The following is a 119516-nucleotide window of genomic DNA, read 5'->3' as shown; positions in this document are numbered from 1 at the left end:
AGCTATCAGGAAAGCAGGCAGGACACCTCATGTCCTGCAAAAATCTGTTTCTTCTTTCAGGTGGAGTCCCAGCAGGTTTGGATACCTGCTTTTCAACAGCAGCCTTCTTAAAAGCCTGAAAGGAAGAGACAATCTTGCACGTAGATTATCAAGTAATGTTTGCTGGACACTCATCCATCAAAATTTTCTGAAAAATATTATTGTCTAAACATAATTTCACTTAAAAAGTCAGGTTTTATTCTTGGTTAGAGGTTACATGATGTTCAGATTCATTACAAGAGAAATTTGGAAATATAAGACCACATTCACTGAGAAGTTAAACCAATTCAATATTTCTACTAAAATTCTTGCAATACAAATAAATACACACAGGAAAAAAAACCCCTGTGTTTATGTTTTACATGTAATTTGAGAGCCAAAACTAAAGGAGATCTGACCTGGACTGAAAAAGGGGAAGTGGGCACCTTTTACCTGGCCTGGCATGGGTGGTATCCTAATCACAATTACACAAAGGAGTTTAAACACTGAAGCAGATTTCCCTTTTACCAACCAAGGAGCGGACAGAATTCAAGGTGATCAATCAACAAATCTTTCCCTGGACTCAAATAAAAAGCTTCATCATTCCCAAACGAAAACAACAACAACAACAAAAATATCACACCACTATTGGGCTTGTAAGCTCTTGAATTCAAACCAGATGTTACAGTCTGAATCTGCAGCAAGAACTGCATCTCTTCTCATCAGGCTTTTAAAGAGATTCTCACAAGGCAGCACAAACAGCATCTTCAGAACAAAGGGCAGTAACGCTTCCCAGCAGAGTTTAACTGGATCCTGAGGATCACCAGCCTGTATGAGCTGCTTTTCTATTGTCCTCACAGGGATTTTACCAGGCATAAATCACATGCACTGAAGAGATAAGGAGCTAGGAGCAAAAAAACCCCAGAAGAAAACAGAATAATGAAGTTGCAAGTGTCCCTTGCAGCCTTTGGTTTACACTTCTCCAGGCCGGAGGCTATCAGCGATGGGCTCCCTTCTCCAGGAAAGAATCTGCAACAGCAAAATCAATGGGAATTATTGTGACATTGAGAAATACAACTCACTTAGGAGTAATTTTCCTCCATTTTGTAACACTTTCACACACACACCCCCCAAAGCCAACACTGTACTTCATTACAAGGCTGTAATCAAACCAATACAAGTGGCAGTAGGAGTGAAGAAGCAAAAGAGAGTGGGGATATCAGAGAGTGCTCCAGGAGTCTCTGCCTCAACCTTCCTCTAATCCTGATGGTTGACACAAAGCAAACAGTAGGGTCTAATGGCTTAAAACCCCCCTTGTAACATCTTTCCAGACTTCTAAAAAGATCAGCTGACATTCAGTAGTGCTCAGAGGTGTACACTGGCATTAGGTGCACTCAAGAGAGCAGCTAAATCTGACAGAGGGAAAAATCAGTACCCATGGCTAAGCAGGTGTTTGTGGTCCAAAAATGTGTTTGATAGTAAGTCACTCAAGCTAGGAAAATAAAACAAAATTGAAGAAAGGAAATATGCTATTGCTGGTGCACCACATGCCTCCTGAAGCTTCAGAAGGCTTTGGAAATGCTCTCACAAATCTCTAGTACCACAAGCACAAGTGCAGTCAGTATTTTACTTAAAGAGAAAACATTAGGAATGATGCATCCTGATCTGTTGGCTGATAGAAATAAAATTATCAAATCCTGCAGCTGTTTAAATCACACATCCTGTTCCTCTTCTCAAGAGACTTTTCTGCCTGGTACTCTGAAGAACTACAACACGTTCTGTGATCTTCAGCTCAAGCTGACTTTTTTAAAAGCACTTTAACTTCACATGTTCTGGAGCTAGGAATCAGAAGTGTGCTAATGGCCTTTTTGTAGTAACAGAAATCAAGCTGTATCAGTAAAAATGCTGAAAATAATCACATTTTCATTCCCAATAGGGATGGCAAGCTGCTAATTAAATTTGTCTTGACCACTTGGAAGCACTGATAATTTCTCATGTAATGTATGCACTGAGGACATGCTAATACCAAAAATGTTAGGAGTCTGGGATTTTTTTCCAGGAAAATTAAGATGTCAATTAATTGACTTTTTTTTTCTGTCTGGTTTTTACTGAAGACCTCCACAAATCCATTTTTTTCAGTTTTTCATATTTTCCCCCCTCTCCCTACAGATGTCATTATTTTCAGTGGCAAACCCCACACTTCTCCCTCCTCTTCTTCCAATTAGCTCTAATTATAACAACATTAGCAGCAAATTAGGTGCCTTGAGGGCAAAAATTTGGGAAGCAGCAGAGTGTGGAAAGGATGAGGAGATGATATTATAATGGAAGTAAGCGGGCACATCCATGTGCTCATCTGGGCACCCTTAGGGCTGCGCAGGTTGAGCTTGGCTTTCCCTGAGCCTGCCAAGATGAGGAGGTGACCAGCTGCTGCCACAAGCCTCTAGAGCTAGCCCTGGAGAGGGAAGCAAAAGGCTCCATTTGGCCTCCTCCCCGTGCCTGGCATCACCGGATCCAACATAAAAACATCCAGTTCAGGCTGGAGAAACCCATTGGTTGTATCTGATGTTCTGAAGGGGTAACTGGGATGCTTTAATGCATCTACTGGGAATCTTTCTGCCAAGGAAAGAAATGGAGTAGGATGAATTGTGAAAGTGAAAAAGGCAGGACATGCCAGCAGTTGCAGCATGCAAAAAGGTTCTTCCTCTGAATAGGCTTTTGAGCAATAAATCTTTTTTTCCCAAAGAATTTTGCATTAAATATCTGGGTCCAGGGAAAATCTCCAAGATCAAACTCTTTTTTACAACTGTCTTTTCAATTTTGCACAGTTGGATAAGGAAGAAAGTCAACACTGCTTGCCAAATAAAATGACATTAAGTACATTTGCTGGAAATCTCTCTGCCTTGCTCCTTAAAAATGAAAAAAAACCCAAAAACCCCAAATCATCAACAAAAACCAAACAGAACAACATGACCGAGAACAAAAAGGTCAGAATCTGACATAAGGAGTGTAACAGAGCCCAGAGAGACTTAGGAGCTAAAGTTCCTCCTAAGGCAGCACTGCTGGTCCAAAGAGACAAGGCTGGGAGAATTTAAGCACATTTTAGGACTAAGACTTGCTGCACAGTAAGGTACCTGGGGAGGGATCAGTCCAGAGGTGGGAAAGAAGAGTTATTATCTTGGAAATATATTGCCAGTGCAGTAAGGAAATATCTCCTCATCTTCCTTAATCTCTGTCTTGTGTCACCTACATTTCCACTTTGCTTCTCCTTCTTTATTGGGACCTTAAAGGAAACACCTTTGTTTTTTTGGAAGACAAGCTGAACTCGGCTATGAGTTATCTGAGGTTCTAAGCAGCTTTTTGAGGGTTAGGGCTTTTATTTCTTCTCATTTTGCCCACCCCATTCTCTTCATCCTTTCCTGTTTTCTGATGAATTTATTCCCAGTTTATTAGAAAGGGCTCAAATCCAAAAGTGCCAGATCCAAACCATCATACAACCACGAGAGCTCAGTGATGGACACAACATTGCATAAGTGATCCTCTGCCAACTACCAAAACACATCTCTGGGGAAAATAACAGTCTGGAGAGCAAAGTTTAGAAAATAGCATCAAATAGTGTTCATCAAATTTCTGTAGCAAAGGGTTGGGGCTTTTAATTTAATTTAAATTATTTTTTAAATTTAAAAAATTCTTCATAGATAATCCTCAATTTATAGATGCCAGCAAAAAAATGTTTCTTAAACAAAATAGAAAGACAGACTGGGCTTAACAAGGGCAGCAGTCGTTTGAGACAGCCTTCTCTTACCATGGGAGCAGCTAAGGAGAATGTTGCCAGTCAGAAGTAAAGTACAGATATGGTTACAGAAGAAGCAGAAAACATGAGATTACAGCTGGTTACAGAAGGACCCCTGCAGAACCCAAGTCGAATGCCAGAGTACCAGAGTCCAGGAAGGTACACCTTCCTTCCTCACAAGAGAGGGAGGAAAACACAATGAAGGTGCCTCTATACAAAACTAGAGAAAAAATTAGTAAGTCCTGCTTAATGACATACACCTTTGAAGAATCACATTATGAGACACTCACAGATTTCAGATATCTCTAAACCAGGCTTTTAAAATGGAATATTATCAAAAATATCACTTTCCCAACTCATTTCACTTGTGTTCAGCTCTAAAGTTACAACCTGTGACCTGTGTTTCATAATTATTACTTTAAAAAAAATGCCCAGCATCAAAGGAAAATTTGTTACGGGAAATTTAAAGGTTTCCCCTAGAAACATCAATCTACTGAAACAGCATTCCTAAAGGAAACTGTTTCATGCCTAAAAGTTGCTTCACTGCTGATTTGTTTCCTATAATGAAGGCCTAGCTCAGCAGAGAGAAGATTTATTGGTCCATTTATAATCTACTGAGAAAATGAAGGATGAGAACTGAGACTCAGGAATACTGCTGCACATACTGGCTCATTTAGACCCACCAGTGTAATTAGCACTTGTACAAAATGGAGCAAAGAAATGGGCACATCAAGAACTCTTGCTCATCACATATTCTTGGAGCTTCTATCTTGGAAACCTTTCCCAAAATACTTACAGGCAGATTTAATATAGACAACTACATATAACACAAAAAAACAGGCTTGTGACTCAATATTTTGAGAGTGGAAGTTTGACATCTGTGGGATCAATGGATAAATTATCAAAATCATCTGTTTTAGCAGCCAGGATAAAGAGAATAAGAGCTCAGAAGGTGTTAAAGCAGACATCCTACACTGCACTATGATGAAACTATTCAGAAATCCTCTTTAAAGGGACTGGAGCAAAAAAGGGAAGGGAAAAGTCTCCAAGTATCCTAATCCCTGTCCCATTGAGAAGGAAGTGTTTGGATGTTCTGGGCAAGGAACAGTAATAGAAAGACAGAGCACAGATTTTCAAGAAGTTTTTCTCAGAGAGTGAGAAGTCAAGTCACATAGTCAAGCAGGGTAGAAGAACAACTCTCTTTCTTCAGATCCCCCAAGCGCATTGCCCTGGACCACAGCTGCAGTTGGTGGCAGGACTGGCTTCATTTCCTGTTATAAAACATCCTCCCTGTATCCTCTGGTGCAGTAAATCATTTGGAGTTTGAGTGGGAGGCATGGCAAAATTAATCTCCTGTTCTGTTGTGCAGGCACAGCACTACTTTCCCTGTGACCACATCAGAACTCTCCAAAGAGCTGCCATGTAATTATGGGATGCCCATCAACCATTTTGGTGAGCTACATTCCCACTCTACCCTCTCTTCTGGACAAACATGGATGACAGCAAATAATGGAACAGTTCCTCTGTAGCCATCTTCTTCTTCCAGATGTAACACAACAGCTTCTGGACTCAGCAATCCTTGCCACCCCACATGGTACCCACTGGCACCATGGGATGGCAGATTCCCACCCAGAAGAGATCCCTTCTGGTGTCTATCTTTTGAGTGATCTAAAACAAGTACCTCAAAACACCCAGGAATGATTTCAAATCCAGACACAAATATTAATTACTCCTCCCCGTTTCAAAAAAATAGTTTGTACTGACCCTTTGACAAGTATTTAACTCTGTTCATTTGCATGGCTCTATTTTCAGGCCTCCTGAACTACCAGAACAGACCAGGAACAGCATTTTGTCTTTAACATAAACAGCATCCTAAAGCCTGCACTTTGTTACCAAGGCCCCACGCTGGCCTCCTGTTTTGGCACATCATTAAATTTGGTCTTAGCTGGAGCAACAGAGGCTCCAAGGAGAATTCTGAGAGTATCTTTTCTTTAGGACTATTACTAGGTATTTAATGAGGCAAATGTGTGATCCTATAATGTGTAATAGAGACATTTTATGAATTGCAACAAAGCTATAACATAGAGGGTATTACATCAGAAACCTCACCTGTGGTGCACACACACCAGCTTTGACTCTAAGGCAAAGCTGTCACACAAGCACTCAACAGATAGACAAGAAAGTTTACTCTACATCCCTCAAAGGCCTCCATTTGAAAAAAACAGTACATTTAATACATGCTCTGTCCAGCTGTTGTCTTACCATTTGCCTTGTGCTGCACATCTGGCGGAAGCTGGTCAGGAACATACCACTGATAGTCTGGCTGCACAGAACAATAAAATATTATTGCAGCAATATGGACTTCACAGGCATTTCAAACAAAAGAGCAGTGACATGATAAAAACATAATTGTGCTGTTAAGCCTCTCATTAGCCATACAAAAGGAGTTTAAAACAAAATCTTCTATTTAGGTTTGTTTCCACCAATCCCAGTCTTCCAGCTTGCTTCCTTTCTTATGCATTAGAAAAATTGGTGTAAACCTTTCTAGATCCCACAAATCACAATGACACATGAAGAGAACCAAACCAGACTTGAAAAGGGCTAAGGAATAAAGTGCAGCAGAAGATACAGCAGGCATCTCCCTGTACCAAAGAGCCCCAGAGAAACCTGACCCACCTGACAGGTGAAGCTGCTCCAGTTTGAATGCATCTGTAAAATGCTCCAGTGTGACAGGAATGAAAAATGGAATAAAGTTCCCTCCCCTCCTCCCTTTGCTCACAGGTTAGCACTGTTGTTACTATGGCATTAGCTATTATCAAATAACTTCCTGAAAACACCGTGGGATAGGGGAAATTCCCATCTTTCTCGCAAGAGGAAGTACTGGGAAGGTTATGTCCATGCAGACACAGTTTTGTCCAGGGAAATCTTGGAAGAAATAGTGCCTTATAGTTTATACCACCCACTGTGGTAAATGAGTAGCAAATTACCACTAGAGAAAACAACTTTGGGACCAGTCATTTAAGCTGAAGCTGTGTTAGGCTGTCTGGAATAAGTAGTCCATGCAATCTTGTCAAAATCTAGGTAACTGCTGCTTCAAATTAGTTACACTGCGAAAATGTTTCTTGTTTTGCAGAAATTACTCTGACAAAATCACTGAGTAGCCCCAAGGGAAATCTTGTAGATTTCAATTTGCAGGGAACAAATTCATAGACTCCTACAGAAGTTTTGCCTGAATTAAGATGGCAGGATGAAGCTGTAGATAGAGAAAACAGATTTAACTTTTATGTTTTGCTGTCACTCATGCTTATACAGCAGTAATCACTCTCATACACTGTCAGGAAAAAAAGGAGCTATTGTATTTCAACTTGAATTGTACCAGTCACAGGAATTATTGACTAATTCTGTGCCTCTGTGCAAACAAAGTAGACTTTGATACAAAGCTTTAAGCACAGGTAGTTTTTCACCAATGGCTCAAACTACACTCATGTGCATTGCTCTTTTGAGTTTCTGGTGAATTTTATGCTTTCTGATCAATTCTTCTCTTTTTACGTACCTATACCCCACAAACTTGAATGAATTTCACATCAGACTAACGAAAATGTTTCTACTAGAATGTAAAAAGGAAAGAAAAAGTGCAAGAACAGAAAAAGAACGAAAAAGCAAAAGCACAGCCTAAACATGCAGGATTACATATCAGGACACCCATTAAATTCTGACACCTTTCTTCATTGCTAACAAATTGCTCAGGGAGGTACCCAAAGCTCAGAGCAGCAACTCACACAGGCAAAGAATTGAAAAAAAAGGGTCAGAATGAAAATGGGAGTTACAAAGCAACCAGTCAGGCTGACACCGGTGCTCCGGCAAGAATGACAAAGTTGTAAACCCAGTGATCCCTCACATAATTAGAAACCCAGATGATGAAAGTTCAGGGAGAAGAGCCAAAATAATCTGGGCCACTGTCCAAATTGCAGGGAAAAACATTCTGCAATACTTCCAACTCTGATAAATAGGCAGATAAGCACACCCCTGAAGCACAGAAATTACTTGTCTGACCACAGCTTTTCCACTGGATTTCTACAGCCTGAAAGCCTTACATGCATTTTGCAAAAATTCAGTTATAATTTCTCAAATAATGAGCATCTTTCCATATGTGACAGCTTTGTAGCCAGAATCAGATATTGTGTATTTAAAATGACATTCACCATGTTTAAATGCATTCTCAGTAGATTGGAACAAGCCAGCCCACTTAGGCAACCCAAAGCACTTCAAAAATGTTCTTTGAAGCAGTATTTTCCTTGGAATAAATAACTCCCACTCACAGAACCTGCTCCAGTGCAAAGCTATTCTTCTTCATGCTGAGGAAGACAGGACCCTGTTGTGTTCCAGGAAAAAAGGCACATTTCCCATTGTGTTAGCCACACTCAGATAGAACTTCCACTTCTGCTGATTTGGTTTTTATTATCTTATGTTGAAGGCTCAGCGCAGATCCTTACTTCTGAAGTGGGGTAATTGTACAGCTAGAAAGGGCTCTGAATGTGTGTCATAGGAATAAATTCATCTAAGAAATCAGCAAGACTCAAATAAAACAACCGTATTATTTTAATTAACAAACAAACGTAAAAGAACTCTGTTTTTCTTCTTAGTGCTGTTACAGCTAAAGAGTATTTGCCAAAGTGAATTCAATCTTGATCTGGATTAAACAACACATTAGGAAAGCACAGATTCAGTTGCTGCTGAGGACGGCAGGGTGATGGCACCTGTGGTCACCATGCTGTGAGAAAAATCAGTGTCCCTGTCACACAGGTGATGGTGGGAACCTTACCGAGCGCTGCTGCACCATGTGAGACACTGGATGTGCCCGAGGATCCGGACAGTGAAGAACCATCCCACAACCCCCATAACTGACACACGGAGAGAGAAAGAGTGGAGCTGGGTAACTGGGCCTCTCAGGCTGTGCTGGGAGGTCTTTTGTCTGTCAAGAAAATAAGAACAAGAATAAATGCATTAGCAGTGGAATACAACCAACAGATCATTCAGGTACAAGTGGGTTGCAACGCTGCTTGTTTAGACCCTTCATACTACTTATCATTAAAAAAATTATTTAAGACAGCTGACTTGTGCCACACCACAGTCTTGACACGTTTTATGTGAGGAAAATATTGGTCCCAAGATAAGACAAGCATATTACTGTGTCTTTTATATTCAAAAACAATTCTGTATTTTCATTACACACAGTCACTTTCAATAGTTTGAAGCAGAACTACATGGACAGTCACTTGCATGACAAGATAAGAAAATAATTTTGGTATAGGACCAAAGTTGTTGGCTTCAGATTTGGTCTGCCTTTTCTTAGGCCCTCTGCATTCCAGTAGAGTCAACAGCAATTTGTCTAAGGACAGAGTAAGGAGAGGCAAAAGATGATTAATATTCTGTGACTCTGTGAGTCACAACTAAATAATTTGACTTAAGAAAACAAACTAATAAATATTTTATATGCTTGCTCTCATCTTTAAAATCCTCCACAAGCTCAGATTAATCAAATCCTGAGGCAGGAAGAGACAAACAGGAAGATCTCCAGTGTGAATTGCTGGTGCACTGCAGGAACAGTCAAGCACAACATCACTGAAACCGGCCAGAGTGAGGGGCACTGGGCAGCACCCGCCTCTGACACTTCAGCAGGACCATACCACCTCTGATGCATGGCTTGGTTGAGATTAAGACAATCCTGAAGTTTCTGTGTCACAACAATGTTGGGGAGGACAATAAACCACCACAGAGCATTTTGGTAATCAGCTGTTCTTTTAAAGTATTGCACAATTTTGTCAAGACAGGAAACCTCAGAATTTCGTCATTCTTAAATGGGGATTGAGAAAGCTCAGAGTTTTGCATGCCATGATTTTACTATGGCTTCCTACTGACACTACTTTAAAGAGATAAAAAGGATGTTGCAAGAAAAAATTATTGCAGAGGCTGCTCAGCTAATTTGTATGGAGACCATTTTTTTCCTCTGATATTAACATCACTCTGTAATTCAATTGCAGAGGTCAGGATTAACTACAGAAGCTCTTTATTTCAAAAGTTGGTTTGTTCTTACAACTCTTATATCAAGTGCCAGTGAAACAAAGTCCTCTGGATTTGTTTTTGGTTGTGTCCACCCTCCCCCTCCTCCATTTTCAGATATGTTTGAAAAGTTTTTGCAATAAATATTCCCTTCATCTACTTATTTTGGAAGTCTTCTCTAATTGTTCCTCATCTTCTTACTGCATTACTTCAGAATGATGTCATCCCAGGTGGTGACCTCATATAAAATCCAATGTCAATTAATGGAAGCCAGAAACCCTTGAGTTGTGCGGAAAGTGAGAAAAAAAAATAAAATACACATGTGCTGGCAATGGGAGCTTTCTTTTGACTCATACCTGAGAGCTGAGTTTACTCAGTTGAGATTGTAATCTCTCATTAATTTTCTGCAATGCTTCTTTCTCCTCATTAAGCCTCTCTCGGTCAGATCTCTCCTTCCTGAAGTCTTCTTCGTATATTTGGACCTGCAATCATCATGAATGGTGTGTGAACTTCAGCAGAGTCACTTTGCGGTTTGGTTGCTTTCTAAATTCTGCCCAAGCAGAAGGATGAATTCCAAAGGGATCCTTGCTCTGTACAATCCTCAAAAAAAAAGTTTCCCTGGTCTTTTTTTGTGACTGATACAAAATGACAATTAATGGCCATTCTCCAGTGGCACCCATCAATTGAAACTGAAATTGAAAATTGAAATAGTCCCCAAGGCCAGTTTTTGTACAACCTTGCACATGAAAAAGCAAATATCAGTTTCAAATATTATAAATGAGATAGCAAATACTAGTATCCATCTTTTTTAAGGGATTACCAGTAGGAGGATAAATATTTTACCAACATTTTTCACTTCAGTTTTCTCTTCAGTTATGGGCACTTGGGCACTTTTAACTCCCTCCTATACATCTCAGGTGCAAGGAGTTAGAGAAGAACCTCTCCAGCCCAGTGCAGAGGCAGAGGGGAGCATAATGTACACCATTTCAAATGGAATGGAATGTACACAATTCCCAGTGGAAATACTTGGATGTTTGACCCTGTTCCTAGAAAATAAGCTGCCTTGCAAATGCTGAAGGATGCAGTGGCTTAGTTCTTTTTTATGTGGTCAGGAATCACAGAGCTTCATCCCATTAAAAAATATCTGACCACCCCAGGCACAGGCAGTGAGCACACAGATTTGGAAACAAAATACAAATCCATAAATTATTTGCCTTAATTCTTCAGCTAATGGGCAGGCATCCACCTGGTGAGAAGCTGGAGGTTGGTGGCACTTCTACTGACAACAGTAAAAGCATGTTTGTGTGGGAACCACCACCAGAACTTTCAGAAGCCCTTTCATGTCCTCTTGGTTGCTCACTAAAGCCTGCTGACAGTCTCTTCCCAAAAAACTTGCTTGCTGTGGCTCATGCCCTGTCCATTGGACAGATCCAGTTCTCTTTTTGCTGGAAGCAGTGCTATGACTTCACAGAAGGAATAGAAAAATGTTAATACCTCAGGGGAAGAAAAAGATCAGCACAGGACTCCATAAATTCTTTTCCTGACCCTCCGAAGTAGAGACAAAGCTGTCACTTGCAGAAATCCCTGCATCCCTTGTCCATCTGCACACTTGTCTCCTCAGTATTTCCTCCTTTCTTCTCTCCCAATTCCTTCTCCGCTGTCCACCTCCCTCCCACTCCCCAGCTGTACAATCTGCTGGAGCTGCAAGGGAACCTCTTTGGCACAGTTTTGCCATTTATCCTGTTGCCCTGAGAAAGAGGGGACACCTCCCAGGGAATGAATGCCTTCATCTCCACTGCCATGACCAGGGATGGGCTGATGACAGCCAAGCTCCTGTGGGACTCTGTCACGTCACTCTTTGTCCCAAGAGTGTCTCCTCTGTCCAGTTAGAGGCTGCTGCTCCATTTCATGTAGAAGGAAGTCTGGACTCACTGTACTGATTTATACAACTAGAAAAACATATTCATAAAATGGACACCCCACGAGAATTTTGGAAAAAAAATTTGTTTACTCTATTTTATTGTGTAGAATGAAATAACTCATTACTGTACAATCAAGTGCAGGATTTTGTTCTCCAGCATGTGGCAAGCATTACATTAAGAGAGCAAAATCTGGCTCTGCTGTCAAACGTGACAGAAACAAGTATTTTATTCCCATTGAATAAAATTCCCATTCTGATCACATCCATTTGTGTGTCAATAATGTTAACCCTGACAATATCCAGGACAACAGACCTGAAGTGTTAAAATTATCTGAAAACTATATTGTTTTTAAACAGATTCTTTTACATGGAGAGAAAGTGCACAAAGCGTTTGAGTTGCTCAGAACAAATATTAAAAAATAAATAAATACAAATCTGTAGTCCTTGGGATGCAGGTTATGAATGCAAACAGACTGCCTCACACTTAGAAAAACTGCAGTGCCAATGCTCTAGTTTTCCACGACTAGGATCTTTGGATAATTGGCTACACTGGCAACTTCTAAGATAAAAGGACCAGAAAACACAACCAGTAATTAATGAAATTTAGCATTCCCTCTGGATGACATTCAGCCCCTAACAGAGAGCTGGCAGGACACCTCCAGGAGTCAGGAGAGCTATTCTGCTGCTTTGAGTCCTTGACAAGTCCTTGCTCCAGTCCTTTGCCAGGAGTCAGTTTCACTTTGTGGACTCTGCTGTGATGACAGCATCTGGGGAAACATCATTCCAAAGGGCTGTCGCTAAACTGGCTCTTCCTTTCAGAAGCTCTACACAGCAAGTCTACCAAGCACAATCCCTGGGAGAGAAGGCAAAATTATGCTGTGTAAAATCCATCCAGGCTCACTTGAGCTGTTCTTACCTGCTGTTTAAGAACTTCAAGTTGGGTTCTCATCTCTTCAGTGCTATTCCTGTCACCCTTCCCTGGAGGAGTCCCAACAACAGGTGGGTGCTGCTTTTTCAATGTGTCCAGAAGGGCCTGCAACATCAAACAGCAAAATTACTAAACAGAGATTCACTACATGAAAAAGAAAAAATATCCTTTAAAATTATTAGAAAGAGGTTTCCCCTTCACTTGTAGTTGCTTCAATTATATACACTGGATATAAACCCACTTTACTACAGTAAAGTCTGACTGAAACGTTTTTTCACTAAAAGTGGGGATTCCTTCACGTGGAACAAAGTAAACCCTTCTGTTTGAGAGGAAGTTGTGTAGTCTCCATAGCTTGTCACTAGAGGGAGTTACGAATACACACAACACTCTTACCTGTTTTACTCTGAAATTCTGCCACAGTTCTTCACAGACTTTATTTTTACAGTACTACATAGCTCTCCCTTGGACTGGAATAATTAAATCACTCCTACATATCTCTGTCTATAACCACACATTATAATTATATATTATTTTCTTTAGTCTAGCACAAATAACATTCAGTACTTTTCATTCTCTCACCTAAGATACGAATCCCTGACTTCATCCCTTTAAGAAGCTGAATTCATGCTGATGATCCTCAGCTCTCCCTTGCTGCCCACACTCATGCGGGAAGGATGGAAGACATTTGGAGGGGGAAGAGGCAAACGGGGAAGAAGTGGCCAAGCAGGAGAACCAGTATCCAAAGTAATCCAAGGATTGGTATTAATTATCCAAGGCCCAACTCAAACCAAGCACTTTCCATGGAAGCATGGGAAAGGAAAGCTTTTTAACTGATGAGGTGCTGTCCCTAAGAATTGTGCAGAAGCAAAACTGGTTATAATAGTGGCAAAGTTTGTGTTCCATGCCAATACATTCAGAAGGTTGGACCTAAAACTGGGAGGATGAAAATACAGACATCCTGATAACTGTTAACCCTTCTTCTGCCCCTTTGAATCCCCCTTCAATACCTTTTTGAGGAGGTTCTACAAGTTAGAATTATGGAGCGGGGAAAAAAAGGAAAAATCCAGAAAATCGGTCTTCAAAAAGTTAATGGTAAGGTGCATATTATTTTTAAACTGCATTTGGACACAATACTGTGAGATCCTGCTTTATCCATTCACATAAGAAGAAAAATTTGTTTGATTTCAGAGAATTTGTAATAACTTCATGTGGCTGAACCTGAAATAGCGGGGACTAAAGTTAAAAGGGCACAGAGGGTCCCTTCCTGTCTCACGTGTATTCATGACATGAGATGTGAAGGATGCAAATGCACAGGAAATCAGTAAATTACTGTTGGGAAAGTGTCTATGAAATTGATGCTTCATTTAAAAGAATGGTTTATATACTCCATCTGTCTTATTACAGCCACAGAATAAGACAGCAAAATAAAACATTTAAATAAGTTGTTTAACAAACAAGGCCTTGAACTAAAATTAGACTGGAGCTTTAAGCAAGTCCTGTCAATGCATTTCAAGAAGAGCTAGAGATCATGGCTTCTGTCAGATTTTTTCTTATGGCAGCATTATATTTCTGGCTTGACTTTTGCACATCATGGCCCTTTAGCTTATGAAAGCACTTATTAAAGTTACACAGCAATGGTTACTGCAATGCATTTCCTCAGGAAGCGTTTGTGGTTCACCATGAAATACAAAATTGTTAGAAAACACCCACTGCTTTATGTGATCTTTTGATTAAACAAAATTGCATTTATTACTTTCCCTCAGTTAAAAAAAAATTCCATGTAGCTATTTAATGACAATTTCCTCAGTGAGACATATATACACATAATATAGCTATGAATATGTGTATGTATGGATATAAGCAATAGGACAGGATCATGTCTTCTGAAGAGAAGCCATCATTTTGAAATACAGAATGCATGTTAAATGAGTTTTTAAGCGGTGTGACCTTTCTTTTCAACCACAGTCTTTCACTAAGTGCACACAGAAGCATCTTTGTACCATTTCCCCTTTGCTCTGAGGAGAGAGGATGTAGAAAGGGCTTAGACATGACATGTAGAGATGTTTCATAGGAGAAGCCAAATACTCTCTGACTTTTTCTCCTTGCCACGGAACCCTGCTACCTGCCAAGGACCCAGCATACACAGGTCTGAGCTGAAGTGATTCTTGCTTGTTTCCCCAACTCCCAAATGGTGATCACGTGTTTGCCACCAGATTGTTCACACAATTGAAAAGATGGTATCTGGTAGGTCACTGACAACAGAGATCCCAGAATTAGAGGTATCAGTAGCTCACTCCTGTTCCTACCTTGTTGAGACGGCTTATTTCACTCTCATAGTATTCCTTCCTCCTGGTCATTGAGGCGTTCTTCTGCTTCAGGAGCCTGTTCTCTTCCTTCATTTCATGGAGAACTTCACTAAGGACCTCTGTATCTTTCTGGAGTGCAAAAATACAGAGAGATGCTGCAGAAATGCAGATGGAAACATTTTTCAAGAACAATTTTCCAAATAATCTTCTGTCTGACAGATGTGCTGCATTTTTGTTGTCCCAAACACAGTTTGGAAGGGAGGCAGGAGGAAGGCAGATCATTAGTACACCCAGATATGATAAAGTCTGTAGAAATTGTTTTGACCATTCACCATATGATGAGACAGAGACAACATGCCAGACTAAATCCCTGCTCTCTGCAGTTGCACGAAGGCATGGGAATGCTGGCAGGCCAAGCAGACCAAAATCACACCCACTGTTACCCCAGACCTGCATTTCTCTTATGTACTCAGAGAATAAGACCAGGGCTAAATGCTGGTGGAGTCCCAGCCATTCCCAGTGCCATACAACGTTGAAGACAAAAACAGGAAAAAAAAGTATTTCAAATATTTTCTGCAGCTGCTTTAAGTGAATAAAAAAGTGAGATCCAACAATCACAGGCACAGCACACCACAGGAATGGGGTTTTTTTCTGTGTAAAAGGCTCATCTCTGTGCAGCAAGTCACAGTTTGGGCTCATCAGAAGTTCATCACTGTGTGCTAACTCAGCCAGTGAAAAACACCCCTGCGTAACTTGCTTACACATGAGGAAGCTTGACTCTGCTGTGTTCTAAGTCAGCTGGGACATTTCATTTTCTCCAAAAACTAGGCAAGATTAGCAGGGTATCTCTGCAATAAGCATAAGAACTCATCCAGCAGCTAGCTGAAACTGACAAGCACTTACTGGCTGAGTGTAACTTTAAAGAAATTGCAGATTTAAGACCAAAGTTCCATGCTGGTTAACCTGTCCCCACAAAAATGTTTTGGACTATATTGTTATTTAGTTCATTATTCATGTATGTAGTAAAAAAATCTGAGAGAGTGTACTACTCATCCTTATTTTTATAAAATGGCAGTTATTTTCCCAGGTATCCTACATTAAACAGCAGTAACATGAACAGAAATATGGGCTGTCTCACATTGAATCAACACTCAGAGCAAATATAGGCAGTGATTCAGCAAGTACATAATATAGTTTGTCTTAAAACATGTAAATTGCTCTATGGATTTGGAATCAAGTATGTGCTTAGCTAGGACTAATTGATAAGCAAGTAAGATGAATGTTCTGCTTATGCTTATGTAAGCTAAGGGGGTTGCATTTATTTTCCTGCAGCAGCTAATCCACATCTTATCTGAGCCTGGAAGTGATGCAATTGCCACTTGTTTCAGGTTATCACATGAATAGAGAAGCCCAACTTCAGCCATCATCACCATCCAGAAACTCTCACTAGAGGTCATGAAGTATGTGATACCATGAAGCAGAATGAGAACAGGAAGCACCACTCTGAAGCATTTCTAAAATGGAGCACAAAGTTTTATGTAGGTGCCCATCATTCAGGCTGGTAGTTTTACTGAGGTGGGGATCCAGCTCAGGGATTTAATTTAGGTGCAAAAGGCCGCAACAAGAGCCAGTGCCCAAGGAGTCCTGAAAGAGCAGCCCAACCACTCTGAGGGTGAGGTGAACACCACTCTGGAGCAGCTGATCAGCCCAGACACTTGCAACCCAGACACTTGCAGCCCTGATAAATGCACTGACAGTGTCACTAATATTTGCAGGGAGCTGAGATAGCTGCACATGCATGAGAGCCTGTACTGTCAATACCAAAACCTGGGGGACTGGAGGTGCATTCACTCCTTGAGTATTTCTTGCCAAGTATTTTGTGTAACATCTGCACTGCTGTTCCTCTTCCATTTGAAATAACTGCAGCATTTTCCTTCACAAAGAAATTCACCCTGAACTGAACTGTGAGGAGGGAAATCTGTGCAGTGTAGAAATCAACCTGCTCTTTACTCCTTCCAACACACACTAATGTTGTGCTGTCTGCCAGTCATATGGAAATGACTCTTTCTCTATACACAGTTCTGTGATGAGGCAGCTCGGCAGCCTTGGGTAGGGTATTGAGGAGCCACAATCTCACCCCTGGGCTGTGCACAACCCACGCTCTGCCTCACACAAGGGGAGAAAGATGAAAGGCAATAGAGAGCTCACCACAGAGCACAAAAGAGGTGCCACAGGGCACCCTCCTACCTTTTCCTGCAACAGCCTCTCTCTGCCCAGCACTCGCCACCTCTCCTCCTCTGGATGCTGCTGGTGCCTCTCCTGCTCCAGCTCGCTCACTCTTATCTCCGAAACATCCAGCCTTGCCTTCATCTCTGCCAGCTGAAAAGGAAGTGACAGACCATGCTGGGCTCACTGGGGATTCTGAAAGGCACAGCACCTTCAGGGTGTTGAGCCAGAGGCATAAACCAGTTCCAGATTAAATGAGGAAGAGCCATTTGGATTCCTCTTCTCTTTGCGGGTAAAAGAAAAGGAATTTTTCAGATCTCAGCAAAGCTTTCTGGAAAATATTAGAGTGAAAATTTTCCTGATAAGCACATGAATTCATTCTATAAACTTCCTGTTCGTAGCAGGAAAGAGTAGATGAGGAGTGTCAGTCAATGAACAAACTTGGGTTCTGGAATACCAGAGAAAATTGTAAGCACTGAGCTTCACTAGGCAGCTGATGATAATGTCTGCAGCAATGACACCACACAGCTATAAGCAAGGAATAAAAGCTATGTCAACTGGATCTTGGATGGAAAAATAACAGAAATCAAAATATATCTTTACAATTAATTTTGAGAGTCTCTGCTGACAGAGGGCAACTTTCATGGAGAATTTACCAAGACTTCACAAGAGATGGGACAAGAACCAGCATATGTGTAATGATGTGGATCAGGGGCTGGGCACACCAGGCTGATTTTCAGTTAACTGTGCTCTCAGTTATGTGCAATTTTTACTACAGTGTGGAGGGCATGAAGATCTCTGCTGTCATGTCCACACTGACCCTACTATTTTAGGGACCCTGCTTCTCTGGTTAGTTTATCCTACTGAAGACTGACACACATTGGCTTCACTTTTATATGATGAAGTTTTTTCAATTTATGAGCTCAAGACAAAGTAAGATATTTACCACAGCTATGGCTGGCTGGTATTTAAACACAGAGTTAACTGTCAGCAGGTGGCACACATATTGCAACAGAAGTTTGTCAGCATTGTTACCTGCTTTTCATAAAGCTGTTTCATACTTCTAAATTGATGATCCCATTGCTTGTTCACCTCCAAAAGCTGTAATTACCAGGAAGGCACAGTAAATAACACTTATTTCAACATTTTCAGTAAATCAAAAACAGACTGGCATTCTAATCCTCTGTCAGTGAGTGTTCCAACCTCCTCATCATCTGGCCAGTTCATTTATTTCAGAAGAAGCAAGTTTAAGGTTTGGCAAGCCTTACAGCCCATCTGCCAGTGCTTTGGTATTTCGGTTAAAGCACATGAATATTCAGGAAGCAGCACTCAGGAAACATGCAAATACACAACAAGCTACAGGTGGATCATTCACAACACTGCACAAATCTCAAGCTGCAACTCCTAAATGGCCAAGGACTTTCCTGCTAGTTTGCTACAAGTTCCATGACCATATTTCCAATTAGAAGGTCTTTGACTTCAAACAAATGAATGGAAGACTCCTACTGACTGGGATACTACCGAGTGCAAGCCCTGCTTGTTGTTCCTTGGCCTTTAGCAATAGTAGTTATTAATACAATTTGCCTTTGGTACTAAATAAACCTCTGCTCTTTCAGATTCATGGGCATGGTACAATCAGTCATCATGTGGTTAAGGGTATATTTAGGATTACCTCTTGTCTCTGTCTTTCCAGTGTGAGAATCTGTTGCTCCAGAGAATTGGATGATAAAGGCTTCTTTTTGCTCAGTAATGTGCGCCTTGACTGGAGAAAAACAATGTTCAAAAATTAACACTTCTGGCCTGTTCTCTTCAAGATTCTCTTGTAAAGCTCCCATCCACCCTGACAGGTGCACATCATGAAACTGAAACAAACTTTTTCTTACACCACATTTGTATCTAAATACCTTCACACCTGCTGGCAGCTGATTCTGGAGAGTACATCTGCTTCAAACCCACTCAGGCTGTGTTTTAATTGAAGCATTATGCAAATAGCCACTGAAATAACCAAAATTATATCTATTTGTACCATCTGAGACACAGAACACAAAAGAGGTTTTTAATTATCTTGCAGATGACAATACAAACAAGTAGTATAAGCCACAAAAGTTGAGCATGTCTTGGAGTGGGTGTGAGTAATTCCCCTCATTTACAAGAACTAGAATAATTTGTAGGATTGCCCCTGGTAAGCGCTTGCAGGCCCAAGGTGATAAACTTTAGCATAATGGCCTCAAAACAAGCAATACAGAAAACAAATAGGCCATTTGGAGAAATTTAGAAGATCAGTCTGCAATTGTTCCATTTTTTTTAAAGTGTAGAGTTTCATCCATGCAGGACAGCAGCAGCTAGACCCTCATTTTTATAATGGTGGTGTTGTATATCATAATTTCCAAGAAGTTTCTATGGATTGTCATGGAAAGAAGCATGTGATCTATTAGCGAGAAAGAGAGAGAACTGTACTGGAAAAAAAGAGACAGCCTCATAAAAATAGAACATACTCTGGTCAGATACACGCGCAGTGATTTTTGTTTCCCTCCCTAAATTCTCAACCAATATATGAAAAACAAGAATAATGGTGTGAGCACTTCTGGAATAAATTTTCTGTAGCTAGAGACTTTAATGCTGAATACCAATGAAGATCAAAGGACTGTTTTGCTGTGTCTTTTCAAAGGCAAAAATCCTGACCACATATTTGCCCCATGGCCAGTCCTGCTGAACTCTGATGTGGAGCCCTTGACTTCCAAGCCAGAAAACACTTAATCCCTCTTCTTGCAGCTCACAGTCATGTTTAATTTAGAGTATCTGAAGCAATACCTGGCAGCTAATGGAGTTATTCCCATGCTGAATTGCTTTCAGCATCTGGACCTTAGGCATATATTGAATAGCATGTTTAAGAATAGCAATAATGTGAATAGGACAACTAACAAATCTAACAACTATACATACACTTGGCACCAACTAGCCCAAATACTGCTCACAGAAGTTGTGGGGTCACTCAAATGAACCACTTTGCACCCTTTGTGCAACTTCTGGAGGTCAAAAAACCCCAATAGAAAACGGCTTCTTTCTAAGAATGCCATCTGCAAAAATATTTCTAACATTTCCTTCCAGTCTTACACAGTTTAAATCACTGAGAAAAATCTATTAGAACACCAAGATCAGCCCATAACTGTCAGTGTATAAAGTGACCTGCACCAGCTCCTGTTAATCAGAAAACACTTCAGAGAACAGCCAACACTGCAACTTACCTGCAATGGTTCTGCTGGCGCTTCCATGTCACTCCCACCTGCCCAGGTGCATCCAAGCCGTCCTGGAGCCTTTCCTTCACTGTGGCTCTTTGGAGGAAGAAGAGCAATGAAACAGATTTTATGTTGGCTAAAAAAGCAGGAGAATTGCTTTCAGACCCAGAAGGTCCAGGAGTGCTGCCTGTGGAAGCAGCCACAATCCAGAAAGTAGTGGTGGAATTCTGATTTTAACCTTTTCCTCCTTCCTGGCCGGGGCTCCCAGAATGGATGAAGCACAATGCCTATGACTAATGTGCCAGGCAAGGCAGCTCTCTGCTTTGTGTGCATGGAAATCACAATTGCCCTGCCAGTTCCCCCCAGAGAGGAAGTTGTATATAAGGAAAGAAAGGGTATTTGCTTTTTCAGTAAATAAGAGGACAGGCTTTTCTATCCCTGCTTCCAGTTACAAAAAAGGACTTCAGTAATTACAACAATTATTGACACTAAGAGTGAATTATCAGAACAGAAAAATGAGTGACTCATGCTTCTAAAGGAGCAATAGCAAAGTCTGTTAACAGCTACAGGGAAGAGCACCCCCATACAAAAACCCCAAGATGTTTAGGGGAAAACCAACACTGGAAAATTGATTTGTTTCCCCAAAGAAAAGCTGCACACAGATGAAGAATGACAGACGTTGTGTTTGCACTTCTGCCACTTGCCTCACCTGAGCACGGATCCAGCTTCAAGACACTCAAGACTTGGGTACTCAAAGGTACCCAACACTCCAAAGCTGTACCTCAGTTTCCCATTTGGAGGAAGATGTTAGCCATACCAAGTTAAGCTCACAGAAAAGATTAACAAAGAAAAGGCTTGCACTGACTTCCTATACAAAGTCAGAATGAAACAGAAAAGTGCAAAGTGTTCTCGTCCTCAGTCTTGGAATTCTGAATAATAATGGATTTCAGAGGGAAGCATAGAAGAAAAATCCTACTCCTTATTGTGGAAAGATCTCTGGGTCTATGGCTTTTGCAGTGGCAGCAGATGTTGCTTATTCCATTTTGAAGGAATGAAATGAAAGCTAGCCTGTGAAATTTGACATAAAATAAAATAAACCTATCTTTCAATTTCCAAAAACAGATTTAGAGAAAGTAAAGTAATCCTATGAAATGCTGAAATTTTGTAGCCACATTCCAGATATCTGGTTCACAATGTGTGACTAAGCAACTCCTCTTTTGCAAGATACAAACCCCAATTTGGAAGAAAGCTACTGGTTTATAATAATTGCATATGAAATATGTCCTGCTACCCTGAGGTTCTTTCCATTTTTCTCCTGGTTTATGGACCAGCTGGAAAACTTGTGGTGTATCAAGAGAAAAATTTAAAAACAAAGGGACATTTCAGATTCTACATAGGAGTCATCCTATTCATCAAAAATTAGAAGAAATTCATCTGTACCTATATCAAAACTAGACATTGAGCGTATCAGGTACAGCATTGACGACTATAAACTGGTGCAGAAAAGCACCAACACTGGGCATCTGTGTAATAAAAATACCATCACAAACCTTCCACATTGCACATCTGCTCTTGAGGGCGATGCCTCTCAAGCCCAGACACCATCCCTTCCCCAGCTCCCACTCTCACCAGTCTCATCCTCACTCCAGCAGCACGTTCACTTTTGTAGAAAGCTCAGGTAGAACAGTTGCATTTTATGGTGTGGCCGGCAAGGTAAAGCAGCCCCAGTTTCTGGTTTCTTCACAAGAGCACGCTGGGATGTGGTGAGTGAGGCTCTGAGAGGTCCCTCAGTGGGGGCAGAAGAGCAAACCCAGGGCACAGTCCCATTCATGAACCACAGTTCCCACTTGAAAGATATTAATGCTCAAATTACTTGGAAGAGAGGATGAAGCTGAGACCTTGGTTGATACTGTAATTTAGGTCACAACAGTTTCCTGGAGAGCTGAGTAGTTTCCTGGAAAGCTACCTGGACATTAGAACACTGCAATAATGACCACTTAAAGTGAATGATTTTACATAAAATTGGACAGAATAGAACTTAAGACTAAAGTACTTTTCAGTGCCTGTCTCATCCAGCTCAGCATTCATAGGAATAACTGGTTATCACGTAAAAACAGATTGGAGAGAGAAGAGTATGTCTGAAATCTGTATGAAGAGAAGAAATGCCAATGAATAGGGAACAAAAACTGAAGCTCTTCAGAGGTGGTGATATTCTTCCAGCCAAAACTGGAAGGTTGAAGCAAAATCATTGCCTGTCTCTGTGAAACAGTTAATAGCACCAAAAAGAAAGAGAAGGAGATGACAACATTCATTTTCATTGATATTGCAGTGATAAAGACATTACATTTATGTTTGCTGCTATCAAGAAAAACTTGGTTGTACAATAGCACTCCAGAAACCTCACATATACAGAAATCCTTGAAAGAAGGACACTTTGAGACCTATCAGTTTTCAGAATTCAAAAAGCCCCACAAATCTTTTAAAGCATTTATACTTGGTTTGAAGCTATTGAACAAAACAGTTTTAAATTGCTTGGAAAATTCCAGTTGACAACCAGACTGTAAAAGCAGTCACAAACCTAAAAATCTGCCAGGTATGGAAAAAGCTGCTCAGGAAGTACATGGGAGAATTTGCTGCCTCTCATACTTCCTAAGTTAACTCCCAAGTGGCATCTTACAACAACTTAGAAGCCTCTTATTAATTTGTATTTTATTTCCATGATATTCTGTCATTTCTATTAGTAGCAGCTTTGAGATTGTTGTTTTGTTTTCTTTTAATGTCCTGTTGAAAAATGAAAAATATTTTAATTTGTATTCTAGGATGACCTGAGCTTCCTGAGCATAAAGGCCTTTTACACATCTTTGGGAAGCTTGCAGTGGGAGAAAAATCAGAGCTTCAGAGCTGTGGCCAGCACTGAACCCTCTCACAATCCTCAGCACCACAAGATGATAAAAGTTCTCATTTTCAGAGTGCTGGATCTTAATTCTGGGAACAACTTGTGTCACAGTATTACAAAATATCACTCAAATTCAGATAATGAAAACCATTTCTCACTTCTGAAAATTCTGTCTGGTCAGTAACTGCAGTGAAACCAAGAATCACTAAAAGCCCTGATGCAAGCAAATGTGAGGCTTTCCTTGATGATAACAAAATCATACAGAAAAACAAAGTCATATTTTTTTCCTAGCTGATCATGCATCTGCTGTGAGCATCTATTTGTTGAGGATTTTTTTATTTTAATTTTTTAAAGTTATTGTTCAGTTGCAGACTTGTAGAAGCTAGATTAACTCTGAGATTACTTGGGTTAAAATTTAGTGGCTTTTGGGGAGCCTTCACTTTACTTATGTTTCAGTTGAGCTTTGTTTTTGGCTCTATTGCTGAAGCTGTTATGCCAGCAGTGTTTGCCACAATATCCATTTTCCCATTCTGAGGCATGTAGTGAAATGGTAAAAAATGAGAAATTTTAGCTGAAGAATAAAATTGGCTCTTGAACCAGAAGAAGAATCTGCCTCTTCCTGCCTCAACCTGGCCCCTGTGCCTCACCAGAGAGGTGTGCTAAAAAGGGATTTTCCCTTCACTATGTGTGTCAGCCTTTTGCGCTGCTCATTTACATGCTCCTTCTGACAGAAAAATAGGTGCAGATGCAAATTTGTGTCTTACTATGTGGGAAACAGATAAAATTAGAGCAAGACATGGTTTCAGAGTAAATCAAAATATTTGAGCACCAGCTCCTGCTTCGGGATTTCCTTTATCCACTAACCATAAGGGCATGGCCTCTCAAATACCTGAGCATTTGCAAACTCAGGCCTGCTGATTAAAATCCAAGTTTCATGTGAAAATAATTGGATGACAATTTGCAAATCAAAAAAATGCAAATCTATTCCCTTTCCTGGAATGGAGAATGCAGCATCAGGACAAGCTGCAACTGAAGGAATCATAGACTGAAGGATGTGCTGCGAATTTCATAAATTTTTATGGAAAAAAAATCCTGGCAAAAAGGGGAATTTGTTTACAGACACTTATAGATTAGGCTTGAAAGTGATTTAAGGTCAGATGGAAATGCCATTCTGCAGAGTGCAATTTGTACTCTTCACTCCAGAAAAATCTTACAGAATGAAAATGACCTGCTGTCTCTGACAAATAACTTTCTGATGAATGACACTATAGGGAAGGGTATACTTTTTTTTAATTAGTAACTTTTTCTTAACTTTTAAACATATAATTTGCCCCTTATTTTAAGTTCAAATCACTGTAATTTCCCAAATGGTTATTTTCTGGTGTGGGGGTTTTTAAAAATATTATTTCATAATCTTCATGAAGTCTACTAGGTGTTAAAAATATGACCTCCTTTCCCAAAACACACAATCCAAGATAGGTACTCCTAGCACCTTACACTGAAGTTGTTGAAGCTCAACAGGACTGTCAAGCTGTTACTCACTTGAAGCCCAGCTCAATAACCAGCCAAATGAAAAGTTGCTTGACTTAGAAGTATAAATAAAAACCAGCCAGCATGTGTCTAGTGCATAAATATCCTGAAGTGCACCTCTTAAGCTCTGAAAACCACACACACACATTTTACAGGCAAGAAGTGCTATAAATGCACCACAGATTAAATACTGCCATGGTCTCCCGTGTGAAGCATTGCAGCATCCTTCAGAAAGGGTCCAGGTGAGCACATCCTTTCTCTTTCCTCCTCACATTCCCCATATCCCCCAAATCCTTTCTTATGTCTCCTTCTGCTGTTGAGAGGCTAACAAGTGGAACTCGGTTTTTCCATGGATCATTTGTGGCTTGTAATTTCACAGTTTGGTTCTGCACTGACTTGTGCTTCACCACGCTTGTTTCTCCCCTGCCTCTGGGAATCCCCATCCCTCCCTGTGGCTTCTCTCTCACCGTTTCTAATTCCACTGGTCTGACCCTGCGGTGTCTCTTTAGGCTCGGCTCAGCTTCGTGCCCCGAGGTCATGAGTCATTCTGGAGATGGCGGTTTGCATGTGAAAGGAGTTGTGTGTAATTTCGGATTTCGTAGAAGAGAGTCATCTCCCTTTTACCTCCTCACCAATTTCCTGCATCGTGCCTTGGCGTGCAGCCTTGAGAGTTTTCCTTTCCCCATCCCGTGCTGGAGTCACACAGGTAAGAGTGTCATCCCTTGCAAGTGGATCATTCATGGTTTAATCACTCTTCTCCTCTGCACCCCTCCCTCCTTCTGTTCCTAGTTTGTGGGAAACGGGGAAATTCCTTCTATTCTCGCTATTTCAGAGGAGAAGAGTGAAACTGAGAGGGAAACCCAGAACAAGTTTCTGTCAGGCTTGTTAACCACTGCTTCACTGCAGGCAAAGACAATCGCCTTTGCAGGTGGCTTATGATTTTCTGTTTGCAATACCACAGAAGTTTGAGTTTGAATCATCATGATTTTCCTTCTCCTTTCTTCCTATTCATCTGAAAGCCTTTCCAACACTTCCACAGGTCTTTGTGTCCCACACCTCTGCTCATTCCCAGTTAAATCAGAACTTCCAAATGCATCAAAAATCACTGTGTTTTGGTGGTTACACAGTTCCAAGGATCTGTGTTATCCAAAAGGTACATCTGGCTACAGGGTTTCACACTTAGGATAATAATCAGTGGGTTTAGCTGACCTTTTAAAGTGCTATAAAATGTACCTTCTCAGCCACTCTTCCTCATACCAGAAAGTAGCTATATCAGGGAAAAAAATGTGTAGCAAGTTCATTGCATCATTTGAGAAATCCTAAAATTTCATGTATAGTCAAGTCCCACAGAGAACATCCCCTGAACATTCTTTCCTGGCAGATAAACATTGCAAAAGCACACTGTGATTACCTTAAGGGAACACAAAGTTCTCTGGGGGCTCAGCCTCTCTTGGGCAAGAGGTTTGGGGTCTTCACACGACTCCAAAGTGTTGCTCTTCCCTATCAGGTTCCTTATTTCAACATCCAGCTCTTTACTTTCACACCTGCTTAAGAAGAAAAAGCAATATTAAACTTTACACCAGAACTTGAGGCTTTCTTCTGAATGTGAGAACGCAAATCTGGTCCTGCACCAGGCTCTGGCTCCCTTCCTTCCTGGTAGCACAAGCAGAGAGCACCAGGGCAGTGACACACAATCTCCAAGTGCTTTGTGGCAGAAATTCACTTAAAATACTTACAGAAGAAGCCTTTATGAATTTTACCACTTTTCACCTACAAAATCCAAATCGATCCTTTTGGGAATTATATGAAGACTGCCATATGCCCTCAACCTCACCCACTCACAGTTTCAAGAGTTTTAAATTCAGCTTCAGCAAAAATCCAATCAGAATAGTTGAATATGTTTAGAACTGCAAAACTAGGTGCTCAGTTCAAAAAGTCTTTTGAAGGCACATTTTGTTTTCTCTAACACTTAATAGCAGACACCTGACATGCATTTTCAAATTTTTTTTCCCTTAAAGGTTCCTTTTAAAAACATTTGTATCTTGTAAAAAAATTGATCTGTTGAGAACACTTAAAATTATATTTTTTTGGTGGGAAAATTCTTTTCTTTCAATCTCTCTCCTAAGGATATACAGGACTTGGGTGCACATAAGGGCTTGTTCCAAATTCACAGAACAAACTTGCAACTAGGGCTAATTCACTTGACACACTGTAATGGTGGAATGTGACTTCCAGATAATTAACTGAAATAATTAACATGAGCCCCTAAATCTCCTAGATGAACCCAAGTTATCAAGAAAGATTAATCTCTTTTGCAAGCTTAGACTTCATTGCCTAATCAACTTAAACCAATTCTAAATATAATTAATGAGTGACCAGAAAGCAAACTGCAAGGCTTAAAAAAATCACCAACCTGTTACAGCAAGATTACTTCTTGATTTCGACAGAAAATACAGAATTCTTTATTTGAACCACCAGAAAAACTGAAAGCTGTAGGAGTTTGTCGATTATACTTCCTGAAGTTTAGACAGGCAATCCTCAGGGATTGAACCGCAGGTTCTAAGGAAACTCTTGAAGTGAAATTGACAAAATTACCTGATACACAAACCCATCGATCTTAATTGTAAGGGTAAATAAGTATGGTGAATTTCATGCTGATAGCATAGAATGATTCATTTAATGCTCCATATTTAAAACACAGAGACTGTAGCAGAAATGTATTTTCACTAAGCATGGATACAAAATAATTTCTGAGAGGAAATAAAATACCAAGAGTAGCAAATAAGGGGTAGTAAAATTCTAGAGGTTTTTTTTTTTTTTTTACTTGCTGTTGGTAGTTAGATAAGCTGTACTTTCATGGCCCTGAGGATTAAAAGCAAGACCTTCCCAAGGCACATTTTCATGAACTCCACAGTAGTACAGGAGGCTGCAGCTGCTCTGAGGGCTGGTGACAGGTTCTAAAGGCTCAGCTGTGTGTGGGTGGCAGGCGAGCTCCAGCAGCAGCATGGACACCACGTGGCAGCTCAAGGAGAAAACTGCAGGAGGAAAGCAATGAACCTTGCGAAAGAAATCCAGCCTTCTCTGTCTGGCTAAATGTTGCAAAATCCTAGATAAGCCAGGGCAAGGGGTACTTTTTCTAAGCAATTCTGTGCTGAGGTTTCCACACCTCAGGTAGTAGCCAGAGCAGGCACTCTGCACCCTCAAGTGCACTTCCCTGGAAAACAGCACTTTCAGCCCATTTGGACTCCAGTTCCTGAGACAGCTTTGTGCAGCAGAGCCCTCGCAGCTTCTGAGGCTGCTCAGAAGAACTGAAAAGCCACAGCACGGAAGCAGCCGCTCGCTGCTGCAATTTACCTGCCAACACAATCTACTCCGCAGCTCGGGCAGAGTAGCCAGTGCTTTTAAGCTCTTTTAAGCCAAATGAAGCAGCGAAGCCTGAGAAAAAAAAATACTCAGAATAAAGTAACAATGCCCGGGTGCAGCCCTGGGGCAGTAAAAGATGAGCAGCAATCTGGCAGGAGTGCAGCAGCAAATACTTAGGCAGGCTGCACTCAGCTCTGCTGCTGGTTCAGCCACCGCAAGTGGAGATGTGTGACCACAACCTCCTGAGGTCAGAGCATGAACCAAGCTGAGAAATACCCCAAAAGCATGGGGGGTTGGCTTTTAATATATTTTTTTTCAGCCAGGAAGTGTTCATTCCTCTGCTCTGCTCACCACAGTTTGAGGTAGCTGTAAATTATATTCACCTCTGGCTGTTCCTAACCCTTGTCACTCCCTAAATTATTCTTTCTGCACTTACCTGGGCAAGAGCAGGACCCAGATGTGCCTGGGTAAAAGAAAGAGAACTACAAAAGGCTCAGACCTCTACAAACCAATTTCTGCTCTGTGTTTGAAGACTATAATGAAAGTCAAAGTTACTTCATTTTTAGACTGAGAAACTATTAGTGTGTTTATCAGCATTTTATTATCAACCACTCTGATAATCAGAAGGACACATTTACAGTGGCTAGAATATTAATCAGATCTGCTGTGTAGATCTGATTTACAATCTGTACTTTCAGAGCACACAGATGCTCTGAGTACTTGAATACATCAAGGGACTCGTGATGAGGAGCTACCCCAGACCAAGACAAGCTGACTACCAGAGCTTCTCCCAGAGAGCTCTAGAGGGCACACAGCATTCAGATCCTGCACAGAAGAGTTTTCAAAACTGTTTTTGGTTTCCTGGAGTTCACAGGTACACCTCTGCACCATTAAAATTTTTCAGAAAATATTAAAAGCATTTTTCTGTGTTCATACAAGACCAAGTATATCCCTTCTATGTGCTAAAGCTTTCTAAAGTATACTTTGTAAAGTATATAACGATAGAAAAACTACATATAGCACCTTTGCACCACTTCAGTTTTTAAGCTCCACTGGCCTATTTTTAATTTTTGATATTATTTGTAATAGTATAATGCTCAAAGTAATAATGATTGATTGTTTATAAATGGTTGCATACTTTTTACAGCAACTCCATTTTTAAGCAGAGAAACAGAACATGATCAACTCCGTGCTTTGGGTTCGAGCAGCATAGAATGAAGGCTGAAAAACAGAATTTCCTCAAATAAGAAGGTAGAAGCTCCATAAGAGTCCCAGTTTTGCATCTCTTGGCTTTCCCTGTTTTTACTGGAAACTGGCATTATTCCTTACTCATAGCAGTTATGTGGCAACAATGGACAAACCTACAAGATGTCCCGAGGCATTTATTGCACAATACTAATACCAAAGCCATATAATTATATTTTAAATATTAATTTCAAGGCTGGTGTGCTGGGGTCATTCTCTTGTGGTGGTGAAAGCACAAATACACACCATAAACAATTGTGAAAAAAGGTTTTAAGCCAGGATTTACAGCCAGACACCAACACCATGGAGTCATATTTTGATGGGAAATGAATTCCAGAGCTTAATGGTAAAAGATGTGCTTCATCCCCTTGGGTGGGCATTTGGGATACAGGATTCTTGCTTGGCCAAGCCTAGGAAATAAATTAAAGGAAAAAAAAGAAATTTCTGCATTTGAACTATAGAGAAAGAACTAGTCAGATAAATTAAAAATGTGGCAAATTTCAAGACAAATTGTTTCAGCTAATATTTCCCTTATTTATGATAATAGAATTCATGTCAGAAAAAGGTCTGTAGAGTAAGAGGGAGAATCAGATTGACTTATGGAATATTTAATCTAACTTGCTCTAGAAATAGACTTAAAATAGGAATAAAAATAGGGATATAATTCTTAAAAGTGACCATTTATCTGTAGAACAAGCCTATTCTCATATGTTCCATGTAATTTTGCAGAACTTTTGCTCTCTTTTAATTCAGTTTTGTAGAATTCTTCAATTTTTTCATGCAAATATATTGGAATTTTTATATTCAAATCTTTTCCAATTAACACTAAAAAACAGCAAAGAATTTCCAGTCCAATAAGCAATAGGAAGAAGAAAATTTTGCCAAGAAAACAGAAAGACTTTTGTTACTGAAAGAAAATTGTGCAGCCCCGTAAGCTCTTAGAAGTTTAGCAGACTCTAAGCTGATAGAGAATAGTTAAAAAGTGGTGCAGCTCCCTAAGGACCAGTGGTGCTATTCCAGTACTCAACACTCCACTCAAAGTTTAGGCTTGGGAATTTGAGCCATAACTTTTGAAATTGAGCTCCACTTGTTCCATGTTCCACCTCATATGTACCACTATAAAAAATAGTTTATTGGGCATAAAACATACTGTGCTGGGACAAACACAAAAAGAACACCTGCCTTTGATGATTATGAGTAGATATTTAAAAAGAAAGGTTGGGGTGGGGGGAAGGCAACACATTATTTCAAATTGTTTTTAGCTGAATATTTTAACCTTAGTTTCACCCCCCAAAATTTATCCAGTATTTCAAGAGCATAGCTGGAAAGCCAACCAAGCATCAGCTGAGATTTACCTGACAGAACTGCTCTGTCTTCAGAGTGAGATGTCCTGCAAGTCAGTGTGGGATTAGGAATAATCTCACCCCAGTGCCAAGAAGAGAGCTCCATAAGGTGTATGATAGGGGTTAAAACATGCACTGTGACCATAGCAGAGAAACCACTTAAAACTTTCCCTCAAATCTGATGTAGCCACAACATCTGCCTCTCACCCCATAAATGTCCCTACACTTCTGTTCCCATTATGACAAAGGAATGGGCCTTTTAACGCACATTTAATAGGCAGCAGCTGTTGGGCTGTCAAATGCCACATCTGGAGAAGCTGTGTGCTGTTAATGTGAGCAGAAACAATTATTCCTTAATACTTTTGCTTAATTTTAAGAATTACACAAATGACAACAAAAGGGGGCATGTTCTTAATGGAAACATCTGGTTTCTTCTGAAAACAAGCCAAAAAAAAAAAAAAAAAAAAAAAAAAAAAAAAAAAAAAAAAAAGAAGCCCAAAATGGGGGGCCCAGTGATTAAGTGAAGCAGCACCTATAATCCATCCCAGCTCAGTGAGGAGAAGGAAAGCTACTGATATACAGGCACTCAGTGTCTCTCAGTGTTTGACTACTCCCCTCAGGAAATTTGCAACATGCAAGAAGACCATGGCTGTTGGTTTGCATTAAATGATGTTACTTATGTATGTTATTATACTTATGATGTTATTAACTTATGTTACTTATTCCCTCTATGCCTGGATATTCCTGTCCCTTGGGAAGTTTCCATGCTGCTGCCTCACTCATATACTCTATACAGCCTGTATGTCAGGGAAAGAGCATCATCCCCCTTTCACTTGTACCTTCCACTTAATTATACTACCAAGATATTGACTGTCCTCATGATGGACAGCATTTGGGCTGCCTTCAAACCTCAGGAAAGCCAATTAAATTATTTCCACCAACTTTCTCAGGCTTCAAATGAGCCATGAGTGAGTTGCAGACAACTGTCTCCCTGGAGAGGCAGCAAGTGGGGCACTGTTGCCCAGACTCATCCCCAAGGCCTCACATAGCTGTGTGTGGATCACCAGTGGAAAGGGAATTGATTTTTTGCCATGAAAATCAATCAGCTGGAAAGCTTGGCCAAGCAGAGCCACCACGCAGCACGTGCTGTCTGAGCAGATGAACTCCCCTACTGAAAGGCACACATGCAGAATGCTGTGGGGAGGTGGCAGAAACATGTTGAAAGAACTGAAAGCTAAAAGGACAAAGGGAGGCAAATCTAGATGTTTTTCAAGTGCTCACTCTTCTTCTGTGGAGATCAATGCCTAGAAAAGCTTGTGCCCCTTTCAGGACCCTTTGCTGGCCTCAGTATGTGCCTTTTTGGAATGATGTCCCTTCCACAGCCCCTTCTGGACTGGCTGCTTGCCCTGCAGCTTCAGCTGGAGCCCCACAAGTCTGTTCACATCCTACATGTGCTCGTTCCTCTGGAAAGCTGTGACTCTGATGCAGTGCAATTGCACAAAGCTGACATTTTTAACTGGTACTTGACACCAGTACTCTCTTTTCAAATCAGGCATCACTACAAGCAGCCCATTCTGCTTCCTACTTCAGCCTGGGGCAGGATGGGGATGCTTCACCAATGCCCTGCTGAGCTGGGCTCACAGCTGGGCTGAGCCTTTGGAGGAAAACAAGCCCATGATTCGAGTCCGTGTCTACCACACAGAGCTGAGGTATTTGTAGTGATCTACTAACAGCACGACCAGGACAGGCAGATGAAAAGCATTTGGAAATGCAGCCAGGAAATGTAACATACAGTAGCTGAGAGGGCATAACCAGCTCTTGAAGTCAGGTCAGCTCCTTGCCTGTGGTGGCTGCCAGGCAGTCCCAGCTGAAAGGCAGAAGACACTCACTGCATCATACTTAATACTCTCAGTGTTATCAGTAGAACTAATACTACTTGTGAAACTGCAGGTGCCCAAAAAATTTTTAACAAAGGAGTTTTACCATGTAACATTAACACAGTACCTTTCCATCTCAACACACTGATGGGGGCACAGCTCCATGCAATCCTCTCTATCTTTCTTCTTCATTTTGAACTCCTCACAGTGAATCTAACAGGAACAGGGAAGGAAAAAAAAGGAGTTTTTAAAGGGAAGTAAAAACATCAACAATCTAAGAGGAAAAAGTTAAGTAACTAATTACAGTGAGAACAGATAACAGTGTCTTGTATTTCTATTTTATTCCTCATAAACTACAAATGGTTGACAAGCAAGCCAGGAATCTACTTCCTCCTTCCCAGCACTATCCTCTGTTAAGTCCACCACTGTGTCAGGGACAGTTCTGCAAGGGCAGGAGCAACAACAATTTCTGGCTGCCGTGACAAAAATCTACCCAAGGAACAAAGCTGCGAGCTGTTGCAGGAACATTAGAAGGGTTGCAAAAAGGGCTTTTATTAACCATCCTAAAATAATCAATTATTTTTCATACTCTAGAATTCAAGTGTGTCCTTACATTGTCCAAAAAATTCCTATGCTTCATGAAGTGCCCAGTAAAACTACTGCTCCAAAATTAAGAGAATTTGAGTAATGACTGATCTAAATCACTTGGAGAGAAAATGAGCCACATGTAAGTTATTGAGCATGAGTGTGTTGTTCAAGCACTCTACAAGCTCCTAACAAGCTTCCCTCTGGTCAGGCAAGTTACTCTCCAGCACCACATTTCCAAAGAGAATGGAGACAAAAAATCCCAAACCAAGCTCCCAGAGAAAAGGGCTGCTACAGGGTAACAGTAAGCAGTCCATATTAAGATAATCCCTTGAAACTGGAGATTTTGAATTAGAACTCCAAACACGAAAAAAGCAAGCACCACCTCTCCATCTCAAGTGGAAGAAGACATTGTACAAAGAGTGAGCCAACATCATCAACCTCATCCAGAGGAATCATTCTGCTCCTGTGCTGCAGGCTGGTGACAGCCCTGGGTATGTTTCCTCAGACACCTCTAGTTCATCAGAAAAGGAGCCCAGAAGCCTTATTCTTCTCTTTTGATCAAACAATATCATTATGGTAGTTGCTAGAACTGAAAATTGACATGTTTTATAAGATCTATCTTAAGGACAGCAAGGTGACCACTGAAATGAAGAGGGGAGCCATCCAGAGTTAAACCTGCTATTTATAGGCAAATCAGTTTTCAATTACAAGTCACTCTATTGGTAACATCAACTTAATGTAAAACCACAGCTGAACATTTTACAGAAACCATGCTGCTTCATCTATGTGCAGGGCAGAAATTTAAAATGAAAGGTTGTCAGCAGAAGATCTGAGGTGTTTGGCATCCCCCACCCTTCTTAATTCCAATTCCTGCAGGCATTTCACACATTCTAAATGCATCTGGTAATCACTAATTACAAGGATCCTATTAAGAAAAAAAGGTCATTTGAGATTCATGTGAAACCTGATTCCAGTTTGTCTGAGTTTTATGAGTGTCTGTTTAATCATAACACAATCACATTGAAGTATGGAAAGATGCATTTGATTGATTTCAACGGGAGCAGCAGACACTGGGGACTAGTGAGGACTAAGCCTTATTTTGGAGTGCCTGAACTTGGCCTGTATGTGTCTGACTAAATATAAAATTTGAAAAATATTGACCTGGAATGAACACTCTACTGCCACTGAAACAACAACAACAACCCAAAAAAAAAACAAAAAAAACAAAAAAAAAACAAAAAAAAAAAAAAAAAAAAAAAAAAAACCAAAAACAAACCCTACCAAAATGACAAAAGGAAGCAGAATGAAAAAAAACTAAAACTGACCCAGAGCACCACAGAATTCAGACTGCTACTCCAGCTCTAATTTGTCCCACTGAGCTTTAACCTTTTACCAGTTTCAGATGTATTTGCCAAGCTGAGCACAGTATTGCAGCCCACATTAAAAAGATGCAGGTTAAAAGTTACTGAAAATATGTCACCTATGTTGGTAAGAGTCATGTAAGAAGCAAGCAGCACGCTGAAAAACTGGACAGGAAAAAAGTAGTGGTGAATGAACAAAAATATATTTATTTAGTTTCTGTGTTATTTCCTGGTTCTGCAGTGTGAGCCAGATTTGGGGATCCTGCTGGGGAGCTCTCTGGGGCTGCAGTGAGGACACTCTGGGTTTTCTGTGTCCCTGCTCCACTGAGCCAGGGAAACACAGAAAAAGCTACTAAAAGCTGACACGTCCCACATCCCTGTGTGGCCCAGCTGCACACCCAGGCAGCATAAACATGCATTTCTCCAGAAGCCCTGCTGCTCACACTGCTGGGGTGGGGGATGTTGTGCAGGTCTCCTGACTCTTAGTCATATGCAGATTTTGCAGCTAAAGTCCAAATCTCTGCTTGAGAAACTGAACGAAAGAGATGCAACCCAGCCGCTGTGCCCCATGCAACTGTTTGTTATTAGGACAACCAGAAGTTTTTACAACCATAATATGCAGTGTAATGCTGTAGGTTTTTATTAGATCTGGCAGACTGAAGCCTAGATGGATAAAATTCAGCTACTTCAAAGAATTAAGGCTCTGTAAAAAAGAGGGTTGTAATGGTCATGTAAAGGATTGCCCAGAATGACATAAATTTTCTGCTTTCTGTCAAGGCTTTTAAGAATAGGAACACCCTGAAGTAAAGCAGAATCAGTCCTGCTCACAGATTTATGGGGTTTTGCAATAATTGGAAATGTTTGTTAAAAAGTGTGCTGAATTTCCTTGGTGCTCACCCACCAAATTTATCACGGCTCCAAGCCCTAAGTATTTTGGAGATACACCCAGAATAGGTCAAAAAGGCACTTTTTTGGCTGGAGTATTAATTTGCATTACAAACAAGTTTCCCACATAGAAAAAACATATTTGGGGATGAAAAAAATTACATTGTTCAAGAAAAACAATGAGACTCACTAATTCTAATGAAATCTTAACTGTAAAATTGATTACAACCAGAGAGGCACTTCTCACAGTGGTGTTTCAAAATATTTTCCAAAGTGCTTTTCACAAACATCCTTACTGTAAATGTTAAATCCTGCACTGCTCTTGTCCCATTCTCTTTTTCTTTCCCCAAGTCTAATTCTAGCTTAAGAGCATCTGATGTTTCCAAACCTTTGCTCATTTTACCCAAACTTGCTCAGTAATTCACTTTTATTTAATTTGTACCAAAGCAATATTTTGCAGGAATGCAATATAAAATGAATGCCAGAGATGAGCCAGACTAAAAGTGAAAAAAAGGGGAAAGGAGATGTTTGGTTTGGTTTTCCTGTCTAGATCAACTCAGTGGTTCCATTTTACAGATCACCACCATTGCCAGACATTATCCCAGTAGAGAGAACTGAAAAGAAACAATATGCCAAATAAGTTAAAGTACATGCTAACAAAATTCACACAAGGAATAAACCCACTCATACGTAACCTTTCCAGTAATACACATTTTTCTGTTGTGAAAGCTGCAGGGCCTATCACAGCCATGCTGAGTAAACTTACCTCATTTAAGCATTACCCGTATTGCAAAACAGCTCCAAAACTAAGTGGAACAAACACCATCACCAGTGCTGTTGATAAACAAGCCAGCAGGTTACACATTATTTGTGTGTGGCTGTCATGTAGGAGGAGTGGGAGGGAGAAATGCATTATTACAGTAAACATTTCTTCAAAATGGAAGAACAACCAGAGAAATAAAAGAGCATTTGATGAAAGAGAGCCTAAACAACACTCATTGAAAATAATCTAAAACAGGAATAAAGCCTTCTAGACTTTTTTGGCATGAAGAAATCAAATTTCTGCCAACATTTCTGCCAACTCCCCCTACCTAGATATTCCCAGGTTTGTTTCTCAGAGTAGCACCTGAACCAGCCATTACCCTGCATGTCTGTCTGCCCTTTGCTGAAAATGCACACAAATGCTGCCTAGAAAAAGCCACAAACACAGCAAGATCTGCCAATTGTCTCCTCCCCCTGTTATTTCGTGATAAAGTGCTGAGACTTCAATATAAGACAGCTTCTAACCAAAATTTTCATTACAAATCTTGATTTTAGTCAAAAATAAAGAGTAGGTAGTTTCCTCAGCTCTGTCTTGCCTAATTTAATTTGGACAAAATGAAACTGGTAGCTGCCCTGTGTGATGCAGGAAGATTTAATGCTGAATACCTTAAGCTGATCTCAATATTAAGTACAATTCTCCTTGATTAAGGTAACAGTAGATTTTGAGCAGCAATCCCTGCAAAGAACTTAATTCCCAAATGTCCTCCCATGGAGCTGTGATATCCACAACTTGATAAGCAGCGTGGGTTTATGCTCCCCCATACTATGTTTGTGAAAATGCTGCTCTTGACATACACAAATTTGTGTCAGTGGCTTTAAAGCAAAACACTGCTTTACACAACAGGACCTTATACAAAATCAATACAACACTGGTTTCTTGAATTGGAACTTAGACAAAACGAATTTGCAGGCATGCTTCTCCCTTTGCCAATCAGCAAATTTCTAAGCATCTTTGAACTGAAGATCTCAAGAAGATCTGAAAGTCAGAAAATGATTCCCCAATGAGCATAAATGCCTTCTTCAAGTTGAAATCAGTTGCACAAATGCCACCAAAAAGCCACCACAGTCGTGCTCAGTCTCGGGTGACATACATTTTACATATTTACATTTGGCTCACCATGTCAGCCACTCCACACAGGCATCTGCATAAGTGAGTTTAAAGCACACAGACTCATTTGAATGGCCACAAAACACAAACTCAGTGCCAAAAATATCATGACCACACTTCCAACATTCAAAAGAAGTGACCAGAGGAAGTTGCAAATATCATCTCACCAAGCCATCAAAGACACACAGCCTACCTCAAAACACCCTCAGTATTTCTCCTGTTAAAAATGAGACTCCTCATTTTTAATACATTTAGAAGAAATCTTGTCTTCATGGCAAATGTTCAGTTCAGCTAAAGCCAAGTAGTGCATAGAGGTCTGGGTACAAATCCATGATACTTTGAGCACACTTACTGTACACAATTTCTGTGGAAGCAAATTGTTAATAGAATACAAATTATTTTTTTTAAAAACTATATAATATTTTGATAAAATAAAGCCCTTAGCATTGCTATTTTCTCATTATCTCTGTCCAATTGTAATTTGCTCAATAAATTATTTGGAGGTGGGCAAGATGGGAAGGAAGTACTTATTTGTTAAATGTCAACTGTAAACAATGCAGTTAAAAAAAAGGCTTTTTATTATTTTTTTATTATTATTATTCACTACTAAAGCACAGAGAGGAAGCTTTCAGAAAGATAAAATACAGAAGTGAAAAGGAAAAATGCTGCAGGATAAAAGCAAGATTGATAACTATGATATTCACTGATAGCACCCAAAACGTGGGGCTTTCGCTGAACAATTTTTAATAGAGATATCACTGCAGTGAAACTGATGTCCTGACAGGAAAGGACAAAACTTTCTCGTACAATCCAAACCAAGAGATAAAAGTTAGGAGGTATCAATTCCATGACTTTGGAATCAAACCTGTGCAGTATAAGGAGGTAGGATATGAAAAAGTAACAGAAAGGAGATTGCTCCAAGTACAGGAGCCACATGTCCGTAAAAAAAGGCACTGGCAACCCTAGCGACAAAAAGCAATGCACCAAAAAGAAGGGAAGTTTAACAGCAAGAAGACAAAACGAGTTGATTTAGAAAAGGAATGCAGCACTGTTCTATGTAAGATTCATGCCCTCCAAACAAGCTTCAAAATCCCAGGACAGAAAAAAAGAAAAAGGAAAAAAAAAAAAAAACCAAAACAAAAAAATCCCCCACAAACAAACAAACAAACAAACAAACAAAAAATCCAGACCAACAAAGGAGAAAGCAGAGCCCACAGAAAGGTAGGAACAATCCAACAAGCCAGTTGCAAAAAATCACTGGCATTTTTTGGCTGGCAGGAACACCAGTCCTAAACAACTCAGAAGCATATGTTACATTCCACACATTCCAGCACTCCTACACTTCTGGGTATGTGGTACTGCTGCTGCCAGAAATTTGGACTGTGCCAGCAGCATATCACGATGTCCTGAGGATCCAGAATTGAGCCAAGGGAAGACAAGAACTTTTGTTTCATTTTGGGAGGGAGGTAGAACAGTCTAGAGCTCCTATAGCTGCCACAGCACAAACAGGAATGTGCCCTCTGGCAGCAAACAACACAGGCCCTGGAAAATGGAAGTTGTAATACTGCAGCTCCAAGTATTCCTTACTCAAGGTTAGGATGCATCAAAACTTCTGAGGTGCAGCTTTAATGCCAATTTACATCCACAAGGCAAGCAAAATATCACCTAACCCATTCTCAAATGCTCTGTGGATTATAGAAAATAATTTGCAGTAGATGTCCTAATGATAGAACTGCCTAAGGAAATCCTGTGCCTGCTCCAGGGAAATTCAGTACCTCAGGGAACATCCCAAACTCCACAGAACAGATGAAACTTCTCAGCAGAAACCTTATCCAAAAAAGAGGAAACTTGGTCAAATCCAATATAGTTTCACTGAATCTTTGTACCACTAAATTTACCCCAAAATAACTGTTTCATATAGTCAGTAATATGTATGGCAATATATCTTTTACTATTGCTGTACTCTTCATTGTCCAACTTTATTCAGGAAAAGTAAATAAAAGAACATTCCTATAGTCATTCTATATAAACAGTAGGAAGAAATTACAAAGCCACTTAGGAAAAAAATAAAATATCAGGTTTTGGATTTGAGGTCTTTTTGGTAGATAGGAAGGGAAAAGAGGCACATGATTTCACTCTGAGGCTAGGAAGAGACCAACCAGTACAAATTTCCAATGAATGCAGATGTTACTCACCATATTTAGGGAAGGCGTCCGTCTCTGTACTGCCAGGTTAGGACATCCCAGTCTCAAATAAAGGCTCTCTGAATCAAATGAGAACTAAGTGGTTTGGAGTGTACCTCCAAAGTGTACCTGTGTATATATATCTCAAGGTTTAACCTACACCCCAGGCTTAAGGGAAACCCCTTTCCTAAAGTCATTCTACCATTGAGTGCACATTCATCTCTCTCAAGCACAGCCCACACAGACCTACTTGAAAGCACAGCCTGCAAGAGACCACAGAGGATTCCCTCTCATTCTTCAGATTAGCACACAACGCTTCGCCCACGCACCAGCAAGAACTGCTCTGTGGGAAAGGTGGTGGTCGAGCATGGTGGAAAAGCTGCATCAACTCGAATAGAACACAAATATCAATCTAGAAGCAGAATAATTTACTGTAAGGGGCAAATAGGTCAGGGAGCCGTTTCTAGGAATGTATTTTTAATTAGAATTTATTCTAAAGGTTTCTCTTACAGAATCAGTGCTCAGTTTGACCAGATACAGTCTCCTCATCAGCAGTGACATTCAGCTCTGCCCCTGACCAGAAACACCACCCTATCATATCTGATTTTCATTCTGAGGAAGAGCACTTGTAGAGGCGAAGGCTGCAGAAATGTCTCCCCTTCGCCAGACAAGAAGTGATGCAGCATTTTCAAGAATCTACTATTCATTCCAGGCTATAGCCCACTGCACACAGGAGTTGATTAATCAAGTTTCACAGATGATAAAAATTATCATGCTGTCACCTAGAAGTGAAAGATTCACAATAGGTAAGCTCATAAAAACACTCATCTCTAAGTCTGATTGGCGTATCAGTTTCAGTTTTGATGACAAGAAAACCTGTGCAGTTCTGCACTGAGGACTAAAAATCCTGCTGAGATTTTTAGGAGATTCCTGTTGTAACACTCATGATCTAACTGCCCTGAGAGCATTCCCATCCTCCTAGCAGAAACATCTCAGCTGCTCAGGAGAGCAGGCTGGATCTTTTTCAGTCAAAGCACTTACTGAGCTCCTCACATACACACAGCAGTCATTTGCAAATTCATGTTCAGTTCACTGCAGGTTTGTTCAAACAAAACCATTCTGGAGGCATTTGCAATTATAACAGAGGAAACAACAGGCTGGGGTTAGGATCAGGATGTGGGAAACTAAGGTCCAATTCTTTCCCCTACTTTTCCCTGAAGGGAATTTAACTGTGTTTGTACCTCCTGGATCAATGTTTTAACTGCTGGAGATGCAGGGTGATTTCTCCAGTCTTTTGCAATAGTGTTCCACTCCATATGAAGCATTTACTGTCACTTTCTCAGACAAAATACTAATGACTTCAGTTTGATGGTTCACACATTTACCAACAAGAGCTCAGATTTACTGGCTGCCTGCTTAAAATCAATTAAAAAAATGCAACAGCATCAACATCTTCCCCTTCTCAGAATAGCATTCTATACACTCAGCTCCACATCAGTCACTAGTTCTTACACTGACCTCTTGTTTAATTTTACATAAGTATTTATAAAAAGCTGAACAGCCTCGACAGGGGATGTTTGAAACCCAGCAAAGGCTTAGTGGCAAAGTGCTGGGAGGTGAATGATACATACTCAAATCCAAGCAGCAAGAGAAATCAAAGCCAAGAGGTAATCCTCTGAAGAAAAATGCTTTTCCCACTGCATGACTGAATAAGGGAATAGCATTAAATATTATTCAGCAATGCATTCACACAGAATACAGTGAATTTAGCCTTCTATGTTTTTGGCTTTCACTGCTTTCAAACACAGTTTTCACCTTTGGACTGAGCAACATTCTTAATTGCAATGGGACTGGAAATAGTTCAGGGCATGGTTGTCATTTTGTCATCATCTGTCAGCTCAACAATGATGGGGCTAAATTAAAACTTTGCATGAGTGTACCTCCTGGATTTTTTATCCATCACCTGTTCAACAGAACCACTGTGGTTTCTGCCAGGGACACCAGGAAGAGCCACTTTCCTCCTCATGCAGGACAAGGCAATGCCAGGACTGTAAAGGCTTTAAGGTCAGGTGCCTTCTTATGCCACCCCAGGAGCTAAGAGAAGTTACTAAAGATGAGAATTGGTTCTGAGAAGCATTCCCCAAATAAAATACAAACCAGAAATATTTTAACTGGAGTCCTTCTGAGCCTGGACATTTCCTGTTCTGCCGGGCTACTCCAAGCACCAGCCATGCCCAAAGCAGGCTCAGGCAGGGATGTGATGCTCCATCTGTGCAGTAGAGGTTAACAGGGCACAGCATCCTTCCTGCTTCCAGAGAAGAGGAGATGAAGATGTGGGCCCTTCCTTTCTTGTTAACAGCAGCTTCACAGCCCTCTGACTCAAACAATTAGAGGGTTTTCTTTATTACCTCCTGTAAACATTGGTGATATGAAAGTGTTGACATTTTCAGCACAGCAAGGCAGGCACAACAAAGTGTTTAGTGGAGGCAGAGAAAAGCAGTCAATGGAAAATTTGAAGGGGGAATCCTGTCTTTTAGCCTCCAGTGGAAAACTGTGGGAGTACAGCAGAAATCACCTTTTTACCTGACTTTCCCACTGCCCCCATTCAGAAGAAGAAAACCCCTTTGGCTACACCACACAAAACTAATAAAAATTTCATTGTTTCTTAGGCATATCCAAACCACTTATCTAGAAAAAGGCCAAGCTGGATGGCTGCCATTCAAATTATTTTATTGTCCACCGAAGAACTGCTTGTTTAGGGGCTTCCCATAGGGGAAAAATAAGGAAATTAGTTAGAGAAAATTTAATATAATGTAAAGACAACAGCTTAAAGTACCAGATCCTTGGTGATTTGTAAAGGGCTTAATTGACATGTAAATATTATTCAGGAGAGAAAAGACCACTACAAAGAAGAAAGAAGACTTGGGGGGGGGGGGGGGGGAAGCAATTTCAATAGTGCTAAAAACACTTTGGGACTCCAGTATTCTGGAGAGGCAACTTAAGACAGATTTGCTGCCCAGAAATGTTCTCAGATTTAGCATGAAGCTGACACTTTGATACCACACTTAGGGCATTAGGAGACTGTTCTGCTGAAACAAGGCAGCCTGCTGTCCTCCACATAAGCCTTACTTACTCACTGGCTGTCTGCAGATGTCCTCCTCTCTCTCTGGTGCATGAATGAGAACTGCTCCCATGCACTCCAGGCTTTCTCAAGCTAAAATTCTCCCCTCTGCTTCATTCACAAATAGGCTGGCTGCTCTTTTTTAGTTACCTATGTCTTGAACAGGTTCACGTCAGATCAAGAAGTAGCAGTGAGACAGCCAGTCCCAGCTGTCAGGTTTTTGAAGTGAACTAAACACTTAAAGGTGAGGTTCTCTCTTACCCACTCTTCATACAGTATTAAAATATATTTTTGTGCTCACAGAAGTGGCTTTCTGAGGGAGGGAGATGCTGCTACCCAGCTCTACCCTAAATTTTAGTGAACTGCTTTGATTTTAGTTTGGACTAAAACAGCTTTTGCCTGAGATGTATTAAAAGTTAAGGCACTTCCCACCCATTTTGTTCCTGCTCACTGTGTGGCTTTACTGCTTAGCTGTGAACAGAAGACCACCCACAGCAAAATCTCTCTTCCTTATGGAAAAATTGGAAATGCCACAGCTCCTTTATGAGGTCTTACATGGTGATTCTATGAATTCTTTACTTTTACTCAAATATATTATGCTACTTCACTGGATTTTCCTGAAGATGCTCATGAAGTTGATATAACATCAAGTATGAAAACAGGCTTTGCATCAGGCCAGCAGCAGTTTCCAGCAGGAACAAAGTTTGTGGGATCATGGGAACATCCTTTTTTTGTGTTGGTGGGAACATCCCTTCCATGACATTTGTGAACCCCACAAACTTTAAGCATGCAGCTTAGCATCAGGAAGTTTTGACTACAAAACTTTTTTTTCTTGGCAATAAGGCCACCTTGAGCTGGTTTCCCACCCACTGGTCTCTACCACTACAATTTTTACTGAAGTACTGCAGTGTTTAAATTCTGGTTCAATTTGTAATTAAACCTAATTTTAAGCAGTGTCTAAATCCTCCAAAAAAGCATTTTCTCTTTCTGCATCAGCTTCTGAGAGATTTCTTCCCTATCCATACACACTTTCACCTGCTTGCCAATTACCAAGAGAGAAAAGTCAGCCCTGGAGCTATACTAAATTTACTACTCTCTACGTCAATGAAATCTTAAAGCAACGTTTAGTGGTTTGACAGAAAAGTGTCCTTTACTACATGGAGACATGGTATTTTTGCAGGAAGCAAAGCATTTTCACCCAGATTCAGGGACTGCCAAAACCTGCAAGTTGCAGACACTTCCCTGCCTTTTGCTATTTCTTGGCTGAGCTGCAAAAATAAAATCAGACACAGATCTCAGAGGACTCAATTTTCTCAACAACTTCATCTACTACAAAACGAAGTTTTTCTGGTCTCTGATTTTTATCTCAGCAGCAAGGAGTGCAATGAGCTATTATGTTCACCCAGAACAGTGGATACCTCCACAGAAAGGCCTGAGAATGGAATAACGTGATAGACAACAACATGAATCTGGCTTAAAAGTGAAAGGAAAAAGGAAGCAAAGGAAGCAAAGTAAGAAAAGGAAGAAAGGAAATAACTCTGATGTACCCAGTGAGAGATGGCATTTGCCCTCAGTACAGGTGGCTGAATAGAGGAAGATGCCTCCACCTGGGTTTGCAGCTGACCAAGGGCAAAGAGAAGTGAGGCTATCTCAGAGAAATACTGTGGGGATACAGCAGAAATCACCTTTTTTGGTATCCTGGCTGTTGGTGGACAGGAAGAAAGGTACCTTGGAGGAGAGGAAGGTGGGGAGATGTGACATCTACATTTCAGATGAGAATTGTACTCTTTCCCAGCTCCTCTGGAGGATATGATGACCTTTCATAAGTACAAGCATTCACCATAGCATTGAAGCAGAAGCTGTCCACCCCACCTTCCCCATGAAGCATATGAATCTAATTTTCCCTTTTTGTGAAACCAAGAGTAATACCTGCTTACAACTCTGCAATATTGTTCTCCAAGTGTGTGGTAAAGCTAATAACCACACAAGAGAGAGCTCTCTGGTTGTTAGAAGCCAGATCCAAATATTCCTAAGGCAGCTCTCCATCACATAAGCCTGTAGACACACACACACAAATCTATAAAGGCAAACACTCCCATATATCCTACAAGCAAACTGCCCTAGAGTTGTTGCCTGTTACCAAACAAAAGGACTATAAAAATGAAGGAACTCCTGATCTTAGGCTGCTACTTCCACCTCATATGACCTTAATTTTATGGAAACTGTACCCTTGCGTTATTTAGATTTTACTCATAAAACATAGAGGCAATGTATAGGCATTGGGGAATAATCAAGAAAAATGTAAAACTTCTTTGAACAGCAAAGAAAAAAGTTGTTAAAATGATTAATTTTTATAAATGATGTAAGGAAAAGCCATTTGCTGGAGTGGAGATAAGGTGTTTTTTTTCTTTTCTATTTTCCTTTAAGAAGGAAAAAAAAAAGAAAAAAACAAGTTCTTGGAACACTGAAATGTTGTAGCAAACAAAGTTCTACTTTCCTTATGTACTTCCCCAGCAATTATAACCTAGGAAAAACTTTAAACACTGAGGATTGTTTTGTAATGTAGGGATATTTATCCACCTATTACTCATGACCTTACTCTAAGCTTCTGCAGTTCTCTGTGCATCCTATTTTGAAGGAAGCCTTAAACCACAGCAGAGTGCCCATGAGTCTGACAGATTACTACTTGTAAGTTTTCTAAATGTTTGCAAGCATTCAAGGTTAGTTCAACCTAAACTCCTAAAAAAGCATATTCAGCCTTTGGTCCTGTTACCTGAGAGGATTGCAGGCAAGCAAATCAGGCATTACAGGGCATTGCTACAGGATTCTGAGTCTTCAGTATTAAGTACTTTTGGAGAGATGCAAACCCAAAAGCATTTTGGGGGTTGAGGGATGAAGCTGTGTCCTCCCATTCAGCACAGGCACTCCTGTCAGGAAGTTAGGAACTGACTGTCTCCCAGTCTGGTTCAGAGCAAGGCCTTTTCCAAGCATTCTTCCTAAGGAAAACCCCCAACTTCAGCTCAGAGTGTTTTTTTTAATTGCTGTCTTTCTTACAGCATTAGCCAAAGGCTATGGGAAATTCTACATCTTTGTGGCTTTTATTAACTTATTTCCTTTCCAGCAATATGCTGTAAAACCAGTAGTGAGACTCTCTTTAAACTCGAGTCTTACCGTGGCACTATCAGCAGCCTCATGGTGCTTTTCAATGCTTAATAATCACAGCCTTCTATACCTTAATATTGAACACATTGATACAAAATATCTTTAAATGGTGTCTTTTGTAATTAGGGGGATTGTTTTGCTGTAGCCTGCAGAAGTTCTCAGGTGAATTCTGAAAATAAGGAAGGAAATCCAGAGCTGAAAGAGGGTGCAAAGTCAGCATTCACAGGATAGACATGGATTACCTGCATTCCTGATAGGACCAAAGCCTACCTCAAATTACAATCTCCATCTCCTGTATGCACACACAGGGATTTGGAAATTGGTCAAAACTCCAGCATGACAGAGTTCTGCAGCAGTTATTTCAGATGAAAGAAAGTGATAGACTATGGTTTCAGAACACTGCAGCTTAAAGCAGCAGGGCTAAACCAACAGTAATATAGATATGAGGATAGCCAGATTTACAGTGAAGGAAGAAAATTGAAAGCAATCTTCCATGTCTAAAAGAACCATTCTTAAAGCGATTCAGTTTTGAATCCCTAATGAACATACACAGACACACAAAAAAGCCCAAACCAAACTATGCTTCTTGCTGAATGGATTTTAATATCCTTTGCTAGAAACAGACAAACTAATATGGTTTGGGGGTTGTTTTTTGCTTCTTTAAGCTCAGCTTCAGAGATGTAGGAGGAGGGTTTGGGGAAGGCAGTCTAGGGTTGCCATGGGAAGCAGCAGTTGTATGAGTTCTCCACCCCCTTTTGTAAGAGAATTGTACCCTCCCCCTGTCCTGTCAGTTATTGTTCAAGTCTGCCCCTTAGCCTAGAATCTTCTCTGTTCCACGTTTTCCCTTTGGTTCTTCCACCAAGAACACTCCTTTCCCTTTTCCCCACTGGTTAATGTTATATTTCCCCTCCCTTTAGCCTTTTCCCGATTGTACCCTCGTATGCTAAACCCTCCTACCCTTACGCAGTTAAAAGAATCCTCACCCCGCCCCTCGGGGCTCTCGGAACCTGCCTCCCTTCTGCTTCGTGGTCTCCCTGTCTGCCCCTTCTGCGACCCTTCAATAAACGAGCAGGATTTCAGCAGCCCGAGTGTCCCTCCCGTTCTTCTGGTGGACCCTCAGATGTACCAGCTATCCGAGCTTCGAGTGGCTACAAGCCCCCATGGCTCGGCACAGAGACACAGAACTGCTTTTCAGCTAGAGGTGGGTTTTGCTCTATTAGACTTCTAAGCTGCTTACTTGTTACTGGAATTGCCATTAGGTCCCTAGTAAACAAATTAGCAGCAACACTGCTTGCTCACCCTACAACTCGCCCAGACCTTTCTCTGCTTTCAACTGCAACCTACGCAATGGAACAGGGTTCTATTTTAGCAATAATACAATTTCATAGTTGGAATCCCCTTCAGTTTGAAGCAAACAGCAGCAGTGACTCATCACAAGGCATTTTTTTAAAAAAGGGGGATTTCCTACTGAACTAAAGCACCAATGAACATCACAGGAGGCAAAAATCATCAAAGATCACAGTAAAGAAGGAGGCCAAGGATTCCTCAGGGAGGCAATACAACTACAGAAAAAAAAGGCTTTTATTTCAGCTGGAGACTCACAATCCAAACTGGATTTGTTATTCTAAAACTGAAACAAGACACAAACCAGAGCGTGAGGCTTCACTCCGAAACCCAGCTGAGCCAACACAGTACTGCTTTCAGCAACCAGCAGTGGTTTTGGAGCTTTTGATTCATTCTGGATTCTGGCAGGGACAGAGCCATCAAACATATAATCTTCAATATGATACCTGACAGAGAACTAGGCTTGGTTTAACTGCTGAACCAGGCAGTAGAGGGAAACGCGATCATTCCTCAATACCTGGGCTCCTTCCATGACTCACAGCCACGCACTCTGCTGCTTTCAGTAAGTATGAAGGTCACTTTCAAGTTACTGTTTCTAGTAAAGATAAACTCCCCTGCACAGTGAAGGCAGGAGAGTAGTTGCAAACTATGTGGGCTGTTTCCTATGTAGGCTGTTCATAGGAAGGGGCTGCCTCCTGCCTTGAATACAGATCCCAGCAATCAGGATTTTTAGTAACTGGGTGTTTGCCCAATGGGTGAGGCTTTCAGAGCACTGGCACACCAGGAAGTTTGCAGTGGCATCACGTTTTTGGAGAAAGATCAGCAGGCAGAGCCTGAACCCAGGGTTGTTCTGCCACTGGACCACAGTGCTACCTCACCAAGTCACAACTTCTGTCTGCTTCAGTCCAGGAGAGAATGAAAACTGCCCAGCTTCATGGCCCTCCTGCACTCAGCCCCCCAACAAGAGCTGCTTTAGGTATCAGCTTTGTACTAAGTTTGGCTACAAAAGTTCTAATTCTTCACTACAGAGTGATGGAAACTGGAGGCAACACCAGCAGGCCAATCTGTCTTCTGCCTCTGCCCTCTACCTATGCTATCTGCATGCAAAAAAACCACCACAAAACTGAGCAACAATTCAAATATCTCACATTCAAATGCCAGGCATGGAAAGCAAGAAGCAGGCAGTATCAACATACATGAACTAAAAGGAAAGCAATATAAGGGGAATAAAACAGCTCCATTTCTCCACAAGAGCTGCAGAAGAAGACCTGGCCAAAAGCTCCCCTAACTTGTTTGTGTATTATTAATTACTATATAAATTAGAGATCAAACTCACCCCTTTGTAAAGCTGTTATTCTTGCACAGCAGAGTTTTGTGGAAGGTCTTTGAATAGAAGAGGTCCTCTGGACTGAGTCATAGATTCAGTTGTTAGAGACCCCTTTTTACCTTTCTCAGGCTCAGCTGGCCCAGTGCTTCCATCTAGGGAAAAGTCATGGAAACAAAGAACACTCTCAATGGAATCAAGGGCATCAATAAAATGACTAATCACACAACTCCACAGAAGCCTGCAGTGGCTAAGGGAAGGGTAGAAAGACAGAGGCACCAAGCATGCAAGGGAAGGAACGACTGAGTGTTTAGACAAAAAAAAAAAAAATCAGTTCAGCTGGGGTGTGCTGGAAGACAACCACAACATTTTCTAGACATCTCCAATTCCTCCTTCTCAGTCAGTAAAGATCAAGCTAAATTTCCATTCATTATACTTATGCACAGGCAGAAGAAATATTCTTCTGCAAGTAAGAAACAGTAAATCTTTTTCAAATCTCTTTTCAGTCCTCTTTCCCAAATTCTCTTCATGTAGCAATTTATCTTGCTACATCTCCCATCTCCCCCGCTATAATCTCCACACCCATAGGCCCAGCAATAAAAATTCAAATTTTTATTTGGTTCAAATTATTTCAATTTGGTTCAAATTTTTCTTAAAAACTGGTCTGTCTTAAAAAAACCCTTCTCTGTTCCCCCAGGGTTAGCTGGGATTCATCTTCTGACCAACACAAGGCATTTTTAAATGCCAGATGGGTGAATCTGCAACCAGCATAGAACTTTAAGAACATAAAAGAGATCCATTATTTTACGTTCACTACAGTAGATTTTGGTTACCCCCAGACTTGGTCATTTCCACAAAATGAGAGCGAGCAACAGGAAACAAATCTTTCAACACATCTAGCCAAAACAGTTATCCAGTATCTTGCCAATAGGAAAAAACATCTTCCCAGTAAGTGAAAATCACCAGAAGGTTCTAAGAATGAATTACTGGATAATGAAATATCGATTAAAATTCTCTAAATACTCATTTTTGATGAGAATTTTTTTAATTGTTCAGGATATTTCTCCTGGCCAGTTTTTCCTCAGAACATCAAACCTTTACCAGGTAGGGCAACAAGCTGTGTACTGAGTACATCCAAATCATGCCAGCTGCAGCTGAATTGCAACACTCCCATATCTTACTGTTTCACTAGAAAGCGAATCTGAATATGTTTATTTCTAAAAGTTAAATTTTATTTCTAGATAATATTATCCACAATGGTTTAACACCTCAATGGACTAAGGAAGGACAACTTCAACATGAGAAAGTTTATCTGTATAGTTTATTTTTATAGTTAATTATAGGTGAGTTCAGAGGTTTAAGTGTATCCTACTATTTGGGCAGCTTTTTGCACAACAAACCTTGCAGTTTATTCCTTCCCCAAAAAAAGTTGTAGGCGATTCTGTGAAACATCCCACAAGGTGTCACTAGAGATTCATCACCCAAAATACTCCTCGAACGCCCTTCCCTATCCTTGCTCCCCCTTCCTTGGAAACATGTTAGACATCTTTGGAACGGTAAGAGAAAGATCAGAATGCCTGAGCAGGAGCGTCCTGGTCCAGCGGGGCCTTTCAGCTGTAAGCAGCAAGGCAATGATTTGAACAGTAAATGAACCGAGTACACACAGATCAATGGGAAATGCAAATAACTTCAGGCATCAAGTTTAATGAACTACTAAAATTCACCCTAATACAGAAAAAGAAATAAAATCAATCGTCAGCTCTGCCTCAGTTCCATGCTAATGTTAGAAAAGATGGTTTGTCTCATTTTGTTTTGATCATTTACAGTTCCATGCCCATCTTTCACACCTAACCCTGAAAACTACACAGATGTCTTGCCGAAATCTGCTATCAGATATAATTACATGTTTGCTCCTCATTTACAGTTATCATTACCTTTCTATTGAACACTGCATGAACACAGCATGAATTCAAAACTTCTGTGCTGGATTGAAAAAGAATATCCCCCCTGTATTTCCCTTTCTTGAAGAAAACACCCAGATCTCACTTGAGAGAAGGGTTGCTCAACATTTGAAAACCATCTCCGACACAGCTCTCAGGCAGAAATTACAATCCAGTATTTAATTTTTCATAGTCTCTAAAAACCAGTAGGATTTGGAGCCTTAGAAGATGACATAATTACTCACAGGTGAACAGAGGCACAGCTGACCCAGCACTCACCTGCTCCCCAAGTACACCAGGTGTAAGGACTTACCTTGCCTATTGCCTGGCAGACACACAGCTGCAGCACATCTTCTAGGAACAAAGTTCCAGGAGCACTTGGGATCTCCAAAATAGATTTAAAAAACCAGGAAGGAATAACATGGCTACTCTAAATTTACATGGGAGAGGAAAATACCACATGCCAAGAAAACTAACATGAATGTGTTCCAAAAAAAAAAAAAAAAAAAAAAAGCAAGCCAGTATTTGCCTTGCTTTTCACAAGGTTATCAAATATTTCCATTCAAAAGAGCTGATTACTGCAAATTCAGAAAGTTCCTTTGCCTGTACTTTGCAAACAAATCACTTTTGTGGTTATGTCCTTCTCTGCTCCTCCCTCCTCATCAGTAAAGTGGGTTTATTCTACTTCAGACTTTATGAACACACATCAATATCTCACTGAAAAAATATTATCATTCCATGAACAAATTATGAAAAGACTTTACACTTTCTTACATGGCTTGTGTTACCTTGGATAGCCAGGAGTCCTATCTTCCATTTACATTCTTAAGAAGTGCAAATAATAATATCTTCATTTGTCCTAGTATTTGTAGAGCCTTAAATCACTATGGCAAGACTTGTATTTTACAGCTGATCTTGACAGGCTGCTAAATTTGTTTCCCTGCACAAGGGTATTTTTTGCTTTTTTTAAACTTTAACAGCAAAGTTCTTCCACTCCCTTTGAGAATTTAGAGGGCTTTTTTTAGTGTGCATAAAATGTTTAAACTAGTATCTGTGAAGACTGTAACAAAACCAAATCACTTTTTGAGACCCTTTATATTTTTAAGTTCACCGTTTAGGAACTGAGATTTCTCCTGACTGCTAATAAATAACAGTTTTTTCTCTCCCCTTTCCATTTCCCGTTTGGCTTCCCTCCACTATATCCCCAGATTTGGGAAGGGGGATACCTACAGCTACATGCTTTTTAGTACATTCAGGGGAATCTGGAAATGATTTGTCTGAAGGATTTCAGAGAGCCTTGATCTCAATAATTTTTTTTTGTAGATCCATTCACTAATTTGTATTTCAAATGCTCAGCTTCAAAAACAAGAGAGATCTAAGAGTGGTATTTATTTGTTTTGGCAAACAAGTTTGCAAAGCAAAAGGGATGACTTCTAGATGAAAATTTAAACATCTGAGATACAATAAAACCAATTTTGACTGTGTTTATATAATTGGTCCTTGTTCATTCATGAGCTCCAACTACTTTTCAAAGCACTATTTCTCAAAGGAAAAAAAATTCAACACCTCTCTCCATGTTTCTCCCTAATCCTAGGGAAAGAAGAACTCTATCAAACCCTTACCAAGTCCTGCCATGAAATACATGCTTCCAAACAATTCCCTAGGGAGGGACTGAAAGAGCTCGGCTTTTCATGTGCAGCGACGGTGCCATCTACAGCCCGAGTGAGGCCACAACCACCCCACCCAGCAGCTGGAGCCACAGAGAGCTTCCAGATGTGCTTTTGCCACATATCTGCTCCTCCAAAATTCAAGTCTGCCTGAGGATGAAACTTTAATATGATATTTAATACTGATATTTAGTAGGATATATTTTATACTTTATCCATGGAGACACTAAATATTTTCTAGCTGTTTATTCTCAGGCTGCCTGGTTTTTAAGATTCTTCAGTTATGGACTGAACTCACCAATAGCTAAATTGGGTGTTTAGCAGATGTTTCTATGGAAACCATGTGTTAGAGGCAAGAAGCAGAAGAGTGTTATATTTCTGTTGTCACACACACACACAAAAGACACTGCACAGAGTTGTCAGACTACCAAAATAAAGTTATTGGACCTTTTTACAAGCCATCGTTTAGCTGTCATCTGTACAATAAAGACTGACATCTATACTTCTTATTTAAAGGAAAAAAAAAAAAAAAAAAAACAAAAAACAACTCTCCCAGTGCAGCTGGCACGTTATTGAGAAGCTCCACTTCCTAGGAATTAGAAATTTGTAAAGTCAAAGAAAGAAATATTAAAATGGAAATATGTCAATAAGCAGCCTGATAAATAAAATGTCAATATATAAAGTTAATTCAGAAACAAAATATACACATGCAAGCCTAATGTTACCAGTAGAGTAGGCAAGGTCTTTCCAAGGGTGCCTGAAATAAGGACTGGAAATACAGTTTGTTATCTGATAATTAGACTTTATGGAATAAAAATTCCAAACCACAGAGCTGCTTCACTTTGTTCTCAAAATTCACTACCTGATTATTCTAATCTGTATAAATGAGATAAGGTCACAAGGAGTTGCTTCAGGGAAAGCAAAAGAGGGAAAAAAAAGAGTAAAAAGGTAAAACAAACCAATGAGATACAAAAAAAAAGGAGCAAGGCAAATGGCAGAAGTCAAAGCTCAATTTCCTACTAAACCAAGCTGAGTTGTTGGGAAAAGAGGGATCTTAAGCCAAGGCAGCTGCAGAGTTCAGTGACACCATGAAAGCAGAAGATTCTCAGGGATGCCAACAAGCAGAGCAGAGTAGCCTTGATACAAATCGAGAACTATAATTCAGCCTCGTCCCACACACTCCAATCAGCAGCTTCTTCACCTCGCACAATAGAATCTGGACACTAGGGAAAGGCAGCTTAAAAAGTAATTAAGAAGAAAATTTTTTTTAAATGCCAAACATGCTGACCTTTTTCTTTTACAAGTAGAAAGATTATTTAGGAATTTTTTTTCCTAAAATATTTGAAATCTTTTTCCCCTCCAGTGTGATGGATCTGTAAGTCAGTGCACTCTGCTTTATTAAGTCAGTCAAGAATTTATTTGTCAACACTGGAAAATACAGTTCAACCCTGACTAATTTTTGCTTGGGCAAGCCATTGAGGCAGAAAATGAAATTAAAAGATTGCACCTGTGATACCACAGGAGAACTATCCCTGATCCTGCAGCAGTTCTATGTCCATACATTAGAATATTTATCAAGGTGGCATAAATGCAAATAGCAAGGATGCCTGTTTCAGATGGGAAAATGAAATGGATTTACAAATCAGATGCCAGAGCACTGAAAAAGCCTGAAAGCTTTCTCATGAATTTCCAAGATGTAACAAGAGATTTATGAAGACTGTGCCATAAATTTTAAATCAATTAATTAAGGTTTTGCTCAGGAGCATGGGGAAAGATGGTGTAAGACCATGCAATTTAATAAAGCATGAAAAAGATTAGAGACTGAGAAAAAAAGGACCATGTCCAAGGGAACAGTAAATTCACCTGAGGAGAGTGAATCCTGAGAAACCCTGGTGAAATTAATTTAGAAAAAAAAAATAGTGATGGCATTGGAAAGAGCAAATGAAAACTAGAAGGCTGTAAAGAGATTTCAACAGAAACTTAAAAAATATACATTTTCCTCTAAGAAGTGCTAATGTAAAAAGCTTTTCAATGCAAGCACATTATGTCATTTTAGGACAGAGACCCCTCTCATAAACTGAACATAATCCACAATATGTTTGGGGAAAAAGTTTTATGATTATTTCTCCAAAGAATAAGAAATAAGCAGAAGTTTCTGCTTTGTGGGGAAAAAAAAAAAAAAAAGGAAAATGCAAGGAAGTAAGAGTTTTTCATGGAAAGCTTTGTATTACTCCACAGGAGGCTGAGAAGCAAAATTCAACCATTTTCAGGCAGCAAGACATCTTTTCAAGTCTGGGTTGGCATTTTAAGCACCTTACAGGGCAGAGATGCAATTGGTAGAAGTTTGTTTGTATCTCTTCTAGATACAAACAAACCTACCTCTTTTACGAATGCATTAAGTACATACAAATATCCTTAAACCTTCTCAAAAACAAGCCTGGCTTGTAGGACCCTGGCTTGTTTGTTTTGTAGCAAAACAAACATTGTGTGACCCTAACTTGTAGGACTGCGAGTCTGTATTTTTTGGAATGAAAGGAACTAGGTTTTACTGCTTTTGACTGAGCAGGTTTTGTTGTACTGATGTGGATGAGGAGGTGGGGAGAGATTAAACCCTTGTAATAAATCAGCACGTGACCCTTCATCTCAAACCACACCAGTGTTTAAAATAACTTCATAATCCATCAGCTTCACTGGAGCTTCAACAGAGAAAACTAATGATGGCATGAATGTCCAGCAGTAGTCCTGGAAGCTAGTTTTGAGGGGTAAAGCAGGACTTGGGAGTATAGAAAGAAATACAGAGATTGTTATGTCAGTATTTCTGAGGGGATATACACAATCTAACCTCTTTAGTGTTAAAAGTGATTTTAACACTAAAGTGTTTAGTAAAATCACTAAATCACTTTAGTGATTTAGTATTAAATCACATTTACCTGTCTCCTCCTCAGGCTGGCAATGCTCCTGGTCCCTTCCACTATTCCCAACTTGAGAGGCACTAAAAGGGCAGGTTCCACTCTTCCCAGGCTTTTGCTGTGTGTACTGAGATGCTGTTCTGTTCATAGAACTGCTCTCTGAATACAGCTCCTAAACTCTCCCAATTTTTCTAACACTCAGATCAACTCTAATCTATATAAAAATACAGCTTGCCATGATTATCTTCCTCTCCCATCTCTCCAAGTCAACAGCTCCACTAAATCCTTTCCTCTACTTATTCCTTTCCTACTTTTTTCTTTTTTCTGGGCAATAATAATCTAGATCTCCTCTGCAATGTATTTCTCTGATCTCTCAGGTGTCCCTTTCACTCTGCTGGATCACTTGTTTCAAAGGCTTTTGTCATGCTCAAAGACTCTGCCAGCAGCACATGCACTGCACGTGAGCTAATCCTGTCATCAGCACGCAGACAGGGCTAACACATCTCCAGGCTGAGAATTTATGTACTTACTCCCTGGATGCAGGCACATCACACATCTCTGCTGCTTTGGCAGTCATTGGTAATTGGTTATTCCTTGGAACAGGCCGATATTGGATATTTTTCAATTGCTACTGTTACAGGTACTGAGAGGATTCACTCCCTTCTACTCACTGTCTCCCTCGTAAATACTTTGGTATCAGTTGAACAAGCTGACACATCTGACACTTTTTCCTCATCCATTCAATTTCCAGAGTCTCTGTTCAGTTGAATGTGTCCTTTCAGGCTCCTGTCTTCATCAGCCTGTCAGTCCCTGGCATCATCTCACTGCAACTTAAAGGCTTAGACCCCTGCAGCTGAGAATAAAAGAAGTTTCTCTTTAATTTTATCAAAGAAACTACAAGTAATTCATAACTAAGATAATAAAAAACTTGAAGAAACATTTTTCCTCAAAGAACATGACAGCTTTGATAAATATTCTCAGTTCAGGGAAGTGAGAGTGGTTATTTTTTTCTGTTCTCTGATAAATTCATTAGCCCAAAATATTTTTGTGATCAAATGAACCATGCAATTCTGTTACTGGAAGATAGAAATAAGCACAGGCAGGCTGAGGGACAGCAGGGTTTTTCCTGGTTTGAAGCACTCAGCTACAGTCACACACAGGGTAGAAGCCACTGCAAGGGATAGAGTAACCAGACTGGACTCAAAACTGACACACTTCAACAGAACAACTGGTTTTGCTGGCTAAATCAAAGCTTAAGCTCTGACAGATTTAAAAAACAATGGGCAAAATCCTGGTGGTGCTTACACCAATAATGGATCTTTTATTCCCTGCAGCCAGGACAAGATTACCTGGCTTCAAGACAACTACTCTGTCAAAAATGCATAAATAATATAATTACCATTAAGAACAGTATGGGAACTATCTCTTTTATTTTGGTTTATATTTAATCTAACCATAGCCTCATACATCTGTGCTGAAACGTCTCTTCTACCAAGAGATTGGACTTTTCTTTCTCTTTCTCACCTTATTCTGTAAAATCCTTTAAATCACAGCTCTCAGGATTACAGGAGCAGCTGACACCTGTAACAGGACTGGAATTTCATCACTAAAGAGGCACAGATAAGCTCACATGAATCTTTAAACAAAGAGACTCAAAGTGAAGTCCACAGCAGATATCCCCTAGTGCAAAACAGCACCAACAAAGCCATAAAGGAACTTTAATGAAAATAAAATTAATACTACAACAGTTATTCATTGACACAACATTTTATGATACATCAGAAGAAGCAGGGAAGACAAAACAAAAACATAAGATACTTGGAAGTTCTAGTTAAATGTTTGTTAAAATCTGTCACTGAAATTAGCAGTGCAAATAAATAAATGGATTAAAATAAATTAGTTTTCAGTCACAGATTCTATCCAAACACAGAGTTCTCACCATATGGCAGTTAAACTTTATATCTGCTGAAGAAAACTATGATAATAACCATTAAGACCATTAAGGTCTTAATTCCTGGCCCTCAGGACAAATCAGGAGCTTTCTGTCATTGCACAGGAGTGTATCATATATAATATAAAAAACACACATGTAAGCGGAGTGTGTCACAAACCCATTGCAATCTGTAGACATTAGAGAAGGATGGTGAGGCAAGGGGTGACAGAAGACAGCACTGACTTTTTACAGGCTGTTAAAGGATCCAAACTAACCTCAGCTGAAGTGGCACATTCTGTATTTCAAGGCCTCATTTATGGGATCAGATCCCAGTGTACCAGTTTAGATCACCCTTCTCCCCCAGTCCCACACTTGCAAACATACCTTTGCAATTTTGCAGTTTGGCCCACTGAGAGCAAAATTTTTAATTTAGAATTTATATGGATATCAACCCCACAATTTACTGTGAAGCCTAAAATAAAGCACTGGCCCCGTTCTCAGACACCAATTAATGCCCTTTGAAGATGATGGACAGACAGAAAATACAAGCATGTCCTCAGAGAAGTGTCTGGTCAAAAGACCATGATATTCCATTGAAAGTCTTCTGTGAAGTCCCAACAGGCTCTGGATCAGGCCCACCCTTTCAACCTGACAGTGGCATGTCCAAGCATGACTGGAAGTTCAATTCAGTGTTTACTCTACAGACCACACCTCCTGCATCTGCACTCTCTTGTAAAGCACTTTTTCAGCTTCTCCATTTTTCAGCAGAACAATGCAGTTTCCAGGGCAGTACAATGACATTTAAATTTGTACCCAAGAATAAACCTGTAAAAAACAGCACAGTAATTATGCATGCATTGTTAATTACTAATATGCTTCCTGTTAACAAAATCTGAACATGCATGTGATGTTTAATTCTTAAATCTCTTCAGAGTCATGATCTGGATAACTCTTTCATATTCCTTTTTTTTTTTTCCTTAAATAGAATTGCATCTCACTCTCCATCTTTCCTGAACTCAGATCTGAAGCTGCTCAGTCCTCAAAGCTGCAGAAAGTAGATCTTACAATGTCAGCCCCATGTCAGACTTCCAAGTTGTCCCAAAACGGTGCACATTCTCTCCATAGTTCCTGTCTTCTGGCATTCAGCTGTGTACAGTCCAGACACACAATAAATGGAGCAAGCAGCAGTTTTTTTGTTTACCTAAAGTGGAGGGCAAACAAGCCCTACATTAGGTCAGGAAGAAATGTTTTTTTCCAAAGTTTTATTCCTCGTCATTATAAAATAAATATTACTTTTTCTCAGTCACTATCCCAACATTATTAGAGTCCACATCTTCCCTCCTCATTTCGGCATGCAAAGTAGCAAACTCTTTTAAATGGCTTATTGAAATGATCATAAAGAGGATGACTTCTCCATTCCCGAACCCCTTGTGGTGCTACTGTCCATTTCCTACTGCAGAGTGCACAGTAAGCTCAGAGCTGAACAGGACAAGGTGCCTTTTCGAATTCTTTTTGGAAGCTGGCTGATCACAGAACTTGACCTCGATGTTGCCATCACTGAATGCCTCCCTCCTGCCTTCATCCAAATCCATGGGATCTCTCTGAGATGCACTTGGCTTTTGCCTCCTCATAGTAATTCCTGAGTTCCCAGGCTGCCTGCCTGGGGATATGTTGTCTTTCATAATGCAGAAGCAGAGGGCAGACAGAAAATTTTTCTTGAAGTTCTCATTCATGAAAGCATACACAATAGGGTTGCAAATAGAATTGAAGAATCCTATGATCTGGACAATTGCAAAGATCATTTTGATTGTCACGTCATCATACTCCTTCTCAAAATTACCTGGAGAGGAGAAGAGAGATATGCTTTAGGCACAGAACGTCATAAATGCTTACTACTTAGCCTGTTTATATCCAGTTTGGCATTAGATGTTTTTGCTTAAAATCAACATAAACCCATGCTGGAAGTTCTTAACATTAGCAATTGAGTTTCATCAACAAGATAAAATCAAGACTTATCACACAGTCCTGCTTTGCATGTAGGTAGTAACAAAATCAAAAGAAAGAAAAATTATGAGCCAAAAAAGCTGACTGGCTGGACAATTGATTTATCTGCTACAATCTTATTTGTGATAGGAGACAAAGAAACAGATCCTGCATTTAGCAAGTAGAGTACAACTACTGAAAATTTCCTCTTGTTCCTGCACGTAGACTGCTGCAGTATCCATGGAGGAGGTGGGAGATGAACAGTGGAAGACCCCAGAGCATAAGGCAAAAAAAAGCCATCACAACAAGCATTGAGGGCATTTCCAAGCCAGTTTTCAGCAAAGAGCACTGAAAAACTCCAGCTGGATTCATTGGATATCATCAATGTGATGTCCACTATTTGTATTTCCAATATGCTTACCTCAATAAAAGGGATAAATGTTCCACTGTAAGTTTAACTCAAAACTGTTAAGTTATATGAAATATAATTAAAAACCTCAAGACATTTTATGCTCAGAAATAACTTTTACCTTCCAGCCAAGTCCTTTTAACCTTTCAGCAAATGATGGCAGCATAACAGACATGGTAAGAAAAAGAATCTACACAAAGACGTTCACTCCTCTAATACTCCTGGTTTTCCTTAAGTCTTTTTTTATAAGCAGAACATCAACCTTTGCTATCAGAAGGTATTCTAGAGCTGAATGCTGTAGCACCATTAGCTTTTCACAATACGAAGTTCCATTACTAAAACAAAACCCCAAAACCCCAACTTCATTCTATGAGATATGGCAGGTACTCACTGTACTCCATCATCATGTGAATCACATGGAAAGGGGCCCAACAGACTGCAAAGAGAAACACCACTGTCACCATCATAACAATTGCTCGCTTCTTCTTCCTGAAATTGCACCAAGAATTCCACACTGAATCACTGGGAACTGGCTGGCAGTTACATCTCTTTCTTCAAGTTAGACCTGTGACTGTGTTCTGATGGCTGCAGATTCAAATAAAACCCTCAAGGAAAGCTCAGAAGTAGACAATCCCCTTGGAAAGAAAAAAATGCATCATCATATAAATCTAGCACTTTATTTCTCTGTTTTGGGATAGCAGAGCACGTTGCAGCATGACATTAACATGTCTTGCAAGGCATTTTGAACTCTATTCAGGAAGAATAAAAAAGTCAGGAAAAAAGCTTTCTAGAAGTCCAAGTTCCAAGTGCATTTTGCTTACAAACCTTGATATTTTAGACATTTCGCTCCCATGAATGGTTTGAAGAACTGAAGCATCTCCCACTCGTTTCTTAATCCAGAGTTCATAGCCAATTTTAGTGTACAAAAAAAGCATCAGCATCAGTGGAAGAAGGAAGAGTATAACAAGAATAAAGGTCGTATATATCTTCTGATAAATGGGACTGGTCCATTCTTCCAAGCAACAAACATGCACTTTTTCATATAGAAAGTCATATTTAACCTGTAACAAATGCAAAGAAGATGTGCCATTAAGGTATTTATCCCAAGTGTAAAACCCAAGCACATTCAGATATTCCCTGTTCTTAATGGAACAACCAAAATTCAACAGATTTTTCAGAGTGACAAAATTCTTTCAAGCACTTTTCCAATTAAATATTGGGTTCAATCCAAATTGACAGAGAGAGGTTGGGAGATGCTCTGATTTGTACTTCAAAGGAGACTTTGGCTACACATTTTGCAAGTAAAGATGGATGCATAGAAACCCCACGTTAGCCACTTTAAAAAACAAGAAAATTAACATTCAGACTCACAAGCAGCAGATTCTGCCAAGCCTCCTGCCTAACCTCCAAACGTGTGTGATAACTCATCAACTATTATGAGCAGCTAAGTAATCTTAAAATAAGCACATTTCTTCCAGATCTTGGGGAGCACTGTGTCATCCTGAAACAGCAATCTAAGCCCTTTATTCCTGTGCGTCAGTGCAAAAGAAAGCCACAGTGCAAGTCACAGATGTAATTACCATGATTAGGGAGAATAGGCATTGACTAGTCCCTGCTTGTATTCCCTCTTCCACAGTGCATGCAAGTTGTAATCCTTAGCCTTTCCCAGGCTGGCACAAACAACCAAAGCTCCAACTCCCTTACCCCCCTCTAATTTCACAAGAGTTGACTCCATTTCACCTCAAGGTACAGGAAGATCCAGCAAGGACTGAGTTTAATAAACAAATCCCCATTTGACCTAACCTACCTCAAGCTGTTGCACGTACCACATGGGTGACCCAACAATAAGAGCCAGCAACCAGACTATGCCTGTAAACAAATACATTTTTTCATACTTTGTTCAACAAGCAGGATTTGGTATGTACAGTTTAACTGCTTTGAAAAGTCAGGCAAGGTAGAAAACTGTAGCAAAGAACAAAGTTTTCTATGAGGCACTCATCAGTCAACACTCAAATCAATAACAGCATGCTCTTTTGACATCAGCTTTCTGTCCCTCAAACTACCTTCTATCTCATTGATATTCCACAGGAAAAGCACTTAATCTGCATAAGGAGCATTAAATAAACCTCTTTGTGTAACAAGGGAAGGATCATTTCCCTGTGACATATCTTAAGCAGTGCTTGTACATTTTGAACTTTTCTTGAAAAAAAAAAAGAAATGGCTGCTAAAGGTTTATCTTTGTTAAGTACATTTTTGACTTCAGATGCTAAGTCCTTTGTGAGAGTTTTGGGTAGTGAATACTTTACTTGTAGGCACTAACCTTGACCTATTTTATAAAGGCCAATTAACTCTGCCTCTGAATCACTGGTCATATCAGAGCTTATGTTCTGCCATGCCATCCACACTGAAGATCATTTCCCACATACAATTACTGGAGATGCTTAAAATCTTACCAAGCATCGTGAAAGCTCTTTTATTGGTGTACTGCCACTTCATTTTTAGTGGATGCACAATTCCCTGGTGTCTTTCCACAGCAATGCAGGTCATTGTAAGAATCTCAGTTACAATAGCAGTGGACTGAACAAATGGCACCATCTTGCAAGAAAAGGCACCTGCAATGATCAGAAAGTAAGGCATGCAACAGCTATTAACACCAGACTCCATTACTAAAAATAACAGACCAAGATTGTTAGATTTATTGTAACATCTAAACTGCTAAGTCACCTATAGAAGCCATTTGGCAATGCAGCTCTCCATAGCCATTCTTTATTGTACACATCTGCAAAGCCAAGATTTCTAAGGACATATTTACTTGCTCTGTTACCAGTCTGACACTTACTCCTATTTCACTTTTGACCAAGTCTTCCATCATCTGTTTTCAAACATGTTAAGTTACAGAGCCATTTATTATTTTTTCATTTTGGCAGATTACTCTACAGTTTATGATGTTCTGAGTGTTACCTGTTGTCGTGGTTTGACATGGAAGTGAATTTTTCTTCAGGAAGTTGGGTCAAACCAATCAGTGGTCAGGTTTGGATATTGGCACCTGGAGTGACCACTGAAAGTATGGACACGCCTCTGAGAACACAGGGGGTTAAAAGCAAGAACTCCCAGGGGAACTGTCTCTTTGGTTCCAGTCTTCAGAGAGTGCAGACTCTCCCCTGCCCAGCCGTGGGCTGGGTGGGGGAGGGGAAGCCATGCGGCCTTGTCCAGTTTGGCCGAGGGGGCTGAAGGTCTGGAACCAGGCCAGCTCCTGCGGACAGAAGGGTGGAGAGAAGCGGAGATGCCTTTGTCGTCCCACCCCCCCCCCCCAGAGAGAAAGAGAGCCTGACGGCACCTGGAGATTTGCCAGCAGAGGAGAAGCAGAAAGGGGGGGATGATGCCCAGCGTGGGAGTCGGGAATGCTGGACAGAGATCTCAGCCGTCCAGGGAGTCTGAACTTTTAACCCTTTCCGGGAAATGAGGGCTTTGTAAAATATTACTCCTCCTTGATTTGTAGTGGAAGAGAGACAGTCTGGGACCTGAGATGTTAGAAGAAGAAATATTTAGGTGGGAGGAGATGATGGAGTAGCTTTTGGCTGGACTTTTCTTGTTAGCCATAGACTGAACCAAATTCTCCTGCAACAGAGACTGCATTTTAGGGGGATGCAGTGGTGACCCAAGGAGACCTGCTTCAGCAACCACCAGCGAAGGAATGGCAAGAACAGAGGAAAGCTGAGGAAGGAATGGTGATGCCCTCTGTCTTCAGGAAGAAGATGATCTCTGTTCCTGGACCCTTGGCCCCAGGGGAAAATGGGGGGGACTGTAGTCCCAGGATGAGAAGCTGAACTATTGTATCTTTGGGTCCATGGCAAAGCATCCTTAAAGGAGCCCTATGAGCAGTCTGTCCATGCTCAGTGGTGAGAGCACTGTGGCATGGAAAGGAGAGTGTGACACTGGCAGATTTTCTCCGGGCGGTTGCCATGTATGACATGGAAACACAGGAGGTGGCAACTGTGTTTCCTGGGGGGTCTACGTCACAAGAGAGACTTCTCTCTCCCTTGCTAAACTAAGTATTGATTATCTGAAGGGTGGTAATTTGATCAGGAATCCCGGGTGATGTTTCATGGTGGGTGTTTTAGAAATTGGGAGGAGGAGGGGTGTTTTAGAGGGTCTTCATCCTGGATTTAGTGTGTGTGTCTTTTTTAGTAGTAGTTTAATAAAGTTTTTTTTTTCCTTTGTTATTAAGCTTGGGCCTGCTCTGCTCTGTTCCTGATAACATCTCACAGCATTTATTTGGGAAGGTGTATTTTCATGGGGGTGCTGGCATCGCGCCAGTGTCAAACCATGACACCTGTTTAAAAGTTTGCATTTTCCACTGTTACAAACACATTCCTTAAGCTTGTTTACACATCACTCTATCTGTACACTTCAGCATTTAATGCATCATCCTGTCAAGTGAGCTATATCGAGGAGGACGCATAAGAGGAAAAATCAACCTCTTCATCATCCTTCTGTTCTCCAAGTCTCCCTCTCTGCTGATTACCAAATTATGTTAGTGCCACTGTGCAAAACAAATGCAATTTCCTGCCTGCATTTTCTAAGTTGTACAGATACATTGTGTTTATGCAACTTCAACTTTTATTGCTGCCACAGCTTTCCAAAGTGTATACTCAATTCTTAACATATCAGTCAGTCTCCATTAGCCATTCTCAAGTCCTAGCCATCATAGAAAGTGGTATAAATTATTCTGTAAGAAATCTTACCTTATTGCCCTTCCCAATCTACTTTTCAATTACCCATTTTCTGACCCTGAGATAATTTTCTCTGTCCATATTTCCACAGTTCCCTTACACTCTTACAGTTCAGTATCAGCTATTCATTCCAGCAACAGTCAGGGTTATTTTCCTTACTAGACCATTTTTTATACCTTACTCAGATATAATCCATAAACTCAAAACAGCCTAAGAAGTATCTGATCCAATTTTCAGTCAAGTTTTAAGATGCTACGGATACCTTAAGCAGTAACAGCACAGAAAACAGACAGAAAACAAACAGAAAACTCTGAAAACTTAATCCTACCTTCCATGAAGGGAACAAGGAACAGGAAAACTTCTACTTGATAGGCCAGACTAAAAGCCACTCCAGCTTACAAGAACTGGTTTGCTACTGATCTTACCAATTCTAGTTGCTCAAAAATCCCTTTTTCTGCAGCTCCACAAAGGGAAGGAGAGGACAAACAGCAGTGGGTGGAAATCAAGCACCTTTCAAGCACATATTCAACACCAGCAACACGATGGATGTGCACACAGATCTAGCTTAAACCAGAATAAAAACACACCTTGCAATCCAGTTTCAAGTTCCTTGAATGAAATCTTAGCATAGCCAGTAGGAACTGCATGGCTGAGGATGTATTGGGCTGCATGTGTTTTTCACCTGGTATGCATTTTTCCAAAGCATCAGAAAGAGCAAGACAAGACATCCTCACATCTTGAATCAAATGCAATTTATAAAATAAAATTCCCCCTGCTTTTTCCTTGGCATCAGAAATGCCTAAGGAAACGCCTCATGAAACAGAGCCAGTATTTCACTAACTCAGCATCTCATCAGTTTTTCACTACACCCAGTACATACGGCACAAGACCCACACTGTCAAATTCACATCCTTCACCCAGTGGGCTTAAACTTCTGTTGTGAGATAAAACCAAAGGCAAGCTCAAACCCTACCTACTCTGCACACAGCAAACGGTGAATGAAACCAAAGAGTTGGTTTTCAATTTTTGCTTCACTAAGTTAGAAGGGACTCGTGCTACAAATAGCAAACAGAAGAGCTGAACTTGTTAATCAAATGTTTAAGTTCCTGTTTCACTAAGGAAATGAGTTCAAGTCTGAGTGCTGAAGCTGGGAGAAAACAGAAAACAAGCAAACACACACAATACAAAGCTAAAAAAAAAAAAAAACAAAAAAAACCCTCAAACTTTCACCACAGGCTATTTCTTACAGTTTGAAAAAGGCCAGACTTAACATCCACTTGAACTATACCTGCCTTACTGGGATTTCCCTGTAATGCACTACTCCTCCACTGAAGTCCCAGCATTCCAGGGTATTCTTAGGAAGCAAAGTAGTATCACTATTATTCAAGTAACAAAATGAGACGAACTTTCACCATCATTCTGGTGGAATTTCTAGCAGGTGCCCAGCTATTCAAAGAACAAAGGGAACACCCCAAACTGGGAGAGAACTCGCAAATTCCCAGATGCCCATTTTTTTTTTTACAGATGTCTTCTCATTTTTATCCCAGCAACCACACTGTCAAAGAGACTCACTATGCCTTGAGCTGAACTCCCAGGAGAAAAGGCTGCAAAAAACCCCTAACTCAACTTTTTGAAGACAAACACAAAAAATAAGCACTTAAGCTATACAAAAGTAGCTAAAAGCAGAAGTCTACATAATGCCAGCAGGTTGAGCCTACTGAGCTGGACAAGTGACATTAGCACTTCCAGAAATGGGAAGCAAAAGAATATTTTCCATTAGACACAGCTGGCTGGAATAGAAACACCTGCACACAGCACACACTTTGGGGACTTGAAGGCCACAGCAAAACAGCCACAAAAGTTTTTTTATAAACAAGAAACACCATGATATTTTCAAATGAATAGTAGGTAAAAGCTAGTCAAAGCCAAAAATGTACCAAAAGTAAAAATAGAACAGAACTTCAGCTTCCCTGAAGTTTCTGATGCCACCATGCACAAGGTCTCTGGATATTACTGTTATTAACAATATAATATCCCTTCAGGGCTCTTGTGCTTGCCCTGAATTGTCACTCACTACACAAATGCTTCCAGTTTCTGAAATCACAAGACCCTCAAAATGCCTTGAAATTCAAACCTCCTTCAAGGATAAGAGACTGTTGAGCAAGGAAGTAGAACTTCCTTCACGTAAGTATTGAAAACAGATTTCATGCGGGAAAAAGAGAAATAAATAAATTGTTTAGAATGTCACGGCCAACTGAAAAGCCATCAACTTCAGTGGAATTCTGACATCAACACGCCTGAAATCCATCCACCATCCTTACTGTGTTTGAATGGGATTTAATACTGAGATACCAGGAGTCCTTGTACTTGGCAGAATAGTCAATGTTCTTCACATCAAGCCTCTTTTTAGTTTTCAAACCCATTGTTTTATTTGTAAATATACAGCAGCCATTCCCAACTGCTTAGATAATTACTGGAGACTTTCTCCAGATCTTTCAATACTTTAAATCAAATAACTTATGTTTTCAAATGACAAACATTAACAGGCCTTTGCACCTGGAAAATGAAATCTACTGTTAAATAAGGTAATTATTTCAGAATAATGCATGCACATGTCACTTAATACTTAATCCATTTGTGTAGAACAACCTTCATCTGCAGCAAAAAGAAACTGATAAAACCCCATTCTCAAGTGTCTGTTAGCTGAAAGTCTCTTATGAAGCAACTCAGAAAAAAGTGCCAGATTTTATTGTCAGGAAGATAAGGTAAGTTTTGAGGAAAAAAATTAATTATGCTACTACACCATAGTAAATACAGTGAAATTAAAATAAGACTGAGTTAGGCAAAAAAACAGCTGTGTCAAACACATACATTAAAACCATTTCAAGTGAATGCTAACATTTGTGTTCAGACTTAATGCAAAGAAACAGAAGATTTTAAAGGAATATACTAGCTTAAATCTTTGTTATAATCCAGCAGGTAAGAATGTGGCTGTTTGGAACATGGTTGGAGATTATATGACTAACAAACAAAAACAAAGAATAAAAGCCCACTTCAACGAGGTTCAGTCAAGGTTATTGAAATCTCATTCCAAAAGTTTTCCCAGTGCTGGGTTAAAGGCTAAAGTGCTGAGATCACCTCAAAATCACTGAAACTGTGTTAATTTCTGCACTGGTTGGCAGTACAAATAAGTGTTGACTCTTCTGAATAATATAAATAATGATAACACTTTAATATCTTAAGTATGCATCAAAATGCTTAAATTTCCACACAATTAGGCTTTCAGAGAACACTTCCAACAGTTAGTCAAGACAGCACGGACCACTTTCAACTGGGAAAGAAAATAATTTGCAGCAGAACACTGGGAATGAAAATAACTAACTGCCTCTCTTTTTCTAGAGGCTAAAAGTACTCCTTATGCACTGCTTGCTAAAAACTGCATAGATTATTCAAACAGTGAATAGTTTTCCCAACAATAACACATTCAGAGACTGCAAATATAAATGGCATTCCTGTAAACATTTTATGCCTTCATTGTTGGTCATTGTGCCTCGAACTGTGATTTAGCAATTTCAAATATCACTTCTTTTATCAGGGTTACAAAAGTAAAAGCCTGAAAATATTCTCTGATAAAAGTTAAATTGCTCCTTACTCTGGTAAAATGCTGTTGATCATGCCCTTGCACTAGAATTTCTGTCGCAGCTTGTAATAAGCTCTCTCCACCTCACTCGAAGAAAGCAAGTTGATTTTTCTCACATTTTGTAACTTGGGGCAGTACACATCAATCATCATCACACAGATGATATCCCTAAGGGTGTTGCATACCTGCAATGCATTGTCTTACATCAGTTCTTGGTATAGATGCAAGATTTAGTTCTCATCCCTCAGAGAGGCATGTTTATGTGTTCTCACACAGGGAAGTTCTAAGGTAACACACTGCTGGACACGTGACATTTGGTACATAACAAAGCTCCTTAAAGACTCAGCTGGGTAGAAGGTGTCAGTTTTTTACCAAACCTTTAGAGAAGAGGAAACTGTCACATCAAGAGGCACCAGAAGTCACAGCAACATACAGAAGACCCACCCCTCTCCTGAGGGGCAGCTGGAGGTCAGACAAGATATAGGAGGGCACCTCAGTATTCAGGAGAGTCTCAGATGACTCACTACTCTCAAAGCGACAGGCAAAGTCACCCTCTGACACCTGTCTTGAGAATACACACTCAAACAGATAAGATGCAAAATTCACAAGAATATAGGACGGTGCTGGCTGTATTGTAAGCTCAAGTTGTGCCCTTAACTTTCACCAGGACTGTTAGATTAGACAACATTTAATGAATTCTCCTGTTGGCCCGTGCCCTTAACTTTCACCAGGACTGTTAGATTAGACAACATTTAATGAATTCTCCTGTTGGCCCAGGCAGCTCTGTAAAGACAATACTCAGGTAACTAAGCAGTGTCAGGAAACAAAGCAACTATTGTAATATTTGACCCAGAGACAAAAGCCTAAATTTATCTTTAATAGTACTGTCATCAGTATGACAGGACCACTACTGCTGCCTCCCACCTATGACTACGTGAAAGCAAGTCCTCAACTGCTTCAGATTGCACCAAGACACACTACTGCTGTATGCATCCATTTACTCCCACTTGATCTCCCATTTCATCCTTCTTATCAATAAATACAATCCCAGAGATTATTTATGACAAAGCCACAATCTTCATTTTCTTCTGCATTACAGAGAGGTGAGTATGCTGGATTTTCATTCAAAGCTCCCCATGAAATTACAGCCATTTCAGCTGCGAAGTTTAAACTGGGAAATTAAATCATATACTGTCACTACTGCACTGACACAGCTACACAGATTCTTAAAGACACCAGAGAATCAAAAGCAGTACCGGTTCAAATCTGTTTTTAGTCAATATGGTGCTGCTTCCAGTTGTTACCCATAAAGAGTTAAAGGGTCTGTGTTAATGCTGCTTGATCATCAGGTAAAGTGAGGCACACTGAGATTTTTAACTGCAGGTGAAGTTAAGAGTATGTAAGTGAAAAAAAAGTCACAGCTTCAGCTACTCTGAAATTGTGGCTGTTCTTTTGTTTGCATTACAGCATTTGCAGTTTTTTCCTCCCCTCTCCCATTCTTCTGTGGGTTTCGGAAGGGGAAGAAATACAAACATACATACACAAGCATGGAAATAAACAACCAGTTCTAAATTAAACACAAGTACAAAACATACACATCTCAGTTCACATCGCCTAGTACAGATGCTTGTTTTAGTGATGCAAGTAAATCATGATACAAAGTGACTCAAGGCTCAGAATCCCCAATCCATTTCCAGCATCAAGTGTCTCAGGGTGCACCACTTTGTCCACCAAGGATACATCACAAGTCAAATCACCTTTTTCACAACAGAGTTGGATCTTGCACTACTCAGTGATGTCGCATTACAGTGAATAAGATTTTTTCACACTCCAAAATGAAAGGCAAAAGGCATATTAAATCAGTTAAGCTAGCAAGGAAAACTCTTCCAGGACTGGCAGGCTCTGATTTGCAGTACACCATTCACACTTCACCATGTAAGCATCAGGAACCAGATACCCTTGGGATACCATCAGTTCGTGTATTTGTTTTCCTCAATGTTACTTCAAAGCCCCTATCCCCCAGAGTAAAGGGTTAACACCCTTCCATGATATTACTTATTATGTCCTCCCAACACTGTGTCAGTTCAAGGTAATGATCTCACCAGATCAAAAGATCTATGGATTCACTTGTTCTGAAAATGCTCTAGCACAGCAAAGAGGGCAGGAAAAAAATACAGTAATCCCCAGAGAACAGTGTACTTTAGCTGCCCAAATATTGAATATCTGAAGAGATTTGTTGTAACTATGCTAGACCTTTTACATTTACTACATCTAGATTTTTGTCAGGCACCCTCAGTAACAGTGTCAGTAAAGACATATTTTCCCCACAATGTTCCACATGCCCATGCCCTATCTCCTGTAATTCACCCCACGTGGAGGCTTCAGTTGATTCTGATCAGATGTTTGGTCAAGCTGACAGATCAGAACCTTCCTTAGGAGAGAGAAGAATCACAAAGGTTATCTTCCCCAAAACAGCTCATAAGAAAATAGCACAGGTGTCCTTACTATCACTAATCCCAGGAGCTCTGGATTCATCACTTCTCATTGAAGTTTCTGTAATAAAGCCCATTTCTCACATGTGCTCCAAGTCTCCTCTGACCTGTCAATTCCCACCCAGCATTCTAGTCTGTGGGAAGTTCTGACAATCTCCATGTTCTGACAACCTTCAGAGCTGTCTCTGAACAACAGAAACACAGTAAGCCTTGGAAATTGAAATCAATGTGCCACTTGATCAACATCTTTCCTGATCATCCTGAAATATTCTGAAAAATATTTCAATTTGTGGTTGTACAAAATGTTGTCTGCTACTTGATGCAAAACCACCCCTTTTATTTTTCCACTTATAATTGTCAAGCACCGTTTAAAGAAAAAAAAAACAGGAAAATAAATACCATATACAATTCTACTGCACCTTTCTCTGCTTGCTCTTTACTACTTTGGAAGTGGGATGGATAGAAAAGGAAAAAAAAAAATTTCTTTCTAGGCATCAGGGAAGCTTTGCCAAAAGGTTCTTCACATCAACAGGACTACAACATAGCTCCCAAGAAAAAAAGAATTTAAAAAATTTAAACGGATGCATTATTTCAGCATAAATTCTACATGTTCTCTCAGTCACCTGTTCCTTCAAGGACATTCTTTTTCCTCACAAAAGGCTGAGGACTGTCTCCAAGCTGATAGCTGTCAGAGGAACTTAAGCTGTATAAAGACTGATACCTCACTTGCCAGGCAGATTTCATTACTTAGCAAGAAAATAAAAATATATAAAAATAAAAAAAAAATAAAATAAAAAAAAAAAAAAAAAAAAAAAAAAAAAAAAAAAAAAAAAAAGAGAAAGTAGCACGGCAAGGCTACCTGGCCAGCTCCACACAACGAAATGCTTCCCCACACGCACACCGCAACTTTGAAGGAGTATAAGCAGGAAAGAGGACTGGGTTATTTTCGGTTATTTTAACACAACCTGAGGGAGGGATGGAGAGGCCATCCCTCGCAAGGGGCGGGAAGGGCAAGGGTCCCTCACGGAGGGCAGGAATGGTCCCTCAGAGACGAGGGAACGCAGGTCTCGGCGGCGGCGCTGCCCCCTTCCCGCAGCCCGGCCCGGGACCGCCCGGCCCGGCCCCGGCACCCACCGCCGAGCCAGTTGGAGGAGATGTTCTGCAGCATGGTGAAGGGCACGCAGAAGAAGGCGATGAAGAGGTCGCTGAGCGCCAGGGAGCAGATGAAGATGTTGGTGACGGTCCTCATGGCTTTGCTGCGGGTCACCACGTAGAGCACCAGGCAGTTGCCGAAGAGCGCCAGGGCGAAGATGAGAACGCAGATGAGGACGAAGGCCACCTTGGTGCGTCCCGGCAGCTCCGGGATGTACACTAGCGGCTGCAGCCCGTAGAGAGCAATGAACTGCTCCCGCGTCACGTTGTTGTCCCGCAGGAGCTGTGCGAACTGCTCCGGCGTGATGTTCAGGGACCGCATGGCGCCCGCTCAAGGACCGACACCCCACCCTCAGCCGCCTCAGTGCCGCCGCCCGCGTCCCGCCATGGCCGTCCTCTGGTCCTCCGCTCTCGGCCGGGCCGGACCCCGCGGTGCGGCGGCGAAGGGAGCGCGCAGGGCCGGGAGCAGCCCGCGGCCGGCAGCGGCTCCGCCCTGACACAAACTTGGAGCGGCGGCGCCGCCCGCGGCGGGCGGGGGGGGGGGGGCGGCAGCAGCCAGTCAGCGCCGGGCGCGCGCCCGCCCCCGGCCCCAACGCTGTGGAGGGGGACGGGCGCGAGGCGGCTGCTGTGAGGAGGGAGCGCGCGGGGAGCCCCTCAGACCGCCGCGCCTCACAGCAGCGCTGCTCTCTCACAAGCCCTCACAGCGCTGGGAGCCGCCTCTCAAAGCGCTGGGACACCTTCACAACTGCCCCTCACAGCGCTGGGACACCCCTCAGAGACCGTCACACACCTGCCCCTCAACCTCCCATTGCACTGGGACCCTGTCATAGCTGCCCCCCCTCACAGCGCTGGGACTCCCTCACAGCATTACAGCCATTCACCGGTGTCTCCCCAGCCCAGGCTCACAATGCCCAAGGTAGGTGCTGAAACTCCCAAACCAACCTCTCCTCACGTTTGGATCAGGCTGAGAGGGAAAGGAGAGAGATGATGCTGTGGGGAGCAGGGCCTCCTGTGTGAGGGGAGGCTTATGCCACCCACAGCAGGTCAGGCTGCTGCTGGTTCATGCCCAGCCCAAACAAGACAGCGCAGGGATTTTATCTGCCCTTCCAGCCCCCTTTGTGCCAATGCCACTACAGGCCCTCCCCAAAGCTCAAGCAGAAAAGCAGTTTTCTAAACTTCACTGAGAGGACAGGAGGCTCCTGAAGACCCCTTTCCCAGCAGTACAACCACTCTTGCCAGAGGAGATGTGACTGAATTCCGTCCCACACAACCTGGCTGGCAAGGCTACACAGGTAAGGTCATGGAGGCTACTGAGGTGCACTCAGCTAAGTGGCTGGGAAAAAAAAAAAAAAAAGCCTTTGCAGTTTAAATATGAATAATAATGATAGTTCAGGTCTAACAGAGGGACCAAGTTGAAAATATGCATTGACTTCTCTTCCCGCCTAATTTAAATTGCCCAGTACAGCTTTCTCACTATCACAGGTAATATCCCCTTTGTACGATATTACATTGAATAGCAACAATTTGCTTTAATCAGTCACATAAGAAATTACCAAAAAGTATCCAGAAAAGGCAATAACAATATGAGAGCCTGTTCTGGCAACACTTACCACCCTCAAAGAAATAGATGTTTCATAGGGAAACCACATCACCAAAGAGAATGCTGCAAAATTACATTTTCTATAGAACAGATGCTCCATAGCCTGGGTACATAATTTTACCTGTATAAGGGAACCTCTAGAAAAGAATGAAGAAAAAGCAAAAGCTGTTTTTTTATAGAGTTTCTGGCTTGCCAAGGAAAATTGGAGAAGGAAGATTTCACCACCAATTCCTTTTCAGCAAAATAAATATGCTCAACAAGACCAAAGGTATTTTGTGTCATCTTTGAAAAAAAAAGAAATTCTGTTAAGTGGAAATCAATGGAGAGAAGTTCCAATGCCTGCACTAACCTGTGCTTCTTCAGTCCTCCAAGTGCTGACAGCCCTCTCTTAAGGTGTAGGTCCATGGCAAAGACTTTATTATCCCATGGTGAGAGATGTCACTTTGCTTGAGTGCAGCACTGCCATGTGTTTTCCACTTGAGACCAATGTCACCAGGCTCCCTCTGTGACAGGCTTTCTAAGCCTTGCTGTTCAAGGCAAATGCTCATTAGACTGACTTAGATACTGACAGCTTCTTTCATATTCCTTTAGGCCTGCCTTTTTGGCTGGAAAACTTGGTCTTTTATTCCCAACATGATCCTGCTGAGTGTATGCTCTGTATCACACAGACAGACTTCTTTTGAGATCAGTTTTCCCAGCACCTTCCCTTGAACTATCCATTAACTACAGCAGGTACAGCCTGAAGCCACCTTCATGTCCTCTGTTCACACATCCTTTCCTTTTCCTCTTTTTCTTTTCCCTCTTCCCCCTGCACTTTGTGCTGGTAACAGAAACCTCATTTAGGAGCTCTTCTATTAACAAACAAGCCAGATGTATTTCGGCAGATTTCATTCCTATTATAGATAAAGGCCCAAACCTGGAGGCCAGTCTGTCATCCCGGACTGCAGGATGTGTTGTGTTGTGTTGTTCATTGTAAAAAGCATCCAAGTGTATCAGGAACAAATAAATGGGAATAAGCTCTCACCTAAATAGTGCAGATATAGCCTGGGTTTATGGTTAGCATGGACATTGGTTTTCTCATATATCCTTGTTTTATTACTATGATTGCTCATTACAAGTAATCAAACGGCATTAAAAATGAACAACATCTGAATGGTTATTCCACAGAACATAAACAAATTTTGAAGCTGTCGGCAATGGAAGGGTGCCATTGCATCTAGTGCAGATTTAGCTGGATTTTTTGCATGCAAAGAAAGGCCCAATGCAGATCATTTTACTGATAACTTTTCTTGTTAATACTTACCTACATGGAGAAGATAAATGTAGGATTTACAGAAACTTTCATTTTCTTTGAGCATTATCCATCCTCTTAGCTGACACGATAAGAGCAGAGACATCATACAGGTTGTAGGGGAAATCACTAGTAACTGTATTACCCTGCTCCTTGACTTGAATTAAATTTTATTTGGAGTTAAAAGGGTTGAGTTACAAAAGGTGACCTCATCTCAAGCTGGTTGAAATTACTGAATCTTCTGGGCTACAAATAATTGGCAGGTAGTGAAAAGTGTTTACTCTTCAGGGCAGTGCCTCATGTTCTGCCTTATCCTGTACCCACTGCTCCAGCTTCCTGCAGCCACAGAGCAGCGCTGTGACTGACAGCTGCCCTGACTCTCCCCACACAGTGAAATCACCAGCCATGTAAAAATGTTTTATCTAGAACTGGAAAGAGAGGCTGTGCAAATCTTCTTAACCCAAAAGGTATAAAACTGCTTTGTCAAACAAAGGGGGTTCTTTTGCCTTAATTGACTAAATTCCTAACTTAAAGATTTGAGCAACTTTGCTGCTCGCCAAAATATGAGAAATATGTACATACACACATACCTTTGTCCTGCATGACTGCTTTCAGATTTTAATGATGTTTTTTCCAAATTCTTATCAGCAACCTTCAAATCCACTTCTGGTACTCTGAAGTCTATGGAGTTCTGATACTTGCATCAATGGGACATGGGTCATGCCCTTCTATAATCTCTGCAATAACAAATTAATCTCTGCTTTAAATTTTTAGTAGCCTGTACATAATAATAATAAATTACAAGGCACTGGTCTGTTCCTTTGACAATTATTTATTAAACTGATGCATTTATAAATATAAAACAGGGTTTGAAAAAGCCCAAAATCTTCTAGAAAATAATTGATTATATGGAAATAATGAATTTCTCATTATTCTTAACTGAAAAAGAAAAATTAGGCTTCCTACTAATTAAGTGGCTACAAATATTTTACTTCTGTATCTAGAATCCCAGTGGAAAAAACTAGCAACTTGAATACAGATCAAATCTTGGGTAATTCTCCTTTGGCTTCAGAATAATTGTATATTCTTTGGTCACAAACTGGCAGGCTGATAAGGACAGAAAGGTGTGAAATGTGTGTTGTACCGGATTGCACTCTTGTCAAAACCACTCATTGCTTCATGCCACCATATGCTGATTTGTTTTTTGGCTATGTGATTTATCTGCATGACACTTCCTTGTCATTCAAAAACAAACCGTGGATTTTCTGCAGACCGAGAAATCCTGTTAGTCAGTGAGGAACCTTTTCTCTTACAGAAAGGAAAGAAGCTGTACTTGCACTCTGTTTCCCTTCTAACAGCTTGCAAAGAGATCCACATCTGGCAGCTGTGAAAAAAGGGGTGACAACAAAGAATGTGCCTTCACAGTTTTGCATAAGTTTTGACAACTGAGCATGAAGTTTGTAGAAACTGTGAACAGCAGACATTTGGAACTCCAACAAAGCACATACTTACTGCATAATCCTAAACCAGAAATTTTAACACATTTTTTCCCCTTCCAAATCTCTACTCATGCTGTCTAGTTAGGCAAAAGAGATGGTAAAACTAACAAAGCGTCCCTTTTTCTCCTCTTCTTTCATTGCCTTGACACGTCATAATACTTTGGAAGAGACAATTCAGATCCATGGCACCAACTTCTAAACAGCCACTTCAACTAATGATTAGTAAACCTTCCTGGCCTTGGATCCTTTGGTAGATACCTTGGGGTTGAACTCCCCTCTAATCCAGATCAGTACCACAGTTTTTAGGATGACTCTTTAAAGCAATGGAACAGCTTACCATCATCATTAGGTATTTTTAGATTAAGTCAGAAATAGAGTTCCTTTTAAAATTGTCAAAGCCTCTGAAACATAAATTTAGGTAAAGCATTTGCTGTTGTTGAGCATATATGTTTGGAGAGAGCACTGAGGCGAAAACTTCAACTTTAGATTTATATGCTTTTATATACTTTGCCAAACCATAAATTATCTCGGAAAAGGGAAAACTCGACACTGATTGGACTAGAATCTTACTTGGTATCTAAGGATACAGCTCAAAGTTGGTCTTATCTGGGCTCTTATCTTCATGCATGGTTTACTTTCCATCACTTGTGGAGGCAGGCAGCTTCCACAAAACAATTTTTATGAAGAGAAGCATCAATCCCTAAAGCAGAGTAGCATCCAGTTGCAAAGTATGTTGGAGTGGCTGAACAGAAAATAAATTTTGTTAACTTTAGCACATTGGCTTAACTCCAAATGTTTTGTCTGCCACTGTGTGGCAGTGCTGATAAACACTGCTGGCTGCTAATCTTTCTTCTTGTGAAGCTTCATGTCTCTGCACCTCTAGATTTAGGGATCCCCACTGGGCTTTATTACCCAGCCCCTTCTATCAGTGATACTAATCATGTGTGCACGGTGGAGTGGAGGATACAAACCTTACAGCCCCAAGAGCCCAGAGCTTGCTGGTTACACTTGATACAGCAACTAAACAACAAAGAACTGCATGCACGAACTGGTCTTTGTTTAAGCCTGGGAAGCCCAGCCTCACCAGGCTGCAGGTACTCCAACAATTCCCTGTGGGAGCCTGCCACTGTGACACCTGTGAAGAATTAACACAGAGACTAACTTGATGTCTTAGAGAAAAAAATAGCCACCCACTCCCAGTGCAGGCTCTTACTCACCCAAACCAAGACTTTGGTGCTTCGACTGTTCTGACATTATTTGATTTGATTTGACTTTCTATCCCCAGCTGTATAGCTGGCATGGACATTGGTTCATTGAGCAAGAGCCTTTTAAAATCACCTTGAGAAATTGTTCCCTTCCCTCAAAAGAAGCACATTTCTCATAGTTCCTGGTGCATGTGACACTTACCTCCACTTACTTTTACCCCACCTTCTGACAACCTTCCCTTGAGGTCGTTCCTTGGGTTTTCTTCCTACTGCAAATGAATACTTTGTTAACAGAGTCTGTGCTGGACTAGGATTTATTCTTTTAGACACTTTGACTCCTCCTGCCATTTGTCATCCCAACAATGTTTAATGAACTTGTGGAATCAAAAATAAGCAGCAGCAAGCACAATGCTCAAAGGAAATAATTTCACGTACTTGCTTTTTTGATTTTTCTTCCTTTTCTCCTCTATTCCCTTTCCTCATGCAAATGAAGTAAAACAAGAAAATGGTCAATATTTTTACAACTTAAAAAAAATTACACGTTACATAAAATATTAACTTGTGAGGGTTTGGAGGTTTTTTTGAAGAGTGAGTTTAATTTTAAAAAATTAGCTAGTTATTGTAGCAGGCAGAGGCCCTGCAAGGCCTCCATGGCGATCACTCGCCTAAGATAAGAAATGCAGAGTCATGATGAGTGGACCAAAGCAGCCCCTCTTCCACCCTCAGACCCTTGTTATCTCTCTGTAAGGCTATAGGTCATGTTCTCCTCAACCCTGGCCACTGACAATTTCCAACACCCCAGAATCCTACATAAACCCTCATCTCTGCCCAATTTGGCAGAGGAGCTGTCACTGGAAACCTTCACAGGAGCTGCCAATAAAGACACCGCTGCGGAACTCCATACAGACTTCTCCTCTCTCCATCTCCGTGTCTGCCAGAGGCACTTACGAGCAAAGAGCAAAATCACCAAGAGCTGAATTCACTAGAGCTGAAATCACTCCAGAGTTGCTCACTAGGTCGCCTGCGGCTGGGAGCTAGCCTGGGGGACCCAGACACGCTGAGCGAGTTAGCACAGTGCTATCCAGGACACCTACAGCGGCAGCTGCCCAGGGGGCCGGATGGACCCCTGGGACCCAAGGCCACCGTAAGTCATGATGTGCAAGTAGCATTTGATATAGATACCAAAATTCTAAGCCATATATTGATTGGGTTTTTAAGTTCCTTCCTTGTGCTGAGCAGCAGTTCATCCATCCTCAATTCACTAAATTTTTCCATTTCCATAGATAATTCCAAATTATATTCTCTTTTATCCACACACACACAGAAAACCAGCTAATTTTTGCCACCAGTTATCAAGCCACAGTTTGCCTAGATATGAAATTAAATGTCCTCATCTTCTGACTTAATACCAAGTCTACACCCTGGCCTAGTCCCATTTGTTAGGAATAGTCACAAGTCCCACAACAAGCAGTGTTCTCCCTGGCCAGCCACAAATCATTTCTGTTGTTCTCAGAGCATCAGGAGACAATGGCAACAGCACCATGATGCAAATAACCTCACTCCTTGTAGCTCTCATGTCATTTTCATTTCTTTAAATAATTTCCAGATGACTTGTACCCAAAAATCCATTCTAAGCCTCCTATAAATCTCATTTGCACTTACAGAGAAAGGTTTGCAAGAGCAACTCTTTTCTTTCATCTAAAATCTTTCAGCTCCAAATATATTAGCAGGTCTGAATACCCTTTTCTTGTTCTGTCACTTTAAGTAACCATTTTTGTAGTAATTTTTAATACTGTGGTTGACTGTCACACAAAGCCTTACCTAATTGTAAAAGGCCAATTACCTGGCACAACTTTTAGCTGTTAGTATTCTATTTATCCTACACTGGAATTAATTCTCCATCTAAGAGCAGACTCAGTCATTTCCACATTTTCATTCCAGAAATAAAATATAACAGTAACTTCATTTTCTGCTACTCCAATTCTCATTTTCTTCCTTCCTATTGATGATAGTACCCAGCTTTCTCATTTGCAAAATATGGTGTTAAATGTCTGTACTGCAGTGACCTGGACCTTTTGCTTCTCAAGTAGAGACCTACTGAGCACAAACAGACTGAGTCAGTTCTAGAGGTCAGCTTAAAACTGAGGGAGTCTTTGGATCTAAGCCTCCACAGGGACATGAAAAATATGGTGTTAGAGGGATTGAAAAGAGAAGCTGTACCATTTTGGGAAAAAAGCACTTAGGAGAACTGTTATTAGCATTTTAAATTTAAGTTATCATTATGATTTGATGTATTATTATTAAAATATTGTGATATGAAGATTATTATACTGTAATACTCTCAATAACTTTAAATGTTTCTATTTCTAATCATTAATTTAATGTTGTCAAATAGAGAGTTCAGCTGTTTTCACCTATAATGACTGTGTGATAGAATTTCAGTCTCTCATTTTCACATATCAAACACACCTTGGGGTAGGTTCTTTTCTAAAGAATATAATGCTGCAGTTCTATATGTCAGGTATTCAGTGATATAAATGACCCTAAATTATTTCTGAAAGAGAAATCCCTGTTGAAAAATATACTTTAAAAGGTGAAATGAGCTCATTAAACTTCTGTAAGCAAGATACCAGAATCCTACCTTCTGGCCAAGTGAAAACACTGATTCACCAATAATCTTTTGAAAAGCTCACCAGAAGAGTTTGAGATCTGCAGCAAAGTTCAGGACAGTTCACTGCTGGCAATTTCATGGCAATGATCCATATTTTGCTTTGGGATAGTGGATTTCTTGCTTTATAGCTGCTGTATCTCCAAGAATGGCTTTTGCTTTCTGAAAAAATACTGGTAAGTAGTTAATGTATGTTCTGATGTTTTACAACCTTTAAATGCTGCATATGCCATACTCTGGAGCAAAGCAACTCCCTTTTTACCCTTGTCTTACATAAACACTTGAAAATCACAACTCCTGTTGGGCCAAATGCCATCAGTAGCAGGTAAACAAGATGCCCTATTCACTTCCACGTAATGATTTCTTTTGTATGTTAGATTAGTATTTGCAACCTTTTAAAAATCCTTTTACAATGCATTTATAAAGGAAAAATAACTATTTCAAATGCAAGAGAGTGTTGCTGAGAAATTACTTGGGAAAAATGCTGATTAATAGAATAAGAAACCTTGGAAATACAGACCACAATGGAAATAAATAGGGATGATCAACATAAAAGTATTAGCAAAATTTGGTAGTATTGTTTGGCCTCATACTTCCCTTGCACACAAGAGCTTTCAGAGTAAATAGAGTGAAAAGATGGCTCACAGTGAGATCAAGTATTTCTTATCCTTTTTGATGAAATCAGAATTACACTCTCAGACTTGTTTTCATGTAAGAGTCTTCCTACTGTGATTAATCTGCACTTTCTCTGAGAAGGTAAATAAAACAATCCCACTTCTACAAAAGATTTTCAAAAACCGTCTGATGGCTTAACAAGTACTAGGCTCAGTGAAAGGCACCACCACTTAGGAAGATCTCAGGAAATGGCGACTCCTACCCTTTTTGATGTGGGAGTTTGCTGCTTTGCCATGATTTGAGCAGCAGCTGAATTTGTCCCTCTAAACTCCAGGGGGTTTTATTACATCCAAGAACATTCTACCCCCTGCCTGTTTTGTCTGATTGGCAGCACTTCCTAATTAAAAGATAATCACAATATTTCAGAAAGGATTAAAACAAAATCAGTTCATGAAATACCCTGTGCACCACTCTACTTCAAACAATCCACATGAAATTCAAGGATAAATCCCAGACCCAGCAATGTGGGGCTCATGTGAGAGCTAATGAGGCTCTTTGGCTGTAAGCTGGCTATCATTTCAGCATTCTTTAATACTGTTGTGACTGGTGACCTTGCTACGATGCTATTGCACCATGGTTTAGTTAGATGTGCTTAATTTCATATAACTCTTATTATTCTAAATTAGATCAGCTTGCTCTGAATGAGCCATTTCTTTCTTTCAATTAGAATATTAAATCATTCTTCTTCCTTTCTAATGTTTAGCATAACGTCAGCTAGATAGGGTGGTATCATGTGCTACACAGCAAGAGGCTTGTGCTAGCACATTCCTCCTGCTTGTATTGCTGTTACCACCTGCTGTCCCCAAAAATAAAATTTAAAGAAGAGGATGTATGTGCAAACACACAGATTTCAAAATACAGGCAGATTCCAGGGTGTAATTATAAAGAAATTGTTTTAGGACATTTAACTGAAAGCATATTTAAAATGCCAGGATCAACAGCATACAGAAGCAATTGAATTTTGTGCTTTTAAGGGTTTGGGGGGTTATCTTCCACTTGGCTAAAGATGATGGTGATGACTTCGGGGACAGGTTGGGTAATTTATTTTCAGTTAACACATCTCCATGAATCAAGTTGTCACATAACACCACATAAGGTTAACAGTAGGAAGAGGTATAATTTGTCACACAGTCACAGCAGATTAGTGAGGTAGTCACTGGGCTGGCAAAAGCATTGGCAAGGAGGAGACTGAGGGGAAAGAACAGGAGTGCGAAGAGATGGGATCTCACTCTCACAGTCCCTGTGGGCAAAACAAGGGTTTATCTCCCCCTTCAAACACCTCTGCAGCACTGGGTTATACCTTGCTTTTGAATAACAGGTTAGAAGTGAACCTAGTTACAAAAGAATGAAAAATATTCAAATATTGAATAAGTAAACATCATAATCAACTAGAAAAAGACATGTAGGATTTTCATAGGCTGTCACAGAATTTCAGTCTAAGGCTGAAACAACAAAAAGCTCTCCTAGGTAAATCCAACCACCAAGGACCAGAATTTTGGACAGTTTTATGCTCTGGGGTGGTATTAAACAACAGGAAGCTTTTATAGGTACCTAAACTGTCCATAAGAGAAGAGTTATTTGCAAAAGTAGCAAATTGTTCAGAGTATTCCAAGGATAAAAAAGTCAAGGAAGTAAGAAAAAGCATTAAGGCTTAAATATGTGTAAGAAATCCTGAGAATCTTAAATTAACTGAAGTGCAATGCAACAATCTAATCTTTAAATTGTGTCAGTATCAATAAGCATTTTTGGCACATTTACTTTTCACATTACAGAAATGTATTCAGGGCCACTGTGGTCTCTGTTTTGCACAAATGTGAGCGGTTTACAAAGTGAACACCAGGACATAAATCTGAGGAGTTTTCTCCCGAATGTAACAGAGACAAGAAAAACAGAGCTATGAATCAAATCTTTGCCATTTAATATTTCATATCTATTGTTATATTGCACACTGCTCCACATGAACTTCTAGATAATTTTATATGGAAAAAAAGTTCAAAAAATATTCAGCCTATTAAAGAATCAGTGGCAGAGAACTCTGCATTTTTTCAAGGAATGTTTTGACCATGGCTCCATGGATGGTTCCAGTCATTTACTGGGTAAATGAATTATTTAGTTGAAATAGGCAAAGACATTTAGCAAAAAAAATCCAGTAAATCAGGAAGTCTTATACTAGAACACAAGTTAGAGGTTTCCCAAATCCTCAAAAGTTAAACCACTTGTGTTTTAAGAACCTTATCCATGTTTCCCTAGTAGTGCAAGGAGTTTTCCAAAACAGCCGATTTGTTTGGACAAATAAGTCTTAGACAAGCTTTTGTGTTTGAGAGGGCCACAGATGAGGTAAGTGCATAACTCCTCTTCAGTCAATTCCTAGAAAAGTTTTCCTAAGCTGTGAGATTTCCCATTTCATATCCAGAACAAACCCTCAGCTGCAGTCCCAGGTGTAACATCGGTGAACAAAGACAGTTTTTAGCAAGGAACTCTTCCTACAGTTAGAAAGGACAGAATAATGACAACAGGCAAGTGCTTGTGAAGCCTCTGGAATGCAACCTGGCAGGCCTACAGACTCTGCCATCGATTGACATTCAAATGCTTGACAAGGAGAGCAGTAAATGCTCTTAAGGGGGAAGGTGAGGTACAGCCAAGGCATTAGACCAATGCTTTTTCCACTAGACTAAAACTCCCCCATCATGAGAAATTCATTGCATAGTCTTGCTCTTCTTTCTGTCAGCTCCTGCCTAAGAAAGTGTGTGCCACTAGACAGTGTCTACCTTGGCCTGGAGGAAGAGGGCTCTCATCCTAAAGAGCTCCTTTTCCTAACACCATGCCCCATATCCTATCCTGGCAAGCTGGAAAACTCATCTGGGACAAACACGTGTGGATTCATTTTAGTTTAAGAGTCAGGAAAAAGCAACATTTTTGCAAAACCTTGCCAGTGCATCAGCCTATGCAATACCAATATGTTGAATATGAAATGCAGTTCTGATTACTCTCAGTTTAAAGACAATCAAGCCAAATTGGAAAAGGTGTGGAGAAGGATGATTAGTGGGACCAAGTTTTTCCATGTCCAAAACTCTTCAGCCTGGAAATGCATGACTAAAGGGGAGAGAGAATAGAAGTCTAAGAATAACACTGAGTGACAGAAGCTGCTGATGTGAGTATGGCTGTTCCTTAATACAAACAAACAAAAAAACCCTCCAAAACCAATTTAATTTCCCTGGTTGTTTTCTCTTTTCAAGCTGACTACAGCATAAAATATTAAACCTACAATTCTAAGAAGCAAAATTGTGTTTAGTTTTCCAGCTCATTGTTAAGTCCATTATGTTGAAATATTAAATGCCATGAAAGAAAATAATAATTATTTGACCCAAAACTAATTATAGACCAAAAACTAGAGATGGTCATTAGTAAATATCATACCTTGTCATTGCCAGCTCCAGCAAGGTGCCAAATCTCGATGACTCGGGTTTTTCTTCATTGCTAACTTCAAGTTCTAGGCTGACGACACTTGACAAGCTTTGGAAATTGCCCTTCCTTGACTGTTACCCAGAGAAAAGTAAAAATCATCCCAAATCTACAAGAGTCATTAAATGTAAAAAAGAAAAACTTTTAGGACACGGCTAAGTCCAACTGTGAAGTGTTCTTCTGTGTCACTGCCCAGCCTACCTGACATCAGCTGATAGTCCAGTCTGAGCCCTGGCATGAGAAATGGAGCAAGAGCTGTGTGACAGGTGACAGATGAAGAAACACGGCAGAGAGGAAGCAGGAAGTGGTTACTGGACATGGAAATGGTGTTTTTACTTACCACTGGTTTTAAATGACACAGCTGACCTTTACCCGTGTTCAGGAAAAACCTATTTTTTCTAATTTCTCCGTCTTCCACATCCTCAAGTTTATGACAGTCAAGATATTTCAGTGCACAAAAGATTTTTTAAGTTACTTCTTTTGCATAAGAGGTCTGCAGCTTAGAGAGTTTTACCTAAATACATTTTCTACCTAAAATAACATTTGAAATAATTACATTTTTTAAACATAACCTAGAATTTTTAGAATTGGTAATTAAGCACCAACATTGTAAATAATGAAAATCACTGGATGAGGAAAACCACTGACTGAGGAATTGGTAATGGCGTTTTTTGATAACTGTCCAAGTGAACTGTTATGAATTGGTACTGTAGACTTGGCTTCCCTGCAAATCAGCTCACCATAAAAGTTATCATCCAGTGCAGCACAGCTGCTCTTTCCAAACCAATTAAGTTAGAATTCTAAAGGAAAAGAAATTTGGGTATGAAAACTTGATTGCTTCCTGTTGCTTTAAATCACATTGCTTTATATCAGTCCTCATTATTTATTCTTATTATTTGCCTTTTTCTATGTAAAAAAAAAAAAAATAGAAGGTATTTTCCCAAAGATGTTATTATGTTTGTTTTTTTTTTTAATTCAGAGGCAAAATAAGTACCATGGCAATCAGGCACTTGGCATTTAATATTTGATAAAATTAGAGACCTTCAGAGAACCATCTGCCAGATATCAAGATTTCATTTGAGAATGAAAGTCTTTTCTTAGCTTTATAAAACCCTGCTAACTCCAGAGATTACCCTGCCTCATCACTTGAAGCTTCTACAGAAGAGCACTGCAAAAAAACTTGTAACACATTTTTTCTTGCCATCTCTCAAGATCTCACAGAGCCCTAGACTGGAACTCTTTTCCATTTTAATATGTTTCACTGAAAATATTCTTATAGACACAAGCTAAAAGCCTGAAGCACCACAGGCAAACAGATACCTAAGAAATGTTTCAGGAGAAAGCAATCCCTGTTTCACCTGCTCCTGAACCACATTAGTTTTTCCCAGCTTCAAGTAGCTGCTCATCCTCTCAAGTGTTCTTAGTGTGCTTGGAAAAAACTGTCAGCTTCTCCCTCAGACACTGTTTTGTTGGCTACTTTCTGGAAAAAATAACTCTGGAGAGAACCTCACATGTGTCATTTGTCAGTTCTGTTTTGTTCTTATTTAAAGGCATGACTCATTGAGTTGAAGTATACAGCATAAATAAACAGCATGTCAGATAGCAAGTACAAGGCTGGCCTGGTATTCCTTTTTGTCCTCTGTTCCTTTCACTTAAATCCCCAAAGTTTTGCTTTCTTCTGACCACAGTGCAGAAGAAAGTAAACCCTCTGGGAATGAGAAAGCCCTAACCATTTTCCAGAACCACAGTCCTTTGGGATCTGGCATAAATAAGTAGCTGTTACTGTTATTCCATTCTCCTCAGACCTCTCACAGGTAGCCCACAGTAGCCAGGCTGAGCTTTCTCTGTCACAGGGGCTGCCCCAAGTGATGACTGGCACAGTGGCACCACAAGAAAGGATACCTGAAATGTGAATGAACTCCTAAGAAACACTGTCAGGTAATTAAAACTGTAATATTGTGATGATAGACAAGGCAAACACCTCTGAACAAAGGTTCCTTCATGTTGTCAAAGGCTGAGTGTAGTAGTGTCAAAAACCTGGCATTTGGGGTTTTTTTTTTATACTTTATACTTTCTTTTTAGGTAGATCCATTCCACACGTACCTTTTCCAAGTGTTAAATTTACTAAAGCTTTAAAAAAAAAGTTTAAAACATTTTCAATGAATGCTTCTTTTGGCTGAGCCTAAATTCAAATTTACAGTAAGAGCCACTGGGTCCTTCTCTCTGTTGTGAAACAAGGTAATACACCTTTGAAAATAGGCCCGTGTTGTATTGCTAGATAAAGGAAATTCCTTCCCACCATTCATCTGCTAGCCCTTATTAAACTACTTAGATTGGGACATCAGAACTACAGTAAATATCTTTACATTTTGAAATCTATCATGTGGTAAACACAAATGCCACCATTTACTAAGGAAACTGAGTTCCAGGGCAATAAAATTTTCATTATACCGATCAAATGCATATTTATTAATTTAGACTCAAGTTTATGCATTACTCTGATTTAAAAAAAAAGGTAGGAAGACCAAATCAGCTTTTTCATGTGCGTGTTAACCTTATACACAATGCCTGCCCTTGGAAAATAATTCTCTAGTTTCCTTTTAGCCAAGCCATGTGACTGTGTGCCAAAATGGGATTTAATTTGGTCAACCTAGATTATATAACTGGGTCTTTTCACTGATTTCTACGTGTCAAAAATTGCAGATCAAAGAATATGGTTTGTTTCAAGGACGTGTGTCAGCAGCTTTTCCCTAGTGAAGTTATTTCAGTCATCATGTTTGTTATCCCAGAATAATGATTAGGATCTGTTACCATTGCCCATGGTACACAGTCTGTACTTACGGCTGGTATATTTTCAGTAAATAGTTTGACAGCTGCAGCTAACAATAAATATTCTTCCCAAGACTAAACACTTCAGTACATGCTCTCTTTCTCTTACAGGTCATTATTAATTTCTAATAGAAGACTGATTGCATTCTCTCTTCAGGTTTTTACATACAGCTCTAGGTAACATACAGTGATAAGACTAAATTTCGACATTACTTTCCAACCAGAGCTGGAAATGTCATCCAATTTCTTTTAGAGGTTTATGGTGAGATTTTTTAATTAAAAAAAACCAAAACAAAACAAAAAACACTTGGGATCCAGTTTTGAATGGAATTTGCAGTAAAACTGTAAGATATAACTCAAGTGGGCATGCTCCAAGCACCCTACTTTCAAGTGCTATGTAACTATTGGCTTATCTTTCAAGACCTCTTCCAGCAAAAAAACACCAGGAACAAATGCATACACAAGTTTCCAATGCTTCTCAAAACTCTAAGTTATCATCCTTTAATTGAGGGATTTGGAGAGATGAGGAGGATGACAGGCACTCAAGTTTAAAAACAATCCACAGCATTTTCATTTCATGTCTCAAAGATTTGGCAACAATTGTTGAGCTGCAATTCAAAGCAACTTCGTTTTCAAATTTCAGATTCAATTCAGGAAGCAATTGCTTTGGTCGCAAACCTGGCCTAACAAGCTCTTGATTTTGCTCCTGTACCCTGCTGCACAGTTGTTTATGGATTCACAGATTTCAACCCTACCACTGAGACAGCAATCCAAAGCACAGAGACTTAAATTAGGATTTAAATTATTACAGGAATATACCTTTGTGGCTGATGCATTTACCTTATCAAATTATGAAATATTTTTTTTAAACTTTAGGACCAAGATCTTAAACTGGCTTTGGAAGTTGGCCAGGACATCCTGCAGTACTATGAACATAGCAACAATATATTCTTGGAAAACGAGTTTTGAAAGAGTCAGGCCATTTTATTTGGTTCCTGTAGACAACAGGTACTATTTTCCTAAAGACATCCAATAACACAGCTGGAGGTGACCAGCATGTGGATGACCACTGCTAGGTCCAAACAATGAGGACTTCTACAAAGCAGAAGGACCAGGCTTTTTGATCACTTGTGGCTAGCAATAAATTCAACAGGAATTCCAGGAGTCTTCCAACTACAATCAGCAATGCTTCTGTCACAGTGGGAAATGAGAAAAAAGGCCAAGAATTTGAATTTGACAACTGCTTCTCACCTCTATATTTGTATACATGCAGACGCCACTTCTGCCAGGAAATTGGGAAAACTTGGTTTTGGTCATGAAATGTTTTTGTTCCTATGATAACTTTCCTTCCAAACTTCAAATTATTATTTCTACTAAGAAATGGCAGGTCAGAATAAATTATAGAGAAGATATCTACAGAGGATTCATTACAAGAGATAATCGCTCTCACTTTGCCAGCAGCAGCAGCTTAATGAAAAGAGCAGGTGTTTGACAATGCCTTAAAGGCTTCATATAGGCCTGGCCCAGGAGACATCATGAATCCCAAGTGTCACAGTAAGAATCAAATCCTTGAAGCAATATTCCTTCCTTCTCTAACTTTTCAAACTTTTGAAACTGGCTAACAACAAGAAAAAAATCAATAACAGTGATTTCTGCAGGCATTCCTAGGTCTGTTTTCAGCTGAAATTATTTCCCCAGAAAATGGCATTTACTTGTATGGTTTCAATAGCAACTGGCTGCTGGAACCACTTCTAATTACTATCCTGTTCTTCACCAGAAGATTTCTTTACCACAGTGCCATCACATTTTTACAGGTGTACCTTATCTAAACTTGTTCCCCTTAAAACTGGATATGTTTGGCAACAGAAAAGATACAAGAGGAAATTACTGACCATGTTTAAATCTTTTATCTCTCAGCCCAGTGAAAGGCTGGTTTTGGGCTGCTTAAATAACTCTGCTTCATTCCCTCTGAGAGCAGCGTCCTCCCATGCTGCCACCTGAGTGGCACCTGAAAAGTCTGCATATAAAAACTAATATAAACACACATTGTCAGGCAGACAGAAAAGAACATGTGAAATAAGGTATCCTCAATGTTTTTGAGACAGTGAAAGAAGTTAGTACCACCAAGAGAGATGAAATCTGAGAACAGAGCGGGGAAAGAGAACAGTACCATGCTTACCATTACTATCCATTTTGAAAGCATTAACTCCACCCATTTTCACTTGCCAACACAACCAGCCATAGAGGAGCAAGAATAATCCTTACAGCATTATGTTCACATAACTGTAATCAAAGTTTCCAGTTTTCTCCTAGTTTAACAAGTAAAACAAGTTCTGAACTATTAGGCTGGACTTAAGTAGTTTATCTTTTATACTTATCCCCCAGAGAAACACCTCTCTTGCAATGCACTAACACTTGCATTGACAAGCAGGGCTTTTCCTAGACCTAAAATGTTACAGGACTTTATAGTTAGGCTCACGTCTCAGAAGTGTTTCCTTTGAATGGCTACAAAGTGATTCCCTTTGTGCTTCATTTCCTCCTTTAAGTCTGCACAGTGGCAGGTTACAAAGCCCTCTTAAAGCTGTTGGTGAGATCACAGTGATCTAACGTGCCCGGACGCTGTGATGGTGCAGAAAGGTTGCTGAGCTCAGACACCTGCCCTCTGGCACACCAGTGAGTGAGAACTGTTCCCAGATGGAAATGTGACCATCTATACTTGTGACAACATTTATTTCTCATCCTGACCATGAAGAGGGCACTGCTCCGATTCCAATGCTCTGGGCCAGTAAACACGGGCTGAAGGATAGCAGAGTACTGTTTGCTGTCACAGACCTGTGACAAACTGGGGAACTGCTGACTCCTGCAGTGATGTGCACTTCCTTCCATAAGCTCACTGCTTTCAGGAGACCCTCCTTTTTCCCTGAAAGATGCTTTTATTTTTAACAGTGGGCTCCATTAATTTTGAACTAAGCACCATCCTCCCCACTGCTGAGTTGAATAATCACTGTTTTTATTTCTGCCTGAGATTTGTAGCTGCTGACAGCCTCTTTATCAGATACTTCTTGAAATTTCAGTCACAGGAAGGCATCATCATTTCTGGTTTGTTGAAGGCATACATTCCCATCACAACCTAGCATCTCTTTTCCTTAAAATAAAAACAACAACAAAGCAAACCAAAAAAACAACCCCCCCCCAAAAGTAGTAAGTTGATCCTGCTTTACATTTATAGCCACCTTTGCATATTTGAGGTTAATTCATCAATAAAGCATTAGGGCACACTTTAAATTGCTGAAAATACTATTTTTTTTTTTTTGCCAATTTTCTTGTTACTGAGCACTTCTACAAAAGCCTGTATCAAAACAACCCTCTGGCAGCAGCAGCTTTGTACTGTCACCCACAACTCAAACCAACCTATAAAAAGGAGCGATCTCTTCCCAACAAGCACACTAGGATATTATCTTGGCCTTCAACAGCTTCTTCATCTGCAATGGCAGGTGTTATTTTCTTCCTCCACTGGGAGGACTGAGAAAAGCTGAATGGCAATAACCTGTGAAAGCATTCTACTCTTTTCAGTTCTTAGAAATGCATCAATGCTTTTGCTGCACCCTGTTTGGTACAACTGAACACGTCCTTGGCTTTGGGACTTCACAGCAGCACCAGGGTCCAGGTAGGAATGCTGCCTGGGGAGGACACTCCCTTTCCAGCTCAGAGAACCTGCAATACCCACATTTTACCTTCTCTTGGACTTTTTTTACTAAGCACCACAGGGGTGTTTCATAGATGTGACTTAGAGTCCAACTATCTCATTACTAAGGCAGGGGTTCACCAACACTTTTAGTTCCAACTACAAGTTTACAAAAAACACAGTAGGACACTGCTTCCACACATGCTGCAGATCATAACAATGCCCCTGCTTTGTCTCTTGACAGCAATCACAAAGAAAAAATACTGGAGACAGCTCAAGATTGCCAGCTGGTCAGATACTGCTTTTCAATTAGTTTCAAGGTCATGAATGGCATTTTCATCCCCAGAAAAGACCCTTAAATTGAGTCCAACCACTAAGCCAGCACTGCCAAGGTCAGCACTAAACCGTGTCCCTACATGCAGCATCTGCACATCTTTTAAACACCTCCAGGGATGGCATCTCCACCACTTCCCCGGACAGCCTGTGCCAGGGCTTAACAACAGTTTGGGTGAAGAAATCTTTTCTAATATCCAACCTGAACCTCCCCTGACACAACTTGAGGCCATTTCCCCTTGTCCTGTGTCACTTGTTACCTGGGAGAAGGGGCTCACCTCCACCTGGCTACAAGATCCTTTCAGGCAGTTGTGGAGAGCGATAAGGTCACCCCAAGCCTCCTCTTCTCCAGGTTAAACACCCCCAGTTTCCTCAACTGCTCTTCAGACCTTTCACCAGCTCCATTGCTCTCCTTCGGATGTGGAGAAAAGAACCAAAAGAAAAGGGGAAAGAAATAGTTACTCTGAGTCATTCATCTCCATCACACAAAAATCAAAGTGTCCATTAAATTAAAGGGGGAAAAACCACTTGTTCCTTAAAATGAAAAATTAGTTAATTTAACTTAAAAGTTTTTTAAGAGATAATGTTAGCTCTGCTCTTGGAGGCCATTACTCTTACAGCTTGGAATTACATTGTATTGATGGGTGTTCAATACAGCCCACTTACTGCCTTGGTTCTTCTAAAAATTCAAGTGTAGCTATTTATTTCCATAAAGGAGAGGTATAGAATTATCAACATATACAAATGAATGATCATCTGCTAGAAATAATTAGAGCCAACATCAAATGCAGCTTCAGAAAAGCTTACTGACTCTTAGTTGCTTTCCTCCATTATTGGCTGCCTGCATTGTACAGCTTGCACTCATTAGCCAGTGGCATTTCTGTCACCTCATGGGATGCCACCATGTGAACAGCAGAGTGCTGGCTTGTCAAAGCTGAGGCAGCTCCAGCTGAGGTGTGGATTACTCCCTTCACAGGGATTATTAGGCAAGGCAACTGGCTTTTGGTCCTCAGCCAACACAGTGGGATGGGGACAGCTCCAAGGCAGTTCAGCAGCACCTTTACCCTCTGTAGAGACCACAGGGGGATGGAGGCTCCATAGGTGGGATTAAGGCTATGAAAAAGTGCCTCTGGAGAAAGATAAGGTCATAGGTTGCCTTTGTTCAGAATGAGGGCACAAGTCACCTTTGGAAAATGATGGTGTGTCCATTTCATTGTATCCTCTATCAAAAACTAATGGAAGAAAATCACCTCCCCTCTAGTTTCTCTTGGACTCCCCTATACAAAGCCTAGAGAATTTAATCCAAAGTGCTGCAGCTATCAGGAGGCTCCTGTTTCCCAGACAGGGACAAGACAATTATTCCTCAGGTGGCAGTAGTAGCAGAGAAGTGATTGAGTGACATAAGCCCCAACACTTCCAGCCAAAGATCCACTCCACAGGCTTCAGAGAAAGGTGGAAATCTGACAGATCCCTGTGGGAAAATTAATTTCCAGTTCATCTCAAAGAAGATGCTCAAAGCTGAGCATATACATGGAAGCAAAAATGTCAGGGAAAGACCAGAAAAAGAATCCTTTGTGACACCTCAAAGGTCTGTCCCATTGGAGTCTTGTGCCTCATCTCCAGCTAAGTTTGGCCCCAGTGTGCCAGAGGAAAGCAGGAAAGCAGATTCTGTACCACTCACAGCTGAGTAATGAAGTGTTGCTGGCCATGACAGGAGACCCACCACAAGGATTTGTCTTAATACTGTCCTACAGTGACTAAAGGGAAAGCAGGGGAAGCAACTCCAGTTACCTCATGTAATTGCGATTTAAAATTGCTGAACATTAGAGCTTGATTGAAATAATGAATTCGAGTTTCAGTTTGCCTCTGCATTTTTTAGCAATTTGTTGTTATCATTTTTTTCAGAAACCATTGGAATTTGCAAATAAAACAGGAGCATAGACACTCTATTGAAACCAGTGCTGCTGTTCTTGAAACAAAAGGGCAGCTTTAAATATACACATGTTAAAATAGTGGCCATGGAACTCAGTACTTATTTACTGCCTGATCAGATGATACTTTGTTTAAAAAGTGTAGGTTATGTGCCAATTCCTATTGAAATCATAGTAACATAGCATTTAATAGTTATTAATTTAACCAGCACTATTTTATGACTGCTGCAGAGTTCCTCAGGGGCATCACAAGCACACACAAATCCCTCAAGGTATCATTTTCTATTTTCCTTGTCACACTCAGAACTACTGCCTTTTCCTGGGCTGGCACAGGCATGCTCTGTACAGGAGGCTGCTTACACAATTTCCTGGCAACCTCTTCTTCAAATTTCCTCCCTTGCTCTTGCTTCTAAACCAACACAGGCTTTGTGCACACTCACTCCCAGCCTTCAGCTGCTACAAGGTCACCCAGATTATTGGCTTTTCCTCTACTGGGGAACGAGGTAATTTGGCTACCTCAGGTTTAGCCATGAACAAATGTAGTGTGTAACAGACCCTCTCTGCTCCCTCGATTTACATCCAGAGTACAAGGTCTCTACTTCTAAGAAAATATCTCAAAGATGTCTTGCATTCTAAAAACTGCTTTATATATTTTTAAGCTTTCCATACTCCAGTTCATGTAAACAACCAATGCATATCCCCCTTGCACATAAACTAGGGATTCCACTGAATTCTCAGAGAAACTAACAGGAAAAAAAAAAAAAAAACAGTACAAAATTACATTATATTTAACTTGAGAGTGCTTATTTTGGGTTTTCACTAGGATGAATTTCCTCATACCATTAATTTTAAGAACATAAATGATGTTTCTTTCTTTGCTAAAAATCTTTATTTTTCTTTATAGCAAGAAAGCAAATACTCACACATCTATGTTTTCTGAAACTTCTGTGCTTTTTGATTCTGCATAAAGAAACTCACCCTCTACTCTGTGTAAAATAACATCCTGTTGGTAGAAAACAACCAGTTCCCAGGCCTCGAAAGCAGCATCCCTTTCCACAGGCTGATGGATAAGGACCATAACAACACATGATGCCCTCGGCTTGCTTGGCTTCAGCAAAGACGAAGCTATGCACATCACGCCAGCCGCTGGCCAGAGTCCTCCAGAAACACCTGTTTCTGGGCAGCTGTGGAAATTAAAGGCTTGGGGTAAAATTCTTCTATTTTCATCTGCTGGGCTAAATCAGTGTTTTCACTGGTGCTGGCTGGCAGAATTAATTTATTGGTAGATTTGTCTTTGCACTGCTGGGCAGCAATTACAAATCTAATTACTGCCAAAGTGTCTCTAGGGGCTTGTGCATAGGTGTTTTGCTTAATACTAAATCTAAATAAAAAACTCACTAGCAGGGACCTGTTCATAACAATTTGTGACATGCACGCTCTCAAGGAGAAAAGGCAGAGCTTTCAGCCCCCTCTCCCCTCCAGTCCCTTGCTATTTAGTACTTCAGGCAGTAGCACAAATCAGCAATCATCATCAAACCTTTTCCAGGTAACAGCTTTCAGAGTTGCCAAGCAAGGGTTCTCAAATGGGGCTTTCCCTCTCTAGCACTGCTGACAAGGAAAGCCTAATTGATTTGTGAAGCTTTATCTCAAAAGGACAGATTTGTTCATTTTCCTCAAGCTGTGCTCTCAGTAACGTCTATATAGTCCCACAGATACAACTATCAAGAATAATAAATAATTCCATTCAAAAAGCCTGAGAAGGAATTGAAAGTAAGCTAAAATGCTTCAAAAAGCAATTTAAAATGTGTTTGCTACTCTACAAGGCACACGTTTTTTCAGTAAATACATAAATATACACAACAGAAATTGCCCTTTTAAATACAGTGTAGTGTTTCTTAGTACCCCACCAGCATAAAAGCCTTGAAACGAACAAATAAAAGTGCTGGAGTTTTCAGAGCTTGACTCCAAGATTGTGATGCAAAGCACAGCTGTGACCAATAAAACATACTATAGAAAGTGTTAACACTCACTGTTCTTCATCCTGTGCTTCAAGATTTGATATTAAATCTCTGTGTAGGTTGGAGGAGTCTTAAATGAATTATTAGCTCATTTATTAACAGCTGTGCGTCTGTAGCTCTCCCAATTATATTACCTGATCAGAAAGTTATGTTCAGAGTTATTGGATTCGATTTTCAAACTTTTGCTGGTTCAGGGGAATATGAGTGTAGAAGACAAGAGAAGAATAAAAACATGTAACAGTTCCTTTTGCTGACTTTAAAGAGGTTTTTGCTTAAATTTTAGCTTCTTCAGAGTCCTGAATGGCTTTTACATATTTTAAATCAGCCAGTGATACTCCCCTTCTAGCCCCATCACTGACTGCTTTGCCAAGAGGAACAGGGATAACCCTCCAAAGAGCCTCCTCTTACTGCCTTCTCCAAGGTAATGAAAAGAAATGCCCACAACAGATTTAGCCACTTTTTCAGTCTAACAGGCAAGAAAAGCAAATTTCAAACTATTTGGCCAGTGACCACCCATCTTCCTCTGGTTTCTGACTGATTCAATCACACTCATTCAACCAAAATCTAAGGCTTGCAAAAAAATCGAGGTGGGTGGGGAACTTTATCCATACCCTGCCACAACTTAGTTGTGATTCTCAATACACTCAGAATTAAAAAAAAAAAAAAAAAAAAAAAAAACAAAAAAAAAAAAAAAGATCCATTTTACAAAGAGAGAAATGGAGAAACAAGACAGAGTGCATTCTGTAAATATCACCGGTGCTTAAGCAGTCTATTATTTGGGTTGACTGCAATTGGTTTAGCTGGTTTTTTTTAATAATGAATCAACAAAACAATAAGTAAGGAATAAGAGTACAGATTAAAATAGCAATTAGAAGAGTCAGTGTTTTCCATGATGATAGAAGCTACAGAAATGCCTTATTTTAGCTCTTGCTGATTATCAAATAGGACATTCTAATACAGTTAGAAAATTGCTACATTTATCCTAATTTGTTCAATACTGTCAGTCACATTTGTACTGCTATTGAACCATAGGTATTTCTATTTCATTACTGTGGCTACAAAAATGAGTGTGGACTAAACCTATATTTCAGCTAGAGAGAAAACTGCATTTCAGCATAGAAAATCTTACTAGTAATTCTTTCTTCCTCAGATTTGTATGCATAATACTGAGTTTCAACATCAAATGGAAAAGTGTTGGAGAAGATACAGTGATCAGCCTGAAAGTATAGGTGGCAGTAAAAACCCACTGAGAAGATCAAAACATTTTCCAGAAAAAATGTGCAAAGTCAGCAAATTTGTAATTCCAGCCAGGGCAAGAGGTAATGGTCATTTGAGTTTTTTGAATGTTTAAAACCCTAACATTTTTTAAAAGGTATAACAAAACTTGCTCCAAATCTTCTGGGGAAAACCAGAAATCAGTTCACTGTCCCAGCTCAAAAAAAAAAAAAAAAGTATGCAGAAAAATGACTGCTGACAAGCACAGGTGCTTATTTGAAATTACTCACTTGCCTCAGTTTGTAATGTTTGACTAGAGGCTTCTTGACAGCTTCATATTCATGATTTCAGAGTGTTTCAGTTCTGATCCAAGAGTATCTGGACAAATAGTCTTTCATGACTCCATCCCTTTGTCCAGCTTTGATAACAGCAGATGGATAGAGAAAGCAATTTTCTGCAGGTTTTAGAACTTCAGAAGAAATTTCAACTGAATTTCATTCTAAAAATGAGTAAAAATTTTAAGTTGTGCCTGGAGTGAGAAACTAATTTTTAAAGTCAGCTAGTTCATTTCTCAAGCTAGAGTATCACACTCTTCCTGAGCCTGAAACAATTTCCTTTGTAGAAGCAACATCTTTCTATGATGAAACAGATTTTAAATGAGTGCAAAAAAGGGAATGTTAGTCATTCTCTGTGAGGAACCATGAAAGAAAACATGAAGGCATTCTGCAGAGCACAGGGACAGAAGGACATCCCGTGCACTGCGTAGAGCCATGGCACTGCCAGGAGAATGAACTTCACACAAATCTAAGGAAACACAGCTAGACAAGGTAACACAAGGCATGAGAGTGAACATGGAAGGTGTCCTCACACGTGGAGATTCAACTCACCTTCTGCTATCATTTCATCAGGTATTTAAAGATTAAAGTTTTACTTCAGGGCAATTGAGGGTGGTTTGGCAAGTCAAGAACTTGGAGCAATTTTACCACTGACCTGCAGAGGAAAGATAAAGTAATTCTTTTCATCTTCAGCTTATTCCTATCCCTGGGTAGCTGACCTCTTCACCTACTCTAAACTATTTTTATTTAACTATAGAGGATTCCTGCTCCAAATTAATATAGCATTAAAAAAACAAGTTAATATGAAGTAGTGTACTCCACACTAGCAATTACAGAACTACTACTTATCTTTGGGCCCGCTGCAGATTGAAAGACAGCCTGAATTTCCCATATCCCTCCCACTGAGCTCTGAAGCTCATATTGCTGTGGCTCTGTGGGTTCTTGTACTTTTATGAATTTAGAATGCAGTTATCAAAATATGAAAAATATTGTCTTCTTTACCACATAAAACAGATTAAAAGAGTGAAACATTAGCAACTCATTCAAGTATTTCAATGAATAGCTCATCCAACAATGTTTTTTATGCATTTTATAGGCACCTACCCATTTCATAATAAGTTTTCAGTATAAAATCTGATTGACAAGTCAATCATACCTTAAAGAGACCTTAAAAAGCTCAGAGTCTTCACTGAAAAATTAGAAGTATTGTTCAGCTTATGTAAAAAGATAACAGAAAATCTCTTACTACTAAAAGCCTGAAGAACTAGACACTTTATACATTAAATGGAAAGAACAGCCTAACATTCATTTATTCCAGGAAATATTCCTGTTGAGTTTATTTTACTGCCTGAAAGAACCTTTCAAAAGGTACCCCACAAAAAAGTAAATCCAGCTTGCCTAATAGATAGGTAGGTACAGAGGAGATAGCCAGCATTTTTGGAAGGCATAAAAATTGAAAACCAGCAGTAGCCTCTACACTTGATTTAAGCTTCAACTCTCTGGGAGCATACAACCTTCATGCCTGAAGCAGACTTGCAAGCACACACCAGCACAGAGCAGGCAGGATGCAAACTGCACCACAGCCTGGTTAGATTTTACTTCACAAATACGCTTTCAATAACTCACTAACTTCATCTCATTTCAGTTTATGAGATGAATGAGAATGGCCATTTGAGTTGTGTGGTTGCTGACATCACAAGCAACTCAGCAATTGTAGATTCTTGATTTGTAAGGAGATCAAACTGCTAAATGCAAGGAGGTGGAGAAAGCAGCAGATTTTGCAGAGGGGTCCAAGGATGCTATAGTCCAAGGACTATAGCAAAGTTATTGTTAAGAGCTGATAAATTCTACCACATACACGCAGCATCAGCTAGTCTGCTCATGCTCCTGTTCACCACTGTTGCCTAACACATGGAAGCTGCACAGGCAGTAAGATCCCCAGAATTCACGGCCAAACTGTAAGCTTGGAAAGGATTCCTTTCCTGTGCCCAGGGGCATGACCAGCTATATGTGTATTATTCCTGACGTGTATCTCTGCACCCTGTTCTTAAAGGCTTCAGACCCTGACAGATTTCAGTCTTTCCAATCCTTGCTGACATTTCTGTACCCATACCTTTGAAAAGTCCGAGGAAGCACCCTCTAATTTCCTTCAATTTAAGCCTGTCCATGCTTACTTTACCAAGAGCAGCCAGGCAGAACAAGCCATTCGCTTTCACACTGCAACAGTCTGTAATTAGGTGCAAAGGATGGATCCCCTAAATCCTCTCTTCTTCAAGCTGAAGAACATCCATTTGATTCACCTTTATCACACGTCACGTTTTCACACTGTCAACAACTCTCTTTTCCTCTATCTACACAGTCCTCAATTGTTGCACAGCTTGCTTGGATTTTGGTACCCAAATGCTCTAGGATTTGATACCTGATCCCCTAGGACAAGCCCTAATTGAGCAGAACAACTCCCTCATTTCCCACCCAGGCTAAAAATCTCATGCACATGCCTCAACAGCATTTTTCTTTTTACAGTATTCCCTGGAAACTGACATCCATTTCTGTACAAACAACTCCACGTCCAGCTCTGCCCATGCCATTGCTATTCCTGAGAACTGTGCTTGACATTGTACCTGTTGATGAATTTTTATTCTTTTCAAACTACACTGCCTGTTTGAAAAGATCATTCCAAACATATCCTGAGCTCTTTATTCTCCCACATGCTGGTGGCACCTACTCCACATAGTGTGCTCAGAAGATTTGAATAATTCCATCTCCAACTCCTTGTCCTAATCATTAATAAAAATCAGACGTGTGATACCAAGGAACATAAAGATTCAAACCCCCCATGCATAATCAGATAGGGAATTTGGAATGTATATTATTACTCAACAGTAGTGAGATTTTAGCTCCTCCAAAACTAAACCAACATTTCTCTAACATTTTATAGTTTCAACTTTTGTACTCTTTTTTTATTCCATTTACTGAGCTGCTGCCTTATTGTGTAACTCCCTCATTTTAAAAAATGGATCACTGATACAATGCAGTTACAGTAATAATTGTTGAAAGATAAACACACATTTATTTTGAGAAACAAGTTCTCACTGATAATGAAGGTCATTGTTTGAGAGTAAGAAAAACATCTCATGAAGATGCTTCTCATCTCTGAGAAAACTTACTTTTTTATTTCACCTAAGAACTGTTTGTCAAAAATCTTTATAGTCTCCTAAGACTCCTTCAAGGTTACCTCACAGATGTTCAGAAATTAATTGAAAGTAACAGGAACAAAGTAGAGAAACCTTTTGCTCCTTCAAGTGATTTTTAAGTGGCAGTTAGCTCTCATAATCTCTGTGCACAGCCAGAAGCAGGTGCAGGCATGGCCCAGAATAATTTAAGCACTCACAGTATTCACAGGGACTGAGTTTTATCCAGCCTTGAGAATCCTGCAAAATAAATGAAGGAATAGCAAGCTTTTCTCAGGAGCTTGAGACAGAGGAGAGCATTTCCTGGATGTGACAGCCTGGCTGCCAGTGGCACTGGGGAAAAGGGCTGACACGGCTGTGTGAGCCCCACACCACCTGGGAAGCCCACTCATGAAAGGTGGGGTCCCAGCACTACTTCCAACATTTTAGGCAATTGATGTCACCAAGGCAATGATAAAGGCCCTTCAGAAAGTTCCAAATCAGATCAGATACATCCACATTTTTTATCTATCTCCCCTCTGCTTCTGTGGTGAGGAGCAGCTGCTGTCTAAAGCACCATTTGGCAGCACTGTCCAGCAGTGGACAGGCAGCACAATTTCCCATCTGACTGGGAACAAGAAATCAGCTGTAACACACACATCAACCAACCAGACAGAAGGCTGTTGCCAGCCCTTTGTGGCTGAACAGGGAATCACAAATCAGGCCAACGAGCTGCTGCTGGAGAGACACCCCAAGCAGCCCTAGGGCCAAGTGAAGCATGGACCCAGCTGTCAGCTATGCAAGAAGGGAGCCCACTGCACAAGCTTCTCAGGAGGAAAACCAAAGTAAGTCTGTATAATTAAAGTAATTCTATTGGGAGAGGAAAAGGTGGGGTGGATGGAAAAATCACATTTCTATCACAGATGCCAAACGTACCTTAACAATCTATAAAGTTCAGGAGTGAAAAGATCTGAAAAGAAAGTACCAAAACTCTGATCACACTGCAAGATGTCTGAGAAACTGTGAAGCCCAAATAAAGATGAGTCATATTTAGTCTTAAGTCTGTTAGGTGCCCTGAGAACTGTACTGTAATACAGCCTATACATTGTGTTAAACAAAGCTCTCAACACACTCCATCAAAGTGAACTTTGCAAAGGCTACCAAGGGGGCTGTCACTCAGTGAAGAGTTTTGTAATGGTCAGCTTAAAACACAATAAGGGAATTAACATTAAACATAGCATCAATAACATAAACATCAATATCTTTTTTCTCAAAGGGGAGCTATTATGGTCATTTAAAGTAAGAGAGAGACACAGAAATATATGCAAATGCATGGGGATTGGGAAAAAAACCCTGGAGGTCAGAGGCCTCTTATTTGCCTAGATCCCACTCAAACTTGCAGAGTAGTGCTGTGCCAGTCACGTGAGACACAAGGACAAGGAGAAAGGTTCCTGAAAGTGCCCAGAACAGGTGGAGGAAATGAGTGTGAAGCACAGATTTTGGGCTAACCGGGACATGATGTAATCAGGAAAAAAACTACCTGACTACAAAAATTTGTCTACTAACTGTCCACCCAGAAAAACCCATTAAGATGAAGGGAAGGAATTAAAACCTCCAGCTTGCTATGTACTGCTGGCTTTCCTTCCTTTTCTCTCATAGACTAACAACTTCAGTTTAGAAGACTTTTTGCCCCTAAAATTGAAGTGCACACAGGTGAAGAAAAGCAACTAAATTAAACCAGCATGACTTGGATATTTTTTTCCTCTGAATATCATTTGGCTGCTGGTCTGTGCAATTGAGTCAGTGTCAGTGAATGTTGTAGAGGCTGACTCACAGGGATCAGCTGGTCCCAGGCAGTTTCTGTTTGAAGGGAACATTTGTTAAAATCTCACCTTTTATTGGCACCTTTTCACAAACTAAATACAATCTTACAAATAATGTTGTTATTCAAATGCCTTTACTTCATATCAAGATAAGAGTCTCCAACTATTCAGAAGCTGTTTCAAATCATTAAAATACCCAAATAGGTTGCCTCTGGTCTGTTGTTTTGGCTACTAAATACATGTTACTGATTTAACAAAGCTACACAACAAAATATATTTGTTTCTCTGCTGTCCACAAATCAGCTTTCACAGCCACTGCAACAGGAAAACTTCCTTGGGATGTAGATAGAACAAGCAAAAAACAAAGCAAATTGTTTGGAAAACCGATTCTGTAATCCTGGTTTACTTTCATTTGAGCTGTGCAGTCATTGACAAACTGCTAATAATAACTAAAAGGTCTAAAACAGGACCCATTTTTTTCATAGCTGTCAGCACATTTGCCTGCTGTGACTTCTCTCCTAATAACTTTTACTGCCCCATGTTTATCCCCCTAAACCATATGTCATGATAAGAAACAAGACTGTACAACACCAGGGTAAGCAAATGTAAAAGACTGAGTCAATAGAGGAGCCAAAGTTTTTGATGGCTGACGAGTTAGGAACCCCCAGAAATCGCAGCTCAGCTTTACAACTGCTTTTTATATTTTCCAGGCTGTATTACATTGAAGGGATTTCTCTTGCTCCTTTGGGCACACAGAACACTGATCACTTACAGTTTCATTCAACCATCTCTCATTTGCATAACCCACACTGATTAATCATACAGATTTTGGTTTTCCTCCATGTGGAGGCAGAGCAAGTTTGGCAAGTCACCAGCAAACTGGCAGTTGCTTTCCTGGGGCTGTGATCAGAGCTGCAGAGGCTCCCTTAATTAGGGAAACAGTGACAAAACTGAAGCACATACTGGTCAGCTGAAAGCAGTAGCCAGTCTGACCCCATTCCAAGCCATGTGCCACCACTGAACACATTCCTCCTGTTGTCTCAACAGCCAAGGTTCCTTTGTACTGCTCTGAGTCTCCAACATTTTGAAAGAAACTAAAGCAAAGCTAAGTGCAAATCTTTGCTCCTCACAGTCAAACACCCTACAGTGTCTTTTTTGGATCAGTTGACCCACTTATCACTAGAATGAAATTCTGAAGTGACATGCCACATCTCACACCACGAATGCAGTTTGATTCTCAAACAACTTGATCCAAGCACCTTCACTTTAGATGCTCTGGTTTAATGACATGATACTTTTTCCACCAAGAGACCATAAAAGTGAAGCTAAAGAATGAAAACACTTGATTTTTTTTCCCTTCCTTCTGAATTTCACACAGACTTTCAAAACAACAACGTGCACAATTTGACTGATGCTGCATCTGAGGAAATAGCTGCCAGACCAATGTCACAGCTCTACTAACTATAACAGGTTCATAAAGAGTTCCTGGAAACCAACAGCAATATTGCAGCCTGTGTCCAGATATAAAGGTCTCTGAGCTGCCTTCAGCCTGGTGACCAGAAGCAGATTTACTGCTGCAATAATATGGCCAAACAGATTAACCTGCACTGAGCTCTGTGCTGGCAGAGTCACACTGCCTGCTCATGTGAAGGGGCTTCAGCACCTGCTGAGGAGCCAGCAAGCTGCTACAGTAGTTTCTGGATTTCTGGTTCATTATGAAAGGAAAACCATCTATTTTAATTATAATTTCAAAAGGCCTTGTGCAGTGCTCTGAAATTATTATGTACACACTTGAACTTGGGATAGTGGCAGCTTTTAATCTCTTTTAGGATTGATTCAGCTAACACTAATCATAACAGAAGATAGCTGATACTTGCAAAAGAATAGCACAGGTATCCATCATCTGAAATGTTTCCTCCGAAGGATCTTATTTAGCATTATTTTTCCTCCTTTCCTTTTTTCTCTCTCCATGCAACCACAGTCCTCAGCGTTATCTCTCAATAGACTTTGTTCTTACCAGCTCAAGATGCTTTACTTTTTAAGTGGTGAAGAGAAGCTTCACTCCTTTCACACTCAGTATGCTTCTCTTATGGAGTTCCTTCTTCCATGAGCAGAAAACTGTTTGGAGTGAGAAAGGCTGATTACAGTATTTCCAAAGGAAAAAAAATCAAGTTATTACATTTGTCTGAAAACCTATTTCCCTGAATGTTCCAGTCTGACTTTTCAGGCCACAGGTGTTTGAAACCTTCACAAACTCCATTGACATTGCTAACTCCTAGTAGGATTTCACTATTTCTAATGTGCACCATTGCTGTTTTCACCCCTTGTCTCTGGGTTTTCAGCCATTTATTCTGCCAGCCTAAGATTCCATATTGGGTGATAACTCCAAGCCATAAAAGTCTTACCTGTCTTCACTTGGAAAACCTTCTGTCATTCCTATAGTCACTTACTCCATAATCCTGCTTGTTTCTCCTAGTTATGCTACCTGCCCACAGTCCATTTTGTTATCTGACTTGTTATCTATAAGGAAAAATGCCAATTTGCTTTGCAAAACAAACCAGGAGGCCACATTTACCCTGTGCTTTTATTTACTGCTCCTACCCCTCTCCCTCCCACCCTAGCACTCACCAAAGCTGCTAATGCTGCACCACATAAAAAACTGTTTTTCTTTAGCTAAAGTATAAAAGGAAAAAATCTGTTTGGATCCAATTTGTCTCTTGCTGGTGCAGAATGTGGATCTCCAGGAGACTCTGAACTGCACGAGGTATTTACCACCTCAACATCCCCCACAAAACAGTTGCTTTAACCCCACTTCCCTTCAGGACAGCTGCAAAGCTTATCGGTTTTAGTTCTGCTCTTGCCCTGAGCCATATCAGCTCCAGCAAGTGATGGGCAGGCAGGTAAAGTGTGACATCCAGCAGTGACCTGAGTTTCAGCATGTTCAGTTTCAGGGTAATTAAAGCTGAGCACTGAGATGCTAAATATGACAATGGGATGTACAGGAAAGAGTCTGTGCCTGCTGGTTGTGCTGGGAGGGGGTAGAATCTGCGGGGCAGAAATAAAGGAATCAATAGGAAATAGCTGCATTTCATGGCCAGGTCCACATGGCACCACAGGAAACATTAAGACTGTACCAACTAAACTAACCCCAGGAAAGGGAGATACATGTATTTGCATCATGGCAGCTCTTACCCTGTAATTTGGCTGCTGCTTCAGCCATCATTGATTTATCTTTTTCTGACCATAGCAAACCAAGACCTAATTTATTATCAAATTCATCTGAAAGAAAAGCTTAGGGCCTTACAACATGAAGTACTTTCCAGTACTAGAAAGCCTGAGCACTATATTTCATTGATTTCACTTCCTCAGATATTTTTCTTGTTAGAGATGCAAATTTTCTTGCACACTCTCCAAAATTCCAGGAACAAAATTCTCCGTGAATTTAGCAGACTTTTCCCTTCATGGGCTCATCACAGCAGTTCACTGTATTGATAAAAATAGTCTCCCAAAATGGTCTCTCTGCATAAAAGCACATTACTCTCCCAAATTCCATGTTGTAAGGGGTGCAGAAACTCACAGTTAAGGGTAATGGCCACACAGCTTTGTACTACATTCCTCACTAAAGGGATCAAATTCTGAGATTTTTGAATGTTTTCTAAGTTTTAATTGTAAAATGTTGTGAATGACTAATTCTTCTAATTGAAAAGACTATAGCAGAACAGTGGTAGACTGGCTAAATAGTCAATTTAAAGTGTTTTTTTGCACATAATTATATGAAAAATAGTTTCTGAGTGATTTTGCAACATTTATCTCACTCAATTTTTGTGTTTCTCTGAGCAGGTGTTTTTTCTGCTTTATTATGCCACATAGGTTTAAATTTTACAGATATAAGTAATTTTCCATCCATCCAATAACTGAAGAAAACTAATCCAATGTAAAACATAGAAAGTGAATTAGAAAACATTATAAATCTTACCTGTATTTTACATATTGCGCCTCAAGTTCATTAAAATTCATTCTAGAGCAAGAATGAAACTGGCCTTTACCTTTGTGCAAGACATGTGGAAGCCTTTGCACTGACAGCCATTCATATTACATTTTCTAGTAAAAAGGAAAGCAAGAAAGGTTTTAAAGAGTAACTAAAGGTGACTAAGTGTTCCCATGTGCCAACCCTCAGTTCTTGGGTTTTTATCAGTGGGAACAATCTACGGCTGCTGTTCCACAGCTCCCACAAGTCTGCTTGTAGAGCTGGGGCCTGCACACTTAAAAATTGACATTGAGTCAGCAGCTTTATTGTAAAAAATTAGTGAAACTTATTCTGTTGAAGAACATTCTGAAAATTATCTTTTTGAAAACTTACCAGTTGCCAGAAGCAGGGCTCTTGAGAGTATGAAGTCCAAACAAAATAAAAATTAAAAGTAACTTATGAAGTTAAAGTAACTTCCTTAGCTATATTTCAAAATCTCACCCAGAAGAGAGCTTTATGCAACAGATAATCCTACTGTGGACTGCTTCCTCTGTCTCAGGGACATACAATCTATATTACTTCTAGAAATCACTCTAAGAGCATCAGAAAATGCATAAATTATTTATACCACAATTTCATGAATAAGCTCAAAAAACATTTTTTAAAACTTCATGACAGTAATATATGTTCTGTATCTGAGCTGATGTGATAAAAATAATGAAAAAAATCAATCACAATACAGAGATTAGGCAGCTCAGATAATAAATGCCTTAAATTCTTCAATGCCATTTGAGAGAAGCATCAAGTAGATTACAGAGCAATGTATAAATTAGAATTAAATTAATCAAAATTTATCCAAAAATTTGGCATAAGGATGATCAGATTCTGTAAGTTTGTAAGAAAAAGTGCAGCTACTAATGCAGTATGTAACTGTCTGGGGCAACATCAAAATGAACCCTGTAAAGAGAATGACTGTCTGCTCACAGAAATGTGGCCACCAAAAGCAGTTTTCAAAGAATAAACAGCTGACTCCATTCCATTATTCCAGGCTACTTCAGCCCTCATTACAGTCATGGAAAATAGGCCCATAACCACTGAGGAAGCAAAGAACTACACGAGGATTTTGAGAATTCAGTCTTCAAAGTTAAATTTTTAATAAAATAAAAATTAAAAACCAAGAAAAACAAACCACGAAAACCCCTAACATGATCCACCACAAAATGTATGCCTTATTTCTGAATATTGTTGTCAGAACAATTATTTTAGTACTTTACCAGTGTGTGATTGTCAGCTGATAAAGCTTTGTACTTTTTAGTAACCATTTGAGACATTTTTCTTCAGATATAACTGGAGTGCAGATAATCACCACTTACCATATTTTCATCTATTTTTTTCTTCATACGTTGAACAATCATACATTTGAAAAGCTAGGGAATTACAGAAACTAATTACTAAACAAAATGTACTAGTGCTGTATTTAAGCTGTCTTAATCCTTTATATCATAGAGGGATTCTATTCAATTGCTTTAAAAGGAGCTGAATTTGTCTTCGTGACTGGGTTCAATTCAGGTTTATCTGTTTTACTTCTGGTGACTCATCCTGATGTTGCCATACAGAAAATCACAGGGGAGTGTGAAGTTACACAACTTGAGGAAGGAGAGCTTGCTCAGTCATAGTCCCTCTGAGGGAATCAAGAGATCAGCCCCAGGTTAATTTCAATAATGTTTTTGCAGTAAGTCAGGTAGGAAGTCCGGGCAAAATGCATGAAGTTACTGAAAACTTTCTTTATGAAGTGCACCTAAATGATCTACTTAGAGAAATGTCCTAGTTGCCATTTTTCTAGTTGTGCATTCATCCTATCAAGGGGGCTTGGGGGGCAATTTTTTTGGTTCTCTTTGCTGAGAGGGCCGCATTTGGGATTTGGTGGAGGGGTTTTGTACAGTTGGGATTGCTTTCAGAGACGCTTCCGTACTTGCTTATTCGCAAATAATTTCTTTTTATAATCTGGTAATCTGGGCCTAGCCTGGGCTCTGAGAAGAGCTGTGGTACTGTTGAGAAAGCAGAGACACTTCTCTTTAAAAATCAAACCATTTTTTCAAGGCCTAGCAGGCTTAAGTGATTTTTTTTTTTTTAATTTGTAAGTGAAAGTGTAGAAGAAAACACTGCTGCAGAAATAAGATAAGCTTATCTTGAATCTCAGAAACTCAAGAAACTGAAATTTGTGAAGAGAGGGAAAAAGCATTTCTGTGACATGATTTGGCTGATGAGTGAGCTCCAGCTGCCCCTTGAGTATCATGGCACAACCAGATTAGCCTTTCCTCCAACACCACCATTTCTGCAAAGAACACAGCTGAGAAGCCAGATAATATTTCTGAAAACAGGAATTCCAGGGAATCAGGTACTCAAGTTTATCTGGCGAGCAAGAGATAAAACCATGCTTTCAATTCCATCTTAAGAAAAACTGTTATATGCTTCAATGGCTAAAATTGTAATTTGAAAGCTTACTGATGATACAGATGTATTTCACATTTACCAGAGATAGCATTTTCCCTTCCCTCCTTAATGCATAAAGGAAATACTATCTCCCATCTCAGCAACAAGCCATGCACCTATTTCCCATGACAGACATATTTTTCTTCAGCAGCCTACAAATCTCTGGCAATATTACCAAATGCTGGAAGACAGCGCATTCAAAAAATTGTAGAAATGAAAGGCAATTTGATTTTCAATGTTCTTTTAGAGTTGGCACTCTACAATCCTGGTCATCCATACCAAAAAAATAAAGAATCCAAGCTAAAATGGTGAACAGGAGTGGAAAGCAGGGCAGCTACCTCACCAAGAGGAGAGTTAAAGATTGCCCTTGTGCAATCAGCCTGGTAAATTAGGGACTGGGAGGCAGGACATGACTGCTTCCCACAAACACATGAAATCCTGAGAGGAGTAAGCACTGCTCAAGATGAAAGACAATTCCCAAGAAATGGGAATACAGTGGCCGATTTTAAACTGAAAATTAGGAGGATCAGTGGAGCAATGATGTTCTGGGACAGTCAGGACAAAAGCAAATTGAGACAAATAAGCCACTTTTAAGATGGAATAAATGCATTTACAAAGAGGATTGTAGGATGTGGAGGCTATGACAGCAAGGTACAGGCCTTGGTCATCCAGGAGATCTTTTTAATCCCATGATCTTGAATACAGATATAAAAGAAGGAAGAAAGGTTTTTCCCTCCTGTTTAGGTAAGACACAAATTAAAAAGGTGTACAGTATAGTGCAAATTCCAGATGTGGGAGAAGAGCATTTCTGTAGCAGGCTTCAAAGCAACGAGTGATTTGGCAAAGAAAGACAAAACTATCTCAACTATAATGTTTCACTTTCAACATTTCAATCAATGCAGAAATACCTCACAGAAATACCAATTAGCTGCCTCAGAACAACAAGCAATTTATTCCCATTGATATCTATGTGACAGTCTTAATTCACATTTCATGAGTTCCTCTGCCGCTTCTGCTGTGCTGTTTTTAGAAATAATTAGCTTTTTAAGTGTCAGTCAGGAAACTACAAAGCCACGCTATCGTAATGAGGGAGAATTTCAGCTCCCTTTGATTAGAATTGCAGATGCCAGCCCTGACAGCAGCCAATGCCACTGCTCCCACAGTGAAAGTCTGGAAATAGAATAACAAATTCCCAGCGTTACAGAACAAGAAAATCTCATTGGTGAGATTCACATGTGTGGAATTTCTACCAGCAATGCACAGAAGACAATGAGCATATTTAATAGACTTCATTGACAAAAAGCAACTCTTAATGCTATATTTTCTAGTTTAATTCTCTTTGCTTCAAGAAATGCATTACCATATTCCATATGTAACAGATTTTTCAACAGTAAGTTGAAGTGAGACAAGGGCAACTGTACTTGAAGAGTACTGAAAGCTACTTTCATTTTTAAAGTGCAGACAAAACCTGCAGTTTTATGTACTTACACTCCTCAGAGGGAGTGCCAGCCACTATTTAGGTCCAATCCCTCCCCCAGGCCCAAGCTGAGCCACAGCATATCCATGGCAACTACTTAAGCATATTTATTGGATCACACAGGGACAGTAACACCATGCTCCTGTCATAATGTTAGTTTAATTCTAGTCTCCTCTTTAAACAAGTTGCTGGAATATCAGAACTCCTACAGAATTCAAGGCTTTTTTAAGCTTTGACAAGATCAATTGATGGATATTGACTTCAAACTCTGCACACCACAACACTTCAATCTCACAGAAGTGCCTTTGGTTTGCTATTAAAAAAACCCAAACAAAAGCTATACAAAATCAATGCAACAAGTAGCAGAAGTCTAGTCTGTGTCTGACTATGTTTTAAGGTAACAAACGGTCTGGCTGGAAATCAATTCCTTTAAATGTGCTGCATCTGAACTACTACTTCTGAATCTCTTGCATAACTTGAAATTCAGATTTTGTCTTATCTTCTTGCAAATGTTCAAATATGTCAGGAGAACAAGATTTGATTGCATTGAAATTTGTAGTTCATCTCTCTTTATGTCTTTGTGCTGTCATTTTGCCTTGCTCTTCACTCTGTCTTATACTGGCTTTTCATGATACTGGAAGTCTTGTTTGCATTCACTCCTTACATAATGCTTCCATCCTTCAACGTTAAGTTTTAGAAAGTAAGAACAAGGTGACCAGACCTTGCTCATTCAACAGATGCATCGCTTCATCCTGAGAGATCAGATGAAATGACATATATAAAGCATGTTTCAGCATCCACTCCTTAGTTCTTAGGAAAAGTGAATCTCTTATTCCTTACCAACTCAGAAGTGAAATGACAAAGCCTGTTATTTTCACAGTTGCCATTAGCAAACAAATGCAAGGCTGTCAGTAAACAGTAGCTGGAGATGCTCACAGTTATCACAGGTTACTAAATTTATAACAGCAACCTAGAATAATTTCTAATCAGAATTATACATGACCTTTCTTACTGAAAGCCAGACAAAAAACTTTCGAATGGTCACAGCAGAGTAGACATAGTTTGTGTTGAGTCCTTAGGAGTAGATTTTAGCCCGAACAATTACAAACAACATACAAATAATTGCACTTGTAAAGCTCTCTGAAGCCTGCAAATTCATTTCTGTCTTTTCATGTATTCCTGCCACTTGATCCCAAAGCTCAGAAGGAGCATTAAGTTGGCATTACTCTGTGCATTGAAAATCTTCATGCACTCATGCCAGAGGCACTGGATTGAGCCACAAGAGCCAATTTCCTCCTCTGCAGCCATCACAGGACCCACTTAGGCAGATGCTCATGGAGAATGTCATTACTGAGATCACAAGCCCATGCCTTACATTGGAAGGAGGCTTGTGGCTCATCTTTGCATGGGGCTGCACCGGGCCACCTCAGGGAAGCAAGGCATTGTACTGAACTGGCCAGGAAGAACAGCCCAGAAGTCCTGCTATTGTTTCCTCCTGCTCCCTCAAAGCCCTGTGAATGCAAGCCCACAGAAAATAATGAGCAGCTCATCTTTATTGTGACATGAGGGATGCTACGCCCACAAGCTACCCTGCTGCACTGAGCAATGAGATTTTCCTGTTATTTTACTGTTTCTGCTGGAATTATTTTTAAGGACAGGCATCACTTTTATTTGAACCACCAGGAGACAGATAACAATACGGAATAAAATCTTGGGACTATATAGCCTCTGTTTCACAACCTCTGACAGCACTCCCACATTTATCTCTAGGTTTACCCATAACCCTGCTGCCCACTTGTACTGTGGTTGCTTTGCTTTCCAGAATCCAGCAAGCCTTTAAACACACAGCTGGGATCCTGTTAGCTCTCAAATCCTGTAGCTCCTCTAGCACCAAACTGTACCCTTGTGCTTTGTCTGCTGCCTGACTCCTGTCTGGTCAGGCACCAGCTGCTGATCCCTCTTCCCTACCAGCAGCAGCCTCCTCTTCACACTCCAACACTTGCAAATCTCAACCTCCATCCCTCAGACACTAACTTCTGGCAGTACTGGGACTGGGGCTGCTGAACCCCCAGATAAACAAAACATGAGCTTTGTGCCAGCCTGTCACCAGATGACACAAGGAAAAATGACGCACCACAGCTTTGGTCACGATGAAGAGACTAATTTATTTTCTCTGACTCCAATCTTTTATAGTTCTCAAAAGGTGCCAGTGGATTGGAGGGTGGCTTTCACTGCTGTTCCTTGCCAAAGCACCTGCTAACCTGTATTTGGCTATGAGCAAATAGCAGCCTTGGGAAGGATATTTCACTATGCCCTTCATGTAGATGTTTCCAGATTAATTTCAACTCAAATGTAATTGAGAAGATCCACATTATCCACTTTAAAAACATACACCACCAACACTAAGCTTTACAATTGATAACTACAATATTCCAAGAGTCTTAATTGAAAGGCTAAATAAGTACTTCAGTTGTTTCAAAAGATGAACCTTCTGCCATATGGGACATTGTAATAGTGATTTATTTTTTTTTTCTGTTCTGAATGAAAATATCAAAACCAGCAGTCAAACAAACAAAAATCTCCACCTCAAAAGAACTTCATCAATCTTTTTTCAGAAGTACAGAACTATTATTTCAATTCAGAACTGTAAGTGGATTTTATTTTACTAGTGAGGAAGACTGGTGTATAGAAGTGGATACAAAGTCATTGAAAACTATTTAAGATAACATAGAATAGAAACAAAACAGAACACGGCTATTTTAACATAATTTAGATGGAACCAGTTATATTAAACTACTTCTACAACTGACAGATTCCAAAAAATATTTTGCTTGTTTTTACAACAGAAGGAGTTAGCATAGAGTCTGTTCCACTGACTTCTTTTTCCATCATGTTTCACTGTAAATGCAGGACAAAACCAATCAAACATCAGGCAGAAGTATGGGAATTGAATTCAGAGGAAGACTACAAGCAGAGAGGTAAAAGGTCTTGTTCCTGCATTCACCTTCAACAAAAACTTTTACTTCATGTTTATCTACCTAACGTGGCAGCCCTAGCACAGGGGAGCAATGGCACACATTTTGTCCCAGCTCTCCACTTCTCTGTACCCTGTGTAATTATTTTCAAGTGTATGACTACAAACCATAAAGAGCTGAGATAATTTACAGCAGCACTGCACAAGCATCAATCAGTACAGGAAGTACAGAGGGATGACTAACTGGGCACTAAGTAAGTGATTGGCAAGGTACAAAACATGAGGCCTGTGGTTTTTGATAATTTCAGCTCTGGGAGGCACAGGTTTTGGGCTTCATGGTTCTCCAGCTCTCAGCTGTGCACTCAGGCTGTGCCCTCACCAACCCTGCTTCTGCCACCTGGAAAGCTTAACTCTTGCTCCTCTAAGAGATGTGGCACATCCAAATCTCCAATGATTTGAAAAAGTAAGAAATTGATAAACTGCAGCTCTGGAGCAGATCCTGCTGTGTATCAATCACATCACGGCAGATGGTGAGCAATTCCCACCCTAGAAGTCGAGCAGTCCTAGAGTGAGCAATAGAGGCTTCAAGTGAACATGTCTTTGGTACTTTTTATTTAACTGAGCTCATTGCTAATGAAGAAACATTTAGGGAATGAACTAATTTATATGTTTATTAGGGCACTGAGCAGAGCAAAATGCCTGGGATTCATCACAGCAACCCACAAGTTCACATGAAATAGAACAAAACCTAAACAGCAGTTTTGAAAACAGGGTAAATCTAACCCCATGCTTCCCTCCATGAATGCTCATTACCTTCCTATCTTTAGTCACAATATATCTAGGCTTGCTTTCCTCCCCTGCCTCTTGTTCCAAAGCTCTGGAAAGGGACCCGCCTCTCACTTGTAGGGAAAGCAGATCTATTCTTGTTCTACTGTAAAACCAGGATGCTCTGAAAGCCCTCGTATTTTCACTCCAAACTGCAGACATCCTCTGCCACTTAAGCTGCCATCCTACCTCAACAGGCAGCATGGAACACAACTTGAGAGATCGTTGAGGGATTTTAGCTACTGAAAGAAAACACCCACTTTGTTTTTTTTTTCACATAAATGATGCATTATTTATATAAATATTCCAACCACCCACACTCCTAAAACTCCCCCCCTCCCTGCTTCTTTCCAGAGCTCACCATTCTCAATCAAAAGATTGGTGCTAACATTTTCCCGACTTTAAATTCTCTCCCTATTGTCAGCAAGTGCCATCTCTTGCTTCCCCTACAAACACTCCCAGGCAGAATTGTTAATGACCATGGCAACATCCCAAGACAGAAGCAGCCCTGCGATACTTTGGTTTCGTACACAGCCTAATGCACAACACCAGGACCTGTTAGCTTTTTGGGAGGATGCAACCATTCTCAAATTCACTGTAACGAAAAAAAATCCTGTGAAGCAGACAATCCTTTGGGAAATGCTCATCAGGAAGCCTCTGTCCTTCCCACATTGTATTTGGCACATCAGTGGAGGAGGGCTAAACCTGTGGAGATGTGTGTCACAGAAATTTTGCATTCCATATTCAGGCTTCACATACACAGGAGATTCCCCTGAAGTCTGAACTGAATGCAGTAGGTCTCCCATTTCCCTTTCCCATCCCAGGCTTGGCTTTAGCAGCTGTCCATAACCTTTAAGGCTGGGTCTGTTGCCAGTCTCACTCTAACACTGGCACTGACCGAGGGAAACGCAGTTCATCCCGCTTTCAGAAAACTCTCAATCACCTGCCTGAAGGGGACAGAAAAATTCCTGGGACTCACCCAAACTTGCCCTCAGCAAGAGATTCTCTCTCATGGCAAAACTATGTGGCAGAGCTCCAGGTCAGCCTCCAGCCTGGAAGGAAATATATGCAGAAAGCACCTCATCACCTCATTTGCAAATAAGGCTCTCAGTGCAACCTTGGGGGGCTGGGCAAACTCTTCATGCAAACAACCCTGGTTGATCCATTATCAGAATATTACAGCAATACCAGAGAAAGGCTTTTTATGGCTTCCAGAGGAACATTTTAGTTATCTTCAGCTTTTTCCTTTTAATTAATTTTAGGCAATTACTAAAAGATTGCAGCCCACTTCAGATTAGGTCCATGTGCCAAATCACATGGATTGTGATTTGTTTATGTCCTAATAAACATATAAACAGCAAGTGCTGTTACAGCAGCCCCAAGCCAGTGAGAGTCAGCAGTCTGTGACCACCTGCCTTCCTCTTCTGCTCTTCCTCTCTCAGTATTTACAGCCAGAGGTGGAAAAGAGGACAGTTGCTCTGTGCAATGCACATTGAAACAGAATGACAGTCAAAGCCAAGGGAGCCATCCTATGTGAGCCTGATAAGCAGAGATCTCTGCCTGGTGCAGGCTCCACGCCACAGAGCTTCACCCTCTGCACTGCTTTCAGCAGAATAAGATGCCCAAGGTACAATTATGCTCCAGTCAGATCTACCCCTTCCTTCTGTGGCTCATACAAATCACAAGCCAAGCTGAACTATTACAGACTAATGAGCTGTTTCCTCTGATGCAACAAAATCAGCCTAATGTGCTCTGGTGAGACCCACCTGCAGTGCTGCATCCAGCTCTGGGGTCCCCAGCACAGTAAGGGCTTTGACCTGTTGGAGCCAGTCAGCAAGATAATTAGATGGAAGGAACAGCTCTCCTATGAGGAAAGGGAAAGAGAATTTGGATTTTTCAGCTTGGAGATAAGAAAGTTTTGGGGTTACCTAATTGTGACCTTCCCTGTACCTGAAGGGAGCCTACAAGAAAGCTGGAGAAGGACTTTTCACATGAGCCTGGAGCGACAGGACAAGGAGGAATGGCTTCAAAGTGACAGAGAATAGGTTTAGATTAGATATTAGGAAGAAATTCTCCCCTGTGAGGGGGGTGAGGCCCTGGCACAAGTTGGCCAGAGATGCTGTGGCTGCCCCATCACTAGCAGTGTTCAAGGCCAGGTTGGATGGGGCTCTGAGGAACCTGGGATAGTGGAAGGTGTCCCTGCCCATGGCAGGGGATGGAACAAGATGATTTTTAAAGTCTCTTCCAGGCCATTCTTTGATTTTATGATTTAATTGTATCAAAGGTGATACAAGAAAAAAAAAAAAAAAACACAGAAGAAATTAGGGAGAGGGATGGGGCAAGAATACCAAATATACACCTAGAATAGCTCTTTGAAAAAGAAACCCAAAATTTCCTTTTGTTTTATTTTTAAGTTTGTGAGCTAATACACCCAGTATTAAATTAAACATGGGACTTGAATTAAAAACACACCTTGAGATTCATCCAGCAAATAATTCAAGTCCAAGTGTTTCCCTTCAAGGATAGAATAGCCCAGGCTAAGTGAAATTATATAAACAGTTTTCTGCAAAACAAAACAAGTATAACGTAATCAACAAACTGCTGTAAGATGCAAAGGGAGGTACATTCACAGATTGCTGAATCATCCCAAGAGGAGCTAGAAAGGCTAGCACCTTAACGACTGTTCAAATCACATTACTGCAGCACTGGGGAAGCATTCCAATTTCCAGAACTGAAACAGTGGGGCTGTTTACACACCTGCACCAGGTACAGGCTTTGTGCTTACAGTTACAACAAAGGAAAATATCACTTCTGTGAAATAGTGCTTGAGAGGAAAATATTGGAAATGCAAGTAGAAGGAAAGTTCTAGAAGAGATGAACTGAAAAAGGTTCAATTTTAGTGCATTCTTAATGAACCATCAATGAGCTTCCCATAAAGATGGCCCATAAAGGGAGATATCCTGAATGTTATCATAGGGTCACTGCCCTAAGATTACCATTAAAGAGCCATAAATGTCATATCACTAAATAATCCCTCAGTATGCTGGTAATAAAAGAATTGTTTGGAAGGGCTGTCACTTCACTCCAGAGCAGCACTGTGAGGTTCCAGTCAGCTTTCGAAATTACACATAACTAAGCACTTGATCAATTTAATTGGTAGAACAGTCATTCATCACTATCAGCAGAGCTTGCAAATGGGAGTCTTCCCAACAGACACATTCACTGTGTGTTAAAACAGGCCTCCAGCATCCGGGTTTTCATGGACCAGTACAATGAGCAAATGTACTGGATCCCAGTTTTGAAATGAGATCTGGTAGCAAGTGTCCACGGCTACAGATTTTAACTATGGGCCTTGTTAGAGCTGCATAAAGAATCTTGCCCCACTGAGATGCCCAGCAGTCCCTGTAGGATGGCCTTGGGCTGCTGGCATCTCCTGGGGCTGTTTCTCAGGTGTTCTGGCAGCCTCAGAGTGGTCACTGCATGTGGCCTTTCTGCTCCAGACATCTCTAAAAATAAGTCATGGAGCAAAGAAGGAACAAGACCGAACCAATAAAGTATTCCTCATTTAGGCTACTGGAAAGCTCCTTCACTGCCCTAAGCAGGAAGAAGTCCTTGTAATGGAACTACAACATCCCTCTCTATTAATTGGTTTTCTCCATTAGACCTCTATCAGCTTTTCATCCCTACAGGGTCTAAAACAGTCCCAGCAATGACAGTTCAGGGCTTTCCAGGAATCTACTTACAAAGCCAGGTAGTTCTCACCATGAGAAAATTTCACCCTCAGTGTTCTACCTGGCTTGATTTCATCCCATTATTTTGGCTGTAACCAAATCAATAAATTCTTCATCTATCTTCTGCTTAATGTTTGCAACACATCAGTTCTTTCATTACCTTCCAATGGGTGTTAAGACTCCATCTTGTTTGCCAAAAATCTTTGCCTAGATGGTATCTAAAATCCAACCTTCTATATTGCAAAGATTTATCAGCAGAATACGGGTTTGTTCCCTGCTTGGTAACAAGGTTCCTCAGACCAGCCAGAATGGTTCCCACTGCAGTTACACAACACAGCAGCTGCCATCTACTCACCCATCCCTAAGTTTCTCTTTGCATTACTTTATTTTCCAAGTTTCTGCCTCAGACCTATCATCTCCTCACTTAGATTATTTTTCATTTTTATGTGCTAGTTTGCACTTTTCCTAGTTAACTGTAAAGTTTTCTAACCACACAGCAAGATCTGTGGCCCTGAGCTATTACTCCTATCTAGAAGTGATCTTCTTACACATAAATTAGCTTTGCAAACTGGCAGTCTCCCTATAGCCAGAAGCATGTACACACTTCTTATCATTAAACAGTGAATTAAATAGCCAAAATTGTTGTATTTTCAATATTAGAAGTAAAACTTTCTGTATTTCATTCAGTCAAGAAAAGAGACGCAATGATTTTTTCTCATTATTAAAAAAGTCCTTCTTGCTAAGATAAGGTCTTTAATTTCAAAGTTGCTCATGTTTCTCTAACACATTAAATGAGAGAGTCCCAACATATAAGGAAATGCTGACTATTGTACATCTCTCTCCAACTAAGCACATATGAATGGGTAATAGAAGATTCCTTACCTGCTCCCCAAATTGTTCCTCAAAACCAAGAGCACACTGACCCTATGGCATGGCAGCAAACTACTCACCTGTCTACAAGTACCTAAACAAAATCCCCCCCATCTGAATATAGAAAGCTTCACAGGTCTGAGGATCCTGTATTTATCCACTCTGAAAAACCAGAGATATTTTTCTGAAAAGCAGAACAGCTAAGGAAGATAAGCTTAATTCTCCCTCCAGCCCAGCTATGACAGCTGGGAGCCTGAAGTAATTGCTAAATGCAATGAAATTACTTTAGACATACAAAATCAAGAGAAAAAGCGCCAACCTCCTGCAGTGTGATAAGAGCAGGGAAATCAAGCTTCTTTATACTTCTGCCTTTCTTCTATGTGTTACACAGTTTATTTGTTCTTGGGACGCATGGGTTGCTATGCATGGATCCATCAGTCGTTTAACTGCATTCGATTTATTTGGTTTAAGTCACAGAACAAGGCTCCTTTTAAACACCACCACTAAGCAGCAAAATAAGTCATGCTTTGCCCAAGTCCTGGCTAAAGCTGTGGAAGGAGCTCCACACCAGAAGGAAAGGATTAGGCAGATCAGTTTTGGCAGCATCTCTGCAAGCACCAGAGAAAGAAGTTTCCAAGACCAGAAAAAACACAGGCTGGGAAAGAGACTGAAATCCAGCCAGCAGCACAAGTGGAGCCTGAGAAACAGAAAAGCACACTAAGATTCAAGTGTCTGAAGGGCCTCAGTGGGGTTTGTCAACTAAAAATTCTCAGAACAAATGCAGAACCACCACTGTGGTAGGACAGAGAGAAGACAGCATTACAATTCCTCCTCTATTCTGTTTTGCCTGCTGTTGAACTCTTTCAAGCAGGAAAAAAAAAAAGTCTGCAGTTCTCTGACTTTTAAATCTATAAATCTCTTTTCAGTTTGCTCTCACGGAGCAGATCATAGTAAGTTTACCTCAAAGGCTCAGGTCTCACCCTACATGCAGAAATGCAGCCCTAGAGCATCCCTGGTGTGCCGGGGCTGCACCCAACACAAGAGCCAGCTCCAAGAGTTATCCCAGTATGGCACAACAGAGGCAGGGAGAAAAGCTGTTTGTTCTGCAGTACCCTGGAACTCAAAAGCTGCACTTCCACCCTCGTTTCTCTCCACAGAGCTTTTCCACCCACATCCTCAGTGCTGCACTTCACTCTCCCAAAGGCTGCAGAAAACACTTGCTGTACTTTCCTGTTGTCCTCCACACAGAGGGCAGCCCAAAGCTCAAGAGCCAGAATGAAAATCAAACCTCCACTTCAAAAAGTTACACAGGATAACATCTTGCAACCCAGCTCTCACATTTTATCAGTGCAGTGTTTTCTGAAGCTTCCAGATTACATACCAAATGCTGCTCTGTTACACCAACCAGAGTGCCCAGGGTCACCTAATCCCCAGCCACCAGGAGCCCTGATCACTGAGAAGGCTGCCAGAGGAATGGCAAAGGAGCAGATGAAAGGATTTGTACATCACAACAAAGTAATAAACACCACTTTGGCCAGACAAATTAATTCCAGAGCTGACAGTTGTTACAGATGGCATGGCAACAGGTAACCAAGGCCACAATAATGACAAGATAAACCTGCACAGAAGTGATGCACATCATAAACCTGAAAAGGGATCTGCATCCATATTCTGATTGCCTCTGTGCATGAAAATCTGTGATGTGCCTGTCTCCTGCTTTGTAGGCATGCCTTAATAGGATGTGACTGGATATGGCTTTAGTGACAAATTTGCATTCAGAAATCTCTCCTCTAAGATACACAGGCAGGAACCGAGTTTTGGGGTGGGTTTTTGTTTGTTTAGGGTTTGTTTTTTTTTTAATTAAGCCTGTATAAAACGGTAACACTGCTTTACACCAAAGGAGTTTTGCTGCTTTATGCATCGCAGCAGATAATTGGAGCCACAG

The 119516-nt window shown here is 40.4% G+C and overlaps 2 protein-coding genes and 1 long non-coding RNA gene across 5 annotated transcripts; 1 reads left to right on the top strand and 2 right to left on the bottom strand.

Annotated features, from left to right (window-relative positions):
- Window positions 1-214: 214 nt before the first annotated feature.
- TNIP3 (TNFAIP3 interacting protein 3) lies at window positions 215-57289 on the bottom strand. 3 transcript variants are annotated; one of them, XM_053976274.1, is made up of 14 exons: window positions 56678-57289; window positions 55825-56006; window positions 32867-32952; window positions 26323-26455; window positions 20495-20581; window positions 18922-19011; window positions 18285-18350; window positions 17271-17402; window positions 15024-15152; window positions 12706-12822; window positions 10225-10350; window positions 8631-8780; window positions 6071-6131; window positions 215-1047 (listed from the first exon to the last, which is right to left on the bottom strand). In XM_053976274.1, exons 2-14 carry the CDS (start codon window positions 55891-55893, stop codon window positions 1016-1018), a joined length of 1278 nt encoding a protein of 425 aa, XP_053832249.1. In that variant the 5' UTR covers window positions 55894-56006; window positions 56678-57289; the 3' UTR covers window positions 215-1015. The 3 variants fall into 3 exon arrangements, with proteins under 3 accessions (XP_053832249.1, XP_053832251.1, XP_053832250.1); XM_053976276.1 differs by lacking the exons at window positions 55825-56006; window positions 56678-57289 and adding an exon at window positions 48650-48893; XM_053976275.1 differs by lacking the exons at window positions 55825-56006; window positions 56678-57289 and adding an exon at window positions 39699-39765.
- Window positions 57290-57301: 12 nt separating this feature from the next.
- QRFPR (pyroglutamylated RFamide peptide receptor) lies at window positions 57302-71874 on the bottom strand. Its single transcript, XM_053976273.1, has 6 exons — window positions 71478-71874; window positions 61932-62090; window positions 61286-61347; window positions 60304-60539; window positions 59870-59967; window positions 57302-58926 (listed from the first exon to the last, which is right to left on the bottom strand). The coding sequence occupies exons 1-6, from the start codon at window positions 71815-71817 to the stop codon at window positions 58523-58525; spliced, it is 1299 nt and encodes a 432-aa protein (XP_053832248.1). The 5' UTR covers window positions 71818-71874; the 3' UTR covers window positions 57302-58522.
- Window positions 71875-72351: 477 nt separating this feature from the next.
- On the top strand, window positions 72352-73344 carry LOC128806326 (uncharacterized). Its single transcript, XR_008436786.1, has 3 exons — window positions 72352-72411; window positions 72606-72787; window positions 73275-73344. It is a non-coding gene; the product is annotated as an uncharacterized LOC128806326 (long non-coding RNA).
- Window positions 73345-119516: the final 46172 nt, after the last annotated feature.

The sequence above is a fragment of the Vidua macroura genome, chromosome 4 (assembly GCF_024509145.1).
Source record: "Vidua macroura isolate BioBank_ID:100142 chromosome 4, ASM2450914v1, whole genome shotgun sequence".
NCBI classification, from domain to species: domain Eukaryota; kingdom Metazoa; phylum Chordata; class Aves; order Passeriformes; family Viduidae; genus Vidua; species Vidua macroura.
The sequence above is the reverse complement of the archived record's forward strand: the minus strand, read 5'-3'. Positions and strand labels throughout refer to the sequence as shown.

Bases quoted from the DNA above. Each gene is read 5' to 3' on its own strand.
- TNIP3 (XM_053976274.1), bottom strand. From the start codon at position 55,893: ATGGATGAGGAAAAAGTGTCAGATGTGTCAGCTTGTTCAACTGATACC. The intron at 18,351-18,921 runs GTAATCCTAAAT...TGGTAATTACAG, and splicing joins TGGAAAGACAGAGACAAGAG to CTTTTGGAGGTGAACAAGCA. The intron at 6,132-8,630 runs GTAAGGTTCCCA...TGTTCTGTGCAG, and splicing joins ACATGGTGCAGCAGCGCTCG to CCAGACTATCAGTGGTATGT.
- QRFPR (XM_053976273.1), bottom strand. From the start codon at position 71,817: ATGCGGTCCCTGAACATCACGCCGGAGCAGTTCGCACAGCTCCTGCGG. The intron at 60,540-61,285 runs GTAGGTTAGGTC...CATTTGTTACAG, and splicing joins GGTACGTGCAACAGCTTGAG to GTTAAATATGACTTTCTATA. The intron at 59,968-60,303 runs GTTTGTAAGCAA...GTGCAATTTCAG, and splicing joins GAAATGTCTAAAATATCAAG to GAAGAAGAAGCGAGCAATTG.